A 139,322-nucleotide genomic window follows, 5' to 3' on the forward strand; every position below is an offset into this window, starting at 1 on the left:
CTGTGAGTTTGTGTAATAAACTTTAAGCGCAAAAAATTACTTTACTTTCAAGATTCCATCACAAACCTTGGACAATGGCAAACTTGCTGTGTTGCCTTTTCACTGCTTCTTTGTTTAAATTATGTCATTGGAGATGGCGGTGATTTCCAGTCACTTGGTCGCTTTCACATGACGAGTTGGTAGCCTTTGTTTCAAATAACCAACGCTTGTTTAGCAGGAGAGTGGATCGAAATAAACATGACCACAAACGTAACTAACGCACGAATTATCTTGATACTTTCCACTCCAATACCGTAATCGAGTTATCGACTTGGTAAGAAAATAATATCTTGAGACTCTCAGTGGTGGCCAAGTGTTTTCTATTCAACCTTGCAGAGTAATTTTCATGCGTTGGTTTGCCGCTATCTACTGCTAGGGTCAACGTAGGAGGGCCATCTTCTACATGGAACACCATTGGAATTTTTAAAACCCAACTTTACAAAGTTCACAGAGTCCACGAAAGTGTTAAATTTAAATCAACTATGCGCCATTGCTTTTCCAAACATCACAGTTCCATGTTAGTAGATCATTCTGTTGATCTACTCTGGAGGAATATTTGTTTATTTTTTAGGATGAAAAGAGTATTGGCTGTTACCTGTATAAAGTTGGTTCTTTTACATTTGCTACGACTGCAAACCGAAGTTAAACGACTTTCATCGAAGTCATAGACAACTCCAGAAATTATCAGCCCAAAATATTAAGAGCCCAAAATGTAGATACGGTACTGAACTCATGCCCAGAAAATGTTTTAGCTGTTTTTATCTTCAAGTGTAGTAGCTATCTACACTTTTGGCTCTTTAATTTATGGTTAGATTGAAAAGACGTTCCAACCATTTCGCGCCTAAATTCTTTATTTCGTTATTGATTGATTTTGGTATTACAACTAATATACTTCCTGTTATTGTAATGGTGGAATGAGGCATTACCACCTAGTAAGCTTCCCTAGATCATACTGTAATTGGTCACAATTATTTTGTTATGGTTTTTCTTTCAAAACCCATAGCCTTATCACCACAGTAAGCTTGCTAACTGAAGGAGTAGGCTACCACACAATGGTGAAGCTTGCTAACTGAGGGAGTACCAAACAATGGTGAAGCTTGCTAACTGAGGGAGTACCAAACAATGGTGAAGCTTGCTAACGGAGGGAGTACCAAGCAATGGTGAAGCTTGCTAACTGAAGGAGTACCAAACAGTGGTGAAGCGACACATTTTTGTAGAAGCGGCATTCTGGCTTTGTTTGCACTTTGTCTATCGCTGTCCAATCTAAACCACTTTTTGTGAGTGATTAACTAATTGTGATGTCACCCATTGATTTGTAAATATTAATTACCTAAAATAAACAAGAAAATATCAGGATCAAGCTGTTTACACGACTTGGGATTTATGTTGTTATGGCAACTATAGTCTGTGCGCGCTTCTGTGAAGCGAGTTGAGACTTTTTCTATAAAATCAAGAATTTTTTTGCTAGAAACATAAATAACTTTCCCCGACTTACTCCGAAAGAATTTTTAAATGAAAAGCAGGTTTGTTGTGCCTTACTCATCAATGACGTATACTTATTCAACGCAAAGATCCTTCGGACCAACTTTTATTTCGGCACGTTTTGTTGGAGCAACTGCACTATATACGCAACATAACATCTGATGGAATGTTTTTGTTTTCAATGATAACTTTCCGCTTCATTCCGTTGTCGAAACCTGCACCAACCAATCAGCAAGTCGATTCAAAATAACTGCCCTTACGAATCTCAGATCTTACTGTTATTGTTTTTTTAACGTTGAATGGATGTCCACAGCCGCTTTGATGGATACAGATAATTTTCTGATTGAAAAAATTGTAAATTTTATATTTCGTGCGCCATTTTCAACCGTTCCAGGCTGTCGGCTGCATAGCCGAGTGGTGAGAGCGCTGGAACGGCAATCGAAAGGGCGCCGGTTCGACACCGCTCATGAGCATGCGGCTGTGTCTTTGGCAGGACACTTAAAGGCTTGCCTGAAGGTGGACATGAAGATTGGCTTCCTTGCCTTCCCGTCCACTTAATCTAAATCTTCAACCACCAGGTGTAAGCCTGGATACGACAAACAAAAACCGTTCCAGGCTGTTTGTCGTTTTTCTTTTAGTAACGTCAGCTACAATGGAATTCATATGTTTGGCTGGGTCGACGATTAAATTTTAGAGTAAAATTTATTTTCTTTAAAATGTAGTTTTTTAATTTAGTTTCTACATAAGTTGAGCTCTTAACATTCATTCAGGTTTAATTGAGCTCCAGTACCTTCAGATTGACTTGGTAACACAGGCAGCAGGTTCTTGCTTTTTTAACAAACAAGACCTTCAAAGAGTTACACGTTCTGTGTTCCTTTTAATTTGAAATGGAAAATTTACCAAAACTACAAATTGTCATATTGTGCTCAACCGTTGTAGCTCAACTGCTGTCTCATTGTAAAATACATTTCCTCGTTGGAATAACTATGCAGTGGCCTATCATGAGGCAGTTTATAAAAGAAAATTCACCCCTACAAACATCAGCTACCAAATCGCCCATATTTTGTAGTCGGTTGCTTGAAACCGACCTTACCATTGCAATGTGGCATCAGAGCAGTGAAATTCCAGCAATGTCGCTTCTTTCACGGTAACCGGGAAAGTTATTGCGTTGAAGTGATGAGATTGATCGCGCTAATCTATGCAGCAACTGAGCTGTCTTTGATGACAATGAGCACTTCTTGCCACGTTCCTTCATTGTAAGAAAACATCATAAATACAAAAATTCAGATAATACGAATAAGTTTCCAGAAATATTTGATAAAACTACCATTCAACGTTTCATAGGCAGAGAAAACTTTTTCTCGAACCGTAGAAAATTTCATGATCAGATCACCGCTTCAATGCGTGATAGAAATCTACTTCAGTGCAACTACTTTTATTAAATTCTCATCAGTGCAACTACGTTTATGAACGCAATAACAACGGCCAAATTCAAACTCTATACAATATATTGCAAAGATTATAAGGACATATTCTCAGTGTTCAATTGAATATTAATAAATCCAGATTCCAGAGACATCAGAAAATCACTTCCCGCATGCAATTCCAGACCGACATTACTCGACATTAATGCAAAAATGTTACAGAAAATCGAATCCAGTTCGGTCGTCATTGTTCAATCGCGTTTTCGATCCACATGATCAAGCAGCTGATTGGCGACGCGGCATTACGGGTCAGGTGGTGTTCCCAAAGTAATGCTCCTCTCTAATTATTGCCATGATGCCATTAAGCTGGCGCACTAAGAGCTCGGCGCCTCTGTTTGCTAATAGTCAAGGATCTTGTTTCTGTTTACAGTTGAAGCTCTGCTCGCTCTGGTGGATCGAAGAGGAAAGTTTTGTCAACTTGAAGGTTTCGGGTGTTTCTGTTGTGCCAACACCGCTCGACGCACCGGTTGTCGCGAGGCTATCGGTGGATTCAGGAAAGGACACTTTGTTGTATGTGTTACAACGTTACGTGAGAACAACCCAGATACTGATAAACTGAACCGCGTTGTCATTGTGACGAAATCAAAACTCTACATTCTGATAAATCGACCAAATTGTTGACGATTTTGTATTTCAAGGATTTGCTTTAGACTTAACCACGAGAACCGTCAGTTATTTGAAATATGACGAAACAAATCTTTGTGTTCCAGTCATATTCGAAAAACCCAAATTCGGGAATTCACAAGATGTACAAAAACTTTTGATTTTTGTTTTTCCAATTTTACAAAAAAGGAAGTTTTAAAAATTTTTGAATCTTGAACTGATGCCGGGAATTTACAGATAATTCTGGAAGTGATGCCGGGAACTTACAAATATCTCTGGAAGACCTAATAGTTAACATTTTTTTTGTTTTTCGAGTCAAAATATCATGTACAAAATTTGTATCATAATAATCAGAAGCGTAGTAAACGAACATTCAAAATGTAGCTTAGCAGTACCAGTTCAATAAACCCTGACACTTTAGCAATCTTATCTGACTCCATTAACCCTTTGAAGGTTGGGGGGGGGCTGTCAATTCAACTTTTTTGTATCAACAGTTGTATCTCTAAAACCACTGAGGCTGCGACTACGAGATTTCTTGACTTTTCCTAATATTTATTCACCTCTATTGAGCTGAAATTTTGAGCGAATAAAGGTTATAAATTGAGAGATATAAGGCATTTCTCAGCACATCCTCTGAAATATTTCATATTCTATTGTTCAAAATTTTCCCACCAGCTAGATGAAAGCAATTAATTTGGCCCATGTCTCGTTAATCAAATGATTTAAATTGAGATTATGTAAAAAAAAAATTATTCACATCATTGCAATGCATGTTTTTCATTACTCTATCAAAAAATACCAAATAATTCAAACGTCATAAGTCACATCAACATTTCAACGTATATAAGCAGTTCTAAAGTTTACATAGTTTTAATTTTCGGATATGCTCTGCGTGAATAGTTTTACAAAGTGAATCCCAAATTTTGAAACCGTGCCTTAAAAAATAACAGAGATATCACTCCAAAAGCATAAGAAGAATCGACAGCCCCCCCCCCAAACTGAGCAAGACTCCAGGAGCCCAACCGCCTAAGGGTTAAACCATTTCCTTTTTTTTTTCCCATTCCACATAATTGTAGTAGAAATCGTGGTCACTGAACAACAGCTGCATTTTAAAACGTGGCTCGAAAGCACTTTCTTTTAGTTTGGGAGCCAAATGCCAATTATCACCTTAACCTTGCATTGCTGTATTAAGTTTTTTTTACTGTTGATTTTGGTAGCCAATGGTCTCTATTTTCAGAAACTGCTTGATGACATATTGTCACCTTTGAGCAATTTGAGAAATTCAAAATGGCGTCCAAAATGGCCGCCATTACCTAGAAATGACCATATAACTCCCTACCCATTTACATTAGGAAGTCGATTGCTGTCTCTATACCTAGGTTGTAGGGGTCAAGCTATCCATTAGAACTAAGTGTTACGTTAATATCGTATTACATACGGTAATGGTAATTTCCAAGATGGCGTCCAAGATGGCCGCCATTACCTAGAAATGACCATAACTCCCTACCCATTCACATGAGGAAGGTGATTTTTGTCTCTATACTTAGGTTGTAGGGGTCAAGCTATCCATTAGAACTAAGTATTACGTTAATATCGTATTAAATAATGGTAATTTCCAAGATAGCGTCCAAGATGAACATATTGTCTCCCAATGGAAAGTCATCCATCCATTCCCTTGCCATGCTGATCACACAACCAGATATTAATAGTAGTAAAACAGTCCAAGAAGACACCATTAGACGTGTGAAAAAGGAAGATATGATTAAGGCACTCGAGTATGACGTCGAAATAAAGAGATATAATGGTCCCAAGAAGCCTCCGATGTCACAGAACACCCCCAAACGATCAGTTTAGCCCTTGAGTATGCTGGCACAAGTAATTTCAAAGGGAAGAGCCAGTGAGATGGACTTTGCATTCCTTCAAGACATAAAAAGCGCACTAGATTGTCCTGAGTACAATGGGTACAATACTAGGGATGCACGTCGACAGGGTCATTAAGCACAACCAAAGACGTCGGCTTTTTACCTTCCTTTAAGAGATATGATCCCGTCACACCCAGATACCATGATGACATCAATGGCCTGTGCACAGATCTACACACACAATGTCGGGCAATAGTTCGGAGTTTTTACTTGTGATCTGCAGCTGTACATTGTACAAGGTCGCTCTAAAAGTTCAGTGGACTTATCCAGACAGGTTTTCAAATGTTATTCTACGGTTGGGAGGGATGTATTCTCTATTGAGCTTCATTGGATCTATCGGGACACTGATGGCTGATACCGGTCTGTCAGATATAATGTCCTCTGTCTTTGGCGGTGTGTTGAAAATGCTCACAAGGAAAATTTTCCCAGGACGTCAGAGCATTGCGAATGGTAGCTGAAGAGGCACTTCGCGGAATCATTCAAGATAACCCATTATATTGCAGTGGTGACCTCATGCAAATTCTCGAAACCGAAGCCAGCAAGAGTCAAACTACCAGACTTTGGGTCGATGTCTTGATTGAACCTGTCCTGCTCACCATGATGTCCGTACGGCTGAGCGCGAAAGTGACTGGCCCATCATTTGGAAAAGTACAAGCAAATGCTACCATACTTCTTTGCTGCGGAGCATGTGAACTATGCGAGATATAGGTTGTGCTACCTTCGTGAGATGGAACGGCTACCACAAGAGGTGTTGTCACACTTTATGAAGGGTGAGCATGTTATGCACCATTCTGCTGGCTTATGGAATGGCATCTGGTGCGATATGATTATTGAGACGACCTTCATGCGGTATGGGCATGCTCCTGGGGGGATAGTTGGCATCACGCTTTAAGCCAGAAATTCTGAAGGTATGGGCCCTTAGTTTGCATGCATGCAGCAGGTTGGAATCTGATCGGACACTCAGAGTAAGGTGGTAACAATACACAAAGATAAGGCAAAAGCCAGGATTGCTAAAGACAAGAAAAACCGAGATGGAATCAGACAAAAACTCGACACTTGCATTAATCCTTTAGATTCTGCGGCACACCCCAGTGGTATAGTCAATGTAGTTAGCGGCCAGATTGGTTCAAGTAAAGTCAATGTCCACAATACTGTCAGTGTCACAATCGGGACTGAACAAATTATGACAGTTTTCGAAAGTCGGTTACCGCAAGGACTTTATGATACCATCACGAAAAAGGTTGTTCCTATGGATCATGTAAGGAAGCATGTGAAGGTCGGAGCTTTGAAAGTATTTGATACCAATTTGATTTACGCAAGGGTGATTGGCTTACAGGTTATTGGGCGAGACATTGACATTAGGATGTGCTTGGTCATGAACTTGCGCCAGTTCCAACGTCCATGTTTGATTTAACTGGAGGATTGCAAAATCTAAATCTACTTTAAAAAAAATTCTCCAAATTGAGGTGTCTGATAGAGTAGTTGTGGTGCGAATGTTAGTGTTCTCGATGGCTCAGCAATACTTTGGGTAGTTCCTTCGCCTATCTGATATTTGACAGATATTATGATTACAGCATGAAGAGTGTTACCAGAAGATCTAGGGCAACTGGTGTCAGTAGGGCTCATCATTTGTAAGTCAACAGTAAACTTCCAGCGCAGAAGATTCTATTAACCTCTTCCAAAAACAAGAAGCAACTGATGCAACTGATAGTTGGTGATTTTGTCCAGGATAAGAAGTTTCCTGAGGACAACACACAGCATCATAAGTTAGTGGTAAAAGGAGCAGATCCGGTGCCAATCGAAATTAGTGAAGGTGGAATTGTCATCTTACTGGCAGATCTGTCAACTTCACACGACGAAGCAGATAACATCATTGTGCTACAGGTCTTGAGTTGTGCCGCGCGTAATGAGGAAGCAAAATCACTTTTGTTGCCGATGACACTAACGTCTTTGTACTGTTGCTGCATTATCATCACATGGCAAATCTCAAGAATGTTGCATTGATGGAGTCCCCCATCAAAGGAAGGGTGGTGCTTGATATAGGAAAAACTGTGCAGAAGCATTGTCAGATAGACGAAGGAATACTCCCGGCACATGCACTTTCTGGCTGTGACACCGTCGCCTCCTATTTTAAAATTGGAAAGGCTACTGCATTCAAAATACTTCGATCGGGGCACTCACTTAACTTGTTGGGTGCACCAGGGCATTCAATGGGATCTGTTATTCAACAGGCTACCTCCTTCTTTTCCTCGTTTGTTTGTTTGTTTATCTTGTTTATCTCGTGCTATGGATAAACATACTGTAGTACAATGTCAGAGACAAGGTTAAAGGTATTGCTGTTACAAACATGCAAAGGGTCATCAACACCGAAATTGTGTACCTTGCCACCAACAACTGAGGCATTCAAAGAGAATGTTAAAAGAGCTCACTATCAGACTTTGGTATGGCAGTCACTAGAAGCGCAGAATCCACCCGAGTTGGACCCAATGAAAGATGGTTGGGTAAAGGATGACCAAAACAAGTCCCTTCAACCAGTCACCCTACCTGATGAAGTCGAGATAGCCCCCAGAGATGGTACTACGTCTAATAAAATATGGATGCCACAGTACTACTCCATGCAGTTCACGTGCTTGTAGTTGCAACTTTGCAAACATGAAATGCACACTGTTGTAGTATTTGCAATAATATGCTGGAAGCACTGCTTGTTGCAATCAGCGCGAGGAATGTCCGATTCTCCAGAAGCTACATTCTTGCGCTGACTGCAACGTGTTTATGTTAAGTTTAATCAGTTCGACTTATGCACTGGTAGAGAGCACACGTGTAATTCTTTTCCCTCAGTTTTCACAAATAAAAGGTATCAAACACACACTTTGAGCTTGCTATAATCAGGGTTGCTGTAACCTGACATCATAGCTGATTGCATGTCTTTGTAATGCACATAGGCAACACAATGCACAACAGTGTGGATCATTTGGCAAAGTAGTACCCATCCTTAATAATTATGAATTGCATAATACGCTTTTGGTAGTCTGTGTGAGAATTTAGATTTACAATTAGAGAACATTTGTTGTAATATAGCACCTGTGGTCGTTTTGCTTTTCATATTTTCCTCCAAGGTTGAATAGTGTACATAGAAGATACTTTAGTATTACGGCGGTCATCTTGGAAATTACCATTATGTAATACAATATTAACATAACACTTAGTTCCAATAAATAGCTTGACTCCTACAACCTTGGTATAGAAACAAAAATCACCTTTCTAATGTGAATGGGTAGGGAGTTCTGGTCATTTCTAGGTAATGGCGGCCATCTGGGACGTCATCTTGGACGCCATCTTGGAAATTACCATTACCGTATGTAATACGATATTAACGTAATACCAGAGATGTACATATACGCCGCGAATTCTACGCCGCATACTTGCGGCATAGACTTTTTGTTTACGCTAACGCTTGCGGTCACATTTTTTTGGATAGTTTGCGCTTGAGGCTGCGCCGTAAAGTTTTTGCGGTTTTTTAGCGCATAGCATCAACGCATACTTTTTAATGTATTTTTTTCGCTACAACACGCCAATAACTTCTAGCGCTGCAGTTGAAAGAATGTTTTCAATGAGCAAAGACATATTATTGGAACCAAAACACAGCAAAATGTCAGATGAACACTTTCAGATGCTTGTGTTTCTTCGTGGAAATTCAAAATAAAACTTGTTTGTTTCGAGTGGTTTATAAGGCAAACCGGGGCGTGTTGTCACAGGCTTAGGGTTTTTCAATTTGTGCTTTTGCTATATAGGCTACAATGCAAGTGATTTGGTTATATCATTCGTACGCTGTCCACTTACACTTCCTTTTGCCACTAGTTAAACTTTTTAATCGCTAAAGGATTTCAAGAAAATCAAATTTAAAAAAAAAAAAAAAATGTGACAACACGCCCCAGCACGGGGCAGCACGGCGTGTTGTCACAAAGCACGGGGCGTGTTGTCACAATGTTTTTTATTTTTTACAAAAATTTGATTTTCTTGAAATTCTTTTGCGATTAAAAAGTTTAACTAGTGTCAAAAGGAAGTGTAAGTGGACAGCGTACGAATGATATAACCAAATCATTTGCATTGTATATAGCAAAAGCACAAATCGAAAAACCCCAAACCTGTGACAACACGCCCCGGTTTGCCTTACAAAATTAAATTTTATTACGTGGAATTTACACTTATAAACAAGTTGAAATTAATTCAACAACTGCTTTGGGTCTTGTTTCCTTGCTTTCACATATCAACCAAGGGTTCGGTAGTTTATGCCAAATTTTGCTTCTGCTTCTCGTAAGCTGTGACCATCATCACAGCTGTGACAACTCGCCCCGACGTACGCAGTCGGACAAAAGTTTTAATGGCGACTAGAAAAGGCACGCTATTAACTTCTAAAGTGTCAGCTATAGGCTACTCCTAACATAATAAACTATAAAACTGATTTCATACTTGCGGTCAGACTGCTCTTACGAAAGCGTCACACAATTTTGAAAAGTTAGTGAAATTTACATCGATGACCAAATTTTTGATAATAATTTAATTTAAGCTAAACCTGCTGTCTTTTCTTAACTTTGCTAACATCAAAATGAAGATGACTCTTAACAAAGCACGTGCTACAAATATAGACTCGAAGCAGTCAGTGCAAGTACAAAAAAAATTGCTGTGACAACACGCCCCTTAATTGTGACAACAAGCCCCGGTTTGCCTTACCGTGTGAATGTTTGGCACCTAGCAAACAAAATTAGTTTACGCTGCTAGTGTATGGGCTGACGCTGACGCCGCCAACTTCTTTTACAAGTTACGTTGACGCATACGGCGTATGGTTTTTCGAACGTTTGCGTTTACGCTGACGGCCTCAATATTTTTTGTATGCGCGCACATCACTGCGTAATACTTAGTTCTAATGGATAGTTTGACTCCTACAACCTAGGTATAGAAACAAAAATCACCTTCCTAGTGTGACTGGGTAGGGAGTTCTGGTCACTTCTAGGTAATGGCGGCCATCTTGGACGTCATCTTGGACGCCATCTTGGAAATTACCATTACCGTATGTAATACGATATTAACGTAATACCAGAGATGTGCATATACGCCGCGAATTCTACGCCGCATACTTGCGGCGTAGACTTTTTGTTTACGCTAACGCTTGCGGTCACATTTTTTTGGATAGTTTGCGCTTGAGGCTGCGCCGTAAAGTTTTTTGCGGTTTTTAGCGCATAGCGTCAACGCATACTTTTCAGTGTATTTTTTTCGCTACAACACGCCAATACCTTCCAGCGCTTCAGTTGAAAAAATGTTTTCAATGGGCAAAGACATATTATTGGAACCAAAACACAGTAAAATGTCAGATGAACACTTTCAGATGCTTGTGTATCTTCGTGGAAATTCAAAATAAAACTTGTTTGTTTCGAGTGGTTTATACCGTGTGAATGTTTGGCACCTAGCAAACAAAATTAGTTTGCGCTGCTAGTGTATGGGCTGACGCTGACGCCGCCAACTTTTTTTACAAGTTGCGTTGACGCATACGGCGTATGGTTTTTCGAACGTTTACGTTTACGCTGACGGCCTCAATATTTTTTGTATGCGCGCACATCACTGCGTAATACTTAGTTCTAATGGATAGTTTGACTCCTACAACCTTGGTATAGAAACAAAAATCACCTTCCTAGTGTGACTGGGTAGGAAGTTCTGGTCATTTCTAGGTAATGGCGGCCATCTTGGACGCCATCTTGGAAATTACCGTTACCGTATGTAATACGATATTAACGTAATACTTAGTTCTAATGGATAGCTTAACCCCTACAACCTAGGCATAGAAACAAAAATCACCTTCCTAATGTGACTGGGTAGGGAGTTATGGTCATTTCTAGGTAATGGCGGCCATCTTGGACGCCATCTTGAATTTCTCAAATTGCTCAAAGGTGACAACATGTCATCAAGCAGTTTCTGACAATGGAGACCCTTGGCTACCAAAATAAACAGTGAAAAAAAATTAATGCAACAATGCAAGGTAAATCATCTCTGCCCCGGACTATTTTAGTAGGTGGGAAAATGATACTGAAAGCTGTGGAGTTTTACAAACAGGTCTTGACGCACTGCAAGCAGGGCTGTGTGAACACCGTCTTGTCCCCCCCAAATATTTACTAATGAGCCCCTATGATTAGTGACCGCCCTAAAAATAGGACAAAAAGCGTCAGGTCAGGGTCGCAAACTCTTTTAACGGGGTGAAAAAGTCACTTTCATCATTTTATCAAAGAGTAAACAACTCTGAAATTTTCTGGAACAATATAGCCTACTGCAGTTGATAGGCTATGCCGACAATGCAGTAGAAGATTGAGAAAAAAGTTGGGGAAGAACCAAAGTTTTGACAAAGCAAAACTTATAAGATTAATAAACATTGCAAAACTTATAAGATTAATAAACATTGCAAAACTTAATGTCCGAAAAAGAAAGTTTGAAAGGGAGTGTAGAGGGCTAATTGCCCCTCTGGAAAATTTTAACAAATATAATTTGGTCTTGTTTTCGTTTCTGTTTAAGCACTTCTGGCACAATAATGTTTTGTTTATCAAGATGCACGCCTGTATGTTGGATTTGAGTAGAAGATTTTGTTTAAAATTTAAATTAGCTTACGATTTAAAAAAAAAAATATTTAGGAGTAGCCTACAGAAAGATTCCAATAATTTATTTCTTGAAAGTTTGAATGGCGCCAGAACTTTGAAAATCTATCTGAGGTGACTCCATCTACATGATCGACATGTCAGCTACGTTAATTGGTTATTGAAGGTATCGTGAAAGAAAAGAGATACAGAAATGAAGAAGAACTTGAGGGGATGATCTAAAACGCTCGTCTAACTTGTCAAGCATCGGAGAAGCAAAAACAATAGAAGAGAAATGTGACGTGTGGAAGCAAATAACAACCAACCTTCCTCTTGGAGACGAATGATGATTCTGCTTTGCCAGGATTCCATCACAGGGTGTGAGTACAATTCCTGTTTCTTTGGCAAAAGTAGACCACTCTTAATTGCATTAAAATACGCTCAGTTCTTTCAAGCACTGGCAGATCTATGTAACCAACAGTGCTAACGAAAACTGCAATAAGAGGGTTTGCATGTCCAACCTACGGCAAAAGACAACTTCATGAAGTCAATGAAGTCGGCAGAGATATATTTGAAATAAAGCTTATGCTAGCAAGACATGGTGCGGGCGGCTTCCGGAAGACTGCACACATGTGTATAATAATGAATGTGCAGTTAAATTTACTATTATGGGGTGGTGGCTGACTAGATGACTGCTTATGGTCTTTCACTACCATTCCGATTGCGCCATAGTCTAACCAACAGTTGTGCAACACACTGTTTTGACAATTATATTTACTCTGCTTGTTTTTTAATATATGGCGCTGTTGAAACAAAACAAATTGACTTGACTGGAACCTCTAACAACTTGTCCTTGCAAGGCAAGGACTTCTAAATAGTAGAATCTGGACTGGGAACCGACTTTGCGAAGTGTACAGCAGTTGGCCAAAAAGTTGCCAGTTCTTATTTTAGTGCTTTTTCAGTTGCTGCCCCACCCCTTCTCGTACAGTACCAGTACTGTACAAGTTAGGGTTATTCGCTAAGGGAGGTTTTTGGATACCTTAGTAAATAACCCTAAACTTGGCTGTTGGCCAACTGTTGTACACTGCGTAAAGTCGGTTTCCAGTCCAGATTCGACTATTTAGAAGTCCATGTTGCAAGGCAACGCTTATCCAGCACAATAAGCAAATTTTATTGCAAGGATTCGGAAACTTGTAAATAAGTTCAAGCCTGTGACAGAATCACCCTTATACCGATGGGTAGAAAGAGGAAAATAAAGTTAAACCGGTTTGAAGGTTGCCTTATATCTGGAACCAATATCACAATGACAGTGAGTACGAGAATTCGAATTTCTCTGAAGATTCTGATGACAGTGAATATCAGAATGATGTTTTCAACTTTATCTCACTACCCCTTGTATTTCTAATAGTTTTGACTTGTTGCACTTTCTAAACTCAAAAAGTGTCTAATTCTATGACGAATTGTCAAGGCAAAAAATTAAAAATTAAAATTGGAAGCAGCTCAAAACGTGAAAAATTGCAAACATCTCAAATTTTTTGTAAACTCTCGATTTTTGGATTCTACTCCCAAAAATAAATCTAAAAAGATTCTTCAATTTTCTAAAGAGAATGTGATTAAATTCGTATATCGCCTGGGCAATAATGAGCTACAGGGCTTGTACTGTATTACTGAGAGAGGGGAATATTTTTGAACGAATTATTGCTAACACGATTGCCCAATATAAAAAGCTATATGCTACCTGTCAAATAGCGGCCCCTACTGTACAACCATTGGGTGTTGGGGAAGGATTCAATTGAAACTTAACGTTGCGTTCTTCATGTTTTAATTTAGAGTTTTGCAGAATTGATAAAATCTTTAGCCGATAAACTCAACACAAAGCAGTGTTATGGCAACTTATGATCTATCGTCACTAACAAGCACGAGCAGAGGTAATTAACAAATCGTTGGGTTTTTGTGTAAACTTTGTGGCAAACTTTAAGTAAGCCAAAACACCGCAAAGGAAGACAATGACAAACATCGTTTCAAAGTTCCTGGATCGTTGGCTGCAACAAAGTGAGATATTATTAGGTCATCGACGGTTTGCGTTGAAGCTTATTATTACACAACAAATCAACTGCCTTGTGTTGAAGGTTGAAGTCTACTTACAATTTGTAAACAACGTCACTCATGGTAAGGCTATTCTCTACACCGAGTACAGTTCCACCCGTTACGAGTTGCATGTTTTGTATTACCAACAAATCCCAAAGGCATGTGGGAGCCTTGACAGAGTCTGGTTAATTATTATTGTTATCTTCTAATCTGCACCGGGAGATAAAATCTCACAAAAATCGTGACTTTAAATTGTTTCCTCAATCCCGAAGCATGATGACATCACAATCGAGTGTCTCAGACTTTACAACCTGGTCGCAGTGCGGGGCAAATTGACATTGGTTTCTTGGAAAAATTTAAAGCTAGGCTATGTTACTTTTTATGATGGTAACATAGAAAAAAATGGCAACACTTTTTATATCGGTAACTTTATAGAACTGTCGACGTCGGTGGTGGATTCAAGAGCACATGTTCACCAGATGCCCAAAACCAAGAAAAAACACGTCATTTTTTTCTATTTATTATTAGATTCTATTTGAATAAGGACCTTCTGAAGATCCTCCTTTCTAGGGTGAAACAGGCTGTCAAGGGTTTAGAGATTAATAACTATCTTTGATTTAATTTGCTCTGCTTGGCTTTTTGCTTGGCATTCATCACTTTTGTACTATTAATAGCATTTATTGTTTAATTTTTTTTTCTGTTATTGCAAACGTTTCTCTTTGATTTCCCTCGTTCAATCGCATCTTCTCAAGCTAACAGGTTGCACAAGGCGTGTGTGATAAGCTTATCAGCAGGTTGATAATAATTATTATACTTTGTAATGATTTCTAGTAAGATTTCAGATGCTACGCTATCGTATTCGCATAAACACAATTGCTTGCACCTTTTTTAAAGATAAAGTTTCTTGTTGTCCGTATTGTTCTCTAAAACTCTATCAGGAAATAGAAGCGTTTGTTCTTGTCAGTTTTTGTGAAAGTCCCCTTTTCAATTTTGATCACAATTTAAATGAAAAAAATAATCCCACAACTAAACTGGCATCACATTATGATGCTTTGGTAAAACGCGTTGCCGAGGGTAACGACTAGAACATCACGCAACTAAGACGAAAGAGCCATGTCCATTGAGTCCTGTCTTTGTCGTGAGTTACCAAGGGGGATGGGGGGGACTTATATATCAGTCCCAGGTATACAAGTCCCCCCCACCCCCCTTGGTAACTCATGACAATGACAGGACTTAAGCTGCGTGGCTCTTTCGCCTTAGTTGTGTGATGTTCTAGTCGTGACCGTTGCCGAGAACGTCGAGCATCACATAAAAGAAGTTGATTTGCGTATGACGCCAATTGAGTGTTTTTATTGCAACTGTAGTTCTGACGTCATTGTAAGCAACTAACGACCTGACTCATGATAATGGTGTTGCAAGCGCAATAGTGCAGTTTCACCTTGTGATACGTTTAGTTTGCCCGAGAAGCTCACCTTACCTCTTTCTAGCCCCCCTGTGGCGCTGACTGAAATGAGTTTCGTTTTCTTACCATTGTTTGGCAACACAGTGGATGGGTTTTTTGTATTTTCAAACCGTTAGGTGGCACTACATCTTCCATTGAATAGGTAGCCACACGGAGAATGCCTTTCAAAGATCATACTTTTAGGGATCATTTCTATAACGTGCATCTTGACAACATCACTCAAAGTTGACAAAATCTCTACTACGATGACGAGACGAAGGGCTTCCCTTTGAGCATGAAGCTTGGCTGGATCATCGTCTGGAAAGATTCAGAAAAATAAGAGGATGTCTTTCATTTGTTTTGCGAATGTCATGTCGTACAAAATTATTGGAAAGATGTTTTTTCTTGGATATCAGCTAAACTGAGATACCATGTGATAGCAAATGACCAGTTGATTCTGTTTGGAACTGTGAATTCTAATTTGTTGAATTGTTTACTTTTATACGCACGATATGTTGTTTATCAATTCAAATATACCGAAGCTGATCCGACAATTTTCCAGTTTATTCAAACGGTGAAAGAAACTCAGCAATCAGAGCGAGTGATTGCCGTAAGGTCTGAGAATTTAAAATATCACCAATTGAAATGGAACCACATGACATAGATAGATAGGTGAACTCGAACTTGCACGCATCTTGCTGATGTGCTGATGAGTACAAGTACAATATATGTATATCTTTGTGTTTGTTATCTGTGCGGTTATTGTTGTGTAATAAAACTTGTATAAGCGCCTGCAACTTTTGTAAGCGCCTGTAAAGCATAAACCAATCAGAAGCTGCGTTGTCTGTGACAGCACGACGTAAATGGAAGAGGTAGAGCAAGGAAAAAATGTAAACATTTCTGATAGCGACTCAGTGTACTAGTGAGTGCTCACACTGCTCAGCCTTGTGTTGATAGCTGGAAAGAACGCTCCATTCTTCACAATGTCCTCCCCTGGCGCTTGCTGCTTGTGCAAGTACATGGTTATAGAAAAGGTGTGTTATCATTCTTTCATTAGTGTCTCAACCACATTTTTCTGCATCTTATTGAGTAGTCCCAACGATGACTCATCCTTACCTTCTGCGCTGTATGATGATGTTTTATTGAAAATACAACCTTTTGCAAAAAAAAAGTTCATATTCGCAATGATATAATCGCATACAATTACTATATTTCCACTGGGGTCCTCATGGACCCCACTTGGTAAAATTGAGGAGTAAAAAGGGTTCGTATAATGAGGGTTAAAATTATTCAATTCTTTCCTGAACTAACATCACATTTTAAAACATTAACATGGATATGAAAAACATTACTTAACGGTCAACTGAACCATCAAAATTTACCAACCTACATACAGCAGATATTACAAGCTTTATAAAATACTGCACCAAAAGCACTTGATTCATTTACTTTCTTTGGTATCTTGACAATATTGCAATTTTCTGTATTAAAACTTTTACTGCACTTGCTGTTTCCTATTCCAATCAACTACGCATACTGCAAGTTAATTGTGTTAAAGATGCTATAACGACGACTAGTCAATATTATAACTTTCAAATGAGTGCATAAGAATTTGGAGAAATAATTATGAAAATGCTGAGCTATGATCCATCCACATATTCATCCTGGGGTCAGCATACGGGACATTGGTAGATAATCAGTAGTGTAATATGCATGTATTGGTAGATATGCAGTCTAAAAACCTGAACCACGCGCACAAAATGGTGTCAGCGAGGCCACATTGTAACATGTTGCGATACTGAAACGGCCCACTCCAGTTCGCAAACGATTGAGTTTCACCCATTCCTTCCGAGGTAGTTCTGCTTCGGGTGGAGCAATGGTACATGATTGAAAGGACTGAGAACTGATTTGGTTTCGCAACTTCGTTCTATTCACTATTTCAAACTTTGGAAATACTTCTCAGGATGCTGCAACGTCGACTAATCAATATTCTACGCTGTTTAGACAAGTTTAGGTGGGTTAATCCGACAGAGTTGGCCATCGACTCAATCGACTTCACGCACTCCAGCCGCATAGCATGGAGTACACTCAACAACCTCACTGGCAGATCACGTGCCTCTCGTTGCCAATGCCCCATTTCAGCAAATGCCATCGCCTCACAACTTGTGAAAAATGGAGTGCACAGAACGAGAGACCGTGAATCAGACAAGTCCGTCCTCAAGGAAATGGCGGACCTCTGAAAGGTCCCAACACCTGTCGAGGGTAACATCTCTGGTGAGTTTATCCCAGAGGAATTTGCCTCCGCTCTCCAGCACCTAAAGCCAAGCAAATCCCCGGGCCTTGACCACCTATGCCCGGAACTAATACTCCAAGCTGCCCCCACTATGAGGTCCTGGTTAAAAGACTTTCTTTCCTGCTGCTTGGGTCACCTGCGCATCCCAAGAATCTGGAGAAGGGCCCTAGTGGTTGCAGTCCCAAAGCCGAAGAAGCCCCCAGGGGATCCGAAGAGCTACCGTCCAATCTCTCTGCTCTGTTTTCCCTTCAAGATACTCAAAACACTTATCTACGCCCGTGTCGAACCGATAATAGACCTTCAGCTCCCTCGGGAACAAGCCGACTTTCGCCATGGAAGATCAACCGTAGACCAGGTCACTCTGATGACCCAAGACATCGAGGATAGCTTCTCGGCAAAAAAGAAGGCTGGCGCCGTGTTTGTTGATCTCACTGCTGCCTACGACACTGTATGGCACAGCAGCCTTACCTGCAAACTACTCAGTCTCTTTCCTGACAGGCACATGGTTCATATGATTATGGAACTTGTGCAAAACCGCAGCTTTACCCTTTCCACCGGAAGCGGCCGACGAAGTAGACTACGTCGACTCAGGAACGGCGTCCCACAGGGCTCTGTCCTGGCCTCCCTCCTCTTTAACACTTACATCTATGACCTGCCTGACACCATCTCCAGGAAGTATGCTTACGTAGACGACCTGGCTCTCCTACATCCATCCGGATATTGGCAGTCAATGGAGAGGAACCTAAGCCAGGACATGTCAACTATATTAACATATCTCCAGAAATGGAAGCTACAGCTCAGCAAGGCAAAGACAGTGTCGGCGGCCTTCCATCTAAACAACAAGGAAGTAAAACGTGAGATCAACATTACCACCGATGACGAACGCCTGCCATACTGCGCCGAATCCACCTACCTCGGCGTAACCCTGGACAGGTCACTCACGTACCGACGACACTTGGAGTCACTGCGCAAAAAACTATCTGCGTGCGTTGCACTTTTGAAGCGGCTGGCGGGTTCCGGCTGGGGAGCTGACGCGAAAACCCTTCGCGCAGCTACCTTGGCCCTCGTCCATTCTACCGCTGAGTACTGCGCACCAGTGTGGTGCCGCAGCTTTCACACCCGCCACATTGACACCGCCATCAATGACGCACTACGCACTGTGACTGGATGCCTGCGTCCCACTCCAACGGACTGCCTTCCCATCCTTGCAGGCATCCAACCTGCTGAGCTTCGCCGTAAAGGAGCCATGATTTCCCTTGCTTGTCGCGCACTGGACCCCGACCACCTCCTCTACAGTACATTCCAGTGCCTACATGGAGAACAGCAGCGACTGAAATCAAGACGACCATTTGCGCCCGCCGCACGACAGCTTCTGAACAACGTTGTAGATCTTGGAATAAGTTCGGCACACTGGACGAACTACACATGGAACACGGAGTGGCAAAACAACACCTCCCGACTCCGTGATTTCCTACCCGACGTCGATCCCCACCCTCCGGGAATGTCCCTCGCAAGACTTGCGTGGGTCCGGCTTAACCGCCTACGAACCGGCGTCGGTCGCTTTCGTTCAGACATGTGCAAATGGGGCCTGGCTCCTTCACCGGGATGCGAGTGTGGTGCCACAGACCAGACAGACCAAACATATAGTCCGGAAGAAGACAGCTCATACGACGAAGAAGAAGAAGTTGGTTTAGTTTTAAAACAATTGAAAATATCTGAAAACATAAAGAATATCTGGCAACACTTCTTTATTTCATTTTTTTACTTGTACATCGTATCACGTTCCCCGCTTCCAGAAATCCTTAATTTCAAACCAAACTTCACTTGTATTGATGCCAGTGGTGCAGACAGTGCATGTTCACTCCGTACAAATTCACTCCTAATTGTTATTGATTAATTGATTATATTCAAAATAGTTTTACATAGTTGTTCCATGGCCACCTAAAGATACGGCCTGATTTGTCACATTTTGCAGATATTTCCAGGTTTTTCTAACTTTGGGTGAACGTTTAAATAATTTTTTCTAAAAATTAGATTTTTACGCTTTCTTTATTCTTTTCCCTAGATGACACAATAGATTTTAACATCCTCACATGTTGAAAAACAAAGAAAATTTGATTTCGAAGATTTTAGTCAGACTGTTAATTTTCAATAACAGTCTGATTTTGCGTTTTTCAACTTACTTTTTCTCATTTCCTATTGCTTCCCCAAGGCAACAAAAAAGTTTTATGTCATTAGGAAACCGCAAAAAGTAAAAACATCTCAAAAAATATCAGTCAAGCACTAGCAGTTAGCTGTAATCAAAATCTGCAAAATGTGACAAATCAGGCCGCATTTCCAGGTGGCCATGGTTGTTCTCTTAAATATTAAGCGGAAAATAAACTAAACTAACTAAAACTAAAACTAACCCTAACCGGCAGAGATGGGCAAGATCACCAGTATCGGTGATCTTGAAGATCAAGATCAAGATCACCAAACTATGTGATCTTGAAGATCAAGATCACTTTTTTTACTTGAAAAAAAAATGATGTTTTTGATCAATGATGTTGCAAAAAATAATTACTATAAGCAACCTGGGTAAAGGTATATAGATGGTATTGCTAACTTTTACTTTTAACTTCTCGATCGCTGGCCTAAGAATTGTAATAAGTTAGTGACTGTTGTTATTAGGCCTATCAATGGTTGACGTAGTTTGCGTAGAATCGCAACGTCCCACCCAAGGCCGAGGTTAATTACAGTATAAGTTCCGAAAAAGTCGCAAAATTTACAATTAGTCATGTGGGAGTTTTTATTCGTGTTACTAAGCAGTTTTAACTTCACTGTATTATGTCAATGTTTATTGCACCATTTGCCCATCTAGCAATCTTGATGCTGCTGTCTGCTATCAAAAAAGTTCAGAGGCCTGCGGTCACACAAACCGCTCCATACTCAGACCCTAAACAAGTCTTGGTCTGGTTGATTTGCTGCAATAAACCACTTTACATGACCAAAGTCGGCGTCGTAGAGTCCAGATTTTTTACACCGCCACTCTAGAGTTTTAAAACATCTAAAATTGGGTCAAAGAAAGAAAACATTTCTTTAAAATTCACACATGGAAATTGTGAATAAAATTAAATCATTTTTTATTATACGTCAACATAAAGTACACGGAAGTTGACTTCTTTATTACGACCAACACGGAAAACTTTTTCAATTTTGAAATGGCAACACTGACCAGATTAGATGGAGACTTGAAATCGTCTTTTGTTGGACATATATCATATTAACAGTGGCTTAATGTTAGTAGCCTAGTTGCCACTATCTACTTTGTACAGTACGAGTTCTAAAAAATGCCTCTATCTAGGAATTAAAATTCAATTTTAAAGTGATCTTGATCTTATTGTTCTTCAAGATCAAGATCACACAAAAAAAAATGATCTTAGATCACGATCAAGATCACCAAAAAAAAGGTGATCTTGAAAATCAAGATCAAGATCACGCCCATCTCTGATGACCGGGAAATGGAAACCTTGGTTTAAACACTTATTTCGAATCGTACTCTCAACAACTAACCATTGTTACCCAAACAAAAGGTGCGAGTGCAGGACACCAGTGCGGGATGAGCTAGGATATGCGACAAGTTGTAGCAAACCTGGGACGAACAAACGATGTCACAAGTAAAGCCAAACATCCAAACCGTCGAAAGAAGATGACTCGATTCATCACAGATATGGTTTGGCTGACAGCTTGCATGCCTTCAACAAGTGGTACGTTAATGAGTTCGTAGTTCAGGTAGAACAAATTGTTGATACGAGGGGTGAGTGAGCCCCAGGCCAAGGTGACCTCCTCTTCTTGTTTGTCTAAAGCTGCATGACGCACAAGCTCGACGGTATCATACATTCATGAAGTCACACACGAACATCCGCTCTGGGCGATCGAGAGATAAAGTCGACGCTTCCGTTACGTCATAGTAGTTAGTGGGTTACAGCCTGAACAAGGTATTTAACTCAAACAGATAGAACTACAGCGCTCGCAAACAATTCATGTCTCTAAACGTTCGACTGCACGGGAAAAAGCAGAATTGACAACACGGAGTAAAGTAGTCAAGAAAACCACTCGTGTTTCATGTTTTGCCAATTGTTGCGAAGTAGAATCTTTTTAACCGAACGTCAGTGGTTGATGCTGCCTATATTTAATGAAAATATATAGCTTGTCTCAGCAGGAAGGCTGAAGGCTACCACGAAGTTGAGCAATTCTTCATTAGGTAACTTCAAAAAATAAATCAACAAACCAATAGCTTTACCTAACTAAAAGTTAAAAAAATAAAACGAAGTAATGATTTCACTTTCTTCTTGGACTTTATCAGGATATACCCAACTTTCAGTTTGGTTCGGCTACATCGACAGACCAGGAGAAGAATGACGAAGTTACTTTCAAGGGATGCAACTCCAAACTTTGACTTTTCCTCTTTATTTGGTAGAACTCATATAACTATCAATAATTCAACTGCTGAACGAACTGGTGTACTATAAAGTAGACAGGATATTTACAAGGTTATGATAGAAATCTAAAATGAAACAGCTACAATTGTGACAACAAAACTTCATCAAATTAGATTTTGACAACAAAATAAAGACTCTGATTTTTCTTCATCAGGATCAGGCACAACATCAAACAAAATTAGGAACAAAGTAACGAAATTGCTTCCATGTGGAAAATCTCTCTAAGAAGCATCACAATTCGCAGATAGATAACAAAAGAAAAGCACAAGACTCTTATTTTTACGCAGATTTTTTCTGGTAGCATTGCACTGAGGAGGAAACCACGCTGGCACAATAACACTGATCAAGAGGCGTAGATGCTTCGCTACACTTCCCGCAGAATTGCACTGAAAGGAACAAAATGCAAGAATAAAGATGAACTGTTTTAGTGTTATACGTAGGTGGGGGCCGCATTGGATGTAAAATGAAGGAATCCTCATATTTCGTCACTTTTCAGGAACTATGTTGTATCGTTCTTTCGTTGTGCTTAAGTTCCGGTGTCAGAAACATGGCAGTACTTATATAAAGATTTCATAAACTACAAGGGAAACAGTCATCATCCAGGTAAATAAAGATGCAAAAAATAAGAACAGGTTAATACTTAGCATGAAAGTCCTAAAAAAACATTACAAGAAAAGTTATTACCTAAGAATCGAAATTGTGCAAATGACAAATTTGCTGATTGCCCATTTCTGCAATCAAAATGTCAGTTACAACAACGAGCAACCGAAAACATTGAAACGAATTGCGAGGTATCTATGGAAGATGTAACTTTCTTCTTTGACAAATTTGCAAGTTATTGTGAAGTATTTCATGCAGTTGCGCCAAATATCACGTGAGCAATAAGATCTTCATGATGAGATTTGAGTGCGCTGACCCGATAACTTTGTTCGTGGTTACGGGATGCACGAGGTCAGCACTCATAACGTAAAGATATATCATACATGGCAAAAGCATGAAAATAAATTGCCCAAGAGGGAAAACCTGTCGCAGTTGCTCGAAAAGTATCACAAAAGCAAATGGGACCTTATGCAAAACCAACAAAGCAGCGAGGGCGGATTTTGAGTGGGAGCGATGCTGACGTAATGGTTTTGGGCTTGGTTAATAATAAAGTATTCACGCAATGCAACTGTGACTAAGCATTTTTAAGGTCCCAATAAGTGCGTGATATGTTAAAGCAGCAATAATAATTATAGCACTACCACAATGATCGCTATGAAGGGTCGCTGTAGACGCATCAGAAACATCCAATTGATCTCATATCTTTGCATTAATTAGATGTTTATAGCCTACTTGTCGAAACGATGCAAAATACACAAATTTTATAAATAGCACAGAAAAGTTTAAAACGTTATATTTTGGAAACAGGGTTGTTTTTTCCGGGGTTGGTTGAGTGTTGCTCTTGATTTGATTCACACGTACCAGGAGGTTCACGGGAACCATCGGAATGTTTGATGTCGTCTATAACGTGCTGATTTGAACAAACAACGCTCGGGGACGTAGCTTTATTACTGTGCTGGTTTTTGACGTTAGGGGTTGCCATCAAATAGGATTCGCCTACGTCATAAGGCGAAAATAAATCCGACGTTGGTAGCTCCCCGGTGCAGTCGTCAGCATACCTTTCAAGACTACATGTTGATGACGTTGGACTGGTGACGTCATACCCCCCCTTGCCATCTTCGTGGCCGAGGGGAAGTCTCGCTTTGTGCTCTCTCGAACCTTTCTTGAAGCAAGACAGAGCAGGGTCTGTGATTTTATCACGTAGTGAGTTGACATCTCGCATCTCCACCCGACGTCTTCTTCTCCGCCTGAAAAACAAGGAACAAATTCAACAAGTATGTCGTTGAATGATGGAGGACTGATCTCATTTATTGAGGAGCACACAAGCACCTTCATTCAGTAATTTTCAATATTTTTTTATGTAAATTGCAAAGCGTTTTTCATGTTAATATAATCGATTACTTCCAACTATGTCGCATGCTTTTACATCTGTCCTGCTTGCGATCAAATATTATATTTGCGTCTGCTTTGTTCGCCCACTGATGGTCAACACTAGAGGTTTGAAACAAAAAGTAAGAGCAAATTACACGCGATGGTGAATAGCGCGTGACCTACCTGAAGTTCCCACTATCGAACATCTTCTCGCTCCCTGGATCAAGCATCCAGTAATTTCCCTTTCCTGGGTCGTTGTCATTCCTAGGAACCTTTTTAAAGCAATCATTCAAACTAAGATTATGTCGAATAGAGTTCCGCCAACCAGTCTTGCTGTCTTTGTAGAATGGGAAGTAAGTTATCACGTATTGATAAATTTGTCGTAACGTCATACGCTTGCCGGGGCTGTTTTGAATTGCAAGGGCTATCAAGGCTGAGTATGAGTATGGCGGCCGGTTACTGTTGTCTGGGACAGAAATATCTGCGAGGGATTTATTGGTGACACTTGGTGGAGTGATATTTTTCTTAAGGGAATTTCCTTGTTGATTCGTTTCGGGGAGAAATCGCGAAGATGACAGTTTTTTTTCTTCCGCTTGAAACATTGATTCTCTTAAATCGTGATCGTCAAAAGGCTCTGACTTGATGGTATAGCTGCACGACCGCCCACCGCCATATTGCGCGTGACTTCCGGGCTGTTCAACCTCGGCTCCGTTTCTGCTAGTTTCCCCAGCGTACGACAGCAAAGGAAGTTTAGAAGCCAAACTGCTTGAAAAATCTTTGCAAGGTTTTGACTTGACACAAGAATCATCCCATCTCGGCTCCAATTCATGTGATGAGCTTTTTCCTTTACCAGGATCAAAGCATTGAGAATTAAAATGACGGGAAAAAGTAGGAAGATAAGAGCTGTCTTGCCGATCCACATGAATATGACCGTCTTTGTCTAAAAGTATATATGGACTTGGGGGATCATGTAAAGCAGATGTAGGATTAAAGTTTGAAAGTTTAGTGTAACTAGAATGGTTTGAATACTGCGACTTGCCCCAGTCAAAGACGCTGTTTCCGTCGTAAGGAGAAGGGTTGATGTAACTCGGATGACAAAATCGAGTCTCGTTGCTAGGTTCTGGGCTAGGAACATCCAGGCGACTTGCAGCGTTCGGCAGAAAAGACGAACATTCTATGAGAGGGGATAAGCTTGGCTCCTTCAAATTGGGTTCTGTGTACAAGCAGTGCGCTGGGAAAAGGTGTTCGTGTTCTGGAGAACGTGTCATGGGCGTTAAACCACAACTTGAATTAGACATTCCTGATGACAAAGAGTGTAAACTGTTTCTTCTTGTGTCCTTCAAGCAGGTGTCAAACCCATAACCCTCGGGTTCCATATATTCGGTGGCAAATTGTTGAAGTCCGCTATTTATCAACACAGAATGATCAAAATGCACCGCAGGAGCGTGAGGTTCTCTAGCTGGGAGGAAGTCGTATTCACTGACATCAAGAAGTCTGAGATGATGATTTGCAAAGCTAGTGCTGATGGTGTCCATTGTTGTCGAGGGGGATGAAGGAGAGTTAGGTTTGGAAAATGTTTGTCCATCGGTGACTGACAAGTTTACCGCGTTTCTCTGTGGTTTGTTGCTTCCTAGAGCATGGTTGGAAATAACAGAATTAGTTTGAGCACCGGTTAGAGAATTATGCGAGGCTGAGTTACCGTTGTAAAAGAAAGGCTCAGTTGTACTATTGGAAAGAGTGGACGATCCTGGACAAACAGCGCCCAGTTGGATCATTTTTACACTGCCGTGTTTTTCACCGACACTGTTCTGCACTGCACCATCGCAAGCAAGTAATGCTCTGTGATGCTTGTTTCCCTTGCTCATGTCAATCCCGTTCAAAGAGTTTAGGCCGATAGACTGACATACCCCCCCATACACAGCTGTTTCTGTCATGTTCAATACACTATGCTTCTACTTTCTGTAATTATGAAAGCATGGATTATTGTTTTCTTTATCAACCTGAAATGTAAAACAAATCATTTATTAAGCTACAATGCTGCAACAACGAGCTATATCATCACTGTATGCAAGATATCGAAAGAAACAAAATTCATATGGAAATGTGAAGAGAACATGCTAATCTACGATATTTATAGATAAAACCTGTAAAATCATTTTAATATCTCAGAAAATTTAAGCAAGGGTTTGATGGGTTCAAGAAAAGTAAAAGCTCCAACTTTGCACTTTCAGCCAAACGATATTGCATCGGATTCTTCTAAATATTGCTTTTTCTGACCAGCCCACTTTTTCTACATGGTTGTAGCCCAAAGCATCAGGCAAGCTCTGGTTTTATTGTTGACCTCGGTCAAGTCTTGTGTTGAGCATCTTGCTTTTAGGTCAGGGCATTCGTGCAGATGTTGCATCGTTTGCTCCTGTCCGCATTTGCAACGTGTTCTCCCCATGGAATACCCCCACTCCCCCAGTGTCGCATCAAAATTTTACACCTGCCAATGTCAGTTCTTGAGCAGTTGAGGCATCGTCAATACTTTTACGGTTCACGCTTTCCTGGAGGAAGGCTTCTATGGGTGAGAGCTCCATATTGGCCTATTTCGACCCTGCTGCCAGTCCCTCCTGCCATAATTGAACCTTCACATTCGCGGCGAGCTCGTCTTGGCCCAGTGGGACAACTGAAGCAAGAAAACTTTTTCTTGACTTCAATCACTTCAGTGCTGGAGTTTGTCTATGCAATGAGTGTCTCCAATCCATGCCCTGACAACATCTTTCCTTTTGCTTCTTCTGATGTTGGGGAAGCAATTCCTGACATGATGTTGGTTTATGACAATCTGCAATCAAATGGCCACTGAATTAAGATTAAAAACCGATACGCTTTGAAACAACGAGCCTCATCGTGACATCAGAAAAAAGGTTTTTATATATTTTTGAGGCAGGTCTCGCTACCCAGGACTTGGCAGATCTCGTCTAAGTTTTACAACCGGGACTGTTCCAGCTTAAACAGAATGGATGGCAATTGGTTAACCTAGTGCTTCCCAAGCAGTGGGTCGGTCGGGAAGCTATTTCAGGTGGAATGCAAAGCATTTTTAAATGCTAGCTTGTTGCAATGTAACAAACATGCAACAATCAAAATCATGTTTTGTGTCGTGTCAACAATTTGTCAATTTCCGTATCTCTCCTACATGTTGCAAAGTGTAGGTAGGCAGATTAGAAACTTATTAAAATCGGTTAATCAGCAGCACAGACGCCTAAGTGTTAATCTTATGTCTAATAAATCAATTGCATTTATAGGCTCCTGGTTGGTTAAGCCAGGGTTGTGCTTCTGCCAGCAGAACTTGAGAATAAACTCATTAAACTTTCTGAAGACAGCACTCTTATGTTTAAATACCACGAAGTTGATCCTGTTTCATTTGGCTCCATGCAAGCAAGGAATACCCTTCTCTATCATAACGCGCCATCAAATTTCTCTTGGCTGTAGCTGTAACTAAATCGATGGCTAGGACCAGGCTGAAAACAGACACTTAATGTTATTGCGTGTAAGCTTGTCTTTTGTTAAGCCTTGGCTTGATCTGGATGGATGGTCATTTACTTTTGTTTGAATGCGAAACAAAGCGTATATAAAAAACAAAGACGTAGGCCTACAGTGTGCATCTAATTAGAGAGTGCGAAAGACCGTAGCCCTGAAAGTGTAGAAGGTCGTCGAGTCGATGCAACATGTAAGCTCATGTTTTAATTTAATAGTAAATTGCACGAAGATGCGTTGTTTTTCATTTATTAATTTGTTGTTTATTTGTTTGTTCATAACATCTTATTATTATGGGTCTCATAAAAAAATGATGACAAAAAGTGGGCAGCGAATTGAAAAAGGTTGGGAAGCACTGGGTTGATTTCATCATTCAAGACACGCAGAACTGTTGGTCTACTGGGTAGACTGAAGACGTTACAGTCTTTAAAAATTAAAAGTCAACATTTATTAACAGGCTGCCTAACTTTTTCACATTCAGTCCTGGCACTGCATGAGATCGATTGCAGAGACAAACTACCTCAGAGCTAACAAACAAGGGGTCTTGTAAGCCAGGTAAGACACACGTGCAATAACCAATCAACAACAGAGTTTCCAAAACAAAAAAGAGAACTCGCCAATTTCAGATTTTTGTGAAGTAATTTTTGAGAAATCTGTCCATATGTTTCCGCTGTTTTTAAATAGCGACGACGCATGCCTCGCGAAGCTGGTGGTGTCCATGATAGGAGTTGACCACGTGACTTTAAAATACAAAATTGATTTAAACGATTTGGTTTTTCTTTGATCAATTGTGTCAATCACCTTCAGTTTTTGACCATTAAAAGCCACTCAGTTCACCGAGGTGACAGCCCCCACTAATCGCAATGCTTGCTGATGCAATAAATATATCTTCATGCTTAGTGGCTTATATACTTACAGAGCACATTGATAGTGAACAAAAAAAATTAATACTTCTACAGCCAGGCAATCTTTGAGTTCAATTACGCTGAAGACAATGATTCTACTCTGCTATTAGTAACCCCCGTTGGTCGTGAGAGGGTGAAGCAAATACCGCAGTCCACCATCGTGTGAGATTGAATGATAAGATAGCCTTTGACTTGAGCTTATGAAACAAATGATAGCATGCTGCAATGTAAACCGAATACTACGGAAGTGGGCAGTGGTGATAGATTGCATTGTTATTTCCCTCATGACTACATGTTTCCCTTAAATGCAAACCCATTCAGAATAAAGTTGTTGTGGCTTAGGAGCATTGCAGCTATTGTTACCATACCAATGAATTTAATTATCACTAAAACAAACTAGAGAAACAGACTAAACAAACGCTTTGAGATTGAACTGAGCAAGTAGCGAGCTATCCAATGAACAACTGCATCAATATCATTCCAAGGGCAAACTGCGGCTTCCAGTTGACTGCATGATAGACTGTGAAATACATTGAAACCAAACGGTGTAAATTATGACTGCAATGCAGTAACTGACGGAATTATGCCTGCCACCATGTTGTCATGCCTGCCACCATGTTGTCATGCCTGCCACCATGTTGTCATGCCTGCCACCATGTTGTCATTCTACTTACTTCATGGGATTCATTTTGGCAAAGTATTGTAGCATTTTTAAGTGTGCTTCAATACTTCACACTCTCACCAGTTAACACTTCGTCTTCAATCGTTTACTGTGAAAGCACGCAAGCTAACGTGGTGTCTCCTAAGCCAATGTTTGAAGTCTCAAACTGTTCTACAGATCGTCTGGAAATTGGCATTGATCTTGAACTATTTGATGCATTATTTGGCATGAAACAAGCGTCTATCAAAGTTGCTTTTATTGTGAATCGCGTTTGATCCATAACATACGCAGGTGGTTTGAACAATCGGTTGTAACATTGCTTTGCTTCTGCCTAATAAGATTTTGGGTGGAAATCGAAGTTTTTTTTACAAATGTTAACTTGCGCCTCCAAACACCTCCACCTCTAAACTTTGTCAATAGCCTAACCATCTTTAATGCAACTAGTAGGCTACGATAGGCTAGGCATGTACAAAAGTTTGGCAAACACATTGTTCGAAAGATGATATTTTAAAATAATGATCACCCTTCAAGAGGTGGTTTAACAACCTTTGGCATCATTGACCCCGCGAACTCGAAAAGGACAAACTTGCGAAAATAAAGACATTGTCTGTATTGGCAACTGTAACCTACAAATCCAACACAATTAAATAACAGACAGTTGGTAGCATCGAGGCGTCAGCTGCTCTGATTATGACATGGCATTGAGATAAAATGAAAATACGGCTGATGAGGAATAGCTCACAAAACGAAATACCAAGCAACGAAAATCTTATGTAGTTCCCACTATTCTATTTTGCGTTTAGCTTTCTTCATTGTTCCCTCATTGAATTGAGGCTCGCGCAAGATTTCACTCTAGTTTCGAGTGTCTACTTCAATGAAGTTACCTCCGTTTTAAATCTAAAAGAACGGGCTGCCTGATCACCGTCTAATCTCGCCTGAAAGCTGAAAGCGATCCGCACTTATACGGACTGCATCACTAAAAGAAAAATTTACACCAATCGTTATGAGTGTAGCAGGCGGAAGCGTCGCGCTGCGGAAGCGCTTCGGCGTGTCTTTTTTCCATCACGCTGTCATTGTTGTTTCTTTGTTTCTCCTCGGTAGAGCTCTCTCGCTTCCTGATTCTCTTTCGGTTGCTCCTGTGCGCCTGCAGGTTAGTTACTGTGGAAATGAACAAACCAACCAACTTTATTGGTTTCGCCACCGTCGATTGTTTACATTATTGTTTGAAACAGTTGATTTCACAAATCATCAAGCAGCGATTGTTTGCAACCTTCAGACTGCCGCATCTCTTTTCATGAGTCCATCACCTCGCGCCGTTATTTCTTTTTCAAAGCGAGAGTTAGGCTGCAAAAATACGAATCATTCCAAACGAGGATGTTTAATTGTTCAACATTCCAATCGAGGCGGTTCAAAATAAGTTCGGTTTAGGGAAAAACGAAATGAAAGTAAAGTTTATTTTATGATCGGCTGTTCAAAACGAAACAAAAACTTTCTATTCTAAACAAACTGTAAACAACAATATTTTAATCTGAAAGAAATAAAAAGTTTTGTTTCGTTATAAACAGCGTATCACCAACTGACGTTGCCTTCGCTTTTTTTTCGAAAACTTTTATCACAAAATGATTTGAAGAGTTTCGCACCAGCCACAAAATTTTAATCCTACGGAGCTTTTGCGTTCCGTTTAAAATTACTTTGGATTTTGCTCCAAAACAAAAATGACTTTTCAGAAACCGAATAAAATTGTTCGAAATAAATAAAATGAAATATTTCGTTTCATTTCACCTCAAAGTTCTATGGTATCGTTTTAAAGCGATCCCTTTGTTTCGTTGTCGGCTTGGCAGTTAAAATGGACTCACGGAACAAAACCAGGCGCGGAAGATTCGAGAGTTCAAAAGCCCTTTGGGCGCCACTATGGTTCGCAAACAATTGCTAATTGCTTGTCAAGGGCTTACTATCTGTGTTCTCAATAATTTTATTTGAATTTCTTTTAATTTATTTTCTTAATAATTATTTTTCAACTTGTATTTTTGTAACGAGCCTCCGTTGCCATTCGTTTTCTCCAGAGGAGAGTTTCCATAATTTTGGAAATGCTACAAAGCGTGTGCCGTGAAATTCAAACTGAACTGGAGAAAGATTGAAGGATTTGGCTCAAAAAAAAAAAAATACTTTTATTTTGTTTTTTTTATAGGTTTTAAAATCAATGTTTCTGGTGACCAAGCACCGGCCTGAAAGTTGGTTTCATAGACGTCACTGAGCGTTGAAACAATGTAAGCAATACAACTATTGCTGGCTGGGGTTCTATCGAATAATTTGTCCCATGGAAACTATTACGTCAAATTGAACAGCGTCAATAATAACGAAAGCGAAGATAACTCCACACAAAAGCTATCATCACTTCGTTTTGCAAGTGGTGGGGATGAGGAAATATAAGTGATGCTCCAGACGATGGTAGATGTGACGGCTCATTCCTCTTCTTGGCCGTGGGTGACAATGTAGCAGAGCGACTTGTAATCCAGGTTCCCGGCTGCATCGATGGGCGCGATGTCGAACATCTGGTTTAACTATGACGAAACATTGAAAAATAAATAAATGATGCTAAACGGGAAGATTGTTGTAGAAATGCATAATAGCAGTAAAAAGTTACAAAGTTCTGCTTTGGAAAGGGCCAACTTTACGGGTATCTCGCACAGTTTGTCATAATTATTATCAAGATTATGTAGGGCCGAGTGCTTCAAATGATGCAAAGTGCATGATGTAAACTGCTGAAAATACTCACAGTTGTTCAAATTGAAAATGGTTAACATCACAATGCTAATGCGTGCTTGTGACGTATCAAGATGACAAAAAGATTAGCATTAAAAAATAATTATTCAATTAAAGCCTTACACCGACCCATAACTTTTCCGGGTAGGTCAAACCCGGGTTCAGAACTAGGGGACTAATGATCGCTGCAACCACTAGCGTACGCAGGGGGTCATTAGGCAATGCCTCCCTTCCTTAAAAATGTTTTAGTAGTTAACGACGTAGATTAAGACATTTAATATGTTTTGGATTGCACTGTCAAAGCAATTAACAATGTTGTTTTATAAACTAAGCCAATACGAAATACATGGCCCAATCCACCTACCACACCCCAGGTATACCCAATGTAGCATAGTGTTCTGTAAGCCTATTATAGTGAGAAAGAAATGGATAAAGTCTAAACTAAAACCATACTGGGATATCATGAAGACGTCTGGGATATCAATGGCCAATGGCGTAGCCAGGGGGAGTTTGGGGGTTACAACTCCCCTTTTAGCACGCGTGTGACGTCACGATATTGAGAATGATGCTTTCAGTCTCTTTATGCTTGGGAATGATGCTTTCAGTCTAAAAAAAACTTGCCTAAATTTAAACAAAACTGCATTAAAAGAGCGAGTTTTGCCAATACCAAACATTCAAACATCTCAGCCAGAAATTAGCAACAAGAAAACATAGAGACTTAGCTTTATTTCCGAAAAATGCCGAAGAAAACATGATCTTATCCTTTTGCTATGCCAGCTGACAGCACCATTTTACAGGAATATTCATACCCACATTTTTGTTAAAAATACTCTCAGAATGCACCAAATTCAAAGTAATTTTTCAAAAATTTCTGGCGGAGGCCCCGCAGATCCCCCGCCGCTGGGTGTCGTCTTAGACGAAAACGCCGTCGGGCTTCGCCTGCCGGTCGTCAAAAATACCCCTTTGCAAAATTTCTGCCTATGCTACTGTCAATGCCCCCCCCCCCCCCCCCCCCTTGAGAAAATCCTGCTTACGCCACTGGCTGCAACTACCGAAGCCAATGCTTTATCCAGAAACTCCACTTTTAAGACATGTGTGACGTCACCATTACTAATGACACCACTTATCATTATCAAACACATCTCAAAGGGAGGATTGATGTGAAGTTGTTCTCTTACCTCTGTCTTGTCGAACCTGTCCGCTTGAGTAGTAAGGAGTTCCGCCAGCCTGCAATACAAAGTCAATGACTCCCAGAATTCATTGGCTGCTGGAAGCCATCAGAATGTAGGCTAACAATATTTGGGTTGTAAGAAACAAGCTTAAACTATTTTGTTGACTAGGCAAGCTCATTGCTCCGGGTGTATAAAACAAAAGTCATTTGACCCTGCTCAGTAGGTTAACATTGCTGAACAATGCCAAAGCTCGAGCCCCCAAAGTTTCACCCGATGCAAAATGTTAATTATTTAATATTTGCTGTCAATGTTTGTTGGGAAATCAAATTATTCAACAAGTCGAGGTTGGGCCTCCAAGCAAACAAATAAATCTTCAACCCTTTCATACACAAGTCGTCTGCTGCATAAACGCTCAAGTCAATTAGTCAACTTATTTTGCCCAGCTCTCTTACGCGTGCTTGTGCAGGAAGCCTTTGTCTTCGGCGTCGATAACTTTGAACGCGGCAACGATTGTTTCTTCCGGGTCTGTCCCTGAAACGTGACGAAGAAACGTTAAGCATACAACAAACAAGCACAACGCTCGTCACGTCACAGCGATGACGTCCTTTTAATAAATGCCCTTCTGGGAGCTGAAGATATGAACCTCGTTACAGTTGGTGGAGAGCAAACAGACCTGACCATGGCATCCGTGTTGGATTCGACGATAAAATAAAATCTACTCTCACTTTTTGTTTGTCAGACAAGGATTCTGGGAACTCAAAATCCATGTTTGTTTTTGGCGCAGTTGGCATCAACTGCTCCGGAGAAATAACCAACCTGCCGGAGAAAGGTTTTGATAATAATCAATTACAAAAACGCGATGTAAAAAAAGTATGTGGTTATTAGCTACGAGCGGATGTTACTATTGAGATTCACGCCAAATATTTGGCATGCTCAACGTTGAAGGACATCGAAGCAATAAAATAATAATGGACTTGAATTGAAAACTAAATAAGAACACTTCATACCAAACACTTCATGCCAAATCGAAACCGACACAACGCACGCACTTATGCGTGACGCTCGTCAATGGCCAGTGCCAGTGGGTGGAGCAAGAGCATTCCTCTTTAGTGATGACGTATCATCGTATAACAATGATTTATTGTGTGGTGATGCAAAACTAACGTCAACATATCTACATAGTTGTGCTTCCCGTGAAAAAGTTTCGCATCAATATGCTACAATCACGAAGGAATGTAGGCTAGTCAATCATCTTGCTGGTAGCCTAATATGATACTAGAAGCCTGGGTGGTAAAACGACAACCCAACTTTTTATATGACAACATCAATGCCGGTATAATCGTTTTGTTGAACATTGCTCTTGAGCTCTACAGTCTACAATACAACAATCCAATGTTCATGCATTCAACAGCACTCCCAAGCAAGACTTGTTATGTCAGACGCAGCTGTGGCCACTAGTATGTTCAGTGTCACGTAATAATTGAACGTGTGAAGTGTTTACAATTTCGAAAAACGCGATTCTGACTGGGTGCTGGTTGCCTCCGTGAGATAGTGTCTCACATTTGTTTCATCATTCTGTGAGCTGTACAATCCGAACCTTTTATTTTGTCGCCCATCATGGCGAGAAAAACCGTGAAGTTGAGTTGACCAGGAGCTTGGGAAAGCATCTCTTCCAGATCCTTCTCATTCTTGACGTTTCCTTCGCGCACATGAATCAACAAGGGTTGAAGTAATAATAATATGTATGAGGCTATAAAGTGTTAAGCAAGTTTACTTAAAACAACTAAAAGATTACAAATGTCGCCACCAGAAGCTCAAGTACGATTTGAAAGCGCCACAAACTTTGTCATCAGGGGAGCTGCGTTAATGCATGACGTTGCATATTGCGCTCTTCCAATCGTTGCTGACCAAGATATCACAAGATGTTGAAAAAGATAACCGGCTCTAAGTACGATTGACGTCATCAAAAGGGTTGAAACAGTTCAAACAAATATTAACTGCTCAGCAGTACGATGGGACAAAACAAAAATAAATTATATTGACGAAAGCCGCCATGTTAGCCCAGTGGCTACGCGCCAGACTCAAGATCAAGCGGCGCTGGTTCGACTCTCGGGGTGTACGCTTGAGCAACGCATTTAAGGACTGCTCTCCATACAGCGGCACCTAGTGAATGGAATAATTCCTCGGCAACACTTCAACAATCGGAAACTTCAATTTGTCAATCTCGGTGACCGGGCCTGTGTCAGTGATTCAAAGCCTCTGCAAGTATGCGAAACTGCCAAAATTATGCTCTCAAAGAAGCTTTCCCAGTCCGAGAATAAACATCAAACTAATCAATCAAATGAAGACCCAGGATTACAAAAAATTACTGTATTTAATTTCAATGTTTAAAAAATTTTCTCCCAATATCAAATAATTTCCATTGCACAACAATGTGAGTTACACTGGTGGGCTACATTGAAACGGTTTCGCTAGCATGATATTTACTTTTGCATGACGTGACATGTCAAACTTGAACAAGTCTTTTTAGAAAGCCTCGTGAGCAATAAACTTATTTTGACTATTCCAAAATGTAGAAGCCAGGTTTATAGATCAAATGCCAAGAACACATTGTTGATATAAACTTTCAGCTGATCACCCTCTCTGCGGCTGACTAGTAACTTCTAATTGTCGATCGATAAAAGCGACACATGTGTCTCACCAAGCGACGCGTATGTGTCTTTGAGGTCTTCTTTGTCTATAAATCCGTCCCTGTTTGCGTCGATCATCGTGAAAGCCTGAAATAGTAAATGGATGTTAAATGAGAGAATGACGTGGAGATTCCTTGATGCAAATGGACGACAGAAGTTATAGTTGACAGTGTTAGAATAAAGCAGACCGTCGACCCCAGTGTCCCAGTTCTAAGTTATAGTCCCAGTTATAAATAGGTCTACTGTTAGTAAACATAAGTAATCCATCTCGCTTGTATTCAACCACAACATAGCTTATTGTACATTGAACAAACGAAACAATTGACACTTAAACGAACTGCTTGCAGATAGATGCGCACGTTAGTTTCAACTCTGCTGCAGCGCAACTAGCAAGAACGGCCAATGACTCAGTGTTCTTGTGGCCTAGATCTTGACAAACTAGTTTGAAAATACAAGTTGCAGCAATGCTTGACAGGATCACAGAATCCGCACATCCTTCGAAATGAGAGTAATAGTACTGCAATTCTAACGTTCGTTTAACGTCGCTTGACGTTGACATTTCCTAACAGCAACGGAAGCGAACGTTACCACGCATCACCGCTTCTGATGAGTCACATCACAAATGTTTACGTGATGTCATAGGCGAGGGGTGCACACTGCGCACGTCAGGTTATGAAGAGGAAAGAAATTACAAAACCAAATCATTGTGCGACCCCCCTGAGAATATTGAAACGACGCACCAAAGCGTCGCGACGCAAAGTTCGAGAACCTCTGGTTTATACAGACTTCTATCATTCTCATCACGTACAATGGTTATATCTAAAACCTCAGAGTGGAAACCCTGAAACATGTTTCCAGTGACCTCACGAAGCTCTGGTGAGCCCATCGTAGTTACCCACTAATGGAACTCCACTGATTACAAAACGCTAAAATCAATTTATTCTGCTCATCGCCACTCACTATTACAATGTTCGTGCAAGAAAACCGTAACCCGGCAAACCGAATCAATCTGATAGTTTGTTACGTGATTGCTCACTTTTGTCTTATGATAATGTATTCTTATCAGAACATTAATCGTAATGCTTCAATCCAAGCTAGATTGTAGAAAATAGGATCGCGGGTTTGCTTCTGTATGCAGCGAGGGTAGGGTTTTGTCTTGTGACAATCGTTTAATTTAAAGCTTCACTTTGACTTTTCTCTCGGTTTCGTCATTGTGTTGAATCGCTGTAGCGAGTGATAAACGATGAGTTGCGTTGCTCTCACTGAGAACACCGTTGTCACGTTCAAGCGCGCGACTGCCACGCGGTGTGATTTTCCTTTCTGTCTACGTTTTGCTTAACTTGAAAGTTTTCATGAGTTGCAGTTTATGAAGAAATTGTGACAGGCAAGTGAAGCCAGCCGACAGTGATGGACACCAGCGCTTGACCCATTTCAGCCAAAGAGCCTTTGACCATCGGCATCGCTGTTTGCCAGCTACATTTGAATTCTAGCAATGGGGTTGAATCGGACGCAGCCATGAAGTAGCATACCAACATTTAAAAGTTGCAAATCGTTTAAACCTATATCTTACCTTACGTTAAAAGAATATCAAAGTGTTGGTTTGTTACGTGATAGTTGTTAAAACCAACAGTTATATTTTATAAAATATACTACTAATATAAAAAAATAATAATATATAAAACAAATAAAAAAACCAACAGTTATATTTTATAAAATGTAACTCTATAATTATTTTATTGTTTAGTTATAATCTTATATCTATTCACCTCTTTAAACTCTTGTATCTGGGATTGGTCGAACATAGAGAAGACATTGGAAGTAGCTCTCTGTGATCTCTGCTTTGACCCCTCCTTCTTTTTAGTCTTTCTGCTGGCCTGAAAGACAAAGCGCCCTTGAAGTTGTCGTCTTTCGTCTTTCGTCTTTCCAAATGCTTTCCGTTTATCGCAAAATTCAAACGAGACCTGTCATCTATGACGCTGCGCAGGCGATGCGACTTTGAGGGAAGCCAGTCCATTGTGACGTTGTCGCAACATTAGCGAATGACGTCACAATAAGATTGAAATCAGCCAACACACCCACAATGCTCTACAGCAGGGGTCACCAACTGGCGTCCCGCGGCCGCATGTGGCCCGCCACGCTGTTGTGTGCGGCCGCGGAAAGTATCAGCGCACAAGTATAACCAAAAATACTTTTTTGAGGAGTTATACAACATGAAGGCAAAAAATACTTTCCGGGAAGCATATTTTTGCTTTGCATACGATTCCACCCACCAACCAATCAGATTGTAGTTCTAGGTAGGGGTCGTTTAAAGTTATTCCAATGCGATGTCCAGCCACACTGTTCCGGTGGTTGATTAAAAGATCTGTTTTCGAATTTCGAAAATGTCTGTAAGCATAGGGTTGCTTATTCTAAGTTTGTAAATGTCATGTAAACACTAGTGTGCGTTTCACCGTTATTGGGTTTCACGAGCAGTGTTCCTTTATGCAAGTTTTTGTTGGCAAAATAGGTCGGTGTGCCAACTCAATTTATAATAAATTGGAATAATATTATATATAAATTTAAAGACTTTTTCTGGTATTATGAAAATATTTAGCTTAGCACTGCAAAATATTGTTAATCAACAATTCTTGCCATGCTTATAAGCACTGCAAGTGACATTTGTCTAATAATCAAAGAAAGACGGTTTCATGGACTCTCACAAAAAGGATGAAAAACCAACTCATTGCTTTTTTAGAGGGAGCACTGTTCATGAGTTACGATAGAAACGTTTTTTCGGTGATTTCCACAAGCGTTTGTTTCATGGTGCCTGGTTTCTTTCTCCTTTTATTGGAGCCTATTTTTCGCTGATATGTTTGCAGGTCACTATTGTTGTCTATATGCAACAGTCAAAACTTTTGTTAAATGAGCTTGGCCTGGCAGTAGCGTCGTTCGACTAATTTTGTTGCTGCGGTATTCTAAGATAAATATCAACAACATGTAACGTTGGATACTGGGTACGAAATGCGTTCTTTTCTAGCATAAGAATCAACTTACCTAAAATTTTATTAGTGCGGCCCGCCACAGCTCTCCTAAGTGCCAAAGTGACCCGCATGCAGAAAAGGTTGGTGACCCCTGCTCTACAGTGAAATGTAGATTGAACGATGAGCGCGAATTGTTGGTAAGGTGGGTTAAGGGGATTGAAGGGGTGTTGATAGAACGATGAGCGGTTGGGGTTTGGCATGGTGTTGATTGGTATAGTGGGTTAAGGGGATTGAAGGGGCGTTGAATTAGAGTGAGTTGGCACAAAGAAGCAAAGTAATATACTATACAATGTCTGTTAATCAGTTGTAGTAAAGATGCTGCTAGCCAAACATAGGGGTCTCCCACACAATAATTTGTACAGAAATTCAAAGCAACATGTTATCTAGGTGTAATAACATTGCATTATCCTCAAATGAAAATCAGCAAGAGTTTATGTCATAGATAAATGTAATTGTGAGATTACCCAGTTTTGAACTAAGCTTTGTTAAACGATTTGCCTTAGTCATGTTTTTGGTGTTATTACTTAGGTACCGTGACAAAAATCATTTCAGCAATCGATCACATTTTGACTTCGGTGTTAAATAAAAAACTGCTAAATTTGGGATTTCACGGCTATGAGGGATGAAAGCAGTGGCGTAGCCAGGGGGGGGGGGTTGCAACCCCCCTTTGGCACGCGTGTGACGTCACGATATTGAGAATGATGCTTTCAGTCTAAAAAAATGCCAACTTTTAAACAAAACGGTTATAGGCAAATTGTTCGTAAACAATTGTTCGTAAAACAATTGTTCGTAAACAGTTGTTCGTAAAATTAAATCCCTAAAACAATTCTTCGTAAATCATTTCTTGGTATACATCAATTCTCAATTGCATGCACGAAGAAATGCTTTATGAAGAATTATTTTACGAAGAATTAATTTTACGAACAATTGTTTTACAAACAAATTGTTTACGAACAATTATTTTACGAACAACTGTTTACGAAAAAAACGTCGGACACCAAACAAAACTGCATTAAAAGAGCGAGTTTTGCCAAAGCAAACATTCAAACATCTCAGCCAGGAATTAGCAACAAGAAAACATAGAGACTTAGCTTTATTTCCGAAAAATGCCGAAGAAAACATGACCTTTTCCTTTTGCTATGCCAGCTGACAGCACCATTTTACAGGAATATTCATACCCACATTTTAGTTGAAATTGCTCTCAGAATGCACCAAATTCAAAGTAATTTTTCAAAATTGTCTGGGGGAGACCCCCCAGATCCCCCGCCGCTTGATCGTCAAACCTCCCCCCTTTCAAAATTCCTGGCTGTGCTACTGGATGAAAGCTACATATGAAACCAAAGCGCGTAGTTAACACCACGCTGATCGCAAACTGTGTTATTCAACACATATTTTAAGTTTAGTAAAGCTTTTGTAGTTATTTTTCATACTGAAAAGATAACACAGTAGATGTTTCAGCCAATGTACTGTATGGTTGAAGCCATGAACTTTTGTGGTAAAATGGAATCAATGTGCAGAAGCTAAGTATTAACATGAATGACGAAGAAAAACCACTAAAGCTGGTAACAGGCTGCAAAAACATTTCGATTCGACCAATCACAACCGAAACAGTGTTACAGTCATTTGAGCAAGGTAGCTACTAAAAGTGTTTTGCTACAAGTTCGCTACAGGGACAAATCAACAGGCATTAGTTGGTTGTTGTGTATTGTGATTATTGGTGTTATTATGCTGGATTTATGTGTCATAACTGAAGAAGTGGGGGTGTAGAGAGGAAGTGGGGCATTAACAGATGATCAGTCCAATATCAGCTAGGCTCACTCATCGCTTAGGACGATAATCCTCACCAGGGACAACGTTTAAACAAGAAGTACGTCGTTATAGCGCACTCTAATGACAGTTTTGTACATTGCACAGCAACAATAAATGTTTGGTTCAAGTCCTGGTCGCCTATGCTGTGTCCTGGTCGCCTATGCTGAGTCTTGGTCACCTACGCTGTGTCCTGGTCGCTTATGCTGTGTCCTGGTCTCCTATGCTGTGTCCTGGTCTCCTATGCTGTGTCCTGGTCGCTTCGTCCTTTTCATACATGAACAGAACCAGGTTTACTTTACAAGTTATCAGCAAGGCCTACGACAGAGGGGTACGGAAGGTACGGCGTACCCTTGAGGGCAGGCGCGGATTTATGGGGGGGGCCCAGGGGGCCCGGGCCCCCCCCGAAATTTTGTGAAAAATTGTAGAAATTGTATGTTTCCGCATCAAATGGTTTGATAAGCTTCTAAACAGCTGATGTTAGTCCCTCGGCATCACAATTGATGAAAATGGTTCTTTTAATGTCTATTTTATAGCATATCGTATATGTCGTAGTATCATTGTTCATATCTGTTTAGTTTTTTCTTTCTTTTTAATTAATTTTCAAATTTTCTGGCCCCCCCCGAAAAAAACTCTTAGATTCGCGCCTGCTTGAGGGCCCAGGCCTGTGGTTGTTGGGGGGCCCGAAATTGCGATTTTATAATTTACGCGCAAAAATGTTTGGTTAAAAACCGATAGTTTTTTTAATGCCCGGATGTTTTTGGGCTTTTTTGTGTTTTTTTAAAAACTATTTGAAAAAAGGGGCAAACTTGGTTTTGAATCTTTATCCTCGGACTGACAAAGCCTTGATAGGTTATTCCTGGTTGTTTTGCATACTTGCAGATGTAGAGGCTCTTGAAGCAGGGCCAGTTACCGAGATTGGCAGAGTGAAATTTCCAATTGTTAAAGTCTTGTTGCCTAGGAATTACTACATCCATTAGGTGCCACTGAATGGAGAGCAGTCCTTAGAATGCGTTGCTCAAGCGCACACTCCGAAAGTCGAACCAGCACCGCTTAATCTTGAAGCTTCTTCGTTTACGAAGTTACGCGCTAACCAACTGAGCTATCGGAGCGACTCCTTACATTATGTCATTATTCAGATGCATGGGAATAGAATTTAATCTAGGGTAGGCCAATGCCATTCTCTGTTGTTATAAACTTGTATTTTATGATGCTCAGTCTTATCGAATCTGGCAGCAGGGCAGGGTATAGGCCTATATCATGAGGGAAATTATATATTTATCCTCTTTCATATTCAGTATTATTGTACATATAGCCTATTAAAATTAAAGAATAGTTTACTACAGCTTGATACTATTATTGCACACAGATGTCCAATTCTGCAGCAAAATGTTGTATGGTGTGCAATACGCCTAAGCAAACATCACACGTTTTTCCCAAGACAAAGGGGCCTGGAGTGAGAGGGGGGCCCGAAATGACTCTTCGTACCCCTAGTGAAAATTTCTCTCAGAGGCCCTGGTTATCAGTACTATCTCAGTGTGACCGGGTAACAGACCTTCGCCAAATTATATTAAGTTCTTTTAGACAAGACTGAGTTGAGTTGTACCAGTCAAAATATAAAAATTATTTTTCCATGGGCTATGCCTACATAGACAAGAAATGTATCCTCACATCAACTGCAGTGGGTGTGTTATGATTTTTCAGTGCTGCATAAAGTAACAGTTAATCAAGGTTTATATTGCTTCCGGTGGATCCAGATTAAACATTTTCATGAAATATCTTTAGCAATCAAGGACAAACTAGAGAGTACAAACTCCCACATCAATTCACATACTTTCGGCTTCATGGATAACTTAACTTAAATCTTTGAAAGGTATATTGCTTGACCATCAGGAAAGTTCTGACAACCAGCAAACACAACTCATGTTGCCATGTGCCTATGAACATAACGTTACAGTGACTTGCCACTTTGGGTTAATATCCTTGTGGAAACGTTAATTTAACAATACAACCCGCCAAACTGTCATGCGTCCACGCTCAAAATTATATTAAAACATTCCTTCCTTGATACCACTTCATGCTTGTCTTAATCTCCCTCCCTAATGCAACTTCACTATGAAGTTTGCTGTCAACCGCTCTACCTTATTATGATAATTCTTAACTTTTTCTCCAGCTGCCAACTGAAAACTTGTTGTTTGTTGACAAGAAGTTCCAATAACTTGCACGATGCTTACAAAGCTAATAACGATATTTTTTCTCCCCTACCAGATTAAGATCTATTCAAAAATATGAATAATTGAACTCCTTTGGGCCGTTATTTAGGAGGTGGCCATATGATGTTTGGAAGGCCGTTCACCGGCTGCTTATACAGAGTGGCGATACACAATTGATATATTTGGATTCTCACTCACTTTAAGATCTACAAGAAATCGTTTCTCTTGCAAATTTAATCTGTCAAAATTGTAAATGACTGGCAAAGCAGAAATATAAACAGATGTGGGCAGCTAGGTGCAAGGTAACACATCCAGCAACCATCCCTGCAAAGTGAAAGTTGTCACCAGAAGCATAAAACTTAAAACATGGCCACCTGGAGATGCGGCCTGATTTGTCACATTTTGCAGATTTTGATTACAGCTACAGTACTGCTAGTTGTTTGACTGATATTTTCTGAGATTTTTTTACTTTTTGCTGTCTCCTAATGATATAAAAGCTTTTTGTTGCCTTGGGGAAGCAGTAGCAAATGAGAAAAAATAAGTTGAAAAACGCTCAATCAGACTGTTATTGAAAAATTAACAGTCTGACTAAAATCTTCGAAATCAAATTTTACTGATGAGCCCAGCCTCATGGGCGAAACACGTGTCTATCGCTGTCAATTCTTGCTACAAATCGGCTGCCGAGAAACTTATGGAAGGAACAATTATGCATCTTTCGCACCTTTGAAAAGCTTCAATACTAAAATCTTTGTAATCCTCCGAAATACTTTATTTAAGAATTTGTAATAATAAAATTTAAATTAACAAATTGAGGCAATTAAGAGCCAGTTTTACCTTCTTCATGGTGGTTGATGTTGAATGATTCTTCCCTGGGCTTTCTGATTGAGATTGCGATCGACTAATGCAGCCAGATCAGCCCGATCCTATATATGGCGGCTCGTGAAGCTGATAACGACAAGTATCTCACTGATCCAGACGGAATAATCGCACAACTTCATATCATTGTCGTTGCCGTTACAACGCTGTTTTATGTAATTCTGACGTTGTCCATGTCAAACATCTGGCTTAGTTATGACCTCACAAACATTATCAAGATAAGTTCAACTTCGTCATCGAAACCAGAACCACGATTAAACATTCGCTATTGATAGGTGACGCCCCATGGCAGATAAGCAAGACAATCCAACGACGACGTTTCTTAGTGTTCCCTTGAACAATTTGAAGCATTTGAAGACAACTCTCCCACTTTGTTACGCATACCCACAATTGTTTGCTTGCGATAATTTACAAATTATTTTGATGATTTTAACTCAACCTCTCTGGTTTTGCTTGATTGAATGCCAGCTTGAGTAAAGTATTCGGAACGACCAAACACTTACAACCTTGCATTGACTTACAGTGCCTCTTGCGGCAGCAACAGTGCATGATAAATCATCTCTGCCACGGAGTCGCATTATCGGATATCAAACCTGATCAATGGACAATTTGGGATGTTACTAAAATTATCTTAATTTAACAAAACAAATCTTGGCTCTTCATACTGGACAAAACTTTTTATGTTATATACTTTGGTAGTGATTGAAATCATTGCTTTCTACAGCTCATATTCGGTTTGAAGATAAAGACTTATTGTTTATGGATCGTTTGCTGAGCAATGGCTTTCAATTACAATTTGCAATACGGCACCGAAATGGATTTAATTGGAAATATTTTTTTTATGTAAGCACAAGTTTAAATGGTCGATGGTTGCTTGTCAAGGTAAGTCAACGAACTATTACCTTTCAAAGGATTTTATGATGTTTATTTAGCAAAAATAGAAGTTCACAACTTTCTCACTTTTGACTTGTTTATATTCGGCTCTTCCTTGGCTAGTTACTTTAACTTCATCGAAAAAGATCTTGAGACAGGAAACTTGAGTTGTGCTAGTGCTCTGGGTTGAAATGATCAATAGTTTGGTTTGCGTTGGATGATGGTCTGATGCCTACAGGACGAGGAAGGTTTTAATTTGTTCACAGATGATGTCGAAAGGAACACGTTGCTCAAAATGTTGAACTAGGACATGTCGGTACCATCGAAACATCTTCACAACAAACGTCAGGGAGGCCAAGCAATTAACATCGTCACATTTATTGCATCAATCCAGTATGCGACATAAGCACAAGCTGAAGATGCGTCATTGATGAAATCACAAAAATTGTTTCCCTGACAACTTCAGCAAAGATCTATAGAAAACGATCGCGCTGATTCAAACGATGACCTAACTCCGGATTGATCCCAACTTTCTGATTGTTTCCGCTGTCAAACGATGCACGTAAATCGCGTTAGGCCATTATTTCCAACTACTGGACATTCTATTCATTTCAAACAATAAGTAGCATTACGGAAAACTGTTAGCATTAACATTTCACAATGTCTGTAACTACTCCAATGCAATTGTAGAGATTAGATTCTTTAATTTGTGGTCCTTTGCAAATTGTTTTTAAACAAAACTTTACAAAAGCACCGCTGCCAGCCATCATGTCTTCAACCATTCACAATTTCTGGAGCACTGAAGAAGATTATGCTATATTATAATTCATGAATGATTTCGTTAAAACAGTAATTTTTTTATCTTAATTGCTCGCTTAAATATCATCCAGTGTTTGAATCGTGCAAAGCAATATGTGCATATACTGCAATGCCCACACTAACGTTGTTAATGTTTATTTACAGTTTACACCAAATCAAACTGCGCTGATATTCAGTGATGCCAGGAAATATTTTACAGCAATAAGATAATCCGGTTGGTGCCACAACCATATTGTGTAGCCACAAAAATAATTAATGCAGTGACTCCATTGGCAGCAATATTATAAAATTCCAACCTCAAATATTCAACCAATCTTTTGCTTCGAGTAAGTTCTAATGTCAACACGTTTCTTCAAATATCAACAGGAAAATCGATTATCACGTCACAAAGGTATGGGCTGCGATTGTAAATGCCAGAAAATTCTTCCCAGATATTGCAGGTTTTCAATTTTGTTTCATTAAAACTTTTGAACGCATCAAAAATACTGGACACTTGCAACATTTCTCCACAGTTATCCCGCAGTGGGACTGAGATGCAGTTAAGCTGGTTCCCTTGTCACACCGGTTTCAAACTTAATCATTCTTTATTACAAAATACATGGAAAATCAGCAGAGCCCTATTGGCATATGCATTTCGCTCTAACTTTAGAGCATCTTTAGTGCCTAAAAAGCAAACATAAGAAAGCAAAACCTAAAAACTGTCACTAAATAAATAAATAAATAAATCTGCAGTAGCCTAAGATACTGACCAAGACTAACTGCCAAAACTAACTGGTAGAATACTGCGTAAATATTAACTGGCTGCATAAAATATTTATAGGCAAATTTAAACTATATTTAAACTAAACTACACGAACCTAACTACTATGACAAAATAATGATGACAATGCACAAAAATTTTTATTAAAATAATTATAAATTAAAATAAATTGTCATCATTATTTTGTCATAGTAGTTAGGTTCGTGTAGTTTAGTTTAAATATAGTTTAAATTTGCCTATAAATATTTTACGCAGCCAGTTAATATTTACGCAGTATTCTACCAGTTAGTTTTGGCAGTTAGTCTTGGTCAGTATCTTAGGCTACTCCAGATTCATTTATTCATTTATTTAGTGACAGTTTTTAGGTTTTGCTTTCTTATGTTTGCGTTTTAGGCACTAAAGATGCTCTAAAGTTAGAGCGAAATGCATATGCCAATAGGGCTCTGCTGATTTTCCATGTATTTTGTAATAAAGAATGATTAATTGATACTTGATGGAGAATCGCTGGCCCGCTGCTTCTTAGTCAGGAGATCCCCTAGCATATCCTTAATGGAAATCAATATATGTATGGTTTCAAACTTATGCTGCTTGAACCAACGAAGCCTAAACTCAGCACACGGTGTAAAGCATACATTCAATATATATTATTCTGATTACGAATTATTACATCACCTTAACCGTTCTGTTAGAAAACAATGTTATTTTATAACAAACTATGTGTCACCATAGTAACATTTATGTGTTTGTTTTTGCTGCATGAAGAAACTTTGGAATCGAGGAAGGAGCAGTGCCACATTATTCTTCTTCTTTTCCGTGAGTTATGACGTAACAGAGAGATTTGTAATCGAGGTTCCCGGCGACATCTATCGGAGCGATCTCAAGCATTTGATCAACCTACAAAATGATTCTGGTTTTACGCCTGAGTAGCTGAAGAGATTGGTATAGAATGGACGACAACGCAATGCAGTTATGCAATGTAAATGCACCATTAGAACATGTTAGCAATGATAGTAAATAACTTTCAACTCAGGTTATTATTGTTTAAGATCGCCCTAAAGTTTTTTGGCTTGTGTTGCTATATCGTGTTAAGCATCTTTTTCTTTGTTGGTTCTTCTGCTCATGTGTTGTTGGGGTAATTATTGTGTTGCCATACGTTTAAGCCAACAATGACAATTAAACAAAATTGAACTGAACGACAACGCACAACCCATCTCGATGCTTAGTTACCTCTTCTTTGGAGAACTTATCTGCCTGCGTCATCAGAAGTTGTTGGATGCTGCAACATAAAAATAAAATGCTTTCCAAAACAACTGAGTGAAAATGAAATATTTTAAATTAAAAACATTCTCTCAACTTCAAGTTATAAATTAAATTAACGTAATTTAATAGTAACAGAGGGTAGCCTATACCTCATGCATAATAGCCTGAGGAAAGATATGGATTCTTCGGATGGATGTTTCGAAATTTGTGATAAAAATTGTGATAAGGAGAAATAGATATTTGTACTTTCAGTATTGGAAGAATACCAAGCAGAGACTTTACACTTTAAAATATGCAACTATGCCATGAAATATTTCGTAGTCGGACAACATTCGGCGACAAACATTGGGATTCGTACAAAAAAAGACGGCCTATTTTGTATATGTTTCTCGGCAGCCGATTTGTAGCAAGAATTCTGTACTAGTACAAGCTCGCTGTACTAGTGAGTGCTCAGCCTTGTGCTGATAGCCGGGAAGAACGCCCCTTTCTTCACAATATTTTGTATATGTTGGTTACAAAAGAAAAAAAATATATAAAAAAGAACATTTTAAAACAAAAAATTAAAATTGAAATAAATATTTTGAAATAAATATAAATATCAGCGGAATTTGGCAGCAGTGCTTTTAGCACGGAATTTAAGGAGTATACAGTATGCAGTTGCACGTACAATTAAGAAAATAATGCAATATTCCGTAGCAAGTATTTCCGAATTGAAATACTTTACTCAGTCTTATATGTCTGTGGTACAATAAAGTGAATATTTTATCGAAGCTGTGGGGTAAATTTTTTGAAACGTTTCTGGAAGAAAGCGCCACAAACGTTTGCCAAACATCTTTTAGGACCCCAATTTTTATATGGTATATTTTCTCTTTACTTCTTTGAAACTCTGCTGGCCGTTACCCAAATCTGGATCCGCTGTTGTTTCGGGTCTACACATAGGGTCGCAACCACCTCATTGCTGAGGAAAATGTAGTAAACGGACTAGCCTACTTGCTTGTAGCCTACAGTACTCTAAGTAGAATAAGGTGTTTGCATACACAATATTAGCCTAGGTCTAGTTTTAACCTAACCTAATCCATTCTACAAGGAACTACATTTGTTAAGTTTTGGCCAAGGTAATGGCAAAACGTCTTCAGAAGTTATTTTCTTATGTGTGACTATGAAGTTGATAATAGGTGATGCAAGTAAACGACGTATTTTTTCATGTGGTCAGTTATCGTAAACAAACCAATAATGCCCAAGCGTAATGATGCTTGCACTACTTTCTTACTAATCTTTATGGATAACTCCCTTTTGTTCCGGATCCAGGAGTTTGAAAGCTTGAACGATGGTATCCTCAGGATCGGTACCTGAGTTGTATGAAGATTACTTACATTGCTGCTTGCAATGAATTTCACAAATAACATAAAAAAATCAGAGCCAGAGTTAAAACTTCCAAAACCAAAACGAAATCTTTTACCATGAAGCTTATCTGCTAGGAGGTTGAGGAAGACGGTGAAGTTGATCGCGCTCGGCGCTTCCAGGACCATCGCCTCGAGCTTCTCCATTTTCACGTCACGAATTCCTAGAAGATCAGCAAATGATTATTTGATTCTTCAAGTTTGTTTCAGAAACATAAATCCTGACGTGTCACATTCTAAGCACGCCAATGAAGAAGCGACCTCCCATCCACTCACCCAAGGAAGCGTAGGTATCCTTCAAGTCTATCTTATCTATGAAACCATCCCTGTTCTGGTCCATAATTGAGAAGGCCTGTCAGGATGAAATCTGTGTTAATCTAACTTGGTTGCAAAAATGCAAAACTTATTGGAAACACGTCGCCTGATAGTGACGTAATTACAATCACAAAGATGTCAACTAGTTTACAAATCATCGTAATATTCGAGTAGTATTTACAAACTTATAATCATCGAGTAGTATTTGAAAATTGCAATGGTAGGTTAACTTTACTTCAAACCTCTTTGAATTCCTGGATCTGGTTTTGATCGAACATGGAAAAGGCATTTGATGTTGTTTTCTGAGCTTTCTTCCCTCCCTCCTTCTTTGACTTCCTCCCTCCCGCCTGTGAAGAATTTCTTACAATAACTTTCCATTCAAAGTAAATTACTACTTTTAATCCATGTCACCTACGAACGCTTATTTAAGTTTTACAATCATCAAAGCCTTCCATTGACTCAATGTTTGAAACAGACTACCTACCCACCTACTCTTATTATAAAAGGCAATGAATGCATTTTCTAATGTAGAAAAAATTAGCACTGTTTTAATTTCACATGAATTAGAAGACCCCTTCAAGCAGATAGTATATCTAGAACCTTGGATTTTGGGAAATTCTGTTTGGCCTAATTAGCACTAATATCACAACGTCGCTCTCTTGAATTCTTGCTGCTTTTTTATTGTAACATCCTTGGTTTCCAGTCTCCAAAGATGGTCGAGTTGAAACAGCCAGTAGTGATTGTTTATATCATCATAACTTGGTGCATTATTGCGTCACAGATAAGCGGTTTAGTCCAGTAAAGCGTATAAACAAAACCACTTGTAGCTGATATTAATTGGATGCACAAGGCCGATGTGCCAGCATAAAAAACACTTCTTTAGATTATTTGTTATATCATTGCGAAATTTGTCAATACGCGATGACAAGATCAGGCGTGTAGGACGTTTGTAATAGTTTGTGGTAGAAAGCGCATTAATTTAACAACATTTTTAAGCAATTACAACCCGAACAATGTAGACACAAATCATCCATTTCCGCCGCGATATTTTAAATCTCTATTGAGTTGAAACAAAACTTGTTTTTTATTTAACTCACCATTCTGCTTGCTGTCTAAAGTCTAGGAAAAACAGTGACAACACAACTTCTGCGTAAGCTATACAGGGCAGCCACCAACTGGTTGCACAGAGGTTGGCTTCCTTATATAACTAATTAAGTCGGCCAGACTGACGAGGTGACATCAGCTGCTGAACTTCTGGTTTTCCAATTCAACAAAGTTTAATTATAACTGGATTGCGCCGACATAGGAATACCATTCCATCGTCTTTCGTAACATCAGTGCTAGAAAAAATAAACTTTCTTTTGGGAGAAGTTGTCAAATGAAAGTGCAAACTTAATCAGTGCAGTAGCGGATCTAAAAAACATACTTGAAGGTGTGAGAACAGAGGTGCCTAAAGGTTTTTTAACACATGCAGCATTTCGCTTTTCGCAAGCCTTGGTGGCCGCACTAACATTTTAACTCCTTTTTTTCTTGAAATTTACCCTATGATTAAAGTCATACTAAAGGAAAAACCTGACTTGGCAATTTTCCACATTCTTTGTGTATAACATGCTACCATAAAACGATTTTGAAAAAAATTTGGCCCCATTGCAGTCTGACCACCATTGCGCATGCTTTTGTCAGAGGTTTCAAAACCGGAATGTGCTTGAGCAGCGAAGCGTGCGATTATACAGTCTACGTCACCAGTGACTAGCAATCGGTTGATCGGGCAAGAGTTTTTACTGCGTGAGTTTCAAATGGCAGATCTTGTTCTTCAAACAGTAAATCAGCCTCTTTTACATAGATTCAACGTATCCAGGCCTTCAATCAATGTAAAATGAAAATGTAAAAAAACAAGTGCTTGAAGGCAAACTCCACAAAGGCATGTGAAACAATTTCAGTTAGGCAATTCAGAAGGCGTGGAGTAATCAGCATTTTTTACATGGATTCAACGCTTCCAGGCCTTAAATGCCCACAGGGCTCAGTCTTGGCTCCTCTCCTGTTCAACATATGCACCTACGACTTGGCCCCCACCAACTCCAGGAAATATGCTTACGCAGACGACCTGGCACTCAGCAGGAAACTGGCAGTCATTGGAGAGGAACCTCAGCCAAGACATGCAAACACTATCAGCATACCTCCAGAAATGGAAGCTACAGCTCAGCAAGTCAAAGACAGTGTCGGCGGCCTTCCACCTTAACAACCGGGAGGCACAGCGTGAGATAAACATCAAGATTGATGGGGAACGCCTGCCCTATTGTGCCGAACCTACATACCTCGGCATAACCCTGGACAGGTCACTCACGTACCGCCGGCACTTGAATTCACTGCGCAAAAAACTATCTACACGCGTCGCAATTTTGAGGCAATTGGCGGGTTCCGGCTGGGGAGCTGGTGCTAAAACTCTTCGTACAGCTACCCTAGCCCTTGTTCATTCCACCGCTGAGTACTGCGCGCCGGTCTGGTGTCGTAGTTCTCACACCCACCAGATTGATACCGTCATCAACGACGCACTGCGTACTGTGACTGGATGCCTGCGTCCCACTCCAACAGACTGCCTACCCATCCTAGCAGGCATCCAACCCGCTGAGCTGCGCCGTAAAGGAGCCACGATTTCTCTCGCTCGCCGCGCTTTGGACCCGGACCATCTCCTCCATGCAACATTCAAGAGACCACCACCCATAAAGCAGCGGCTGAAATCAAGACGCCCCTTTGTGCCTGCCGCACAACAATTCCTTAAGAACGCAGAAGAACTTGGTTTAAGTGCGGCACACTGGACGAACCACATGTGGAACACGGAGTGGCAAAATCACACCTCCACGCTCCGTGACTTCATACCCGACGCCGATCCCCGTCCACTAGGGATGTCCCTCGCAAGGCTTGCGTGGGTCAGGCTTAACTGCCTGCAAACTGGCGTCGGCCGCTTTCGTTCGGACATGCACAAGTGGGGCCTGGCTCCTTCATCAGAATGCGAGTGTGGTGCCACGGAACAGACCGCAGACCATGTCATCCATCACTGCCTAACCCACCGGCCTCCACACGGTGCGCATGGTCTGAGAATCCTGGACGACGAGACTGCTGAGTGGCTGAAGATTTCCTGCCCTCCAATCTAGCCTGGAACGATCGCTCATACGCCATCATCATCATCAATCAATGTGAAAATTCTTGGAACGCAACACGTTTGAACTTTCCAACCCAACGCGGGAAAACACTTTTGATAATGCTGCTGGAGTCGCTTGTGACGTAATTCTTCAGCAGTTTTTCCACTTCTTGGTCATTTTGCAAAAAATAAAAAATAAATGAAACACTGGACTTTGCGCCTTGCCAGCGCCATTGAAAACAATTTTTTCTCAGTAATTTTTTATGAAATGTATTTTTGAGTGTTCAGTTTACGCATTTTAATGCTTAATTCCCGTTTGAAAATTTCATTAAGTATGCCTTTAAGATTGTTGGTTATATTCTAGAGCCCAGACGGGGCCGCACATAATGTTCCCGCGGGTCGCACTTTGGGCACACCTACATGAGAATTTCAGCGATGTTAAAATTCGAAGCAAAATGAACAAAATAAATATTGAGATCTAAAAAAGTGAAATGGATGACAAGAATCGTTGGGGATCAGCTTCTCCGTTAATTTTGGCAACTTTTATATTTTGTTTTGATATGGTTTTGAGGGTTTTGTTTTAACGAAACACTTCAAAACGTGAATTCAAGTGAAAAGCCACCAAGCAATCGACAGAAACAGTGTTGGTCGAGGTAGCCACTTTAACAAGTCGAAATTCTGCCACTAAACTTGACTAGAATGAAACCGCCAACCAATCATAAGCTACGGTTTAAGTGACGTAAAAAATGGCGAAAAGAAGATGATAGAAAGCAAATTAAGTGATGGATTTTTTGTCAGTTGGTTGGCTTAGGGGTTAGGGTTAGGGCTAGAAAGTAGTCATTTCATTGACGCCGGTTCGATTCCCACCACTGCTATTGCTCTTTTTCTTCTGCAATTACCAAATAAAGTTCAAAACAAGCATTAACTCTCTGGATGAGTGCTAGAAAGGTCACAATTGGACGGTAGCCTCTTATAATATGTTCTGATTGGTTGGCGGTTGCATTGTAGTCATTTGCAGTGGCAGAATTTCGACTTGTTAAAGTGGCTACCGTTGGTCGAGATATAGCAGCAGCCTCAGCTCAATAGGAAAGCACTCGACCTTACAAGGACAGTATACCATTCAGCAGCACCTAGCGGAAAAAATACATTTACAGCCAAGAACGCTTTAAAAACAATCGGAAACTTCACTCATTCAATCTTGGTGACCGGACTTGTGTCAGTATCAACGATTCAATGCCTCTGCATATATACAAAACTTCCAGGATTAAGCTTCTAAAGAGTCTTGGATGACATTCCCAGACAACAAAGTAGTAATAATTCTCTTTCGACACCGCTCAAGAGCATGCGGCTGTGTCTTTGGCAAGACATCCAAAGACATGTCTGAAGGTGGACATAGAGATTTGAATTCTTACCTTCCCGTCTACCTAGTCTAAGCATTTGATGACTAATGCGAGAAACGATAATTATACCAATGAACACCCAAACTTTTAAGTTTTCAATCATTGCATCTGAGGCCCATCCTCTGGAGCATTCGGTTATGCAGCAGCAATAGCAAACCCACCCGACGAGTCAGCCATTGACAAACTCGCCTTTCACAGAATCTCAACTTCAATAAAGTGATTGACACATCGTGTCGTAACGCTTGTTTGAATCTGCAAATGTGAATCGTTTCGTTAAAATTTTTGGCATAACTTCACTTCTTTTTTGTGTTGCGCTAGATTTAGTTGTGGTTAGTAAACAGCACATGCGAGATTGAGAACACTAGAACGCAACCGTGCATCGATTTTACTGTTAATCAGATTTATTTTCAGGCAATTGTTCATTGTTTATACAATTTTAAAGGTTATTTCCATTTCTGTTTTTATTATTACAGTCACATTCAGTTTTCGCACAATCATCACAGCGATGATACTTTAACAACATGCGTCCATTGCTACCAAGAAAATACTACAAATATTTCAAGCCAGACTGAAACGTCTTCATCCTGTTGCGCTAATTAATAGGTTATGTGAGCTGCAAATATTAACCCACAAAAAATGTTAGAAATTCTATTTACTGTCACCACTTTATCAAACAAAGCAGTGTGAGAATTCCTGTCCTTCTAAACTTGTGAACAACAAATACCTGGCCTGCTTTTGGACTAGCTCGTAATTGTTTTCAAGAAATCGATATTGATATTTTGTGGTGGGTAGACATTTGCTTCTCTTTGTAAATCCGTGTTTACAAGAACAAACCCTCAATGTGTTGGTTGTGTAAAGGTGAGTCCCATACTTAAATTCATGATTCTGGAAATGAGAAGTAGAGGTTCTCATTTTACCAATCCTTCAGCACTAATGAGGGTGGCCAATTCCTTTCTTTCGGCCGCTTTACCTTCAGCAACTACGCCTAATCAATGTATTACATCTTGGGTAGAGGTGAGCGGTGTGTGTGTGTTGGGTGTGTGGGAGCTTAATTGATGCCATCACTTCTAGCAGCTTCTTGGAAAGTGCGCAGATAAATTTAATTTTACTAAAAGTGCTGCTTTAAAGGGGACCTGAAATGAAAAATAAAATTTTTTTTGTTGATTCTTTAGTGTTTAAGTATTATCTTTTTTGAAAAATTTTTTTGATAAACTTCTTTGTTTGGCAAACAATAGCAAAAAGAAAATCAGCCACCGGATGGCGCTATGTGCCTTATGACGTAGTTGGTTGTTCACTCAGTTGGTAGCTTCTGCACAAGTCGTAATCTTTAAAGATGTCTGGATTCAAAAAAGGATTTTTGTTTGAACCAAAAAGACAGCGCCTTGACAGAGATGACTGTGATTCGGATTCGAGCTACGACAGTGCCAGCTCCGACAGCAGTCGGATGGAGAATTTGAAATGGTGTAGGTGTGGAAATTGTGCCATCATGCCAACAATGTTGGAAAATGAATGTTGCCAGAAGCCAGATAAAAATTTTGATTTTATAAATTTAGAAAAAGAGAAAAAAAGACTAGTGAGTTTTTTTCTTTAAAAAAATTCGAAATTTATAAAAATTTATTAAGGTGTTGCGACCGTGCCATATTTTAAACTGATTGTCCTGCTTTGGTATCATGCACGCTATAACGTCCGCGTTTTGTCGCTTCTACCTTTTTCTAGACCTCTGCTATGTTTGTCATATATTGTTTTTTCGTTGTGATGGTCAGAAATAAAAGCAAACTAAACACGGCCACAAAAATGCGCAGTCTAACGATTGAGTCACTTCGGGTTGGAATTTACTTTAAAAGAAAAACACCTCCTTGTGGTATCAAACTCATATCCTTGGTAATATGAGCCAGACAAAGATCGCACGCGCCACTGATTCACTTTGCCAAAACAGTTGAATTTAGAAGTTATATATGCACTTTTTATCATTTGTTCGTCCTTTACTTTGAAGAGAGGGTGGAAGAAAAATGTGCAGCAACAGCGCGCATGCGCAGTGAAAGTGACGTAAAGATTAAAAAAGGCATGGAACGGCTATATCTACGGCACTGTAAGCATAGCCACTTCCGGCCAGAAAATGGTCGCTGCACATACGGCAGTACTTGTTAACTGGTGGGTTTTTGAGTTTCATCGCTGAGATCCATTTCTTAAGCTTGTCTTGATTATTCAGAGGTAAACGATGAAATTGTACTCCTTTCACGTTTCTTCCGTTACAACAACCGGGAGCCATACAAAAAACCATCTCAACGCGTAAAACTCAAGTATAAAATTGTTCTTTGTATATGTAGCCCACTTGTTTATAGTTTATTTGTATGCAAACTAGTGGTTCAGAATTCTGCCTGAACAACCAACTACGTCATCAAAGATTTTGACCAGTCAGAATCCTTTAAACCAGTGATTCCCAACCCGGGTGCCGCGGCACCCTGGGGTGCCAATTGCAATGCTCAAGGGTGACGCGAGATATTGCAATATTCTGGCCCATTCTTTATTTTATCTTTAACCCGTTAAGTGCGGAATTTATTTATTTCTAACAGAGTTTCATTGAGTAACTTGCGCGTCTCGCAGTTATTCCCAGCTCCTTTCTGGAGGGTCGCTTAGTGGAGAAGTCGCTGGCGGTAAGTTGATAATCCGCGGTAAGCCTTTGTTTTCTCGCCCAGGAAAAACAGCGTGAAAGAGATTTTGACTCGTTGCTGTTCTTTCCATAAAAACGTTTGAAACGCATCATTATTGCCAGGTTTCATGATTTTATTTTGTGAAGAATTCGAGAAATCCAGTTTTACTGGACTCTCATATTGTTATGAATCTTAAAGAAGAATTAATTGACATTCGTAACGATAGAAATTTTAAGCTTATGCACAAGCAGATGCCTCTCGACGAGTTCTGGATAAAAATTCAAAATGAATATCCTTGCGTTGGAAAAAAAGCTATTGTAAGCTTTTGCTTGCTGCAGTTTTCCACGTCATAGCTTATCTATGTGAGAGTGGATTTTCCGTAACGAACTAAAACACGAGAACGACTGCTTAGTAGTCGAGGAAGAAATGTAAATGACTTTATCGAATGTGCCCCCACATATTAAGGGACTTTGTGCAAGAAGTCAAGCCCAAAATTTACACTGAGTTTTGAATAACAACATTTATTTACGCGCTATACTGTACAACTCATTCTGTGTTATTTCATACAGTTATTTGAAATACAGAAACCCCATAGAATTGATCCAGTTTTGCCAGGGTGCTGCAAACTATTTACAGTATCTCTTTGATAGGGTGCCGCAAGGTCTAAAAGGTTGGGAACCACTGCTTTAAACCAATATCCCTTTTATTAGATTTTTGAGCTAATGACAAAACCCAAAAAAAATTTTATTGTTACAAATCGCTTTTTCTCATAAAGATCTATGAATACAAAAGCTATATATTTTCGTTGCAGTGCACCTTTAAGTTTTAAAAAGAAAGTTAATACACAAGTTGTGGCCTGGTTCAAACCTTACAACTTGTAACATCGTTAGCTATTTTCAAAACAAAAATCACCAGAGCTTCTGTTATATTTTGTGCACTTTGCTCCTAGATGTATCAATTACATTTTAAAGCCTTAAATCTTTGCAGGATAATTTTAAATCACCAAAGCTGAAGATGATTATTAAAAACATAAGAGTGTTTTTCACTTGGTGGCAAAGTAATTTGAAAACTTGGTTCCTGAGCAGTTTACAAGCCGGTATTGCCCGGATCATATGCTCAATGGAGAACTTCATTTGTATTTGTTTATATTGCTTTGCTTTAAAGACCTTTTATGAGTATAACAGTTCACAAAAGACAGTTAAACATTGAATAAAGTGACTTCTTTTAAACGAATCTTGTAGCAATGCTAATTTGGTGACGTATTTTGAAATAGCTGTAAGGTGTGTTGGCAAATGGCACATCTCGATCTAGCAAACTCGACAACGGGAACATGAATAGGCTAACCATCACCTATCAGCAGAATTACAGCAAATAATCCCAAGTTTTGCGTGAGATCAGAAAGTGTCAATGTTGAAACCGCTAAGCCGATGATCTCTTGGGCTTTGTAGCTTTAACGTTAATTTGTGAGACGAGCAAACATTCCAACAACAAGGTGTGAAAGTTTTACTCACTCTCTTATTTGGCCTACCACCGCCACCACCTCGCTGTCTGGTATTATTTTTATTACGTACTTTGTTGATCTGTTTGTTTAATTTTATTATAATTATTTTTTATTTGTATGAGGGTGGCAGCTGACTTCGTTGACCCTGTGGTCTTTCGCTGTCATCCTAGTACTAGCACCACATTCAATGTATATATTTATTTATCTGTATTTGTAGGCTAAGTACTGTAGTGCTAAAGCAAGTAAAAAGGATCTGAATCTGCATCTTTGGTGGACAAGCGCATTACGCGGTTGGCAGGGCCGGATTAAGGTTTTCATGGACCTGGGGCTATTGGTAATCTGAGGCCTATATTTCATTTCCCTCATTGTAACAATCAGAATTAAAATGAAATAACAAAAATTATACCCGAAGTACAGTATTTACTTATTAAACTCATTCAAATGACATGTTTTCTGGATTTAGACAAAACAAAGCTGTTATAACATCATCGGTGTCTATTGTTTCCAAAATTTTGTTTTCAATGCAGAGTAGAGCTAAGGAATACACTTTTTTCTGGCCCATGGATGAACGTAGTTGATTCTTTACTCTTTTAAGCACTGAAAATGAGTGCTCACCTGAACAATTAGAAATCATCAGACAAAGATACATTTTTAGTAGCCTACAACAAATACGTTAGGAAATGCATACATAAACTCATTTTCATTGATGAATCTAAACATTCGAGTTTCTTTGCTGCATTCGCTGTTAAAATAGTGTTGTTTAAGCAGTGTAGAAAAATGAATCATCTCTTCAGGCAGTGATTCTTCCAGAATCTAGATCATCTGGATAATAGTGAAGCAATGTTTTAGCACTCTCTTCAATTTTACAGTTAGACATGGTGTTTAATTCCGCCAGAAACGAAAATCTTATTTGAAGACGATCGTATGCTGCAATTCGGGATTTCATACACAAAATAATTTGGTCAATGATTGGCAAATATGAGTCTACTTTGAAACTGCACGATGGATCAAGTGATGTGTCTTCAGATCCACCTTCGCTATCCAAGCATACTTTTCTTCTCTTCCTTCTTGAAATTTCTTCATTCAATATAATGATGACAGCCACTTAATACTCCCCCCAGGGTTACTCAACTAATCTTAACGAAGGTCCAGTTTGACAAGTTATATATTTTTAGCGGTCCGGTGAACAAATTATTTCACACGCAACCACGAAAGCTAAACTATTTTATCAAACCACTTTCTTAGGTAAAATGTAACTCGAATTAGATTTCCGAGAAAGTATTGGAGAGTTTGGGAGTCGAAGACCCCCAGCAACTAGGATAATCACAGTGGAAATTGCTTCCTCCCAGTAGAAATATGTTTAAAAAAAGCCCTGCAACGTGGCAAAGAGGGTATTCTTCCAAAAGCTCAAGCTCCACCCCAGTCAGCAAAGGTTCGTGGGGCCCACTTGGGCTGCATATGGGTTACCCACATTGTATTGCGTGGGCCCCAGTACCTATGTGTCCACGGTTTGCAGAAATGTCCCAAGTGGGCAGCCCACCTACGTCTAATGGGTGGGCAGCCCACCATGAAACCATTATTAAAATGTAAACTGCCGTCGCATTGTATCGTTGTATATATTCAATTTTTATGATTATTGCACTTTAATATAGCATAATGGACCGGTGCAAACGTATATTTTATAATTTTTCATCATGGTGGGTAGCCCACTTCATGCCCACAGAAAGCCCAGAAAGTTTATTTCAAGAAATGAAAATAAATTCCCAGATACATTTTCATGATATGATAACATTATTAAGATAAATTCAATAAAAGATGTCGGGAATCGGTTGTAAAGAAAAAAATATGAAGTAGGCCGCGCACTTGGGGCCTAATCGGAAACATCAGATAAACCCAGCTTAATCCCACAAGCCCCCGAATGCCCATGGAAATCCCACGTGGGCCCCACGAACCCTTGCTGACTGGGACCATCAACCCCCAGAAGGTCCGGATTTGGACCGCGGCTCGCAAGTTGAGTAGCCCTGCTCTACCCTTTTCTTTGAGTTTTTGAAATTCGGATCTAAATTTTTGAACAAAGTTATGTAGACCCTGAAGCAGATTTGTTGCCTTATTCAAAGTAATTTTGCTATCCTGTAGCGCCCGACTAGTTTTATAAAACCGTTCCATTATGCAAGACCATAACTCAATTAAAATAACGGTTTCAAGCTTTTTCATTGACAAGATAAACCCCTTGGCTGTTTCTTTAGTCTGTGATTGTTCGTCATTGTCACAGTGGTCATTGTCATCAGACATTGCTTTCAAGACTTGAAGAACTGCTTGATAACTTTTTCTTAGCGCATGTATAACGTCATATCGTGTGCCTCCCAACGTGTATCAGACGAAGGCTTAATTGTTGGCAAATGAGTTAAGAACCACTGGTTTACACAGTTAGCGTTCGTTCTATGATATTCGTCCTTTATTTTTTCGATCCTGATAATAAGCATGTCAGTTGCTCTTAGTAAGTTGTTATCAGTGGGCCTATTTTTTTGGTGGGCCTGGGGCTGCAGCCCCATCAGCCCCCGCCTTAATCCGGCCCTGGCGGTTGGTGTAATAGCGAAGTTACTTCAACGCTTTCAGCACGATGGAGGAATTGTAGTCGCCGTCGTCGTCGTCTCGAAGGCGGTTGGGAAGGCAACTGGTGGGTCATACTGACGTCATAAGACAGTTTATTTTTAACAAAAATGAATTTATTAGTGGTTAAAGATTACAGAGAAGGAAAGGCAACAGATAAGCAATAACCAAAATACAATTAAATTGTGGAAACATTATAGTGAATATGAACAATGAACAAACGAAATCAAATGTTGTTGACGAAGTGGCTTCCTTGCAAAACGAAATGAAAGAAAAGATAAAGTTTGCAGCCAGACAACAACCACAAATAGCATGAGGTTTCGACAGAGCAATAAAATGATGGGATGTGAATGTGAAACAAATGTTGCTTTCGTTTGACCATAATCATCCTCGAGCTATCCGTCGCGTCAAAGGCAGTCAAACGATCGAATCCCGGATTCTAAAAGATCTCTCCCATGACGTTTCCGATTGAAATCCAGCATAACATTACTCACTTTGAGACATCTACAACCATATCTCTGTTCATTTGTTTGCCACAATTTTTCCAGCCACCACTTCCAATCGGAAACCAATCAGTGATAAATATCTGGGATCTTCAGCTTCATTCAAAAAGTTTGAAAAAAAGATTTTCTTTTCTATTTTTTCCTTTGTGAAGTTTATGATGATTCTAATATAACACAAAGTACAAAGCAATTACAGACAAACATAAGCAATTAAGACAGCACTGTTGTAGACTCGGCTGCTTGTCTATGTTATCAAGTGTAAACAGGGAGGGAGAAGCAAAAACCAACGCTGTTCGATCTTTAAGGAAAATGTGAAACCTATCATTGGAACAGTAAAAGCAACAGTACCTGATGTCAAGTCCAACGGAGGTTATAAAAGTTCTATTTTTATATCTATGTTTTATATATAGTTATTACTAAGGATTCAGATAGTAATATAGTTATTACTTAGGATTCAGATAGTAATATAGTTATTACTATCTGAATCCTTAACAGCTTGTTTCATCTATACGGATCATCAGAAGTTCTTATTCAAATAGAATCTATTTTTGATTTAATTCGCTCTGCTTTACTTTTTTGCTTAGCACTGAGCACTTTTTGTAGTATTAATAGTTTTCATTGTTTTATGTTTTATATACACAGTACCATCTGATAAAGCTTGTGTCGTCTTCAGATTTCCTTCGACTTTGTGCTCTTGTTTTCACTGAACAAGCCAACTTGTAAAACGATTGTAGCAAATTTATAACTTTCGAAATTATTTGCGGTTTCAAAAATATTTTACAAAAGTAATAACTTTTACTGTTTTTGCAATCTCCCCCCCCCCTCCGGTGTTTTCTAGCTGTTGGTGCAAAAAAAAATAAAGAAGAAACGACGCGGCAGTTATTAACAATCCCCTAACTGATGCAGTGAAATAAAAGAAGCGTTTTGACGCGACATACAATGCATGTATTTTCATAGTATGAGACTTCCTTCCGGGCTCACAAGCTGGGACGCCTTTACGTTGAAGCGCACACATCGAATGCAGCGCAAATACTGATGTTGGTTCTTGTGAGGTCATGTTGCTACTTCGTTTGTGCAGTGTGTATTTTGTAACAATGGAATTTATTTGAAACGCATATGCGCGCAAGACTTGGCATGTAGATTTTCTTTCACCATTAATTCCTTTACTGAACATATTTTATGGATGATGTAGACATGTAACCTACAGTGTTTCATAAGCCAGATTACAGATTCTATAAGATTGCTTGAATGTTCTGGACCGGTATTCGAAAAGTTCAATGAAATGTGTCATTGGTAACACAGGGGGGGCATTTGGAAGGGCAATTGGCAGCATTACAATCCTTGATTAAAGTTAACGCACACAATAAAAACAAGTAAACTTCTTGAGATAGGCCAGTTCCATACCGGTCCAAGAATTTGCCAATTGATTTATGTTCGTACAGGCCAAATAATCAAAAATGTTTTATAGGTTCCACACTCCCTTGACATTGCTCGGATATTCCGCCTCTACCCTGTGGTCCGTAGTTCTAGATCCAACAAGCCGGCAGCCAGTGACTGGAAAGCGGCGTTGAAGTCGATTCTTACGTTGCTGTTGATGTAGTTACTGGCACGGTCGGTGAATCTGAAGACCACGGATAAAGTGGTCAAGTGTTTTTGAGATGGTAGTTGTTGCCAATGCAATCGCTTTTGAATGTGCAAGATAAATTTCGTTTGGCAATACTGTAGTTTCTCTACTTGCTTGGATACCTTAAGTTATTGTCTACATGATGCTACACGTAATGGCGCTTACAACCAGGTTTACCAAAAGGAATTTTAACTATTTTGATTCTTCGAAAGACAGCTTATGGTTGTAGCTCACAACAACATGGTAAAAATATTTATTAGATGCTTTAAGTCAAAATAATTGATGATCTAAAATTAATTGATACAGTAAAAAGAAATTAAATATTTCTTTAAAATTAAGTAGCCTACCTTCCGGTCCTTGTGGGGCCAGCTACAAGCGCCCCATACAATGTGTTGGCATTGGGCCGATTCTGGTAGATGACGGACTTGTTGCAAATCTGTGGCAAGCCAGGGCAAGTACTGACGAAACAAAGAAATGCGTAAGGTTTGCAATAAATTATATAAAAGGAAATGCTCTCCCGATCAAACTCAAACCTAGGAGCTATCGCAAAACTTTTTTGTTCGTCACCCTAGCCTACTCTCTTCAGCAAGCTTTAAGTTTAACTGTTTGATGTATTAAGTTTGCTCATAAAGCGATGTCATCGTTCCTAAGGTGTACAAGGCTCACCTTCCTCTGTGGTGGGGTCGCCGTGGAGAGGTCTTCCCTACACCCACCACATAACTTTGTCCTTCACTTCCGATCAGAAGTTTCATTTGCTGACGGGCAAACCGAGTGGCATTCCGTGATAGTTGCGACGATCTCACAACGCCAACAGCCTTGAGTGAAATGAAGGCGGAATTAGCTGAAAAGTTAAAAAGTTATTCCAAAGTTTATTTTAGTCATCACGTTAATTTTAAAGTCAAATTATGCTGATACTTTAAGTTAAAATATTACGTTCTAGCTATTTTGCTGCTGTAAGTAGCCACTATAATAATAACAACCTTTATATAGCGCCACATTCACCGTGCAAACTAAGCTCCTGGTGTTGTACATGATAATGGTGATAAATAATATTGTATGAAAAAACTTCTGCCACAGCCACTGAAATCTCAAACCAATCAACCAATCGTAAGCTACGCTTTTCGTGACGCAAAAAAGCGCGAAAAAGCAGATGATGTAAACTAAAGTTATAAGCGAAGGTTTTGCCGTCTACAACATGGCGTAGCGGTTAAGGTTTAGGACACTGTACACTGTATCAATCCGACATACCTCAGCGTCAAACTAGATAGGTCCCTCACATACAAATCCCATATCGAAAAAGTAAGTTCTAAGGTTGCTTCGATATTGGCTAATATGGAGCTCTCACCAGTAGAGGGCCTTCCTCCCGGAAAGCGGAACTTAAGAACTGGCATTGGCAGGTGTAAAACTTCAATGAGACACTGGAGGGTATTCCATGGGGAGAACAAGTTGCAAATGCAAACAGGAGCAAACAATGCAACATCTACTCGAATGCCCTGACCTAAAAGAAAAGGTGCTCTGCACAGGATTTAGCCGAGTTCAACGATAGAGGAATACAAGAGCTTGCGTGATGCTCTGGGCACGATGAAGAAAAAGGTTTAGAAAGTATTAGTTCCGATGACGTGGGTTCGATTCCCACCCCAGTCATAACTTGTTTTTTTTCTGTAATTAGGGGAGAGTGGGGCACAATTGGACAAAAAATAGTAAAATAGAAGTACCGTCTATATTAAAAGTCTAACAAAATCCAACTTTTGCACAACAACAAAGTATCACACTGTTAACAAAATGAGACAGTGAAACAACACTTAAGTAATGCATATTAAATACTACAGTCAATTGAAAAAATTATTTTTTTTGTCCAATTGTGCCCCGGTAATGGGGCACAATTGGACATTTGCAAATATTATCAATGGTTTAGAAACAACAGTTTAAACCAACACAAAAGTAATCAAGAAACTGACAAGGACTCTAATAAATAGATTTTACTTGTTTATTGCAGTAAAATCAGGGACGTTGCCACGGGGGAGGGGGGTCTTGGAAAAGCAATTTTACCCCCCCCTAAAATTTTATCTTGTCTCCCAAAATTTTTATTTTTAATGTTATTACAATTTACAACGTTTAAATGACATTGCGTTGCATGAGACCATGCAATATTAAAAGAACTACTTTTACAGTATGATCTACCATGTGTGTTGCTGTCCAATTGTACCCCAAAATTTGTGTCCAATTGTGCCCCACACACCAAAATCGATTTAAAGTTGGGCAGGGACAACCTGTTCTAAAAGTCAGGTCAAAGCAAAGGTAATGAAAAGATACTTTACTGTATATGGCTTGAACAGAAAAAGAAAAAATCTAAAAATCTTTACTTTACATAAAAAAATTACGATTAAAACAAAATCCGCTAAAAATACTATACAGGTGCTAAAACACTTCCCACCGCCAAACTCAATACACGACCAACACAAACTCTTAGAATTTTCATAGTACAACGACTGATGTGAAACTAATTTTTTGCCAAGGCAGGGACTTTCAGAGTTTCCAATTTTTTCTATAAAATGCGATGTCCAATTGTACCCCACTCTCCCCTACTACAGTTCAAACCAAGGATCAACCCTTTGGCTGAGTTCTAGAAGGGTCACAATGAAGGTAGCCATTTCCACGTCACGAACAACGTAGCTTCTGATTGGTTCCAGGTTTCAGTTGCAGTCGCAGAATTCATTCATGTAAAAGTTGCAACCATTTTTTTAATCTAAAGGAAATTGTTAACAATTTCTACGTGGACAGAGAATTGTAAACAAAAAAGAATGTAAAGCAAGAATTGTCAAAAAGGTTGAAACCATTGCGCTTCACCAATATGATCACACAATCAGTTTCTCAGATACGTCACACTGACAGAAAAGAAGTGAATTGAGATCAACAATATAACAAATGGCTGATGCAATGCAACGTTATAAACCCATGTACAGATGTGTGGTGCATAGACGTGTCTTCCCAATCAAATGAGCGCATTTAAAACATCAAGTGAAGCAAATCTGAACTTAACATTTTTTGTGAATCACCCTGGCATACGATGCGGCACCCTGGCATACCCCGGCATACGATGCAGCACTAGTGATGCAAGCCGCGCCGCGCCGCGTGCGCGGCCGCTTATGACTTTTTCGCCGCGTGCCGCGCCGCGCCAAATGGCTTGCAGTTGACAGGGTTTTTGGGGCTGGCTTGTGAGGAAGCTGTACGAGAGTTTTTGGTTAATAGCCTAGCTGATAAGCTCAGTTACCAGGCTATAGGCCTAGCGCAACTACCGCATTAGTTACTCTAACAGTTAGCCTAGTGAGTTCAGGCTATAAGTTTTACTCTTGACATCTTGTCTGTGTGTTGTGTGTAGTTCAAAAGTCCTGATACTGGATCCAGGAACATTCTATTTGAAAAAGCATGATGTCTTAGAACTTAGATGCATTGCTGGTAAAAGAATATGATCTGGTTAGCCTAGTTATTATAGTGCACAACTGTACCGGTAGGTTACCGGTACCAGTTATATGCCCTGGGTGCTTTTTGCCACAATTGACTTTCTAAAAAATAACGCGTAAAACATTTTTTGAAAATTTTGTAATTTGCGGTGTGCGGTGCAGTGTCAAAGTTCCAGATAAATTGCGGTGTGCGATGCGGTGTGCGGATAGGTGATTCAGTTGCGGCGCGGTGTGCGGATAAAAATTTTGGGTTCGCTGCATCTCTATGCAGCACCCTGGCATACGATGCGTCTTGTTCAACGACAAAATAAAATAAAATTATTTTCCAGTCACATTTTGTCAAACTTTGGCAACAAAGAGGCTGTGAAGTCTGCGGTGTCACATCTGCTTGTCACGAACGACGTCAGTCTGGATGTTCTTTTGTAATAAAGCTCGAGGCGCTTAAAATACTCACTATCCCAGAAATATACAGAATGGTTTGTACAGTGAGCTTACCTGCAAACATGGTTGGATATCTGAAGCTGAGATAGACCAGACCTTGGGGCGTTCTGCGGGCCACATTCTGGGTCCAGGTTAAGAACTGCTGTAGACTCCTCACGTATTTTACGGACCTGCTGCTCTGTCCGGCCAGCAACACCTGAAACACAACGTGGCCATGACAATGATCGAACCCACGTCAGACTAAATCGAACTCACGTCAGACTAACTTCATGAAGTTCATGACGTATGGCTTGTGACATGGGCAGGTGTGAGGTACAGAAAAATACAAATATTAATAAACGAAGCCAAGTTCAGATACTTTAACTATTTTAGTGAAATGAAAGTAAAAACAAATGTAAATAAATTATTTTTATAGAAGTATAAAAGAGTTAAAATTCATGCAATTTTCACTTGGTGTGGAACTGCACGTACTTTAGAAGTTACTGATATTTGTTTATTCACTTGCTGCTTTATTCATAGCAGTTAGTATCCTCTGTGGATCCTTCTCTTGTATGATGGGCTAATGTTACATAGATGTTTGCCGGTACACCTCCCTTCATTTTCTTTGAAGGTATACATTGGCGTCGATTTTTTATTGAAGTAAGCTAATTCCAGGGGAGCGAGAATTCCCCACTAATCCTGAAGGCGATTCCATAAAGTTGTTGACTTTCAGCCAAAACGATTATAATTCACTACTTTTGGACCCGCATGTCAGTCTGTCGCGATTGTCGTGCAACATTTTAAGGCAGAGATCATTTTTCTCATTGTTTAGTTTGTAAATGCGTAACGTTGACTGAACGCCCTGAAAGACATACAGCGAGAACCCTCATATGTTTATGAGTTTATGTAGGACTTAGATTGATTTTCATTTCACGCTTTAAAGTTTCGCATTCTATCTTTAAAGCGAAGTCACAAACTCGATGCAAACTTGTTGCGATGGGTTTGAGTTCTGTCCTTGAAGTGCGTTGTTCAAGCGCATACCCAAGGAGTTGGCCCATCGTTTCTCCTTGTTCTTGTAGTATTGTTGTCTCTATCAGCCTTTGAAATTTGCATATTTTTACTGCGGCAAATACGAGTGATGAAATGGCGTCGACAATCACCGAAGTAAATATTTAGAACACGTTTATTTGCCGTGATTCCAATCGCATTTATAATTTAATGATTTTTTTGCTCACAAAATAAAGTAGACTAACTGCTTTTTGGAAAACAGTATTCTCCATTGCTCAGTAGGCAAAAAGAACTGTTTTAAAAAATCAATTTTTTAAATTAGTGCGCATAATCGTTTTCATTACCTAACATTCCATGATCGTTGCAGTCGACCTGAAACTTTTGCGGCAACATGACACAAAGATGTTGGCTAGGTGAAAATAGCGGCAGTAGACGTCGTTACTGCAGGTAACTGGTTAACACGAGAAAATAAAGCAAAAATGCTCGAAAACTCGAAAGCGATAAACCTACCATTAACCGCAATGTTCAATCTTCATCGTTTAACGGTAACTTACAAAAGCGCTCGTGATGTTTTCGGCACGAAAATCGAAGAAGCAAGTGTTGAAAACATCAAAACTGTGGTATTTATATTTACAGCAGGGGTCACCAACCATTTTTGCATGCGGGACACTTTGGCACTAAGGAGAGCTGTGGCGGGCCGCACTAATAAAATTTTAAGTAGATTGATTTATATGCTAGAAAAGAACGCATTTCGTACCCAGTATCCAGCGTTACATGTTGTTAATATTTATCTTAGAATACCGCAGCAACAAAATTAGTCGAACAACGCTACTGCCAGGCCAAGCTCCTTCAACAACTTTTGACTTCTTCAACAATGCCTAATAAACGAGGCCAATTGTTTTGCGTACTTATAGCGAGGCAAGTGGTTTCATCAGAATATTCATCGCCAAGCAAGAGTGGTGTTGTCACTTCGCTTCACAAAAGATATCTTGCAAGTTGCAATTAACAGTTTCAGTGAGCAAGGCAATGTTTGACACATCGCAATACAGGCAACAATAGTGACCTGCAAACATATCAGCGAAAAATAGGCTCTAATAACAGGGAGAAAGAAACCAGGCACCATGAAACAAACGCTTGTGGAAATCACCGAAAAAACGTTTCTATCGTAACTCATGAACAGTCTTCCCTCTAAAAAAGCAATGAGTTGGTTTTTCATCCTTTCTGTGAAAGTCTATAAAACCGTCTTTCTTTGATTATTAGACAACTGCCACTTGCGATGCTTATCAGCATGGCAAGAATTGATGATTAACAACATTTTGCAGTACTAAGCTAAATATTTTCATAATACAACCAGAAAAAGTCTTTAAATTTATACATAATATTCTGCCAATTTATTATAAATTGAGTTGGCATACCGACCTATTTTGCCAACAAAAACTTGCATAGGCCTAAAGGGAACAATGCTCCTGAAACACAATAACGGTGAAACGCACACTAGTGTTTACATGAAATTTACAAACTTAAAATAAGCAACCCAATGCTCACTGACAACTTCGAAATTCGAAAACAGACGTTTTAATCAACCACTGGGACAGTGCGGCTAGACATCGCTTTGGAATAACTTTAAGCGACCCCTACCTAGAACAACAATCTGATTGGTCGGTCGGTGGAATCGTATGCAAAGCGAAAATTTGCTTCCCGAAAAGTAAATTTTGCCTAATAATCATTTGCTATCTCCACTTGCAGCAGATTGCGCATCAACAAGGGTTACTTGACAGGGTTCCATGTGATTTTATGAGCCGTAGCCTACTGCTTCCATGCTGGCTCAAGGCAGATTGGAAGAGGGTGATATGTCACCAGATTATTATCCGATTTATCCTCACTGCTTATGCAAGAAAGAACACAATCGGTACCGTTTTTAAAGTCTTTGGTACCACCCGCCCTGGAATCGAACCCAAGGCTACCAGCACCAGAGCCGAAGGCCATAACCACTGAGCCACGGTGCTGTTTTTTTTTGCCTTCATGCTGTTTAACTCCTCAAGAAAAGTATTTTGGTTATACTTGTGCGCTGATGGTAAGCACTTTTACATCACCCACTCGTCGAAGACTGCCTGCTTTTCAATGTGAAATTGCTTTGTGTTTTAGTCACAATTTGCACTCAGTTCAGTTGCAGAAGAAAAAATAGTATTAGCAGAGGGTGGGAATCGAACCCACGAAATCGAAGTTACTACTCCTCTGCCCTAACCATTAGGCAACGGTGGTTGTGGTGAAGCGTTCAGTTAAATTTCTTTGTATCAAAATTTTTCGATCAGAATATTACGTGTCGAGTCACATGACTGAAATCAGCTGAATCGCGAATGAACATGTCACGCATGATTGCGTACCTTTTCGACGAGTGGGTAATGTTAAAGTACCTACCGTGCGCTGATACCTTCCGCGGCGGCACATTGCGTGGCGGGCCGCCAGTTGGTGACCCATGATCTACACTCTACAGTATCTTTCAAGACGGATTTTCTCGGTCGGTTGTAATGATGTGGACCGCAGCTCACTTACGACAGGAGTTATATTTTTTCCTTTGCACTGCTTGACACCACGCTTTTACGCCTCAATTAAACCATTGCTTTTTTCTATTAACAATTAAACATCAGCTCTTTTCTACATTGATTCAACGTCTGCAGGCGTTGATTAAGTGCAAAAAAGGATTAATTTGCTGTTTGGGTTTGTGTAAGCAACAGGTATAGAAATTTGTTTCCGCATTTTTTTGCCTACGCGATTCATAGATTTTCGGACCCGAGGGAGCGTCATCCCTTGCTATCGCATAATCGATGTCTATGAATGTAAATAAGATGTTTGAAAGGAGATAATTCAAGTGAGGCCAAGGTTGATGTTTTACAGTAGCCTGTAGTTTTAAACACACTCAGAAGACTTAAGTTAACGTAGACCAGAGCGCTTTAGAGACTGCCACTTGGCAAAACACAGAACCATTGCATGCATATTAGCTTGCTCTGTGGCAAGAAACTTGGAATACACTAACAGCTATGCCGTTTGCTTTCTGGTTCCACGAGAAGAGGTAGCGACTGGCTTCGTTGTAGACGATCATATTGTAAATATCTTCTGCCTCCGTCAAATATTTTTTATCACCGGTAGCTTTGTTGAGCCAGGCTGCTGCCCAGGCCTAAAACAGAACAAACAAACGGGAGTTATGTAAAATTCATTACATCATCAAAAAATGCAATGACAACTTCCCAAACCAGTTTTATGATTTGTAGAATCAAATATGATTTCCCTTTGCTGCTTGTGCGTGAGAAGTGGTGAAATTTTGTAGGGTATAAGTTAAAGCTGAATCAGACAGTTTGTCGTCCCAGTTCGATTTAACGTCGTAGCGTCGTAGTTGTCTCTGTGTTGAAAACATCAACCTAACACTTGACATTTTGTAATCACTTACACCAAAGAATAAATAATAATGATGACCAACCAAGTTGGCTACTGATGATGAATTGTTCGCATTAAATAGTATAGCGACCCGCCGCCGAACATCTCTCACTGATACCCTCAAAAAACCAAGGTTGCAGCTGACAAGTCACCACTTTAGAAGTCAACGAGAAATCTCAACTATTCTTTATTGGGAAACAAACTGTGGTATTAGGAAATGGGGTTAACTAAGAAAAGCTTTTTTCCGCATCTGGAACAAGACACTGGAGCACAGAAACATAAACTGTCAAATCCGATGAGGGACAGGCCCAGACAACCACTTTAAATGGTCCAGACCTTTGCCTGATCGAGTACGGATCTGACCAAATCTGGACCAGTACCACGTCTGGACCAGATAAAGTGAATGTCCGGGGAGTTGTTTGGAAGTATTGTGCTAATGGTGTTTGGGTACGCTCAAATATGTGAAGATGATGACAGATCCGTTGTGATTTCAAACAATGAAAAATATTGCTCAAAATTATATTCTATTGTTGGGATCAAATCTACTCTCACCATTTCATCACGTGATCCATGCCTGGAGCTGTACCAGAAGGCTCGGTTTTTGGAGTTGTAGTTGTAATGTTCAGGATGTTCCTTAGCAAACGCATACAACTCTTTGGCGTGGTTCAGGCATTCGGCCGAGTATTCCGGTTCTATAAGTAAAGATGATACCATGCCACTATGACAGAATAAACTCACAGAAACGTTCATGGACACTAGTACATTGCAAAGGTGCTGTCAGGATCCAGGTCTTTTAGGTTTCCCATTCGATCTGGCTTTCGCTATTTGAGATTCGGATCCAAAAAAGATTCGAATGAATTTTCAAACTTTATTAAAAAATATTTCACTACTTGATACATTAGTTTATGTATATTTCGTATATTTCACTACTTCTTTATTTCTTCTTCTACATTTCACTTCTACTTCTACATTTCACTACTACTTTCTCTACTTCTTCTATATTTCACTGCTATTTTCACTACATTAGTATATTTCACTACTTGATACTTGATCATACATTAGTTTATGTCTAACCTAGGCTACGCCACACAGTTAGTTACAAATATGGAATTAGACCGAATCACATTAAATTTATGGTCGGTTGGTTGGTGGAGAACGCTACTTGAATGTCACGAGTGATTGCGCAACAAATGTTGCCAGGAGCTCATTTAAAATTTACGTTTTTGTGTTTAAAAGTAAAAAAAAATGTATAAAATTAAAATCCTGATCCTATCCGGATTCGGTAAAAATAGCAAGATCTGGATCCTGTACACCTCTGGTACATTGATGTTACACATACGTGTCCAACTACACATACGTGTCCAACTACACATACGTGTCCAACTACACATACGTGTCCAACTACACATACGTGTCCAACTACACATACGTGTCCAACTACACATACGTGTCCAACGTCGCATACAATTCGATTTATCAATTTGAAAATTTTCAAGATATTTGAAGCAACCATCAGCAATACAACCTGCAAATTTGACGCTTTGCAAAACTATACAAGATTGCGCTACAGTGATAAACGTTAAAAAGACAGTGATGCTTATCTTGCGCAAGTGAAGCAAACAGATAAATTGGCGCCAGACCTTGCAAAACATAACTTGTACAAACTTCGTCCACAAACAAACTTTAAAAGCAAAAGTGTCACAGCGCTGGCAGCGAGAAAGCAATTTTGAGATGTAATAAAATATTTTTGCTGTAAATTAACTATTTGTTTATGAAATAATCACACTGACGTGCGCTGCACCTAAAGTAAAGAAAAAAGGGTCTTCTAAGAAAGAATGGTCTTTGTATGAAAAGCAGTGTTTCAATTTCCCTTTTGTTGTTTGAGATAAATAGCTTGAATGCAACATTTTATCTGTAGCTTTTTGGCAATGTGTTGGCCAAGCTTTCCTAACTCTATTGAGCTTATCGCAAATTAAAATTGGTTTACTCATCTTGCGACCTAGTAGGCCTCAACCAGTCTGTTTTTAGCAAGTTTTTAAATTCGTTCTCAGTGAAGGCAATCCCCCCATTTCGTTAGTGCCAAGCTGCACACAGACGCCATCAAGCTGTGGAAATTACAACCATACGTCGTTGGTGTTGAATCTTTATCCTCGGACTGACAAATACTTTGATTGGTTATTTTAAGGCTTACATGAAAACATCAGGTGAAAAATGAAGGTAGACAGCATGAGATGGATAAAATAGGTCTGAAGACAATCTCTATGAGAAAAGAATCAACTACCACCCACGAGTAAGGACAAAACAGAATTTGGATGATGATGATTCATTATTTCACAGAGATTGGTGAATTTGAGGTAAGTTTTAGCTCTTTGGCGAGTCAGTTCTTTTGTTTTGACTGCAGGCTCGATATTGCTGAGCGTCATGGCATGTGGCCAGGATGAAAATAGTTTGGTAGTTCACCGTCGTGAATACTTTGTTTTGGGCCTTCGGTCTGCTGCAAAAACTAATTAAATCCGGCCCGATTCTCAGTGAATCTCAAGATTCAATCCTGATGCTGATGTGGACAGGTTTTTGTAGGGTCTGATATAGTGAACACCTGTAGTCAATGGGGGAGGACAAGACAAAATCGGTCTCGAAAAAGTAGTCGACTTTTGATCGGAATATAGATCTTTGCTGAGGATGTGTTTGCACATTAGTTTATTTTTGGCGCTGATACGTAATCAGTGACGTCAATAGACTTACCAATAGATTCAAACAACATGGAAACAGCAGCGAGAGCTGCGGCTGTTTCCGCGGCAGCGTCACCTGCCGGATTGAGCTTGTCCGCTTTGTAGACAACACGTGACCTTGACATTGACTCCTCCGGCCGACTCCAGTCACGTGATGCAGATGTGTAGTCGCCAATCTAAACATTGCTTTAAAACTTGAAAAAATGTTTTGACATCACTGAGCAAGAAGGTTGCCGGCTGCTGTACCACGTTGTCATTGCATGAAGACACCCATGAAGCATTATAAGCACGTATTTCCAATTACGATATTCTACGAGTAAGGATGTATTGCAATGAATTCCATACTTTTTGATAAGACATAAGAGACAGTCAACCGCTTCAAGCAGACAGTTGCCTTGGGTTAGATGGTAACTGCCAGAAAGGTTTTACTAGATAGTAGGCTATTGAACGACTTTTAAACTTATAAAAAACAGTTCATTGCATTTATGATTTCTGCATACTGCAATTTACTGGAAACAGCACAAGTTGCATTATCATGCTGTAAATTTTAAGGATTTCATATAAACACACGCTCCGACCAAAAATGATTATCGTTGATAGAGGTGTGGAGACAGTCAGGCGGTTTTCAGATTCTTTTAAAAGAAATAAATGAAACAATTATTGCTGCAGAGCAAGATATAAGCCAAGCAGCAGCTGCACAAGCCGAGTTTGAACAAACGTGGTTGAAGAACTTTCTTTTCGCGATCAAGTCAATCCCACATACGACAAACAACTGTCAAACCAACTATATGGTGACGTAGTCACGTAGCGTGGATATCACGTTGAAGGAAGCGTGACACCACGCCAGTGTACAAATATATGTCTGGAAATCTAGTATTGCTTTGTAGTAAACTATAGCAATTAACATAAATCTAAACTGTAGTTAAAGGTTCATTTTGAAACGTTTTTAAAAGTTATCAGCGAAACCGGCACCTGGACAACCAGTTCATTCTTTGCCACGTGGCACTTGATCAGGTAGTCTGCCGCCCATCGGAGCTGCTTCTGTACGTTCGCTAGCTCACCGGCTGCCTCGTATGCGTCACTGTAATCGATGGCTCCCCATGCCAACATTGTCGTCGAGAAAGCGATCAATGACGTTGTTTTTGTGTTTCCACCAGCTAGAAATAAAAACCCCTAAGAATTAACGGGAAAGTTCAACTCCATGTCCACATTCCGGAGTCAACACCAGAGAACTTGAGGTCGCATGAAAGTCGTTTGCTGTCGACAGGAGACTAATGAATGAAGTTGAAGGGTTGTTTTAGGTAAATGCTTCAGCTAAGCTAATTCAAAAAATAAAGTAAATAAGAGGCGACTCAACCAGTATTTTCATGTTAGAAATCCATTGAATTGCGCTGAAACAAACATTTGCAGGAATCAATGTTAGAATAACCTTAAGTCACACCACGACCAAGTAATCGGAAAGCAATTACCAGCAACCACATGGCTTTCAAAACAGTTTCCTCCCCTGATTACACATCTGCTCGGTCAACATCTCACTAATGCGATTCTACTGAGCAATGTGGCAATGTGTCTAATGTCTAAAATATTAATAAAATGTCCATCGAAAAATACTGAACAGCAAAATCAAACACATACTTTCATTTTTGGTCCCACAACACTGTCATACATTCTTCAGCTTCAAGTACTTTGTTATTACAAACATTAGGCTGCACCCTATACGAACGAACGGCTGGGAAGCTAACTAGCAATCGGACATTTACTTTTCTACACCCATCAAGCTGCGGATATGAACATTTCAAGTCATATGAGCTGATAACGAGCAAAATATCACAAATATATACAACAAACTATATTTTAAATAATTCAAAATTTTCACGAAAGTAATAAGCTTTTTTTTTACAAAATCAAATCTGTCTTATAAAAAGTGACCATTTCACAACGACATTGCATCTAGAGTTGCTTACTGTACTGGACCTTGCTACGACAGCTCATCGCATGAGAGTTTTTTGAATCTATAGTTTGTCGAAACAAAAAGAACTTTCAGCCAAAAGTGCGTTTCACTTAATAAAACCAGGGATATCTAAAGACGGGATACGAAGGCTTTTATTACGTCTGACAATAGAAGGGCTTTTGTTAATCGTAAATAATCTGTGTTTATCGTGAAATGACAATTGCCACCGATAGTAGTTTAATAAATCTTGTTATGATAACTTGCATTGCGCTATTAGCATCAGGCCTGGATCTTCACAGCATGCTCATGGTTGCTTGTTAATTTAACTACCCATATACTTGCTTTACATCTAACCTACTGCAAAGGCTTTGTTTAAAAAAACAGCTTACTGGTAACTTTTCAACCGTCTTTGTAAACAACTATTCTTTAAATATGCTTTATGTAACGTTTACTAACTGTCTTTGGTAGCTGACTGTACCAGTTGCACTACAAAATTTTCTGCAATTTTGAAAAGAACCTTATGTTTCACGCGCTACAAACTACCGCCCTGGTAGTGTCATGAGAATAAGGCAATCGCTGTGAGCCTTCATACCCCCTTCTCTAGATATCCCTGAATAAAACAACTTAAATATATCCCGTTCTCAAACAGTTGGTTTCTTTTGTAAATTGCACTGTTTCGATCAAATGTAATTTTCATTAAACTACCTTTTACAACTTAGGTTAGGGTGCAAATGTATTTCAACCCTTCACCCAACGTTGGAGGGCACGAATATCAAGCTACAACCATGACAATGTTACCAACAAGATTTATTTGTCAGTGGAAGTGAAGCATGACTCATTTCAATAATATTCGATGCTTTTTGTAGCATTGATTGATTGATTTTATCTTTATCCTCAGACTGGGAAAGCTTCTTTGAGTGCTTAATTTTGGCAATTTCGCATACTTGCAAAGGCTGTAAACCACTGACGCTGGCCTGGTCACCGAGATTGGTAGAGAGAAGTTTCCGATTGTTGAAATCTTGTTTCCGAGGAATTATTCCATTCACTAGGTGCCGCTGAATGGAGAGCAGACCTGAAATGCGTTGCTCAAGCGCACACCGAGAGTAGAACCAGCGCCGCGTGATCTTGAATCGAGTGCGTAACCACTGAGCTAACCACCGAACATTGATTTGATATTGCTCGTTGCCACTTGCTAATCTTTAACATCCGAAACATTTCCACAAATTGCATCTCACGGAGTACTCGCAGCAGAGATTTCATCACAATGCAACGCTGATCTAACGACTAACTTGAAATCTACTTTGGATTTGTTTCCTTTGTTAAACACGTCAGTTTTCATCATATGAAAACATCGTTAATCGTCACTTGCATTGCCACGAATTATTGTAATTGTACGATGTTGTACAACTTGCGGTGGGTGGAGGGAAAGCATTCAAGCAGAAGCACACACAATCCATGACACACAGAAATGAAAGACACAACAAATGAACACACAATGTAAGCATGATGAATACGTCAAAAATCTTTCAGAGCATTTCTAAACTTACAATTGTACCATCCTCCTGTCAAGTTCCTGCGGATGGGGCATCCATCCTGGAGGTCCGAGTCTCCTCTCCATGGTATCCTGTTGTCTTCGGGTAACTCCCCTGATCTTTGAGCCTCGTAGAACAATATGGACTTGTGGAGGATTTCATTGTAATCAACATCTAAAACAAGGCGAAAAAAAATGATAAAACGTTGCTGTTAGGCGGGATTACAGTTGCTCGAAAGAATAACTTTCAACCATTCCATTGTGCACAGTGAGGGTCACCGACTGGTCTACTGTTCAGTCACATCAAGTGGGTTGATAAATATTAATGAAAGTATTACCATTTGAAATTTCATCCTTTCTTATAACATGATTAAAAATCTAATTAAAGGTTTACTGCCAATTCTTACTGCCAATTCTCATCATACCTGCCCCTTCAAGCTTCTCCCATTGAGGTTTAGTTTGTCCATACTTTTCCGCCGGCTTCCCATTGTTTGCTAATGGACGGCATCGGCTATCCGTAGGTGACGTCACAATGACGGTGAAGGGGAGGATGTTGGGAATAGTAGAGGCTGTGCTTCCCTGGCGTCCGCTCACTTCTTCATTATTTCTAAACGACCAACAAAATTATTTGCTGATGACGTCACTTCGAAAACTCGAGTTAGCGAACGATAGTTGGAGAGCCCAGACAGGTCACACTTCCGAGCGCAAAACACTTGGGATTAGTAAACCTTGGTGTTCTGATCAAGAGTAGAAAAGTGTTAAGTTTCTCTATTGGTGCGTTTAGCAGATAATAACTAATAAATTAGCCCAAAAACAGTGTTGCCAGATCAAACTATCAACAATAACAGTTTCAATAAAGTCATGTAATCTTATCGTGGCGGGCAACATAAAATATAATTTATGAAATATAAAGTAAACATATGTAGCAGGTTCAATGGGTAACGCTTGCAAGACCAAATTGAAGTTTTTAGGCAAACTAAACAATAACTAGGCTGGACAAAACTTGTCATAATTTTACGATAGCCTGCAAAAAAGAAGGACAAAGAAAAGTCAAGCAAAGATTAAATTTTAAATTTTTACACCTGAAAAAACTTCAAACCATTATGTGCTTTAGTATCTATGTTGATAAATAAGAAATATAAATTTCAAACAAATTGCTACAATATCAAAAATTTTACTTCACTTTTGTATTTAAAAACATTATATTACGTAGCCTACCTAAACCTAAACCGCCAGAGTTAACTGTCTTGAGCAAAGTTAAATTGCATAAACAATATATGAATAAGGTAATTGATTAGGCTTTAAATATCAATAATTAGGCAACAACTTAGGTCTAACAAATTTTCATCTCCTAAAAAGAGAACACGTTTCACCAACAAGTAAAATGCAAGTAGAATTTTACAATTCAAGAATCTTTCGGATAGGCCTTTGTAGATAAAGCTACCGCAAAAACAGATGGGAAAGAACAAAACAAATGTATTTGTTAGATTTCTCCCATGATATTTTGCTGTTCCCTTACTCATGGCTACGCAGAGGTATGCCTACGACCTGATTTGTTACATTCTGTAACATTTTCCAACTTTTGGTGACTATGTGATTGAAATTTTCAAAAATAATATTTTAGCATCTGTTGTGCTCCCTTCTCCAGGTGACACAATGAGCTTCAACGTCACAAGGATGAAAAACGAAGACAAGCCAAACTCTTAAGTTGGTAATCAGTGACGTCTACAAGCGTTAAATCAATATAAAACATATTTGGGTAAAAGAATAATTGTTTCGTATAAGTGTGAGGACTGTAAAATATAAATACAATAAACTCAATTTAATATTTTACAATGAACGTCTAAGTTTGTGTACAATAACAGTTCAACAAGGTGCACCAATTTCAATCTATGGATCAGCACGTTACATCACCAGACAGCAAAATCCGTCATTTTTAGATTGATTCAACGTCTGCATACGTTGAATTACTGTGAAAAACAATTAATATGCCGTCTGCGTGGGAGCAGAATATTTTTGGAAATAAAATACAAGCCGTCGCCGAAAAGTCACTAAACAATAAAATCCTGTTGAAAATATGAGCAAGAAAATTCAATATGCCAAAAAGAGGACATTTGAGCATTTTTGAGTGTCCTCGTAAGATCATTCATTTTTCTTGAAAAAAGAGAACAAATCCTCTTAAAACAAAACATATAGCAACCCTAGGCAACACTGTGAAGTGCTTTCAACTACTTTTGTATTTTAGCGCGATATTAACAATGTACAAGATTCCTAGCTTACGTTGCAATAACCATCGTATCGGGACAAAGTTAAGTTATTTGGTTTAAAGTTAAGAAAGTTAAAAATCCAGTGTCCCATTGCACACCAACAGACCAGTGACCCATTGCACACGAACAGACCAGTTTTGCATTGCACACCAACGGACCAGTGTCCCATTGCACACCAACAGACCAGTGTCCCATTGCACACCAACAGAATTGCAACGATATTGACATTAGTATTTTGTTTGTATTTTAAAATTTATATTCAGAATATGACCTGCAAACATAAGAACAAAACCTTTTATTCAGTTTGCTTCTTTTTGGTTCTATAAAACTTTTTTGTCTGCATCGTGCTTTCACGTAATTGCATACATATTTTGCTAAGTCCATTTCCTCAAAAGGTATTTGTAAACATTGAGAAAGCAAGATTGCGCTTTGCTTAAAAACTCTGTCTTGTTTGATGACATTTGCAAGTTCTTATTAAATACATTGAATAAGCTTAGATTGAGTAAGCTTAGAAGTAAGCTTAGATTGAGTAAGCTTACATAGAGTAAGATTAGAATTTAATTAACTTCATGCAATATTTGTTGATTATTATTTTCACTGAGTCTTGTTTCTACTTAATCCTATATGCATCGAATCAATGATCGTCGTTGAAAGCTTTGAGGCCGAGATTATGTTCTTTTTGTTTCACCAGGTTACTAGAGCTACGGTTAAGATACTGGAAGACAGCTAATCCTTAGTCTTATTGCCTCAGATACGCAAACGTTCTATTCTATTGTTTGACTGAAGGATTGCACAATGGCCGATTGTAGGTTTTGAGGTTTGTTCCTCAGTGCTACTCTCTCCCCCCATGCATGGACGGTTGAGCGCATACCTAAGTCTAAGAAATTTTTATCACTGCACATTTTCTTAGAAAATAGTTACATATTGCTATATATAGCATGAAAACTATAAAATTACAAAACTTAAGAAAAGCGACTTTTCCGGTTACCTCGCTCTTGGTTGGCTTGCTATGCAGTACAGTTTCATTTAAGCTACTGACTACTGTGCAAAATCCAATTGTTTTTTGTAAAATTGAGAAGAGGCAATTCCAATAAAGTGGTATTTTGAAAAGCAAAGGTAAAACAGACGAAAAATATTAAAAAATAGTTAAAACTTTTTGAAGTCACTCTAAGCGCTTGATTGGTTTAATTAAAACCGCTTTTGATGTGATGTCACATGAAAAACATCTTTGAAGAACACAAAAGAAGTTTACAGTCGGAGAACTATATAGGTTAGTTATTAAGAAACCGATGTCGTGTCAATGTATATTGTATGATGTATATTACCTCACGCAGAAAAGTGAAAATTATCTTTCTCAAAATTTGCGTTGAATTATTTTTGTTTCGTCTGAAATCGCATCTTTGTCATTATCATGAAAATGTTTTGCAAACCAATCTTGCTTCCCTGCTGTTGGCGTTTTTTTAAACTTCACCATCTTCATCGTCCATCTACTGTACCTCAAAATATCGGGTTGGGTTATATTCAGAGAGCGATAACGTATTCATGTTAATGTACAAGCAATCACTGATTGATGTACTAGCGATTGTTTGCAAGTAGTATCATATCTTACTCCGAACACTCATGGTCGCTGCGTAAATGACCTGATAAAAGCTCAGACGGTCATTATTACAACACATATTAGATCAGAGAACTTCAAGCGAAATTTAATTTACACTGATTGGATTTTTGAAAAAAAAAAAGAAACTGACAACGTGAAAGAAATCTGCTTTGTGTTTTGTACGGGTTGTTGACTTTTCGGCCAAAAAACACTTCTTTTATCACTGCACAACTTTGGTTTATTACTGCGCAAAATGGTTTTCACTGCGTCTTAGAATTAGGTTTAGCGTGAAAACCCGACGCTCGTTTCGGCAGGAGCGTGCCGATGGAGAGGGTCTCTGTGTCGGAGTGAAGAGAAGTCTGATTGTATTTGATCACCACTCCACGTAATTGGTCCGCAAACTGAACTTGGTCCACAAACTATCTGAAGCTGTGTGTGCCAGCTTCGGATAAGAAATATCGAATGAATGTCTCTTTTCTTGTTTTTTACCTATGTGTGTCCTATCGTGATCCCATCGGGAGTACGCGGCTGTGTCTTAATATGCTCAAGGCCACAAAAGATTTGCTCCTCTGCGTTCTCTTCCACTTGCTTTTTTAAAAGCTTTTTGCAGTGTTGCCAGATTTACGTTTAGAATCAATTAATGAGTTTTTCAACAACATACTGATATTATCATTCAATTCAATAATTGTGTTGAACATAGCATGCAAAGTTGAATTTACCCTGCTTGCCCAGTTTTTTCATCAATATTCCCATTGTCCGGAATAGAAGGGATGAGGTCACGAAATCGTCTTCCTTCGTTTCCAGGACTTTGGCAAATTCCCAAAAGCTGGGCCTCACCAGCCACTGATCTGATCGGCCGTTTATGCATCTTCTCCGCGTTAAAACTCACAACCAAATCCTAGAAAAAAGTAAAAGTTTATGTGAAGAAAAGCTACTGAGTCGTACAAAATGTGATTTTTAATTTTTAGCTTTATTTGAAGTGTTTTCTCTCATACCATGTGCTGTGGTTTGTTTTTTGTTTGTTTGTTTTATCTTTATCCTGCATTGCGGGAAAGCGGACTTGGGCGCTATGCATCGGTGTACGCCTTCCGACGTACACCTGACCCACGCTGCAGCCGACGACAATGTCTGTTTCCGGTTGTCTACTCTACTTATGACTTAAATTTGGTACTACCCAATCCATTACTCGAAATCGATCACTGGGTAGAGGCAATTATCGTGAAGTTTCTTGCCCAGAGAAACAACAGCAAGTGCGGGTGGCTGGAGTCAAACATGCAGGCTCTCGACTGCGAGCCCAACGCGCTAACCACTCGGCCACTGCTGTTGCTTGTGTGTTATCTTCAGAAAATCGTGGTAGAATAAAACTATTAAAAATAAACAACTAATTTTCTTTTCCAAAACTTATATCTTTCAGAAAAAAAATGGGACTCATCAGTTTACTGCTCGGCAGCAAACAAATGGATCAAGTTTACTGACGGCTCGGGTTTGCCATACAGATCCATGTTTCAGCTAATCATCCATGTTTCAGCTAATCATCCATGTTTCAGCTAATCATTTATGTTTCAGCTAATCATCCATGTTTCAGCTAATCATCCATGTTTCAGCTAATCATCCATGTTTCAGCTAATCATCCATGTTTCAGCTAATCATTCATGTTTCAGCTAATCATCCATGTTTGCGAAGATCGTTTTCGTAGGTGTAATCATCTATCTCGTGTGCGTGTTTTCCAGTGGTCTCCACATAAATCCCTGATGACAAAGCCCCCTATGTGGTTCGCTCCCTCGTGGCTGGAGCGCGGTGGTAGGAAAGAAAGACATTGGCGTCTGGACTGTTGTGTTTCAAGAATCACGTTCTGAAGACGTTCTTTGTTTGGTAATAATTATATTGGTGAAGATATTTCGGCTTGGTGGATATACCAGACACACTGGCAGCACTGGTATTAGCGTGAGAATCGAGCTCACACCCGTTATGATGCACATGATATTGATGAAGGCGATATCCACCTTGCCTTGGACTGGAAAAGAAAGATATTCTGGCATTGTGCAGCAAACGAGAACGAGTTACTGTATTTAATGTTTAATATTAAAGCTTCCAATTCCCATAGTAATTAAACTATGCACGATGTTCTACCTGGTTGAGCTGTAGAAACGCCCCTGGAACAGATTACGCTTTCGCCAGGGGGTAAACTTAGGAGACGAGGTTTCGAAGGATAGGGTTTCCGCACAAAAGCAATGAATGTCGCTTTAAGATCATACCGAAAGAGATTGAGGCAGCGACATTTCGTCATTACTTGACTGCTTCCGAGGTCGGGAGTTATTCCAAGGAAAATGGATTTATTTTCACAGCAAGTGCTCTCTTCGACCTTGGCCTACTTGTTTTATGTTGTGCCGTGGTATTGTCACGTCACGCTTGGTCACGTCCCCGTGCATTTTACTCGTTTATCACCTCACACTTTTGGTTCAAATACACCTCAGTCCAGTGCATCCGGTATCAGTGATCCATTGATTCTTTTGACCATCCCACTAAAGTTAACTCCATTTTTTATTTTTTTTGTTCCTAACCTCAACATTCAACAACCAACTCTATCCGCGAAATTCCACAGCCCAGCTGAACGATACTGCATTCTCCTGAGGATGTGTACAACTTTCCATGCTTCTCGATTCAAATCCATTCAATTCGAAATTAACTCCACTTTAAATTAATGTGCTGTTTCACCATAATAGATTTTTACCTGGTATCTTTCTGAAAAAAGTGTCACAAACTCATTAATTAATCATTTTTCCGCCATGCAGGTGAGGAAACCATAGCTTCTAACCCCCTCTTACACTTAAAAGCAGCCAGTTGGGAACCCAATCAATGAAATTAGAGTTAGTACAGTATCTACGAGAGACAAAATTGAACACTTTTTTTTAACCTATTTTTTCCTATTGAGAAGGAGCGATTTTCCTGGAGTTAACACTACCTGACTACTCTGTCGTGTCCGCTTCTCTATTCAATTCTGGTTTTCTCAATTTTGGAAAGGAGTCATAAAAACATTTTCCACACTAATTTTCTCTAACTAGGCATCAAAACCCCCCAGCCCTGGATCCACGTTTTTAGATGATGGACGAACCATTCCCTAGTACAAGTCGCTCTTCTCTTTCGCAATGCCCCATTTATAAGGGGTTTTAGGCCAATTATATTGAATGTCTTTACGACCTGGCTGCATTTTCTTCTTTTAGCGCTGATGATGCAAATAATGATGCGTTGCTTCCAACTCTTAATCCGAGGAAGGAATATAATCATAATAGTGATCACGCAAATAAAAGCTCAAATACAGTTGTCACACTTAATTTAATTTGATACAGTTTTGAGTTAGTATAACCGTAAACCCACGGTTGGAAGTCGTTAGTCAAAACCCTGTGTAAACCTTTCACATCGTTTCCGCCATTAGTCTTATGCCACTTCCTACATTACTTGCTACTCACCGTTCCGGAAGCGATATTTTCGGCGTATTCTTTTGGAACCAAACAGAATTGTTGCTTTGTTGGTCCACAAGGCAGGACGTCCACAGTGTAAGTGTTTAACGTTAGTAGCGGCATGTTGAAAGTGACACGCAACATCCAACCGCCCTGTACTCCCTGCGATAGTCCTGGAAATTTCACCATGCCGTGGAATCGGCCTTGCCATGAACTAAAGATCTTGACCAAACCATTAAAGGTCGGACAACCAAACAAAGATTGTCCTAAAGCCAGTAAAGGTCTATTTGTGCCTGGCCTGGTCACTATGCTAGTTTGCACCACTCTTGGTGCTACCGGTCTCGGAGGTGGAGTTGTTGCAGTGGTGGTCGTTGTAGCTTCTGTCGTTGTCGTCGTTATTGTTGTAGTGGATGTAGTTGTAGTTGTTGTTGTAGTTGTGGTTGTTGGTGTTGTTGTTGTCGCAGGGGTAGTTGAGCGACGATTTCTAAGTGGCCGCCTTGTTACGGGCCGCCTTGTTACGGGCCGCCTTGTTACGGGCCGCCTTCCTGGCCTACGATTGGGCCTTCTTGTACCTCTGGCTCCTGGTCGCCTACTTCTGACTGTTGTCGTTCGCCGAGGTCTTCCATTGGGTCGTCGGCGTGGAGTCGCTGATGCTCGTTCTCTTGGTGGCCTTGTAGCTCCTCCTCTTGGTCTCTGGTTAGGCCTGAAGCCCCTTTGTCTTGGTGGATTTGTTGGTTCTTCATCATTGGCTGGTCGCGCAAGAAATGCAGCTGGCTTTTTATGAGATGGTTGTTTTGTTGGGATATTTTTAGACAGTCTACCCCGTCGTGCAGATGTGTTTGGTTTTCTCACTTTTTTTCCTACTGGAAAACTGTTCTTTGACTTCTGTCGCTTTGTGGGCATTGGAGGAGTTGTTCGCCACTTGTTTAATATCTTTGATCCACCTTGTCTAGATCTGGTCGGACGATTGGTTGTTTTCGTTGGATTTAGTTTGTTTTGTGGTTTTTTCTTGTTTGTCTTTGTAACTTTCACTTTCTTTCTTGGTTCCTGGTTTACTTTTTTAAGTTCTCTTCGCTTACGTAACAAATTCACGTTCCAACCGCCAAAAATTTGATTTTTCACATAAGAATCTTCTGAAATAAATAGAAATAGCATTTGTTGATAGTTCACTAAACACACTATCTCACAGCTTGCTATTGCAAACAAGCATAATAGGCTACTGATGATTGATTTTAATGTTAATTCATCAAAGTTGAATCTAATATTCGGGAATATTATTATCATTATCAGTCATTATTTTTTGTTCTCATCTGATCAAAGAACGTGAAGATTTCTACGCTACCTTTCATGACGTCATCCAATATCTTCATGGTTTTGTCCGTGAAGGGAACCGGCTTGTAAGTCAATGAATAAGAAAATCCAGATTTTTTATTTCCCTTTCTGGCTATGAATATGAAGTATCGGCCACCGACGAGATGGAGGGCGCAAGAGAACTTCTGATCAACCTCCTCCAGACTGTTGAACAAAACCAATATCTTGATCAACCACGTACAAGCAACAAGGTGCAAAGAAGTGCTACTGATAAGCTTTTTCTCTGCTCATCAAACTAGACCTCATACAGTTTGCATGTTCAATGAATGGCATAACATTTCAATAATGACCTTGGCTTAAAATTTCAATCGTCCTTTCATTTGCAGCTTATATTTTCTGGCAGTATAGGAACAGTGAAACTTGAACATTGAACGCGTTTATAACGTTCGTGGTCTGCGTGAACTGGATGACGAATCAATTCAGTGGCTGCTCGACATTTTCCCAAACATCTAGACCAGTGGTTCTCAACCTTTTTTCTTTCGTGGCCCATTTTTGTTTGCATAAAAGTTCTGTGGCCCGTTCAGTTTTTATGTAAGAAAAAAAATTACAAAAAAGGTTTATAAACAAAAAGCAGCAGAACATTGCCTTTGGAATGTTGCTGGAATCCTCTCGTTGAATCCAGGCGCTGACGCTTCACACTATCTTCTTTTTGTTAAAAAAAGTTCACATCTTCATCCTTATAATTTGGATGAACTTTTTCCAAGTTAAGTTTCAGTTTTGATGGCCTCAATGAATGATGACTAAGAACTTTACAACATAATACACATTGTCCTTTTTCTTCTCTGTTATCAAAAATTGATGCACATAGCCTACTGAATGCAATTTTCATCAAACTTAAAGCTTCAACTATTGTCAATTCCTCGCCAAAATAATCCACAAAATTAAATGCTGCGCGTACTAAAAAGCGGTTCTGCAGAAGTTCAACAAGGCTACCGCTTATAAAGATGGCTTAATTGTAACCACAAACTAGTCTATTACATCATAAATGTTGTAAAAACTGAGTTGATGTACAGTAAAACTGTATGTTGCAATAATTAGAATGATGATTGCCACTTTGTAGCTAAAAACAGCAGCATCATTCATTGTAACAAAACAAAGTAGCCCACACAAGTGTAAAATTGACTATAGTGACAAAAATGAAACAAAATGTTTCAATAAATCTTTCAATTTTTTAAATATGTCTGTGGCCCACCTCAAAATGCTTCTATGGCCCACCAATGAGCCATGGCCCACTGGTTGAGAACCGCTGATCTAGACCGAGTCGTTGCCACTACCCAACGGTGGTAAAAGGCTGAGTCCTTTCGACCCTTCGAGTGGCGAAGAAGGTTCATATGAAGAAGGTCCACTACTGATGAACCCAGTGATGGGCATTATCGCCGATAATTTATCGGCGATAATTATCGGCGATAAATTTTTATCGCTTATCGTTATCGCTCAATTATTTTTTCAGTTATCGTTTATCGTTATCGCCAAAGGCAATATTTGATTATCGCCGATAATTAATCGCCGATAAATTTTATTTCGGATCAACGCACAAGTGGAAAGACCATGAAAAGTAATATTTTTACTAGCCACCTAGTTAATGAAACTAAAATTAGAACCAATTCTTCTTCAGTGCCTGAAGTGTGTATGCACAGGTCGTTGTCAGGGGAGGGGGCACGCCCCCCTGCAGCGACGGCCCTGACAACACAATAATTTTTAGAGTTGCAAATTGCAATGCAATGAAATGCATGCAACAAGTCTCTTGTTGTTTTGCTGCAATCGGCAATCGCGAATGAATTTTACAATTAAAATGTAAGCGCACATGCGGTACAGATTCCTTTGAAGCGAAGCGACAGAAATTGGCAAGTGGTTTGTGAAAGTGTCGCAATAGGCTACGAGGCCTCTTTTACATCGGAAACATGGTCTTTCGCGCCACTTCACGATCAACTATTTTATTCTTGTGCTTTCTTTTTCGTTGGAATTGTTAGTTTTTAGTAATTGTCGTAAAAAAATAAAATCTCTCTCGTCAAAACATGAAACTTACTGTTTTAAGTGCATTAAATCTTTAGATGAGTAGATTAACTAAAATTGCAAGAACTTGCCTTGAGACGTGCGGTTACGTCACAAACTCAGTTTAAAAGACAAAATTCACACACAATAACAACACAAGATCGGTTATAGACTGTAAGATCGAATTTTTTCTAGCTTGGCGATATAAATTTAATCCAAAAACAATAACCAAATGCGTAAGTGCCATTTAACTTAAAAAGTTAACCCATTTGTGCCGAAAATGAAAGTAGGCTACTTAAAAAAAATTTCGGAAAATTTAAATATTGCATAATTATGACCTAATCCTAAAAAACATATCACAATTATTTTTTTCCTAATTGTGTTTGTACTTTTTGAGAAAAAAGCCGTCCTATATATAAGACGCTAGGCAAATCCGTTATCAAATTTCACAAGCTTGATGGATTTCACAGTGTATGCACATTTTTATTACCAATAACGCTTAAGATTACTGATAAATTTTCAAGCATTTGGCGTTTTTTGGAATTTTTTCAATTATTGCTGACTTTGCTGTAAACAGCCCTGCAGAAAGCAAAATATAAAGTTTGGAATTTTTTATGGTATTTTCATTTGATTTAATTATTTTGCCTACTGCACGTAAGCGGCAGTGTAACTCAATTGATAAAAGCATCCAACTGGTATCTGAAGGTATAATTATAAGCACGGCGGTTACCTCAGTGGTTTGATTTTGGATCAAGAGGTTGAAGATTCGATACCTACTGCCGCTGTTGCGATTCTATTCATGCATAACTTACAAAAAGTTTTGTCCCTTTACAGTATATTATGTTCGATTTTTCGTCATGTTGATGAAAACAGTTCGTGCTGCATGGGATGGGGCAGCGCCAATCAAGAAAAAAAAAATTATCGTTATCGGACATTATCGGCGATAATTTATCGTTTATCGTTATCGCTTAACTTTTTTTGATTTATCGTTTATCGTTATCGCTTTAGGCATTTTTCGTTTATCGATTATCGTTATCGCTTAACTGAAAAATGAGTTATCGCGCCCAACACTGGATGAACCTATACACAGAACGTTTCACAACAAAAACAAGACGCGTGCATGTACCTTATGACGTCATCCATTTGAAACCCACCCGATTTTGTCGAGAAATGTCCAAGAACTTTAAACTTGGCTTCATATCGTGCTCTGACGTCGTCCTTTTCAACAGAAATGGGGGTTACCAGCAAGATGACATCAGATCTGAAAAGTGTCAGTATTTCACTCCTCTTCTCAGATTTTATCATGAAAGTAATGTTATAATTTTATTTGTTGTCGCTATACAACGGCTCTGGTCTTTTAGCGACAGGTCTCATTTTTAATTTTGTGACAAAAACTAAAGTTCAAGTTGCTCAATATGCTCGAACTCCATTAGGCTCTAGCGCTTGTAGGTTTTGTACTTTTTCACAAGACGAGCTTCCATATGAAGCCACAGAACCAACCTGCTTGGTGTGTGGACTCACGCTGCAAAAAAGGAAATCAAGCACATTCACAATTCTCTGAAATAAATCTCATAAATACTCTACATTATCACATGGGCCTACTGCTGAAGCAATTCTATGATAAATCGCAGATAGTGCAAATCTATACAATAATAGGTGGTTTTATTGCTATTTGTCATCGATAGATATAGCACGATCAAAGTTCTGCTCAATGCGATCGCAGACACAAGCGATTTAAAATATTTGATGTCCATAATTATTATATTTAATATCTTTTGTCGTGATCGGAATCGGAGTAGGCTACAGGTTGCCACCAAAAATAGAAGTGGACCCTTGCGTAACTTCTTGTTGCTAAGTTAGACTAGTAATATATTGAAGCCAAAAATAAGCTGTGTAATCGGATTGAATGGAGTTTGGCAGGCTGTAACTGTATGTTGCTTAGGGCTAGGCCTGCCAGTTAAATAAACATAGGACTCGTTACATTTACCACAATGAAAGAATTTACCAAAGGCTTCCATTTTGTGAAATTCAAATATTCGATATTTTTGTTATATAAAGTTTTGTTTGCTTTAGGTTTTAGCTATCCAGCTGTTCGTTTTTCGTCTGTCCAAGCTGTGATTTGCAACTGTTTATATTCTGTTGGTAGTTGGGTCAGCTGTGGATGTTAGATTGTTGACGTTTGGCCAAACTGCATTGCAAGCTTATCTGGCATAAAAACGAAATCAGTATGACTAACTCAGCTGTGGGAAAATCGAGGTAAATCACCACGAATGAGACAAAATCGATATTTGCTAAGTATCCATAGAAGAAAAAGTTTTCGAAAAATATTTCTAGAATGTAAACTACGATATCGTAAAATTGGAGAACTTTACTTTCGATTAAGTCTTTTTTGAAAGTTTTGGCGAATCGGTAAATATCGTTCTCTACATGTTCGCGCCAGCAATGAATTGCCAAATTGCTGATTTATTTTATGTCTGGTGTGGAATGGAAGTTTCGTTTTTGAATGCAATAACCATTTTGACATGCCTGGAGGCTTCCAAACATGATCCTATCGAGGTTATGAAGAAAGCAACCCTGTCTTACAACTTGTTGGCAATTTTACGTTTCAACTCTCACCTTGAATGAATCAACTCCTGAGATTTTAAGAGATTGAATGGGCACAAGTTCTTGGATTGTTGCTGGACCGGTTTTGATAAGAACTGCAGCACAACCACAACAATCAATCAAACAAATCAATTTTGACAAAGTTTTTTGGAGGAAGCTTTACAAAATCGATGATAATGTGAAATGGCCTCTCGAACACTGATACAGTGAAATGATAAGACAAGTAAAAGAACTGTCCAAACCAACTCAAATGTACAAATGATACAAATCGAGTATCAAATCAATTCACTGCCCGGTGGTCACGCACCAACTCAATGGAATGTGTGTCCAACGATGCTTGGAACAGTAATTTGGGATGAGACAACATGACGCCACTGACCGATTCTATATCAACTGATGGCTTCATGTTTGATGCCATCCGAAGGCTGCGAGTCAAAGAAGATATCCAGAAATAATTCATAAATTTAAAACCTATTCATAAAATTGAAAGAGCTTTCGTTTTGCAAACTTCTTTGACAACAATCTTATCTCCAACTATGAAAATATTCAACTAGAAGGTTTAATGTTATAAAATTGCCAACCAGAGTTTGAGGTGACACATTTCTGGTGGCCTGAGAGTGCAACACATAAAAAACAGCGGTATACTGAAGAAACAATTTTCCTGCTTCCATTCCGGATATCGCTTCCTTTTCATTACTTTCTTTGTCTTTCTACCGCACTTTCAAAACAGAATCGTCTTGACAGCTCCCACACAGGCTCAAGTACTTTTGTTTCTCAGCTCAACTAAGCTTTGGTTTCAATGCAGAATTGGTCATGGATTTTTGGTATTTTCGTAGCTGTTTTTCCTCAAATGCAACCGAATATGTCATGCTGAGTTGGACGATTTTCTACGGCGATGTTTTGACTTGTTTTTTAACCCCTGTTTTTGGAAAAACAAGTCGGCGAATTTTGTTTTTCCTTTGTCCTGACTATATCACCCATAATGCCACTTCATTCAACGTATTTGTTATATCCATTAATCGTATTTTACAATGGCACGCAATTATATGGTTTATGTCGACTATTCTAACTTCTTTTTTTTGCAAAAAATTGAATGATTTTATTGTTACGCTATGTAGCCTAAATCAAATATGATTTTTATTTTAATAGATATAAAAGGTGAAGATATGCAATAAAAAGTTTAGAATAACTATTAGTCTTGTAGTTTTTTTAAATTTGTATTTTTAGTTAATTTTAGTAGTTTTTTTAATTTCGTGCAAAAATTAGGACGGGATAAAATGTGCAATGCTAGAGTAGGCTATCTTAGAGCAGTGCTCAGCTTACTCCACTCCCCATAAAATGACCCTATAGCTTATTTAATGTTTACTGTCAAATTTATGTTTTGTAGCTTCATTGGATAAAAAATAAAACAGTGTTGTGTTTTAAAGCATTACGCCTTGCAAATATACAACCAAGTTGATAGGGGAATTGCTCAAATTACCCTAGATCAGTGGTTCTCAACCGGGGGTCCACGGACCCCAAGGGGTCCGTGAAGCGATTTCAGGGGTTCCGTAAAAGTTTTCGAGTTTTTAGCATGATCGATAAATTACGAAATTTAAAAATTGTTTGTTTAAATCTAAAAAAGTTTTATTTATGTGCTTTATTTATGTATTAGCTTACAGTGATTCTCAAACTGTAAGTCGCAACACACTGGTGCTTCGTTTGAAATTGCAAAGGACTTTGCACAAAGGTTTGGTTTCTTAACTAAAAAAATATCATATAAATGACTTAAACCTTTTAATGAGGCAATGTTAAACTTAATTCTTTTGAAATAGTAGATTGTTAATCAATGATTAACTTAAAAATGCAAACGTTGGTCAGCAGTCTATCACCACTTACAGTTTTGCAATGACTGTGATTATAACGAATTAATATTGATTACAAATGAAAAAATAGAGAAATTCTTTGTACGGTAACGGTCGCAAGTATTCTATTAAGTTTTGATAAAATTTATAGAAAAACATCAAATGAGCATATAGATTACCGATGTTTGATCCTGTGTGCCAACATATAGTTCATACTTTTGTCAATCTCATCAATCGTCAAGTGCGTAGCAAATTCAGAAAATTCTTCCAAGTGTGTTTCAAAACTTATGCAACATATGATTCCATAAGGAGACGCGACATACCAAAGTTTCAAATAGAAATTTATAGGGATCCGCGACCGCTTCGAAGGCACCAAAAGGGGTCCACCAAGACAAAAAAGTTGAGAACCACTTCCCTAGATCTTTGCTCAATTTATCCCATAAAATTTTTGTTGGGGTAAGTTGAGCAATACGCATATAATAAAAAAAATAAAACAATGAAAACTATTAATACTACAAAAAGTGCTCAATGCCAAGCAAAAAGGCAAAGCAGAGCGAATTAAATCAAATATAGTTATTACTATCTGAAGCCTTTACTATCTCAATACAAAAAGTCTGAATATTTGAATATCAAAATACCTGAATAATAAGAATCTCAAATAGAATCTTTTCTGAATAGATTCTATTTGAATAAGACCTTCTGATGATCCGTTAGGCGAAACAATTTGTAAAGGCTTCAGATAGTAATAACTATATTTGATTTAATAAAAAAAATATGTAACTATAAATCACACATTTACCAAACTCATTCTAAAATGTAGCTAACACACTGATGCTGCAAGTCCATCTTTTTAAATTTTCCAAAGCGAAACATTTTTTTGCAAAAACGACGAACAAAAAGGTGCCTCATCCTCCCCTACTCTCTTGTTTATAGTTTTTAATAGCTGCATAGTTTTTAATTCAATTACATTACAATTAGGCCTACATTTTTCTGAAATTTTCAAATTACAAACAATTACAATTGCTTGCAAATATAATCAGTTATATGTTTCAATTACAAAAATTAATGTTTCAATGTTGATGTTCATTCTTAATTTTTTACATTTTGATTTCATTATAGCAAAGTATATTTGCATTTGGTAAAAATTGTTTTAATGTAGAATCATGTGTGCAAGTGCAAGTTATCAAACGTAATTGTCATTTGAACTAAAGTTTTTTAAATAACAATTACATTGCATAACAACAAAAAGTTTCAATTACAATTACATGAAAATGTGTGACTAATTGCATTCAATTGCAATCGTAGCCTATTTGTAATTGATCCAGCTCTGGCTAAGTAAGAAAAGCAATCTCGGCCACTTCTTACCTCGTCGCAAAGTCTTGATAATCTTCGCCCTTCTCAAAATTGCAAGCGTCACCGGTAGTTACCGATGACATCACAATCGTCACAAAGATCAATCTAGCAACTATTCCCATGGCAACCGCAGTAGCAATTTGTACTTACAAACTACTGTTGAATATAAAAAAACATAATTAGGTTATATCTAAAATATTATTAAACCTATAAGAGAATGTTTAATGGCAAGAAAAAACCAATACCCAAGCAGAAAGAATAAAAACAATGAGGAGAATTAAACGATATAAAGTGATAATTAGAATGTAATTGTATTTAAAATTTCAACACTCTGAAAACTCTCACACAAACCATTGAGGTTTTTGCGGGAATGCTTGTTCAGTTACTGTATGCAATTGTATGGCAAAGTGAGCTAAATTAAATGGTTGGGCTGGATTGATGGAACTTAAATCATTTGCTTGCACCAATCTCGAGATATCTCGTCATATGCTTTCAACGAGGTCATGCCTGAGTGCGCAAGATTTGTTTGATGATTTTCAAATCAACAGTTTCAATGAATTTTCGAACCAAGTTTTATTTTAACTTTTCTCTATTGGGAGATCAAAGCGGTCCCGCACAGCCGCACTAGCGCAACAACAAACAACAACTAATAACAAAACCTTGTCATGTTTGACCGCGCCTCAAGCTTCAATCGCTTTTGCAATAACGATAAATATCTGCAACTCTTACTGAACTCACTTCAAAAATAAACAAAAATTTTGCGAACACTGAAATGTCTACGAAACATTTGCTGCTTTGGTTTCATAATGTCAAATGCTGTGTTGTTGCTGATCGTCTCATAGTTGAACAAAGTGACCTTTCTACCCAAACTGTATCAAAACGTGACGGCTGCGTCACCTGCGTGTATGTTGTGGTTACTTTTGTTGGCATGCAATTGTTAAGGCATCTGAGACGACTAAATATTTTTCGACTCGAACTCTTACAATAAGAAATTGATCGTCGTTTCATCGACAACACCTTGCTGGCAAATCGTAATCGACTTTGGCAGATCATGACTCGAGGCTACCAAACGCGCTGAGCCATTGTTGGAAGAAACGCTTCTTTCATGCTACGGGCTTTGTCGAGGTAACGAAAAAGCATTGCACAATTTTTTTAAACACAAAAGATTAAGCATACATACGAGCATGAAGGAATCCTATGGAATATTAAGTAACGTAAAATCGTATTCTCAGCAAATTTATAAACTAAAGCAATCTGCAACTTGGTAACGAACTGGTTGTAACGATGCACATCTCGCCTCTGGTCGTTGCCTTGTCGATCTCGCAACCTGATTTCACTTTGAGTTGTTGTTGTCCCAACACTATATCTCATTGAATGCCCGCCTGAGTGACTCAGGTTCAGAATAAAAACCTCAACAAAATTAGAAGGAAAAAAAAAGAGAAGTTCCCATTGCACATAACGAGATCAATATGTTGGTCCTCAATTGCTGAAGGCAATCTTATCTCTAGCACAGTTACGAATTTTTCGTAAAATCAACGATGTTATCTTCTTCTCGTGTTTTGTTAAAAATTATTTAAAAATAGTTCTCTAAAAATCAAGAAATCTTGCGGCCCCTTTCACCCTTGCATGTTAACCACCGGTTTTAAGATTGCATCAGCATTTTTATAAATATTCTACATAATCTTTTGAAATAATTCTATTTGAACCTTCTAAAAATCCAATAAAGTTGAAACAACCTGTTTTTAAGTAATTAGTGATTATATAAAGTTTGAAATATTGCAACTTTTCCATTGTATCTTTAAATCAATAACGTTTTTCTCTTCTTCAACCGTAATTTTATTTTTCATTGCTAGCGCGAACATGAAAAGGACGACACAAGACTCCAGTAGCTCAGTTGGTTAGCGCGTGACTTCGTGAACGAAAAAGCTTCAAGATTAAGCGGCACTGGTTCGACTCTCGGGGTGTGCGCTTGAGCAACGCACTTTCAGGACTGCTCTCCATTCAGAGGCACCTAGTGAACGGAATAATTCCCCGGCAACAACTCTTCAAAAATCGAAAAACTTCACTCTGCCAATCTCGGTAGGTTAACCGGCCTTGTGTCAAGAGCCTCTACACTCAGTCTACAAGTATGCGAAACTACCAGGAATAACCAATCAAGGCTTTGCCAGTCCGAGGATAAAGATTCAAAAACCAAACCGAGCTTGGCACCAATAAAAGAAAGAAATGGCAAAACCAAAAAGTTTAAATAATTTTAAAACCTGCATCGGTACAGTTAACAAACCTACTTGTAAGTGGACAAGAGCAGTCACTCACACACAGTATGCAATGTCGCGCATTTGCAATTGCCAGTTTGCAGCAGAACATTGATATACACTCAACTCAATACACTCAATTGAATTTACATAATAGAGAAATAAACAATTAATACTATCAATATTACAAAAAGTCATGCCAAGCAAAAAAAGCCAAGCAGAGCAAATTACATCAAATTCAGTTACGATTTTCTAATAACTTTTACAGCTTGTTTTACCCTCACTAGGGGTCATCGGAAGGTCCTTGCTTATTCAAATAGAATAAACAATAAACTCAAACAGATAATTCTGTTCATTGGTTTGAACTAATCAATTGTCCACATTGCTTGATAAAATGCTATTTTTTTCTTATCATATGATAGTTTCTCATGATGAAAAAGCACTTAAACATCAAAATGATGGAATAAAAACACTTGAAAAAGCATTTCAGGCAAATGTAGAGCCCTAGTGACACGTTTATCTGCAATCGACTTCGGCCTTCAATTCTGACGGCTTGTTCACGGTTTCTAGGCCATCTGGCCATCTATTTGAGTAGGCCACGGTGGGGAGATTATTTTTTTCTTGCACTTTGTTGCTTTGTCCCGTCGTGCATAACACTGGAAGGTATAGTCACTCCACACTTATAAAGATTACAACATTCACTTTGCGCACGAGATAATGTGGGAAACACCTTGCAGATACGAACCACGTAATTTGCTGTAGGTCCAAGCCTTCAATTAAGGAATATTTTATGAATTTGCAATGCAAGAAGATTTATTTGATAAGTAAATTCTGACCTTACTTTTTAACTCCGTGATATAAAATTATCTGAAAATAGACTTTCTGTTCATACATTGAAAGTGTGTTGATAAATTTTCAATAGACAAACGTCTGACACGTAGAAAAAAAGAAAACTTTGAAAGCCCATTCTGTGGTTATTTTAGCCCATCTGTTGTCCGCCATTTTGCTACATGTCCCGTCCATTTTTATTGTTATGTTTATTTTCTGTTTATGTTTAATATTATTTTCCATGCTCCCTTGCGCTGCTGTCAGTTTCTTGTTTGCTGTCATGTGAGTGACCACGTTTCTGCTCCATATGTTAATGTTGGCAATATTACTCTGTCCATGATTTTCGTTTTTAAACTAATTGAAATGTTCTTATTCTTTAGAAAAGTGCTGTATTGGCCAGGGTTGGATCAATATATAATTGTAACTGAATGTAATTAATTACACGTGTTCATGTATTTGCAGTTATAATAATTAAATATAGGCTATGATCACAATTACATCAAGTTACTAGTCTCTAAAAATTCCTTACAGGTTGTTTCACTTTTATTTTCAATCATCAGAAGATTGTTATTCAACTATAATTCGCCTTTCCCATGTCAGTGCATTGCAAGTAGGCTATATGGTATATTACTGCAGATCGGCTTGCTGTTACGGCGATGGTAACAGGGGCCAAAATTATTCTGGCTTAGCCTAAGGCTTACAGAGGGCTTAAGGCTAACAGAGGGCTTAAGGCTAACAGAAGGCTTAACCGTCACCTTCGAGATAACATAACATCATCATGCATGTAATTTCAAAGGTGACGGCTTAACACAGCACTGCCAACAGCCTAACACTCAATCAAGCTTCAAGATCAAACGGCGCTGGTTCGACTCTCGGGATATGTGCTTGAGCAATGCACGTTAAGGACTGCTCTCCATTCAGCGGCACCTAATGGATGGAATAATTTCCCACCAACAACACGTCTTCAACAATCGGAAACTTCACTCTTTCCATCTCGGTGACCGGGCCTGCGTCAGTGGTTCAAAGCCGCTACAAGTATGCGAAACTGCCACGATTTAAGCTCTGCCACAAGCTTTCCCGTCCGAGGATAAAGATTCAATCAATCAACAGTCGGTCTTCGCTCAAGGCTAATGACTGTTTCTCCTCTATTAGTCTACTACGAGAAGATGCAAAAACGTTCAATATATTTCTTGTAAAAGTATCTCATCAAAAAAACAACTTAAAAGAAGCTACAAAGAAATATTCAAAAGTTGTAACTAAAAGGGGAAAAGGATTGCATACGAATAGACAACATAACTGCAGACAGGACGCCAATGTTTCGACCTTAAGTTCTCTGAAGTGCCGTAAATCGCACACTAGGCAGGAACGCCTTATTACTATATAAGTAATGCAGCGTGGTTATTTTTCCATTTGTGGTAACCCACAAGGAACCACACCTGGGTACTTTCACCCATCTTGCCAAAGTGCTCAAACTGCCGAAGCGGTGATCTATGCGCAATGCAATAAATAGCCTACACAAATGTGACATTTGAAAAGTGATATTCATGCTCAACATAATGAATTGCTATTTAACAAAGTCATGCATCTTATTATTTTTCACATTCCGCTGAGAAACTACCCACTGTCATCCGAAATAGGAGGTAATCCAGTGACAGCAGAAGTTGTATTTCTATATTCCTCAAACAGTTTTATTCTGCAAGTTTCCGTTGAAGTGCTTGATGATTCCGTCCAACATCTTTTTAAACCAAACAATGTTCAACACATCCAAGATGACGCAGATGATGAGCAAAGAATGGAAGATCATGGAGTTGATTCTATGAAAGTAAAAACGGTTTATTGACCTTCCATGTTCATAAAGACGTAGGCTAGCTATAGCCTATCGTCTGATCGGGAAAACATATATTTATTTAAAATATTCAGCTATGCTTGTGGCTTTATAAGATAGTTGTTCAAATAAAAAATGTAGTTGGCAATATTTAAATTAAAACATTGCAGACATAAGACAAACCTACAATATTATAAAAAGAAAACCATCATCCTACAAGAAACATTGCAACATAGCTCTTCATAAGCTTTCTTCCATTTAGCAACATATCAATGAAGCTGGAAGTGATAGTTCTCTGTTTCAAATCTTTTCGCTTCATTTTAGATCTTGTTTTATTGATTGTTGATGTATTCTAAAAGTAAACAACTCACAAATAGGCATTGTCTTCCAGGTAAACAACTTGAACGATCTTGTAATAGAAGAGGGGAATGACGAGTATTCTGGACACGAAGAATGTGGTCGTCATCATGCAGCCATTGTAGAAGTACAACTTGCTTGTTTTATGTCCAGATATGAACAAAATCCACCTGTGGCGTCAAATGTTTGATATCGTTATATCAGTAACATGTGACATAATAAGATTTTGTTGTCTAACAGACACAGCATGACCGAAAGCCCTGTCGTTGAACAAACACATGACTGTACTTTATTTATGTAAATATATGAATGATATAGCGGCTCTGCTCCAATTAAAACAAGCCATGGCTTTCAAAGTCTTTCACCACTCCAGATTGGCACTGATTGCAAGGACGGAGAACTTGGTGGAAGCAGGCCCACAGACCTTCTGCTTTGTTTGGTGGATGATACAATCATTGATGGTCTGTATCTCTTTCTCAGAACAACAGAACAAGAAGATGATCCAATTTTCCATAAGGGCAATAGTTGAGTAAAAAAGTTAGACGCTCGTGCAAGGCGGTTGAGATGCGTCAACGCCTGTCTCGATAAGAACAGGTATTGTACTAGCTTTAGAGTAGCCTAGGTATTAGCGTCGAGAAGGAAGGGATGAAATCTCTTTGTTGAGGGGCTGAGGGAAAGATTGTTTAGATTTTAGCCAACGTAGGAAATACTTTGAAGGAGAAAGAGCATAACACCTTAGAGAAGAGAATATGATTTGGCTCAAGTAAGCTGCTAGTTGATTGAGAGGCACAGCGGCTTCTTCAAACGCTAAAAATGCTCTGAAAAGAGCGTGAGAAATACCAAAATTTTATCAAACGTATTTTCACATGAAATTTTATGAGTGAAGAAACAGACGCTGATGTCTCTTAATCTCTGTTCCCGTTTCTCAATCTTATTAAAAATGGAACGTTGTGCATGGATCCTTCACTACGGATGTAACTGAACCATTAAATTAAACACAAGAAGTAAACATTATCAGTCAGGTTCAGAAACTTGTATAACAATTTATTGATAAAACTTTTGCCACCTCAAAAGCGGTTTCTTCTGTATCCGGTATAAGATTATAATTATAGCTTGCAATGCAATTATATAAGTAAGCCTACTATAGAAGCTATTAACAAGGCAAAACAGTCACAAAACGGCTCAATATCAACCGGCTGAATTCCCTTGACACTGTGAAGGAGTTCCAATGTGCCCTGAGAAACAATCTCTCAATCACAACCAGTAGTGATAACAACACTGAAAGTCAATGGACCACTTTACGAGACACATTACACTCCACCGCATCTGAGGTACTAGGCCCCGCAGTCAGAAACCATCAAGACTGGTTTGATGAAAACGACGCAGAGATCATGGAAATGCTGGAAGCCAAGCGACTTCTACTTAGAGATCACCAGCGTAACCCCTTGCATGTTTCCAAGAAAACTGCCTTTACCAATATACGCAGCAAGATTCAAGTCAAGTTGCGAAACATGCAAGACTCTTGGCTTAGTGCTAAAGCTGATGAGATCCAAAGCTATGCACAGTGTTGTACGTTGACGCCGTCAATTTGACGGCGTCATTTGACGGCGTCAACTTTTTGTTGACGCTGAGGCTAGCGCCGTCAATTTATTTTTCATTTGACGGAAGTGATAGCGCCGTCAACTATTTTGTTGATTTTAAGCGTCAAGCGCTAAGCGTCATTTTTTGTTTTCATGGAAAATCTCGTTTCACAATGTAGGCTATTCTGGCCAGCGCGACTCATCCGAATTACCGGCTTTTGCGTTGGTTGGAATGGCTTCCTAGAATACATGCGGAAGAAGTTCGCCAAATGGTGATCACCCATGTATTGAGAACGAGGGATCAGAGACAGAAAGCGAAAAATCCATGAATGGCATCGCGGACGTTGAATATACTTTATTTCAAGAGCTCTATGCCCCTGAAAAGAGCGATGTTGGTGCAGTGGACCTCGTTAAAAGATGTATACATGCTAAACTATCACAGCACGCTTGGAACAGTAATACCTTTCCGACTAAACGTTTTAAACTTGTTTTTGAAATACAACACACCAATACCAACCAGCGCTGCTGTGGAAGGCATGTTTTCACTTGGAAATGACAATATGCGCAGGGGCGCCGGAAGCGGGGGGGAGCAGGGGGAGCGGATGCCCCCTCGCCCTAAAATTTCTGTGGGTGGGGAGGGAAGAGGGGGCAATGGTGCCATTTTAAGGTTATGTAAGCTACTGCACACTTTGCAATATAAAAATTTATGCTATTCGCTTTTAGCCTAATTACAATATTCTATTTTTGCCTCAAGTCAAAATAATATTCACGACCCAAAATTCTCCATCACAGTAAGTTATATTACATCATTATAAAATAGCATGATGCCCTTCCGTGCCATTGTTCTTTGTATAGCGGACACTTGTATCATTACTCGATAATGAGTTGATAGATGAGCATTATCGCTATATCTTATTTTAAAACTTACAAAAAAAATTGGCCTTTCAGCAACAAAAGTGCCCTTTTTTCATACTCCTGCCCATCCAGTCAAAAATCGCTCCGGCGCCCCTGAATATGCGTCTCAAACGCAGCAGATTGTCAGACAAATGTTTTGAAATGCTTGTTTTTCTGCAAGGAGATAACTAATAGGCTGAGCAGCTAATTACAATACAGTCTCAAAACATAATACCTGCTCTTTATTTATAGCTATTGTTAGCCTGAACTTGGTTGAAATATTTCCGTTTTATGAGACGCTGGCAAAAAATAGCGCTAGAAATTAGCGCTGACGCTGACGCCGTCAATTTCTGTAAGAGCTTACGCAGTCCTTTACGCCGTAAAGTTTTTAGGCAATTCGCGCTGACGCTGACGCCGTCAAATTATTTCAATGACGCGTACAACACTGGCTATGCAGATAGGCACGACACTAAGCGCATTTACACCGCCTTAAAAACTGAGTATGGTCCGTCCACGTCTAAACCACGTCCTCTCTTTAATATCGATGGATCAACTCTACTCACTACCAAGAGCCAAATCTTAAAAACGTGGCCGAACACTTCCATGATGTCCTCAACCGGCCTTCAGAGATAAACGACGAAGCCATTGATCGCATCCCTCAGGTAACCATCAATCGTGAACTCGACGCCCTCCCAACAGTTGAAGTTCAGAAAGCCATCGACCTTCTACCCTTGGGAAAAACCCCTGGACCTGACTCCATACCAGCAGAGATCTACAAATCAGGCGACAAAAGCCTTGTCGACAGTCTTACTGACTCATTCCAGTCAATGTGGTTTACAGGTGTACTTCCCCAGGATTTCAAAGATGCATCTATAGTGCACATTTACAAACACAAGGGAAATCCCTAACTGTGCGACAACCATTGAGGAATTTCCCTCCTGTCAATTGCTGGAAAAATTCTGGCTCGTGTCTTACTGAACCGCCTCTTGAACCATCTCGAGCAAGGCCTCCTCCCTGAAAGCCAGTGCGGATTTCGCCAGGGCGGAGGAACTGTAGATATGATCTTCGTGGCCAGACAGCTTCAAGAAAAATGCATGGAGCAACACCAAGACCTCTACACTGTCTTTGTCGATTTGACAAAAACTTTTGATACAGTGACCGAGAAGGATTGTGGAAGATCATGCATAAATATGGATGCCCAACTACATACATCTTCATTGTAAGACAATTTCATGATGGAATGATGGCCTACGTTGTTGATGACAATGAATTCTCTGAAGCCTTCCCAGTTACAAACGGCGAACAGGGCTGTGTCCTGGCACCTACATTGTTTAGCATGATGTTTTCAGCCATGCTAACAGATGCTTTCAGAGATGAAGACTGTAATGGTATCCCAATTCGCTATTGTTGTGACGGAAAACTATTTGACCTGAGACTCTTCAAAGCAATCACCAAAATGATCGAAACTGTCATTAAGGAACTTCTGTACGCGGATGACTGTGCCTTGAACGCCTGTTCCAAAAGTGAAATCCAGCAACAAATGAATAAGTTCTCCTCTGTTTGCGATAATTTTGGACTAACAATCAGCACTAAAAAAACCGAGGCAATGTATCAACCAGCCCCTGGAAAATCCTATAGCAAACCACTCATCACTGTAAACGACCAGAAACTACCTGTATGTCAAAGTTTGAAGTATCTCGGTAGTAGGCTACTCTTTTTAACAAAACCACCATTGACCTGGAATTCAACAACAGAATCGCCAAAGCCTCTATCGCCTTCGGTAGCTTGAGGTCTAACATGTGTGGGAGAGGCGTGGAATCAAACTGCCCACAAAGCTAAAAGTTTACAAAGCTGTTATTCCGACGACCCTTCTGTATACGTGTGAGGCCTCGACTCTTTATAGGAGACAAAAAAGGCAGGTGAACCACTTCCACATTTCCTGCCTCAGAAAGCTTCTCAAGATTCGACGGCAGGACAAAGTCCCAGACACCGAAGTTCTCAGTAAAGAGAACATGCCCAGCACTCTTACCATCAAAAAAAGGCACAAATAAGATAGGCTGGCCACGTCTAACGGATGCCGAATCATCGCATTCCTAAACAACTGCTCTACGGAGAACTGACTAACGGCAAACGTCATGTAGGTGGTCAAAGAAAACGCTTTAAGGACACTTTAAAAGCTTCCATGAAAGAATTCGCCATCGACGTAGACCCGTGGGAAGACTTAGCCGTAGAGCGACCAACATGGCGCATTCTTATTTCTAAAGGCGCAGAATCAGCTGAGAAACACCGCACGCTATCTGCTGTCAAAAAAACGAGAACATCGCAAGTCCCGAGCCTCAAACAACCCTATGGCCACAGCAAACCATCCTTCCAATGTCCATCCTGCAGTGGAAGCTTCACCGCACAGATAGGCCTCATCAGCCATCTGCGCACTCATGTAGCCTACACTGAACTAAAGAAAAAAGCTTGATCTCAATCTCATTGGCCATCTTCGGAAACGAAGCGCGAACATCACACAAGCCTACTATAGAAGCTATTCAAGGAATTTCTCGACGTATCGTAGTGTAGAAATTTAAAAAAAGGTAAACATATGTTTGACGGTAATTTTAATATGGTAATATTGTCATTTATAATACTTTCATGGTAATAGGGGAAGGCGGGGCAAGTTGTGCAACGGGGCAAGTTGTGCAAGTCCCCGTTTGAAAGGAAATAAATAGCGTAATGAATCTTTAACGCCATTATTATATTTTCCCTATAATGCCTTTGAAGCACGTGAATTGCAGTTATCAGTTTTTTGGGCAGGTTAGGCTTGATCAACGATATACGGTGTTTAGATCTTAGGATCTAAATTCAGATGCAAACAAAACTTTGATTTTTTGGATGCACAATAGAACTAGTCAAACTTTAGCAGTAGGGGTCAGTAGACATGTGATGTAGTTGTATTTTCGCAGGTAAAATTTTTTCGTACATTTGTTAGTTTTCTTGAAATTTTTTGTTCTTTAAAAAAAGTGTGAATGGGGCAAGTTGTGCAATTGATGACGGGGCAAGTTGTGCAACTGTTCCTGTAAACCGCCTTTGTTAATTTACAAATGTTCTAGCCTATTAGCCATTTTTACATAGTTTCAAAGTCTTCCACATAAATGAATGTAACAAATGACCAGTGAATGACTGTAAAAATAGCTGATTTGTTAAATTGTCAGTACTTTTTCTGGCCGTAATATGTTGCTCAACTTGCCCCTAGTCAAAACGAACGATTGTTGTTGCTCAACTTACCCCATGGTGCTACACAGCTTGCCCCATGGTGCTGCACAACTTGCCCCGGAAAAATAATCCGGGGCAAGTTGTGCAATCGTTACTTAAACTTGAATACAGTGCAAAATAATAAATAAAACCAACCAGCTTTTGTCTAAAAACTTGGCTTATTAGCATGTTTTTGAAATGCAATACAGTACTTGAGTCTTCGAAAAAGTTAGTGAAATAAAAAAAAAGATTTAAAAAAAAAACGTGCTCAACTTGCCCCGCCTTCTCCTATAGTCACTAACCAAAGCTATGTTGAACATGATCTGTAAATTAATGAAGATCTCATAAACATATTGAACACTGATCTCACCTCAAATTAACAAATGGGGTGGACACCTCTGCAAGAAGTCGGAAGATGGCAAAGTACAGCAAAAGATGACGATTCTGTGAAAACGAAGCAATACTATGGAGCACAAGAAACTAACTGGTGCAAAGATAATAACTCGATAATACACTGCAAAAGTGGCACAAGTTTCCATACTGACAGGGAGACAACGAGACGACCATGTAGTCTATCAGTCAATTGGCACCCTATAGAAATAATAATTTTAAAAATTGTAACAGTTGTTTGTTTCGGTTGTTTTTTTGTTTTTTTATTTCTGACTATCACAGCAAAAACAACACACGTCAACATAGCAAAGGTCGAGAAAACAGAAAATACAGAAAAATACAATGTTCCAGCAAAATACAATGTAAAATAAACACCAAAACAAAAACAAACATTTATTGTAGGTATTGTTTACATAAAATTAGGCTACAAACATTTTGTGTGTATTCTAATTGTTTCTCACATGCTTGTACTTTACACCTCAAGTAATCTGTTTCCCGCCGTATAATTTACTAGTAATCATTCTTGTATCACTTGTTCAGTTTGTGCTTTTTCAGTCTGAGTGTCATTACAGTGCATAGTCAGATTTATCTTGTAATTTTCATTTTATGTAAGGTACCTGCAGCTAATAAGGCCCGCTAATTTTCAAACCTTAATATTTTCTAAATACTACATAGTTTTGAACGAAACTTGGAATACGGATACTTTGGGTCTATCTAAACAACATTTCTGTGAAACAAGTTTCTAAGTAAAAGGAGTTGTAAAATACTAAAAAAATAAAAAAAATCTCAAGCGGGCCTTATTAGATGCATGTGTTGTGAATAAGGCCCGGTTTGAATTTGCACCAAAAGTGATAGAAAAGGTGTGATTTTCAAAAGTGATTTTCACAATAACAACACCACAAAACAACTTCTAATCGGCAACACAGGCACAGAACTAACAAGTAAATACACAGAGACAACTATTCCCTCCTACCCCCATACTCCATTTTTTTCAAAGCGACATGGTGTTTTTAAATGTGGTAGGGATACTAAAGTATTTTGATACTGAAATTATGATATTTCCATTGCAATAACAAATTAGATTAATAGTGTAACAAGAATTTTTTGGGTTATTCAAGTCTTTAACCCTCACTTTCTTAACCAGGGATGCCCAACGGTACAATTTTCCTACCCCATGTGCCCATGAGCCTTATTACTAAGATTTGCCTAGTCGTGATCATCATTATCAGTCTTGCTTTAATTAGAAAAAAGTTCAAATTTATTGGTTTTACTGCACCAGCATGCACATAGGTTTCACATAAAATGCAAAAAACGAAAGTCAAAGCGGTTTGTTAACTGCAGAGCGGTCTAAAAAATGTGAAAATTAATAAAACCACTCAAATTCAGTCCCCCCAAACTTCAACCTTAATTCCGTAACTCAAAAAGTTGTAAACTTTAGGCTGTGAAACTTTACTAGTCAGTCTCAATTCACCATAGCAACAACCAGAGATTTCACTTTTGTTTAAAACATTTGTAACAACGGAGATCCCGGGGGTGGGCCTTATTACCGGCAGGGCCTTATTAGCTGCAGGTGCCTTATAGTACAGATTTAAGTAATTCTTGATGAGGACACAAGTACGTGTCGAAAACATTTGTTGATTTTTAAATTATATTACTGTATATTAGGCGTACCATATTTTCATAGCTCAAAAAGAGGACACGTTTCGCCAGCAAGTAAAATGCAAGTGGAGTTTTACGTTTGGACAATCTTTTACATCTTTTGGATAATTTTAAGCTTATGCAGCAAAAGTTATAGCAAAAAAAACAAGATAAATTTATATGCCAGATTTGGCCTATGAATGTTTTACAGCCCCCTTATATGGTCTGATTTGTTAGCTTTCATTCTGCAATACGTTTCCAGATTTTTCAAACTTTCGGTTGCTGTTTGAGTAAAATTTTTAAAAATCATATTTTAACATATTTTTCTTTCTTCCCCAAATGACACAATGAATTTCAACATCACAAGGGTTGGAAAAACGAAGACAATTTAACTTATAAGATTTCAGTTAAACTGGTAACAAGACTTGCTTACAAGGACTTTTTCACAGTCTACTTGAACGTTATTTAATATAGTTTTTCTCATTTTTGAATGCTTCCTCAAGGTAACAAAAAGCTTTTATATTATTACGAGTCAGCAAAAAGCGAAAATATCTGATTTTTAGAAATTTTAAGTGAGACAGCAACGATCGCAAAAATTTACAAAATGTGACAAATCAGGCACCACCTCCAGGTAGCAAAGCTTTAACTTTTTCAGTGAGAAAGGATCAGGTTTGAACTTACAAAATTGTTGGCATGAAATATGATTGAAATTGTATGCTACTCAATAGTCAAGATTATGAAAACAGACTGAGATAACTAAAAGGCTGTTTGTTTCCATGCACCATTGAGGCTGAAACGAAAATTGTACATAAAATGAGTTCTATTTGCATCTGCATAAACTGAAAGTATCTATGCCACGATTTCTTTTTGCAGTAGCCTACCGTAAGTTATATTATTCATGGTGCATTTTTGGGCATTCTTTCCTGCTTTCTTCACTTGACCAACAAGCCAAACTCTTAAGTTGGTAATCATAACGTCTACAAGCGTTGAATCAATTTAATAAAATCTAAGTAAAAAAATATTTTTTGTAAAAGTATGCAGAGGGCCGTAAATTAAAAATACGACAAACTCTTTTGCATTTTTCTGTTTTAGGTCACTTTTTTAATGTATTTCCTCGTGATTTAGCCTGCATAGCCCACTCATTTTTTTGATATCTCAAATGTCTTACTTCGTCACAAATTTCCTTATAAAATTCCAAATTCAAAGTCACAAATTTCCGATAACCGCGAAACAATGGTGTTTAACATGTTACAATACAATAGACGTCTGATTGTTTACAACAACAGACCAACAAGATAGGCTACGTCAATTTTTTGAATTATCTTTGAATACCGGTATTGCATTGGTGCAGAAAATTGTTTTGGAAAGCACATAGCCTACAAGCTATCGCTGAAAATTTGCACAACCATAAAATCCTGTTGAAAATATAACCAAGAAAACTCAAAATACCAAAAAAAAGGACATTTGAGCATTTCTGAGTGTCCTCGGAGGATTATTCATTTATCTTGAAAAAAATAGGACAAATCCTTGTCACAATCAATGTGCGAAGCCTCGCGACGGCTGCTTTGTGTCTTGACCAAGCGTGCTGTTTTGGTTATGGAATTCTCATGTTGTGTGTTATTATCGGTCACTGACCTGAAATAACTTATGATTGCGAGGTCTTTGTTATGTAACGTATTTTCTAGAATCTTCTACCCTACGTGACAATCTGGAAGCTTCTGCTTGTTTACGTTTAATGCAACTTGACAGAACAATGAGTCCTTATGATGAAACATTACGTAACCTTCTCGAAGTTACTAGACCGACCAACCTTCTATAAATAGTGGTGTAGTTTGCCTGACAATTATTATGAGTTGATTATGAGAGTTGATATTGAGTTGATTATGAGAGTTGTGTTATGAGTTGTGGATTGGTAAAAGGTGCAGAAATTATTGTTGATTGAGATTTGAAGTAATTGAATACAAGTAGATTGAATTGGTGCTGATATAAATTGTGTTCGAAATTAGAGTTATTCGAGAACCCGTTCCTTAAAGTCCTTCAAGAATTTTCATTATCATTTCACCAGTACAAATATTCGACATTTAATTGACTGCCTTTCAGTAATATCCCATTAAACTACGTCATTGAACCTTTTCAAGTCTCTTTCCTGGTAAGAGATAGAAAGAAACTGTGACATTCTGGGGCTCGTCCGGGAATAACCGAAAGAATAGATCATCCGAAGGATAGAATTCAACCGAAAGAACAATAAATCAACAACAAGCTGTCAAAATGGGAGATACTGTCAAAAATGAGATGATCGAAAACCTACGGAGCATGGCTGAACGAATGGGGCTGAGTGACAATGAGAGGTCTCAGTTTGTGATGGAAGAGTATCACAAGATAATGGACCAAAAAGCTCAGCAAGAAGCTGACGAAAGATAAGAAAGAAGAGCTGCTCTTGAAATAAGGAAAGCAGAACTTGAAGCTGAAGAGAAGCACAACGCGAAGCAGAAGCCGAAGAAAATCGAGCACAACCAGAAGCTGAGGAGAAACGAGCACAACTTGAAGCTGAAGAGAAGCGGGCGCAGCGGGAAGCAAAAGCTGAAGAAAGAAGAGCGCAATATGAATTGGAAAAGTTAAAGCTTGATTTAGAAAGACAAAACCTGGACATTGGTGAGCGATCTAATTCTACTATTGATAATGCTCGAGATGTTATTGTGGCGCAAGTTAGACGTCCAGATTTGCCATCATTTGTTGAAGAAAAAGATGAGTTGGATAGTTATTTGTTAAGATTTGAACGATATGCTACAAAAGCCAAATTGGAGAAGACAGCGTGGGCTACTCAATTAAGCATGTTGTTGTCGAGGCAAGGCCTTGATTTATATTCAAGACTTTCACAAGAAGATGCGATGGACTACGACAAATTGAAGTTAGCTTTGTTAAAGCGATACAATTTTACCGAGCATGGATATACCGTCAAAGATTCCGTGAGGCAAAGCCTGAACTTCACAAAAGCGCAGGTCAATTTATTGAACGTTTAAGAAACCTTTTGTTAAAATGGTTTGAACTTTCGGGGGCTGAACAATCGCTAGATGGATTGGCCAACCTTATTGTTAAGGAGCAATTCACAGAGTCATGTTCACAAGATCTTTCAGTTTATTTAATGGAGAGAAGTCCAAAGACTCTAGAAGAAATAGCCAGTGTGGCGGAACAGTATTTAGTTGCCCATGATGAGAAGTTGTCGACCGAAGAGATGTTGTCATTCCATAATGACGAGGAGCAAACAAATAATTTTAAAGGAGGTGCGGTTCCAAGAGAAGTACGTTGTTTTAATTGTAATGGATTAGGTCATAAGGCTGTTTACTGCCTGAAGAACACTAACAGAAATCATCAAGAAGCGAGGAAGTGGTGCAATCGTTGCAATAGGCAAGGACACGAAGCAAAGGAATGCAAGGACAAGTCGTTTTCCCTATCCAATCAGTCTGGAAAGATTGGGAGAAACACAGGCGTTTATCAAGGTGGTTGCGCGATAATTATTCATGAACCAGCGCTTGAGGAGGAGAGACCGGATGAAGATGATCAGTTGGAGAAGAAAACGGGAAAGAAGACAAAAAAAGATGCTTGCGAAAAAATAATACCTGAAGATTACCTGCCAGTAGTGACTGCAACAATTGGAAACAAAAATGTAAAAGTCTTACGTGATTCTATTTCTGCGGGTATAATGGTGAGGAGAGATTTAGTAAAAGACAGTCAGTTAACGGGAAAAACTGGCCATGTGATGTCGATAAATAACACTTCAATCCAAGGACCGTTAGCGAAGATACATATCGAAACGCCGTATTGTAAGGGGACTGTGAAAGCGTTATGTTTACAAAACCCTTTAGTTGATCTTATAATCGGAAATGTTACTGAGAGAGATTCTGAAGTTACTTGTTATTCTTGTGGCAAGAATGGTCACTTTGCTCGAGATTGTTCTGCAGATAGGCTAATCAGCGACGACCTCACGATGACGGATACAACGAGCGCAAAGAACCGAGGAGAGGAGGCAAGCGACGACCATTTGGAGTTTGCTATAAGCTAGATGCGGTAGACGCGGACACTTCGCCAGGGAGTGCGTTGCTGACGGTGGATATTCGGAAAACAGACGTTGCCGTGACAACCAGTGCTACCGATGTGGGGAGACTGGACACATAGCCAGGAGCTGCCCTTTTGATGAGAAGGCTTGCTACAACTGTCACAGAGAAGGTCATCTGGCCAAGGACTGTCCAGAGAGGAAGTGTTTCCGATGTAAGAAGATGGGTCATCTCGCTCGCCGGAGCACTGAAGACATTGAGGACGGTTGAAACTTTCACAGTAAACGTGACAATTATTGTTTTGAGAAACGCTGTCGTTGGTAGATCATGCAACGATGAACTAATGAGAACTGTTTTATTGAGTAATTAATTGTTTTTGCAATGTGTTTTGTATTGATTGTGTTGTTATAAAGTTTGCAACAATATTCTAAAGGGGGGCGTATGTCACAATCAATGTGCGAAGCCTCGCGACGGCTGCTTTGTGTCTTGACCAAGCGTGCTGTTTTGGTTATGGAATTCTCATGTTGTGTGTTATTATCGGTCACTGACCTGAAATAACTTATGATTGCGAGGTCTTTGTTATGTAACGTATTTTCTAGAATCTTCTACCCTACGTGACAATCTGGAAGCTTCTGCTTGTTTACGTTTAATGCAACTTGACAGAACAATGAGTCCTTATGATGAAACATTACGTAACCTTCTCGAAGTTACTAGACCGACCAACCTTCTATAAATAGTGGTGTAGTTTGCCTGACAATTATTATGAGTTGATTATGAGAGTTGATATTGAGTTGATTATGAGAGTTGTGTTATGAGTTGTGGATTGGTAAAAGGTGCAGAAATTATTGTTGATTGAGATTTGAAGTAATTGAATACAAGTAGATTGAATTGGTGCTGATATAAATTGTGTTCGAAATTAGAGTTATTCGAGAACCCGTTCCTTAAAGTCCTTCAAGAATTTTCATTATCATTTCACCAGTACAAATATTCGACATTTAATTGACTGCCTTTCAGTAATATCCCATTAAACTACGTCATTGAACCTTTCCAAGTCTCTTTCCTGGTAAGAGATAGAAAGAAACTGTGACAATCCTCTAAAAAGAGGACATATGGTAGCCCTACTGTATATGACTTTGTAATAAAACATGTTAAACCCGCTAAAGTTACTTTGTTTTGTTTGTCTTTGGTTCAACAAAGCAAACTCTCTACCAAAGCTTAAAAATTACAAAAAATAAGCAAAGATTAGATTTTCATTACACACAAGCTATGATTCTCTATAGATTTGTAAAATTAGGGTTTTCATTTCTTTTAAACAATGAAATAATAGGTTTTTCAAGTTGCTGGAACCTCTGACAAGATCGTTGGTCCCAGTACAGTAGCCTACCTGATAGGATTTTTTTTCCAGATTCTGTGTTAGATCTATTTAAGAAATAGTTATACAGTAGCTCGTCTGATACCTGTTGCTATGCTGATAAATAGATGAAGCATTTGTAAATATATCACAATCTATGGAGGGATACTGATTCGTATAGACTTTGTACAGCTGGCAAATATCTTAGGAAATACCGTACATTAATCAAAACGATTATAGTGCAGACATCAATGTCCCTGGCTTTAATTTAAAATGACTGAAAACAACAAGTCGTCGTTATTACCAAAGTAAGACAGAACGCACTAATTGACACAAAGTGATGGATGATGAAGCCAAATTTGTCACTATCAGACTCTCTTGAAAAGGTCATCACAACTTTAACGAGATCTGAAAAGCAAACCAAAAACAGGTGAGAGGTGAGCACATACAGATGGAGGTGAGCACATGGAGGTAGGAGGTGAGCACATGCAGGTAGGAGGTGAGTACATGCAAGTAGAAGGTGAGCACACTCATGTAAGAGTTGAGCACATGCAGGTAAGAAGTGAGCACATGCAGGTAGGAAGTGAACACCTGCAGGTAGGAGGTGAGCACATGCAGGTAGGAAGTGAATACATGTAGGTGGGAGGTGAACACACACAAGTAAGAGGTGAGCAAATGCAGGTAAGAAGTGAGCACATGCAGGTAGGAGGTGAGCACATACAAGTAGGAGGTGAACATGCACGTGGGAGATGAAGACATGCAGGTAGGAGAGATGTACATTCACGCGATAGATGAGAACATACAGGTAGGAGGTGATCACTCACAGGTGGGAGGTCAACACACACAACTGAGCACATGCAAGTAGGAGATGACAACACACAGGTGAGAGGTAAGCACATGCAGATAATAGGTGAACGTATGCAGATAGGAGGTGAGCACATGCAAGTAAGAGATGAGCACATGCAAGTGGGGGTGAGTACACACAGGTAGGAGGTGAGCACATGCAGCTAGGAGGTGAGCACATACAAGCAATAGATGAGCACGAACATGTATAGAAAGCACTTTAGCTTGGAATACTTAGATTTAAAAACAATTATAGAATCAAAGTTAAAAGAAATTACTCAACCTGGACATTTTGCATGTTAATTTATTAATATAGAAACACAAAACTACGCAACAAATTAAGTATCGAACGTTTTCGACATCACAAGATGTCCTCTTCAGGAGTAATATACATACAACTTAACTACATCTGAATAAAATACAATGGTTAACTAAATCTATAAACAGGAAAAGACAAAAACTGCACAGTACTTCTGACTAGCTCAAACTCAACGATAGGCTCCACGAGAATCAACGGCAACTGCATCAAAAGGTGTTAAACAGATCACATGATATGGTAGAAAGGCAAGGTGCGAAAAAACTAATTTTAAAATACAGAGAGCAAGAAAGACTAGCCGCAAGCATACAATTGTTTGGTTTGCTCGACGGACTTATTGTTCCACAATGAAACTAACAAGTTAAAAATTATGCTACATTTAAATGGATACCCGTCATACTTTTTTGATAAAATATTAAAAGCTTTTTTGGATACGAAACCGAAAGATAAACCCGAAGAAAACGATTTTAGCAACTTTTTTGATGTACCATTCCTGGGAAAAGATTCGGTAAGATTTTTAAAAAATCTAGCTAAAATTGTCAAAAATAAATTTGATTGTGACATTCACCCTGTATAATATAGCCTATAGAACGTTCAAAGTAGGCAGATATTTCCAGCTGAAGTCGCCTACGCCCTTTGCTCTATGTTCTAATGTCGTTTATAAATTCAGTTGTTTGCGTGATGCAAGCCTGACATACATCGGTATGTCAACAAGACATTTATCGACTAGAGCTGGGGAACACCTCAATTTGAATTCTGTACAGAAAAGCGCAATTAAAGATCACATTTTCTCATGTACAGAATGTCAAAACAACGTTTCTATCAAGCAATTTGAAATCATGTCCAGAGGCAGGTCTGAGTATCAAACTAAGATCTTGGAAGCCTTGTACATAAAACGTCACAATCCACTTTTGAACAGACAAGTGTATGCTTGCGGCTCATCTTTCTTGCTCTGTATTTTAAAATTACTTTTTTCGCACCTTGCCTTTCTACCATATTATGTGATATGTCTAACACCTTTTGATGCAGTTGCCTTTGATTCTCGTGGAGCCTATCGTTGAGTTTGAGCTAGTCAGAAGTACTGTGCAGTTTTTGTCTTTTCTTGTTTATAGATTTAGTTTAACCATTGTATTTTATTCAGATGTAGTTAAGTTGTATGTATAGTATTATTCCTGAAGAGGACATCTTGTGATGTCGAAAACATTCGATACGGTACTTAATTTGTGGCGTAGTTTTGTGTTTCTATATGTAATAAACTTGAAGATGTTAAACTTGATCACGTTGCTCGGCTTCGTATGCCTATGGTTCAACAAGACAAACTCTCTACCGAAGCTCTAACTTATTAATGCAATTAATGAAAGTTCCACGTATCTCAGCATTTACTTTTGCATTGAAGGTGCAGAAGTCACAATGCGTAGGCTATTGCTAAATTGTAACTTTCCAGATTTCAAAAACATAACCTTGCGTGGTGAAGTTTAGAATGTAAGAATTCACAATTTACATTGCATTGCTCATTTAATTGACAGATTTACAACCAATGAAACGTAATGTGAGTGAAGCTTAGCCTACTCTGCCATCTTGTAATCTTCATCATGATCACAATTTAGTCTATATTATGCCTACGATTTGTGGCCTGTCATGGAATTTCTTTTGTTTCTGCCGTGAAATAACATCCCCTCCCTCACATGAAAATATTCTACTTAGCCTACGACATTGGACCCAAGTTATGACTTTGACTTAATGAGGTAAAAACACACCACTTAGGCTACATTCTTTTAACCATAGATATTTGCCCCCAAAATTTTAGGTTTTCTTTAAGAAATTTTATACCCGGCTACATCACTGTTTGAGATAAAAGTTAAATTTAAACGGTCAATGATTCATACTTTTCATTTGACTCTTCACGAGCTTGTCAGAATAACCGAAGCCTGAGTTTACATACATAAAAAAAAACGAAACAGGAAAATATTGACAATTTTTGAGAAAGCAAAATTGAATAATTTCAGGGTGAAAAGAAACGATATAACGGAGTTGCAAGCTCGGCGAAATTCCATATCTGTTTGATGTCAAATACTGATAGATTTTCAGATATACAGTATAGAAAACAAGAATTTTATTTTGCAGCATAATTTATCTAAACTTCTGATCCAGATTTACGATTCTTTAAAACTATTTTGTGCCAACCACAAGATCTGGTCAATCAAGAGTGGGGCGAAATTAGGGACAGTGGAATAACGGGACGACTCACTTTACTGATTTTTCTTGTGAAATGGACAGCTGGAGGGTCACTAAGAAGTTCAAAAATTAGCAGAACTGCACAACGTTTTCTTTGCTTTTGCGTAAATTCATTCTCATCAAATGAATTGCTATATTTGGTTAAAATTTTGAGTGCTAGAAAATCTGCAGAACCTTACTGCGGCAGTGTGAGGCTACCTATTGTTACCGCTGTTGCGTAAAGTTAACCGCAGCATTACAATGACTTGAATACCTATTAATTAAACATGATATCCCATATCTCCTACATTTATTTTGGCGATACACTCTTTGTACACACGTGGGCAGGTCATATTAACTGCACCTGAGTATGCGACATATGGCAGTAGACCTCAAGTTGCAGTTGCATCAAATTTTGTCATAACATTATGACCCTCCAGTTGTCCACCTTACTTTTGAGTGAGCAATCCCCTACTTCTACCATCCCTAGGCGAAATGTATTTCAAACCCTGAACCACTTTCTCCTTGTCATCTTCAAATATGGTGCCATCTATCAAATTCTGATGACTCACTTTGGTTAGCGCGTGACTTCATAAACGAAGAAGCTTTAAGATCAAGCGGCGCTGGTTCGACGCTCGGGGTGTACGCTTGAGCAACGCACGTTAAGGACTGCTCCCATCTCATGGATGGAATAATTTCTTGGCAACAAGACTTCAACAATCAACAATCGGAAAACTTCAATTTCGTTGACCGGGCCTGCATCACTGCATCAGTGATTCAAAGCCTTTAAAACAGTGGTTCCCAACCTATTGGTTGTCACGGACCCCTTTAGACAAATTATTAATTCTGGGGACCCCTACCTAAATTTTGCCTGAAACTCAATTAACATACAACTATTGTAACTATAACTATTATTAATACTAATAATACTATTATTATAACTATTATCATACAACTACTACAACTATTATTCACTATTGTAATAATTATGCTACTCAAGTAGGCCTACTGTACCGTGTCATATTGCATTGCCGCTATGACTCCTGCGGCAAACATCGGGTTAAACAGTTGCTCAAATAAGAAAATGAATGAATTGTTCAAGAAATGTCAACAGTATTTGAATATTAAGGTAACCCAAAGTGCCATGCCAAAACTTTTTCAACGTAAGCAAATTTAATGAGAGAAATGAAAGTAAAAAGATCGCTTCCAAAATTCATCAAGGCAATTACGGACCACCAAATGCTTTCTCAAGGAGCCCCAAGGAGTCCGCGGACTCCAGGTTGGGAACTACTGTTCTACAAGTATGGGAAGCAGCCAGGATTAAGCTCTCAAAGAAGCTTTCTTAGTCCCAGAATAAAGATTCAATCAATGAACAAAGTGTGAACAAGGTGAAGTTTACCTGAAGCAAAGTAACCAATAGCAACCGATATGGAAAACGCCGCAACGCTTGAGTAGCCCCTAAATACAGCAAACATGATTAAATTTTCCATCAAAATAGTTTAACCTACTTGTTGTCGATATTGAACTTTCGAGGCTTTTACTGTAATATGTTGAGATATCAACTTACATAGGCCTAAGTAATTAGGCCTACAGTAATTCTAAGATGATTTACAGAAAAGCATGTAAAACTTCCATGAAGTGATTGATTGAAAGTGATTGAACAATTATTGGCAACAGCTAGGTGTTCTTCAATGCAATGATACAATATTTAATCAAAAAATATATGACTCACAAAACCACATTAGTCTTGATGCTTTCCTCGAAGGCGAGAAGGTAAACGCACTGGACCGTAGCAAATAGAGCGTGAATAGATGATGCTGCTCTGCAGAAAAAGACGGATGCTCTGACAGATCAGGTGGGAAGAGATAAACAAAATCTCCACAAAGATAAATGATCTCTCTAGATCAGGGATGTCCAACCTGCAACCTACGGGCCGCACTACAGACCACTTGAAATTTTCGTGCTGCAGCAGCCATTTTCACTCCAAGTAGTATTTTTTAGCAAAATTGCTAAAAATTGAAAAATACTAGCATTTAAAAACATTTCACTTCATCTCATAAATTTTCTGAGATTGATACCGCACGTCAAAAGCTTTCGTACACGATACACCACCAGTGCAACTTGCATGTATGTCACGGTTGCGCCGCTAATGATGAATGTGTGCAGCTCTGTGGCTTCTATGTGTGTGTTATTTGTTCCTATTTTCAAAGATGAAATTAATAATTTTTAATTTTTTTGTTTTCTGTACCGTATCCATTTTTCTTGAAATTTATTGAGTTTTGCGGCCCATTGAATTATTTCAAGTGACAATGCGGCCCATTGTAATAAAAGTTTGGATATCCCTGCACTAGATTCTGTAGTTTTGATCGCAAGTAATCAAATCATCTCCACTCACCTAAAAACATTGACCATATCATTCAACCAAGTAGGCTACAAATAATCACAGCATTTAAACTGAGTATAGCCTACTCGGAGTCGTATATTTTTCGCCCGACTTCACAGCGTGGTTATCACCTTGCTGGTCGGACGACAAAACAGGAAAAGAGGAAAGTATAATTACTGTAGTGTTTATAAGTAAGCTTATGGCATATAGCACAGCAGCTTTATTTTTGTTTAACAAACAATTAAAAATGTACAACGTCTTTAAAATATTGAAATGACGCACCAGAGCGCCACGACTCACAATTGGAGAACCACTGCGTGACCATGAAGTGTCATACAGCAGTTGGAAAAATATGAATTCGTTACTTTACTTTATTAATAAGTTCTATCGACTAGTCTGCAAGGCTGATAATAAATCAAAAAAATGAGCGAATTTTCCACTGAGCAGTTTGTTATCCTTAGAGTGACATCACTTCCATTCTTAACCAGTTGTTTCAGCGAGCAAACTTTTGCTCGGTCATACCCTTGTTGAGGTAATACATCTTGCATGCAAATCCAACATACTTTTTAGTTGTTACACTGCTATGTTGGATCAACCATTTCAAAATCTTAGGCCAAATTATTTTGTAGTTACGCAGTCGCACTGCTATTACAGATTTAACTTCTACCACTGCTCAATCGCTAACGTGAGATGTAGAATTTCGTTCAAACCTTTCGTTCCATTGATTCTTCACGTCTGTGGTGAGATTGCTGTAGCCTGGAACATACTTGAGGAACAGTGGACAAACATTTCTACCGAGTATCATAAACAAACTAAAACTTGCAAGGGAACACTGGAGCTCCATGACAATCACAGCAACCTATCAGACGTCACAAAGCTAAGCGGTAATAAAGTTGAACAGCAGAAATAAAAATCTTTTTAAGTATTCAGCAGTTAATTAAACTGGTTTCATAACTTCACCAGCTGGTCTAGCAGTGGTTGCGTCGTCTCAGGAGCGAACCAATATTGATGTAGAAGCAATGATTGTGAAAATCTTTCGATCAAGAAAAACTTTTTGATGCTTAATCTTAAACTGGAACACAAACCTTTTCTTTTAAATGGCAATAGATAATTGTCTCACAACAATTGAAGAACAATCTGAATGTTGATACATCGCATCGCGCACAGTAGATGTACCATCGGCATATTTTATTTTGAAATACGCGGATCGCCGTTTCGTTGTTTTCCTTGAAAGAATGCATCTTTCATGCCGGTAAGCATTGCGCAAGTTGGACAGAAGCTCAGCATGTTCATATCGTTAGATAGTAACTTGCACACAACACAGTCAACAACTGATAAGTATCTGAGATATTTTCGTCTATCTTGAACGCATCAGCTGGAAGTTTCGCTGGCTATCTGCACATTAGTTTCGGAAAACAAATAAACAAAACCACGTTGCAGCTAAGTTAAATCTAAGCTTCAGAGATTCTAATCTAGTTTATTGGCGACAGCAATGACGTTAGTGAAACACTGTACATTGACGTTCGATTATGGTTGGAATGCATGCATAACTTTTGCATATTGCTATTCCTGCCTCTCTGAAACTACAGAGACGTTTGTCTATAAATGATTCTTTCGTTTCGATGCTAGAAGCACCCACCTCAAGTCGCTCTGCAGAAGCCAAAGCTGTATTCCGAAGTACGTGTTGACGTCAAATACTCAAAGACGATGAAACCATTGATGTTTGAGTCATCACATTGTGACCGTTAATTCAACATAAAACAACATTTTAGAAATATCACGAAAAAAACATTTACAGGGTCATGTGTTAAAGTTCCTGTAATGTAAGCTTACTTAACTGTTAATCAATTATGTACTTTTGCAATTTTTTATCAAAATCTCTTGGCTCATTTTACATTGCATCAACATTGCCTTATGGTGAAGTAACGTCAAAACTAATGCGACATTTCATTCAAATATTGATGCTTTGGTCAGAATAATGCTTGCTCGGTTGTGTGTTTGATAATGACGTTCTTGAACAAACATGACCGAAATCGTCATCATATAAAATTCGTTCACACACAACAATTTGAAGATGAAGTAAGGATGGTGGATTCAAGTCACTAAGTAGCAATGTTTTTCAAGAATTGTCATTCGTTCAAGAATTGCCATCTTTCAACGAGCAGTGGCCGAGTGGTTAGCGCGTTGGGCTCGCAGTCGAGAACCTGCATGTTCGACTCTAGCCACCCGCACTTGCTGTTGTTTCTCTGGGCAAGAAACTTTACGATAATTGCCTCTACCCAGTGATCGATTTCGAGTAATGGGTAGTACCAAATTTAAGTCATAAGTAGAGTAGACAACCGGAAACAGACATTACCGTCGGCTGCAGCGTGGGTCAGGTGTATGTCGGAAGGCGTACACCGATGCACAGCGCTCGTCCGCTTTCCCGCAATGCAGGATAAATATATGAAAAAAAAAAAAACAAAGATACTCATCTATGAAAGACGTCGCGAGACCAATTCAATCCACAGTCTTTTCCGATACCAAAACTCCACTCGGAGCAGAACTACCACGGAAGGAATTGGTGAAGTCTAATTGCTTGCGAACTGGAGTGGACTGTTTCAATAGGTAGCCACTTTTAACAAGTCAAAATTCTGCCACTAAACTTGACTAGAATGAAACCGCCAACCAATCATAAGCTACGGTTTAAGTGACGTAAAAAATGGCAAAAAAAGATGATAGAAAGCAAATTAAGTGATGGGTATTTTGTTAGCTGGTTGGCTTTGGGGTTAGGGTTAGGGCTAGAAAGTAGTCATTTCATTGACGCGGGTTCGATTCCCACCACTGCTATTGCTCATTTTCTTCTGTAATTACCAAATAAAGTTCAAAACAAGCATTAACTCTCTGGATGAGTGCTAGAAAGGTCACAATTGGACGGTAGCCTCTTATAACATGTTCTGATTGGTTGGCGGTTGCATTGTAGTCATTCGCAGTGGCAGAATTTCGACTTGTTAAAGTGGCTACCCTTTCAATAGTAGCATGTTTCAATCCGACTCACCATTTTGTGCATATGGCTCAGATTTTCAGACAGCATACCACAGCACATACCACAGCATACCAGCAATACCATGGATTTTCATGTTTGAATTTTCTTACATCTCCTTTGACAATTAGCCTACGACCGACGTGTCTATGCAGGAAATGTAACAGCTGACAAACAAAACAAATTTATTTATCAGATTTAGCCCTTGAATATTTTGCTGCTTCCTTATTTTTTTCAATAATGAAAGATCAACTGACCAGATCAAAAAAATGCTTCCACGAAATGTGATTGAAATCCTGTTTACAGATGAGATGCTAGAAACGGGTTTGTCCCTTTCTCACGCTTTTGTGGCTGCATCATAGAAAAAATGCGTTCTACATTTGGTTTATGAGACATGGCCTTTTTGTAGACGAATTGCACAATTTTAAATAGTCCATTAATACATTCTGAGGTTCTGCAAATAGTCTGTTCATTTTTGATGTGCCATTATTTAAAAAAAAGAGAAGCAAGTGTGTGAGTTTTAACCCTATCTTAATACGAGCTGTTTTCGTACGCGGAAAGTTCGACACGGGCTATTTTAGCCCAGTGCTAATTAATCGCTAATAACGGGAGCTACGAAAATCACAGAGCCAAAATATTTTGCAAGATAATAGCCATGTGTATTGTGCGTATAGAAATTAAAATTTTACCCCACAAAATTATTGAAATAAAGTGTTTGAGATGAAAAAACGATAGAAAGTCAGTTTTTATTATAATTTTCCGAAAATAGCTTCAAAATTGACCGTTCGAACGCATATTTTTGAATTATAACATGGAGTAATGCTAAATTAAACAAAAATTTACTTTTCCTCATAAATATAAGGCATTTTTGGGCGTTTTTACATTACAAAGAAATTGCACTAATATTTATAATCTACCATATAATTTGTTTGCTCAAATATCAAGCAGCGAAAGGTCTACTCTGGTTTACCGCTCTTGTCCTGACCCAATTCTCGTCGTAGAGAAATAAGCACAGCTTGATATGTCCTATCGTGTCATTGCGAGTGCTAACAGCTTATAGATACTTTGCTTATGTCGATACAACGTTCAGCGGTGTTGCGATACAACCTAAGAAAGTCATGCGTTTGTTTCAAATTGCATTCCTCTTGAATGAATGCTTTTTTGTTACGCAAAACTTTCGCAGGAAATATCGGCCGCTTTACAGCGGTTCACCGTCGTCAGACGTTGAAACAGTACAAACATTTGATCTGTGAAAGTAATGCCTATCAGCGAAAATGGAAACACATAATGTCATCCAGGCACTGTTTATTGAAAATGAAGACATGCAGCTCGTCATTGCATTAAGAAAAACTGACTTATCAAAATTCTTCGAAGACAAGAAATTCTAGTCACAAAAAAAATATGACTTGTGCGAAATATTGTACAAAACAGACCGTATTGCAAGTGTAGTAAATTAGCATCGTCAAGTACAGTATAATGGTAATGAAATTGAACCGCACAGCTTTATAAGTAATATTTCGATCAATTTATAGATAGAAAAATACCCCGCTTTTAAATAAAACGGTGATGACCAAATACTGTGATTAAAATATCTAATCCCATAATCAACGATAACATGATAAGAACAAATCTTATGATAGCCGGCTATTTCATTAAGAAAACCACTGGTAATAGCAAATTTGAGTTTGCTGTTAATCTATGGTTTCGTCCCAAAAATGTTGACGTTGTATGGCGGAGTGACCTACGCAGAATAGGTACATCATCCAATCGTCTAGACATGTGTGGTTTGACTAATGACATGGCTAGCTGCCACCCCTCCACAAAACTTTCGTCTCCCTTGGCTTGTGAAAAGGAAAACTCGCGGTTCAAGTAACTAATGGTCATTGCATTGACCCGCGCAACGTCTAAAATGTAAAAAAATGCAGACACAGTCCATTTTGCTGACTTCGGCTTGACGCTATAATATGCCATCTTCTGGTCGACGACATCAGTCCCACCCTTGGTAAAATCGAAGAGCTTGATTATTGCAGGTTTTTTCTTTCCGTCATCTTTGGTTAGTCCAAGGATTGGCTGCATAGTTGATAAGACCAGAACATAGCGTTTACCGGTAGATTTTGGTTTGACTGCGTACGACGTAACGGTAATGTGGTTTCTCGACTCCTCCCAGTAAATTTTGGTACTGAAGGCTTCCCAATCAGTGAGAGATTTTAACTAGCTAACCCCTTTTCTATTGCTTTGCCATTTTCCAACTAAAGTTATGTTTCTGTTCCAAAGCCATTCTGCCTAATCAAGTGAAGTGTAAAAGCGATCAAGGGATATGTTTCGTCCTTGAAGCGAAAAACTCTGTCCAAATTGTGTACCAACGTTTCCACATATTCCATAGTGGAAGTCAGATAGTGTGGTCCTGGTACACCTACTGGCTTACCCGCATAAGCTATGGCGGTATAGGTGAATGACATACGCGCACTATTTATGCTTCTTAGCAACAAATCATATTTAGCAGGCTTATTTTTTGCCTGAAGCTTACTGCCTGAAAGACACACCAACGTGGGATGGAAACAAAGTCTCATCCAATGAAAGGAAGTCTTCTGGTATTAAAATCTTTTCACAATTCCCAGTAAAATATTATAAAAGTTCTCTGATTGCTGTAAATCGGTCGCTTTGCCAGGGATTGGCCCTTGTGCTTTTATCATCAAAACAATTATTTGCAGACAGAAATTTGAATCGGTTCAACGACATTGTCGCGCTAAAAGATGTCCATATAAATGGGAAAAGCAATGTTAATTCGGTGAAATGTTCGCTTGAGCAGTCCTCTAATATACCACAATCCAATGAATGTTTCTAGTTCCGTGGCATCAGTTTGCTGAAATTGTGAAGCATGCCAAGAAGTTCGTTGAGCCTCCGATATTCACGATAGCTTCTCTCGTATACATGTCCTGGGGCTTGAAACAATGATGTAGATCATCTCTGCTGTAAATAAGAAATGCCATGCATTATACGACGTCGTTGCATATTGATAATCGCGCTTTACTCCTGGTAAACTGTGCACCACATTAGCAGAGTTTTGTCTTCCTCTTATTGATGGTTGCTTAGTACTCCAAACAACTTTCACTCTACTTCTTTGGTCAACAACCACCGACATTCGCTCCTCTTCCTGGTCAGGCAACGTTGGCAGATGTTGAATCGTTGTTGAGTGACTGATTTTGATAGCCGAGGTGACTCAACTACTGTATCTCATTTTTCGCTCGATTTTGCCATTGTAAAAACATAGCTTCATTCTTACCTTTGACTGACGATGAAAACAGCAGTTTTCGAAACGTTTGAATAAAATGTTCGCTAATGTGTTAGCTTTGATATTCATAGTCCGAATTTTCTCTAAATCTTACGGTTATGCTCCGAAGTTTATTACTGTACTTCTGGCCTTTTCAATATCAAATTAATTGGGCCATAAAACATATATTTTTCATATAACCTTATGATGTAACCTGACTTGTAATATCGCCATGGTATTATGTGCATTTCTACATTATTCCTGTACGCAACGTTGGTCTTTAGCATACTAACATATCGTAGATGTCGTTTTATTTGGACAGTTGCTCATAGTCCTCTCAGAACTAAATATAGGCCTACTGCCAACGTGGTGCAGATAATCTATATCGCACCTTTAGAGGAATTCATCATTACGATTTTACATAATTCAAGAGTTTGCCGCAATAATGAGGAATGCTTTGTGTTTTATTCAAAGTATTCTTCATCTCATAAATAACAAAGTGCCATGAGACATCAAAATGACGTAGAATAGCTGTAAAGTTTATAAGTTTTGCGCAAAGAAATTAAAATGAGCCAGGATACTTTGTTTTCTGTCCGATATAAACTCATCTATATTTGTCTAAATAGGTTGAATGACAGTAAATTGGCATAATTTGACGGTTACAACCGATTACACAAATATGTGAAACGTATAATGATTTTTAGCAATGATGGGACCGCTTGAAGTACCTCTCATTCTTCATAGTAGAGACGCTATGAACTCATAACGAAAATCAATGACCTCGAATTCATTACACCGTGGTGCTGACAAAACACGTTATGTATGTAGCATGACAGGTGTTATATTATATTGTATCGATGCTCTACGAGATAAATATAAGATAAAACTGAGACGAAATGCTTATTGTGAAGGGCAGGAAGGTAGAAAAAAAACCAGGGTAGATTTAAAAAATTCGCAAAGAATAAAAACTAAAAGTCAAGAAATTTCACATTTCTAGCATATTTCCTTCTGTAAAATATTTCACTACTAGAGTGGGGCGTCCTCATTTGACCCGTGTCGTATTAAGATAGGGTTAAGGCGTATTTGCACAAGTTTTGGTATTAGGCTATTGCACAGTTTAATATTATCAGTGCCAACATTTCTCTCTTCCAGATACTTTACACTGAACGTTATCGTATTCTTTTGTTCTAGAAAAAAGCATCCAATCAAAACATTTGAACTTTGCAGATGACGTGGTCTATTAAATCCAAGTAGGGAATAGGCTGCAGGAGCCTAAACAGGTGTCGTTCATTAAAAATTTGTAGCGCTCGAGAGTTCTTTCTCTCTGACGTAACGCGCGTCACTTCACTGACGTCAAGTCGAATTCTAGAATATTCTACTCCAATTAACAAATACCGCGTGCTCTCGGAATCATAGGTGTATGGGAAGCATATTTTTTGGGAGTGCGAAAGAATTCTTGCCCAAATATAATCAACTGCGCCTAAACAAAAGTATACTAGCCTACACCTGTAAGAAAAAGCAATAATATAGCCTTCAAGAAAAAAACAGCATAAGGCATCAACTGACAAGATTTCCACAAAGCCACTGGTAGGATAAGTATACCATTATGCAAATTTGCAAAACAACAAATTCATCAAGACAATTGAAGGGAGTAATTGACACTACACTAACGAACCAGTAGAATGCAGTAGGCTACTACCGATAGGCTACATGGCTCTAAAACTGCAAAACTGGACTAAAAAGTATTGATTAGTAGACCTTAGTGGTAGACTGGTGATATAGGCTATAGGCTACAATTTATAATAGAAGTATTTGTTTTGCCCACTTCGTTGTCCAAATATATCTAAAATGCGATTGACATCCACTTTATTTGTTGTTGGTCTTTCCAAGTGCAACAAAGCTAATAGTTTGACAGTCTTGTTTGGCCCATTGTTGATCTCAGATATGTCTTCAGTCGTCGTAATCTGGAAAAGACCTCTCAGCTGAACATGAAGTTGCAGGAACTGTTGCTAGAATTTTTGCAGCTTTTGCAAAGTGGGGCATAGTTTTATCTCATCCACTTGAAATTAGGAATTTTGTACATGGTACAGCAGTTTTGATTTCTCTGTTGAGAGCAAGTTGGTGAAAAAGTTGATATTCCTATTCCAGGAAATCCTGTTCCACGGTGTAGAATTCAGATATCAACTTCAAGCTTTGTTGGTTGGCATTATTTGCATCTTCCGAAAATTCTCTTTTTGAAGACTAAGAAGGTTAGATCGGTATGACATCTTTCTCAAATATGAAGTCTTGCCCAAATTCTCGACAGATTGGGGGTGCGATTTCACCCCCTGCACCCCCGGCTCGTACACCTATGCTCGGAATGCAGTCTTGTAATCAATTTTTGCATTATGCCTGAATCGCACTTCTACTGTACTTCTTCGACACGTAGCCTAGATCTCTACCATTATGTTGCGTTATATGGTCACGTGTAGAGTTTGCAGGCCTAATGCCTGTGGCTGCGCCTTTCCAATCAAAACCAGAGTTCTTTTTAAGAAACTGAAACTATGGTTCCTGATGTAACTTGTAGAATGTGGCTTGTGAAATATAACCTGGAAGATGTAACTTGTAAAAGGTGTTCCCGACAATGGTTCACCAAATCAAACGTCATATAAAACCGTTCAGGTCTACTGAATTTTAGCGTATTACGTTATGGAATTTTTCCTAAAATATGAGCCAAGATTGTACCATCGTTCGTAAGACTTGTATCACACCTGTTGAGAATTGCTTCACAATGTTTCACTATGACGTCACAGTAACTGCGTACGTGAGTTTGAGATATAGCAATGTATTCTAGTCATTCTTAAAATTGTTACTTGGAAGTTGGTCGCATATTTAACTGTTTGCTTAGTGCTTGCCAGCTGGACGAAAGTTCCGTCTTTATCTAAGTAGTTTGGATCGTAGTGACAAGTTTTTAGTGGTGTACGGTGTTGCATCCCAATTTCGACAGCCAGGTGGCTAATTTTACAGAAATACAATTTTGAATAGACGTTTTCAAAGGATAGTTTCTTTCGGTCATTACATGCAGACGAACGGATCCGTGAATCTTATGTTACAATTTTCCCACGAAGAGATTATGGTTTACCGCTGTGACCAAAAGGTAATATGTAAAATGTAACTATGAAACTAGGGTTCCAGATCCAGATGTAATATGTAAAATTCTATGTGTAATCAAGTTGCAATTGTAAATGAAAGTGAAAACAAAGTTCTTCAATTCCGAAGTTAAAGTTCTTTCTTTTGAATTAAGTTAATAATGTAGTACGCCTGTATGCTGAACTAAGTTTTGGTGGTGGAGTTATTAGTCGTTCGGTGTTTTCATTTTTGGTGTGTTTGGATTCTGTTCTTAGGAAGTTAGAAGTCGAGTTAATAAATAACGCAGTCTTGAAGAACTCTACTTGTGATCAAGCATTATTCTATTAAGTTCAGTCGATAAACAAGGCAGTAGAGAAGACGACTTCGTGTCCCGGTCATTCCTCGCCAGTCATGCCCAGGAATGTCGCCGTCCTCATTGACGGCTGTAGGTTATATGAGCGCGCGTGCTGACTACAGCAGCGTCCGCTACAAATTCATCAGATATAGTCATCGAACCTAACACTGCCTTTGCTTGCCACAGAAATAGAACTAGCATATCCACAAGCAATACATTCAACTTCAGTCAGTAAGCTAAGTCCTATTTCTAAACAAGGATGACTTAGGCCTACTTCTGCCACAGCTCACAGAAAACAGACTTATCTTTTTCAATAGTAAGTTATAGTCAGGGCCGTTTGCAGGATTTCTCGGGTCCGGTATCAATTTATTTTCGCGCCACCTTCATCGACAATGTTATGAATATAAAGGTTGTGTACAAACTTTTATTGATGTCGTTTAAGCATGGTCATTTAACCCTTTGAGGACCATAAACTTTTGAGACATGTTTTATTAAAATATTGATGACTTTTACTACAAGTTTATCACTTTAAAGAGGTATCTGAAAAAAAATTAATTTTTTTTTATTTCAAATAGAAGGTAGCCTACGCTGTAGTACATATGTGCTACTACTACATCCCAGCTGGCCATGCCTGTCGTTTTTGCATTGATTCAACGTTTGCTAACGTTGGATCAGTGTAGAGGTGACGAGTTTAGCTGACTGAGGTCTAAAATTATCGCTTTATCAACGCAACTTTTATCAAAGCACGCTTGATATTTTCAAGACATAACTTCCCTGGGTATAATTAAATTTCCGCAAGATGATGATGTTGTTTTTGCTAGTTTGTTTTACTTGTTTTTGTCATTGTTTTTATGTCGTCAAGTTATAGCCTATCTATTTTGTGAGTCGTGCAAGGCCTATGGTGCGTTGCGCTTGAAATGGCTTTGCCCGTGGTAGGATTTCTTTGTGGGGTTTTCTTTGCCTGCCTTGCTCTTCTTTGCTATGAGCTAAACGCATCAAGACGTGTTCCCCTTATGACCATCAGCACTCTTGATAACGCACCATGGCCGATCTTCATAGCAACTGTCCATACAAATCTTAAATATATCAGCTAAAGCTATGTGGGCTAATAAAGCTATAGCTTAAATATATGTTGTTTTCGTAACATTTTCTTTTTTTATTTTCCCTTTATATCTTAAATTTTTCTGAAGGTGTTGCGACCGTGCCAAATTTCTTTCAACTCAATAACTTACTTCGGTCTCAAGCACGTTTTAACGTTCGCGTTTTGTCGCTTCTACCTTTTTCTCGACCTTTGCTATGCTGACGTGTATTGTTTTGATATGATGGTCAGAAATAAAAACAACTGAACTGAACTGAACTGTACCATTGGTCCTTAAGGGTAATGAGTTTAGTATCATTGCTGGTATGGTTTTACACAGTGGCGGCTGGTGCTGTTTGTGATCAGTGGGGCTGCAATGAATAGTTGGGAGAGGGGGGCGAAACCTGCCGCTCAGTTCGCCGAAGGCGAACGACTTCGCGGAGGGTCTGGGGGTTCTCCTTCAAAAAAAATTTAAAAAATCACATTAAATTTGGTGCGTTCTGAGCATGTTTTTACCTCAAATTTTGAAAAAATGCATTCAAACTTTATTGAAAAGTTGATATTCCTAAGCTGTATTTTAAAAAACCTAATAGTATTGCTTTGGAGACAAACTTTACTAGTATTGAGCTTAGTCTTGACAAGCCTAGCCGTTGCATGCAAGGTTCAAGTGATTTTGAGATGCCCTAGGCTGGACTAGCACTTCCTATAACCTGTTGAATACCCTAACTCTACAGCTAACACTTCTACATTCACGGCTCATCGCTACTCTGCGAAATAAAAACTAGCTTCAAAAAGTCTGTAAAGTTATTCGGTTAGGTGAAGCTGTTTTCAGAGGCTCACACGGCGACGACAACGCAAATCATAATTGCTTGTACAGTAGGCCTATTGACATAATTTGCGCCAAATTATAGAAATTTTTCAACCGGAAGTAATGCTATCAGTTAAACTTACCTTTGCATGTAGATCTAAAATACATTCCTAAAATATTACGTGTTATTTATATTAAAATTTCACAACAACAGTCTTAATTTTTAAGTTTTTCCCGCATCACTATATCCCTCCATTAGAATAGAATTTACCCTTCAGGACCTTTGTTACATATGTGTACCACAAAAGTTTAGCATTGTCTAGCAACATGTTTTTTTAATTTTTTTATGGTTTTACTGATGGGATAAGTCAGATTGATCACTAAACATTGCTGTAGAATAAAAATTATATTTATTTTTTACTTGTCTTATTGATCTTTCAAAGTTTACCGCTTCAAACCCTGACCAATTCACCAAACAAAACCAGTTAAAGCAAAGCTAAAACTAAATACAATTTCAAAATTTTTTGTTATTTATAAATAGATTATCTACTTAAGAAACGTTTAGAGACAAATACTTTTTGATAACTACAAGAAAATGATTAGAAATCTTGGAAAAAGTTCATGGTACACACTACACATATGTACCAACGGTCCTCAAAGGGTTAACAAATCTTGCAAAATCTTAAAATTTCTTGAACTGCAAAACTTAGGCTACTATCTCTATCTAGAGGTTGCTTTTTTGAACTTTTATTTGTCACATGGCGCTAGAGAATTATTTCCCGATTTCATTGATGTTTCACTGGTCATTCTGCGCTCACAAGAAGAGAATTTAGTGCAAAGTTAGTGCAGACAGTCAGAAAGTTTTCAATTTGATTTCAGAAAGGTGTTTGGGCCTAGGTCAAACATTTGCTGGATTGCTGCAATCTGAAAAGCGGTTTTCATCTAATTTTTAGTGCAGAAATAGGGCATAGCAACCTTCTTACCTGAGCGATTTCAGTTTTTGAGTTTGAACAAATATTAGCCTGTTTATTTTGAAATTCGTGTTTCGGGTAATATTCGTGGTTAGGGAAATCACTATACTAGACTAAATTTTATTTTATTGTTTAGTGGCTATTTTACCACCAGAAAGCTAAATTGTGCCGCTACCCAGAAAGGGGCCCGGTACTTTACCATCTGAAGGCTGAAATAGCTGTTTTAATCTCTGATGGCAATTCCTTTAGATCTGATTATACTAAGATCTTGATAATGTGTGAAGTCGCAGGGAATATTTTTAATTCGGGCCCCTTAAATTTTTCGGGCCCGGGTCCAAAAGTACCACCTAGACCCCCCTGTCAACGCCCCTGTGGATAGTGTAGGCCTTATTTAACTTTTGCAAAAAAGTCATATCAAAATAAAGTCCTGTTAGCAACACAAAAATCATTACAAATTTAGATTGCCAATGCATTGTGTGCGGTGAATGGTGGCATGATTTTAATCCAGAAGTTTAGGTGCAATAGAATAAAGAACAAAATATGAACGAAGCGCTTTAGTCATTTTAAGTGCACGTTAAAAACCTATACGCTTTAAATCCTTTTTGGATTAGGCTACTTTCAAAAAAATTGGCTGGTTTGAAGGATGTTTTGGCTGAAAAAATCTGTAGTCTCTGGCAACTCTGGCTGCATTACCAGTTTGCCAGGTTGGCCTGTTTGGGGCCAACTTTCAGAAATCTGGCTCTTTTTGAAGCTGTTTGGCCCCCAAATTTTTGGTTGGCTCGTTGGCTCTTTATGAGCAGGCTGAAAACTATTTCCTAGATTTTAATGTAAGCTTCATCAATATGGAAGTCAAAACGTGTTTTTTGGCAACTCTTGACTTTCTGATTTTTCACCCTGTTTTCTTTTTTCACACCCGGCTCGACATCAGATCAGCATGACCTTTTTTTAGTGAGTTGAAGGCTTGCCAGGTTGGCCTTTTTAGGGCCAATTTCAGAAATTTGGCCTTATGAAAGCCAGTTAGCTTTCCAATTTTGGGTTGGCTCTTTGGCCCTTTTTGAAAACCAGTTGGTTTCTTACCGTAAGTTTTAGTTTAGCCCTTTAGCTTTTTTTAGGCCTTGTTTGGCCGTTATCAAAATATGAGGGATTGTAGAATGTCTTTTTGCAAGTGATTTTTTTGCCTTGTCTTCTGGTGAAGGTTGTAACACAATAACACTAGTTAGGCTACTGTGGCAGTGTAATACAGGTATACGGTACTATTTTATTTCAATTGTGTTTGTTGGACTTGATCCAGAAAGACTAGGATGCCAAAGAAGTAGAAAGCAGGATATGAGAGCGGTACCGTACCGGTAGGAAATACAGTAGTATGGTAATTGGGGAAAAACTTACCACAGACTGGGTTTTTTTTTTTTCGCTGAGACTTTTCGGTCATTTGTCCGAAATGACTTGAAAAAATTCGGTCATTTTTTATTTATTTCAGTCATTTTTTCTGATGAATATACTTCCTTTCAAGTAGCTGATACAAAAAAAAAATGCACTTTCTGACTAGCTACAACATTAAGTTTCGCTGAGAAACGTTGTAGTGTTTTATCTGAGAAAAGTTAGAACAGACAAACGTTTTTTCAACGTTCATCAGCGAAACTCAACCTTGCAACAGGCGGCCACAAACATGTTTTATTGCACACTAACACACATTCAAACATAACGCAAGACAAAAATACAGTACAACGGAAAGGAATAAAAACAAGTAAGAATGACCAAATAAAAAAACACGTTATGCTCTAATGGTTTGCAATTACAAAGTGAATATTATCTCCTCAACAATTTCACCGCTCACGTTGTAGCATGCTGGCTTTGCGTTACTGTGCCAGTGCGCGTATGCCACGTCATAATTGAATGTTTTGTATGATGCAGCATTTAACGTCAAACCATGCCATCCCAACGTGGCAACAGCCAAATAATGTGGGGGCCTATACAAAATTTCAATTTACCGACTGAGATAAGTGTTACAACATGAAATCAGCAATTTTCATTGCTCAAGTAATGCTTTTTAGCCTAAAAATTGTAAATACAGTGCCAAAACGTAATTAAGATGTACCGTAATATTATTAAATAAGTGGCAAGAAAGCAGGACAATAGCTACATGTTAATGAATACCATGAGAATCAAGATATCAACAGAATCAAGGTACACGAAATCAAGAGTGACTCAACTTTCCAAACACTCAGTATGTTAAAAAATTCGTTTTCTAATCCAGAAGTATTTGTTTTTAGTAATAATTCATGCAAAAACGCCTTTTTTACGCCTAATACCTGTTAGTTGCCAAAACTTAATAGGCCCCCACATTGTTTGGCTGTTGCCACGTTGGGAAGGCCAGTAGTATAGATCGCCATGCCTCAAACGCATAAGTTTATCTGTAGTTGAACAACGCAAGCGATTTCTTGTTGGAGTTCGCAAACGAGAAAGCAAACTGAATCAACGTTGTACGGTTGCGTTCTCTGCATTAAAAGTCAGCAAAGCATTAGCAATAGCTGCCAAACTTGGCCAATCTATGCCACGCTTCGTAGCTATTGTTAAAACTTTCCGCCAATTGTCATCTGGTTCGCAATCAATATATAATGTTAACAATTCAAGCATAGACAGTGTGCATTATGATTTATCGGGTGCTTTGACTGCTTTCTAATCCTTTGTGATTATAAGTGGCAAAGTACTTTATTCACAAGACCGCTTGCGTAAAATTTTCTCGGAACTTCATGGCGGACAAATGCGGCCGACGGAAGTGCGAGACCTAGCGGACAAATGTCTGTTTTTGTAGGTTAATCGCGGCCATGTTTGTGATGGCGCCTTCAGTGTCGAGGCCTGAGTTGGAACCTGTATTAATTCGTATTCACGAAGAAATTACGAAATCGTTTTACTGAAAAATATCATCTTCTCTTTTTTCAATTTTGACAGGGTTTGAGGCTTGCCTTGCTTCCATTGAGGATACGCCCCTGAGGCTACTCAATACTTACCGAAAAAATTCCAGCTAAATTGAAATGATTTCCCACCTGCTCAATAAAAAGTTACAAACAGTTATATTTTTGTAGGTTTTTTTGCGTCTACTCAATGGAGTACGACGTTGCAAAAACCATCACACAAAATCATTATCTATCGATGTGGAGTCAAACATTTCACAGAGGTTATCACCAGCTCCAAAGTTAACAACATTATGCAATATGCTGGGATAATTTCCCGACAGACAGATCAATTTTTTCCATGACTCGAAGGAAAGATTTGAAAACACAGTGGCATTTCTAGAAAGTTGAAGTCTTTAAGTGTGTTTGTGTTATTTTTCTTGTTTGCGTTTATCACAAGCAATGGGACATTGGATCAACGTACAAAGGGATATATATATACTTCGTTGTTTATCGAGGTCTGGTCAATAACATTTCGAAAGGGTTGTCCAGCAGCTCAAAAATTGATCATATACATAATATGCAACATGCTGAGAAAATGTCCCGATTGACAGAAAAGACCGATCAATCTCTACCAAGCGGTATGACCCTTCCAAGGCAACGCAACATTGCGTCACACTTGAAAGCACCACGTCAGTCACGTTTGGGAAATGTTACTTCTGTATTTACGTTATCACATACAATAAGACATTGGATCAACGTTCAAACACTAAGTCTACGTCTTGTATTTCTGATTGACAAAAAATTGTAGAGTGGCGCAAGAAGCTTCTTTGCAATCACTGAAATCGATTTGCGTGCGTACATATTTTTTCTGACATTTTGACCGAATTGAATATATATTTTTTCAGACATTTTGACCAAATTGACTATATTTTTTTCGGACATTTTGCTAAAAAATCGGTCAATGACCGATAAATGACCGAAAAAAAAACCCAGACCACAGACATTGTGTATGTTGTGAACTCGAATGGGAGGATGATAGTGAATTGAATGTGGAAATGTTTGGCTGATTGATTCCTATTTCAAACAATAATGTTTGTCGATTTTCTTTATTTTTGTGTACGGTACACAGTAACTATTTCCGTAGCTTAACTAACAAATTACTTTAATTATTTTGTTTAGGTGAAATATTTAGCTATATTGCTAAGCCTAAGAATGTGTTGCTAACTCAGTGAAATTGCTTCTTAGTACTTGAAAATTGAGTTGGCCCTATTTTTGGCCCCTTGTTTTGAAAGTTGGCTCTTTTTTGGCCCGTTTTGAACGTGCAGTTGGCTCCTTGCCAAATTTACATCTGGTAACCCTGGCCTGCAACTGCTCTCAGCTGCAACTGCAAGCCTGCTGCAACGCAGCTCAGGATTTCATTCATAAAACAAGTTAACAACGCATTTTCAAATAGCAAAAAGAAGGAATCCTAGTTTGAAGAACGTAAGGTAATTAATTAAATTATATAAAATAATACTTAGACTGCATCTTCATTATTTTACAAAAACAATTGGGAGGTGCTGCAGTTGGCAACTAGACCTTACACCGGATGCAACCTAGTTCGTACCCTGAAAAGATCAAGAAAAAAAATTAAAAAAGCGGAAGTCGCTGATTGCAGTTTTCGCAAACATTCTAAAATTTATCCCCTGAAAAGATCGAGAGAAAGACAGCACAAAGCCGAAGTCGCTGATCGCAGTTTCCGCAAACATTTTTCCTTAGTTTCTGATAACTGCAGTTTCCGCTTACCCTAACTCTAACCATCGAGTAATCTATGCTCTCTAACCCTAACCCTCGTTGATCCCAGTTTCCACAAATATTTTTCCGCAGTTTTTGCTAACCCTAACCCTCAAGTTGTTTGCAGAAACCTCGATTAGCAACTTCGGCTTTGTGCTATTAAACTGCGATCAGAGACTTCGGCTTTTTTTTGATTTTTTTTCTCGATCTTTCACCTGTACAAACTGACAACTGAGGGTATGAACTGTTCAGGGTACGAACTAGTAGGTTGCACCACCTTATTCCTACCATCCAATTTTTAACCTTTTGAGTTTGCACTTTCAGTTATTATGATTGTTTGATTGATTGCTTGAGTCTTTATCTTCGGACTGGGAAGGCTTCTTTGAGAGCTTAATCCTGACCTTAATGACCTTAATCCATTGCATACTTTTAGAAGCTTTGAATCACCAAGATTGACAGAGTGAAGTTTCCGATTGTTGCAGTGATGTTGCCAGGGAATTATTCCATCCATCAAATGCCGCAAAATGAAGAGTGTCTTTAAGTTGTGTTGCTCTTGTACACACCTTGAGAGAATGAGAGTTGAACCAGCGCTGCTTGATCTTAAAGCTTCTTCGTTTACGAAGTCATGTGCTAACCAACTTTTCATATTCAAGATGTCATCCCATTGAAAAGTTATACTTCCTGTGGATGACGTAGTTCTCCGAGCTTTCTCTGATGTCACCCAGTCTTGTTTCACTTTAAAGTTCTAGAATCTATGTAATCTGTGCATCACTGGAGGCATAAAGCTCATTCTCGCATCTTGCAGAAGAATTTAAAGCACTGGATTTTTAAGAATGCTTAGTCGCACCCTGGCAATTGTGTTACACATACATAGTTTTATGGTCTTTGCACTGGCGCCAACTTCCGAGGTTACGTGGTGGCCACGCCACTCGTAACCACTGTGGCTGTGGCAGCCACCCCGTTTAGGTTACATTACTTACTGCAAATAAATGTAATTTGAACAGACGTTTAAATCTTTTTTTGATAATTGGTTTTCGCTTCAAGTCAACGTAAAGCAAGAGGTGAACCAATACAGTATTGCGAAGAAAATGATTGTTTTTGCCACAAGCATGATACTCGCGTAACATCAAGCAGGCTACGTGAAGATTATGCAACACGTGGCTACGAGTTTTTTCCTTGTTGTTGTTGCGATCATTTTATTTGTTACTTGTCATAAGTCATTGTTACATTTGTTAGGTTTACAATGGGATTTATTAATCAATAAAATACAGACGAAATCGGTTAATAGTATACTGCTTAAACGTATCAATCGTTTATTTGAATCAAAACCTGAAATCCCAAACCAAATCCAATCTGATGTTAAGTAAAAACAACCGTTAAGCGCATACCGCTTAAAAGAATAAGTCGGATAAAAGCATCAGGATTTGCTTCTAGTTTGCATACTTTATTTATTTAATCGTATAATTATACCCGTTCGCGAAAAGAGAATGTCTCTTTTTTGTTTCGCATTATTGTCTGCAATGTTCAAAGGCGAAATGAAGCAAAGGTGAGACAGACGCATGCACTCAAAACAAGGACAAGTGTCTGTAATCCCAGGCCATAATCTTATGTGCTAGACATCGCACTACAACGAACCAATTTTCACACAGCTGGGCTTCATTAAAAGAGAAGAGCACACAAAAGAAATAATCACACTGAAGAAGTTTAAATGCTTTTGATGTCATCCGTCGGCGACTGGCCTTCCAAGGAATGGACATGGACAAATTATTTCAGCTTAAGAGGGAAGTGTTGGAAAGCATGTCCAAAAGTTTTTACCCCAAAACTTTGGAGAATTTTTTTTAAATTGCTGAAAAAAAGTAGCCTACTGTTGTGAAATGCAGTGCATAATTTCATTTGTGCAGTTTCGTTCAGTTGAAACACATTGCAAATTAATTATTTTACCAGACAGCGCAATTAAGACTTGAAAAAAAATTCTTTGCAATTTCAAAACAATGTGTGTGAGCTGTGTTTTTCTATCATACCACTATTTTCATAGGCCACGTTCCATGCTCAAAACGACACACTACCCACTACCCCGAGAGAATTTTAAAAAAAGTTCAAAAACGAGCCACCCTATTGTAGAGGCTTTTTGATGCAGGACCGGTTACTGAGATTAGCAAAGTGAAGTTTCTGATTGTTGTTAAATTGTTGTAGCCAATTACTCCAAGGCTCACTCTGGTCCGGAGTGATAGCGCCTGTTAAGATCCCAACTATAGATTGGCAAAATGGGCAGAGATGTACTGTTCGCCCCAATAGGCTAGCTCAGTTGGTTATTGCATGTCTTTGTGAACGAACAAGCTTCAAGATCAAGCAGCGCTGGTTCAACTCTTAAGGTGTGGGCTTAAGCAATGCACGTTAAGGACTGCTCTCCATTCAGCGGCACCTAATGGAATAATTCCCTGGCAACAACACTTCAACAATCGGAAACTTTGCTCTGCCATCTCTGTAACTGGCCCTGCGTCAAAAGCCTCTAAGTATGCAAAACTGCTAGGAATAACCCATCAAGGTTTTGTCATTCCAAGAATAAAGATTCAAAACCAACCAGCTGGTTTTTCCTGGAATGGCCCGTTTCGGCCAGTCCGATTCGGCGAGTTACCTATTAGGCGAGAGCCTTTTTCGGCGAGTGCCCTATTCGGCAAGTTTTTGAAATTTTTGAAAGGAAATTATCGGGTATATACCGTAGCCTAATTATAATTGCCGTTTTTACATCGTTTTAACTGTCGCTAAACGTTGAAATTGTGCAGAAAGGAATAAAAATAAAATGTTTAAACTATTAAATTAAAATTCGTCATGTCAGTTCAGTTGTTTTTATTTCTGACCATCATATCAAAAACAATACATGTCAACATATAGCAAAGGTAGAAGCGATAAAACGCGAACGTTAAAACGTGCTTGAATTCGTCATGTCAGTACAGTTGTTTTTATTTCTGATCATGATATCAAAAACAATACACGTCAACATAGCAAAGGTGTAGAAAAACGTAGAAGCGACAAAACATGAAGGGAAAATAAAAAAAATAAAATGTTACAAAAAAATAAATAAATCATGTTTATGTCTATAAGTTAGTACTTTTGAATAGTTAAAATGATTAGTTTGGATCAACAAATGTGTGGCCTACAGCTTGGATTGAAAGGAAGTTATCGGGTACCGTAGCCTAGTTATCCTGACCAGCAAAAATTTGTTCCAAGAACCCTGTTAGCCTAACAGTTCATTTTTACATTGTAGTAACAGAATGAAAAGGCTAACCAAATGTGTGGCCTATCGTTTTAACGTCGCTAAACGTTGAAATCGTGTAGAAAAGGGAACTTTTGCTGACTAGGATACGTTGAAACTGAGAAACATTCACAGAAGCCCTTCGATTTGTTCCAAGAACCCAGTTAGCCTAACAGTTCATTTTTACATTGTAGTAACAGAATGAAAAGGCTAACCAAATGTGTGGCCTACAGCTTGGATTGAAAGGAAATTATTGGGTACCTTAGCTTAGTTATCGCGACCAGCAGAAGTGCCGTATTTACATCGTTTTAACGTCGCTAAACATTGAAATTGTGTAGAAAAGCGAACTTTTGCTGACTAGGATACATTGATACGTTGCATTTTTAAGATTATGTTTTTCAAACACTGTTTTACTGATGCATAATTTAAACCTTTTGGTTTTGTCATCTTCTCCTTTTGTTGATGTAAAATTCGTGTGTTTACTTTATCGTTATCTACATGTTCGCGCCAGCAATGAAAAATAAAATTGAATTGATATTCGAATCCTCAACTATTAGAAAATTCCAAATCCAACTACGCCTTCTGCTTATTTAGAGAATTTTGTATTTTATTCCACAATATCGTTTCTTTTGCATTCCGACAAAAAAAATAAATGAAAATGAGATTTAACGAAAAATGTTTGAACTATTAAATTAAAATGTTTGCTCACA

The 139,322-nt window shown here is 38.9% G+C and overlaps 5 protein-coding genes and 2 pseudogenes across 8 annotated transcripts; 1 reads left to right on the plus strand and 6 right to left on the minus strand.

The window, feature by feature from the left end:
• Positions 1–15,864: 15,864 nt before the first annotated feature.
• Positions 15,865–16,035, plus strand: LOC145782662 (small nucleolar RNA U3; annotated as a pseudogene).
• Positions 16,036–22,411: 6,376 nt separating this feature from the next.
• LOC145782211 (uncharacterized) lies at positions 22,412–25,829 on the minus strand. 2 transcript variants are annotated; one of them, XM_082593983.1, is made up of 3 exons: positions 24,605–25,829; positions 24,109–24,297; positions 22,412–22,836 (listed from the first exon to the last, which is right to left on the minus strand). In XM_082593983.1, exons 1-3 carry the CDS (start codon positions 25,795–25,797, stop codon positions 22,815–22,817), a joined length of 1,404 nt encoding a protein of 467 aa, XP_082450109.1. In that variant the 5' UTR covers positions 25,798–25,829; the 3' UTR covers positions 22,412–22,814. The 2 variants fall into 2 exon arrangements, with proteins under 2 accessions (XP_082450109.1, XP_082450108.1); XM_082593982.1 differs by having other exon boundaries at positions 22,412–24,297.
• A 5,036-nt stretch (positions 25,830–30,865) lies between these two features.
• Positions 30,866–46,394, minus strand: LOC145782620 (myosin regulatory light chain, smooth muscle-like). The gene is made up of 8 exons (XM_082594432.1): positions 45,004–46,394; positions 44,002–44,112; positions 37,895–38,002; positions 36,140–36,215; positions 35,036–35,137; positions 33,891–33,969; positions 33,445–33,493; positions 30,866–32,064 (listed from the first exon to the last, which is right to left on the minus strand). Exons 2-8 carry the CDS (start codon positions 44,008–44,010, stop codon positions 31,966–31,968), a joined length of 522 nt encoding a protein of 173 aa, XP_082450558.1. The 5' UTR covers positions 44,011–44,112; positions 45,004–46,394; the 3' UTR covers positions 30,866–31,965.
• Positions 46,395–47,290: 896 nt separating this feature from the next.
• Positions 47,291–49,811, minus strand: LOC145781945 (myosin regulatory light chain, smooth muscle-like). The gene is made up of 6 exons (XM_082593644.1): positions 49,713–49,811; positions 49,432–49,507; positions 49,215–49,319; positions 49,026–49,104; positions 47,723–47,771; positions 47,291–47,389 (listed from the first exon to the last, which is right to left on the minus strand). Exons 1-6 carry the CDS (start codon positions 49,746–49,748, stop codon positions 47,291–47,293), a joined length of 444 nt encoding a protein of 147 aa, XP_082449770.1. The 5' UTR covers positions 49,749–49,811.
• Positions 49,812–58,812: 9,001 nt separating this feature from the next.
• Positions 58,813–60,453, minus strand: LOC145782312 (uncharacterized; annotated as a pseudogene).
• A 418-nt stretch (positions 60,454–60,871) lies between these two features.
• On the minus strand, positions 60,872–94,069 carry LOC145782570 (uncharacterized). Of its 3 annotated transcripts, none has more exons than XM_082594380.1 (15): positions 93,929–94,069; positions 89,242–89,376; positions 86,095–86,267; positions 84,762–85,882; positions 82,014–82,192; positions 77,856–78,037; positions 77,447–77,605; positions 74,921–75,105; positions 73,962–74,124; positions 71,772–71,911; positions 70,822–70,962; positions 66,855–66,996; positions 63,565–63,739; positions 63,246–63,356; positions 60,872–62,895 (listed from the first exon to the last, which is right to left on the minus strand). In XM_082594380.1, exons 1-15 carry the CDS (start codon positions 94,036–94,038, stop codon positions 62,781–62,783), a joined length of 3,231 nt encoding a protein of 1,076 aa, XP_082450506.1. In that variant the 5' UTR covers positions 94,039–94,069; the 3' UTR covers positions 60,872–62,780. The 3 variants fall into 3 exon arrangements, with proteins under 3 accessions (XP_082450506.1, XP_082450505.1, XP_082450507.1); XM_082594379.1 differs by having other exon boundaries at positions 84,762–85,885; XM_082594381.1 differs by lacking the exon at positions 93,929–94,069 and adding an exon at positions 89,616–89,688 and having other exon boundaries at positions 84,762–85,885.
• A 4,184-nt stretch (positions 94,070–98,253) lies between these two features.
• LOC145782592 (TLC domain-containing protein 4-like) lies at positions 98,254–118,901 on the minus strand. The gene is made up of 7 exons (XM_082594405.1): positions 118,790–118,901; positions 117,429–117,518; positions 117,096–117,154; positions 112,628–112,731; positions 105,263–105,336; positions 99,193–99,348; positions 98,254–98,810 (listed from the first exon to the last, which is right to left on the minus strand). The coding sequence occupies exons 1-7, from the start codon at positions 118,882–118,884 to the stop codon at positions 98,675–98,677; spliced, it is 714 nt and encodes a 237-aa protein (XP_082450531.1). The 5' UTR covers positions 118,885–118,901; the 3' UTR covers positions 98,254–98,674.
• Between the last annotated feature and the right edge of the window lie 20,421 nt (positions 118,902–139,322).

Source organism: Aplidium turbinatum, chromosome 13, assembly GCF_918807975.1.
Source record: "Aplidium turbinatum chromosome 13, kaAplTurb1.1, whole genome shotgun sequence".
Taxonomy (NCBI): Eukaryota; Metazoa; Chordata; class Ascidiacea; order Aplousobranchia; family Polyclinidae; genus Aplidium; species Aplidium turbinatum.

Bases quoted from the DNA above. Each gene is read 5' to 3' on its own strand.
- LOC145782211 (XM_082593982.1), bottom strand. From the start codon at position 25,797: ATGGAACCCGAGGGTTATGGGTTTGACACCTGCTTGAAGGACACAAGA. The intron at 24,298-24,604 runs GTAGGTCACGCG...CTTGTTTTTCAG, and splicing joins TTCGATAGTGGGAACTTCAG to GCGGAGAAGAAGACGTCGGG.
- LOC145782620 (XM_082594432.1), bottom strand. The intron at 35,138-36,139 runs GTGAGACACATG...ATGTGCGCGAAG, and splicing joins AGACACATACGCGTCGCTTG to GAAACGTCAAGAATGAGAAG. The intron at 33,494-33,890 runs GTAAGAGAGCTG...TTTGTATTGCAG, and splicing joins GGCTTCCTGCACAAGCACGC to GCTGGCGGAACTCCTTACTA.
- LOC145781945 (XM_082593644.1), bottom strand. From the start codon at position 49,748: ATGTTCGATCAAAACCAGATCCAGGAATTCAAAGAG. The intron at 49,508-49,712 runs GTTTGAAGTAAA...TCATCCTGACAG, and splicing joins AGATCCAGGAATTCAAAGAG to GCCTTCTCAATTATGGACCA. The intron at 47,772-49,025 runs GTAAGAAAGTAG...TTTATGTTGCAG, and splicing joins GGAGTTATCCATAAAGATTA to CATCCAACAACTTCTGATGA.
- LOC145782570 (XM_082594379.1), bottom strand. From the start codon at position 94,038: ATGGGAATAGTTGCTAGATTGATCTTTGTGACGATTGTGATGTCATCG. The intron at 70,963-71,771 runs GTGAGAGTAGAT...GTTCTGTTTTAG, and splicing joins ATGGATCACGTGATGAAATG to GCCTGGGCAGCAGCCTGGCT. The intron at 63,357-63,564 runs GTGAGCCTTGTA...TTGTTTCGTCAG, and splicing joins CGACCCCACCACAGAGGAAG to TACTTGCCCTGGCTTGCCAC.
- LOC145782592 (XM_082594405.1), bottom strand. From the start codon at position 118,884: ATGATACTCGGTAGAAATGTTTGTCCACTGTTCCTCAAGTATGTTCCA. The intron at 105,337-112,627 runs GTAATAACGACG...TCGTTTTCACAG, and splicing joins GTGCGTTCTGTCTTACTTTG to AATCGTCATCTTTTGCTGTA. The intron at 99,349-105,262 runs GTGAGATCAGTG...TTGACGCCACAG, and splicing joins ACCCCATTTGTTAATTTGAG to GTGGATTTTGTTCATATCTG.